This window comes from Delphinapterus leucas, chromosome 14 (assembly GCF_059928025.1).
Source record: "Delphinapterus leucas isolate spDelLeu-1000000601 "Yukka" chromosome 14, BTC_Dleu_Yukka2, whole genome shotgun sequence".
Taxonomy (NCBI): Eukaryota; Metazoa; Chordata; class Mammalia; order Artiodactyla; family Monodontidae; genus Delphinapterus; species Delphinapterus leucas.
In genome coordinates, this window is record NC_143142.1 from 46,842,668 (window position 1) to 46,986,846 (window position 144,179).

The window sequence follows — 144,179 nt, forward strand, 5'->3', positions numbered from 1 at the left end:
CTGGCACTGCAAGTTATACATATCTTCAAAACTATGTCCTTGAGGTCATAATATGAGATATTTTATGCTACTTATGCTTGGAAATATACATCAGGAATATGAATGAGATCAGGCACAACTTTGCAATTAGTTTAGAGCTATGAGAAACATGGTTCCAAAGAAAACCTAGGTTCTGTATCAAATTGTACCAGGTAACCTTTTCAAATGTAATATAGAATTGTACTCTGTGGCCTAATTCCTTCATCAGATTCTGGGTTTCACACTGACCAAAGGGAAAGAAGGAACATAAAATCTAATATTCAAAAAAGAATTAAAAGCTACAATATTCCAGCCAGGTGATAGTCTAGCCTCTGTTTGGTTACCTCTAATGATCAAATACCAAAGCAAAAATCTAATCTACATCTTAGGTTAAGCTAAAATATGCCTCCTCTGATGGCTACCCTTTGTCTGTGTTTTGCTTTCCAGAGCAATGTATAAGAATGCTACCTCCTTTTACATATTTGAAGACAGCTAGCTAGCTATTGTGTGCCCTTATCATTTGCTCTTCTCTGGTCCAAAAATACACACCCTTTTTAGCAATTCCATTTACCAATGATTTTAAGTTCCCTCACATCTCTGAGAATATTTTCATTTGCCTGTGTTTCTCTAAAAATGCAGTGGTTAGAGTTGAACACAGTGTCCCACATGTGATCTGACCAGTACAAAGTACAATGCAACTATTATCTTCCATCATCTAGAGTATACTTTTTTTAAGGTCATATAACAATTAGGAATTTAAAAAAAGAAAGTTTTACAGTGACTACCATGTATGTAGCGGCATTCCAAAAGTATGTCTGAATGTTCTTAACGAAAAGCCAGCATGTTTTGCTTGTTTGGTTTTTTCTTTGTTTTGTTTTGGTTTGGTTTGGTTTTTTTGGCCACGCCACACAGCTTGCGGGCTCTTAGTTCCCCATTAGTTCCCTGACCAGGGATCGAACCTGGGCCCTCCCTTGGCAGTGAAAGCGTGGAATCCTAACCACTGGACCACCAGGGTATTCCCTTCTTTACTAGTTGTTTTGTGTGTGTTTTTAAGAAAACTTGCAGAATAGACTTGAAGGTTTATGAGACATTTAATTTTGTATCCACCTTCTCAGTATATTCGATATTTAGGTGTAACATAGATATTCTACCCTTTTAAAGGAATAGTTGTATTCACATCAGTAACCAGTTTCATTTAACTCAATTTTAACTTTCTTTTTTTGGCCACGCCCCGCAGCATTTGGGATCTTAGTTCCCCCGACCAGGGATCGAACCTGTGCCCCCTGCAGTGGAAGCTCGGAGTCTTAACCACTGGACCACCAGGGAAGTCCCTAACTCAATTTAAAATCAGTCTGTCAGCCTCTCAGAAGTGAGTCTTGCCTGAACAGAATTCCACTGGCTAGAACTTAGATCATGAATATAGTACTTGGCCAGCTGTTGCTGTAAGGTGGTAGCACTTACTGATATCATTGTTCTTCTCCAAGGGAACAAAGCAGGGTGTTCTCTGAGGAAGCCTCCCAAACAGGAAACTGGCATGATCTATTTTCTAATGTAAATATGAGTCACGTATTTATTTGTTTTAGCAGAGTAGACGTTTCTGTGAAATGAAGAAAATGTTTTCTGCAGTAATGATAGTGACCAGACAGAGTTAGGAATCACCATTTTGTCCAAGCAGGTGATTGCTGGGAACAGGATATAAAAATTACTCACCATCATGTTAACCATCCTATCTCCAGCCACTGATACAATGTTTAGCGGAAGCAGATGCCAAAACACTTGGAAATTAAGTCAAAAAAAGAGGAAGGGAGGAAAATGCTAGAGGGAAGAAGTTTCAGGATTACTGTAAAGGTCAAAACCACCAGATTAAACCCCAAATATTGGTGCAGGATGAGATCTCTGAGATCAGTGTCCAACCTCCTTATATTATATATGGCAACTGGAGACCAAGAAGAGTTAAATAACTTGCCCAAGTTTACAATATCTCAGTCCAGTTAGTTACTGAGTCACTTGTAAGTCTTAATTCAGACCTTATGTAATAGCAGTAGAACTGCAGAAGGAATTATCAAGGGAAGGCCCTGGGATCTCCCACTCTGGCTCCAGATTAGTTCCCTAAGCATGCCTGGATTGCAGGAAGCTTAGGAAGAGGTCTTAGCCACAGACCTGGAAGAAACCCTGGGATTTAAATGAGTAGTCAAAAGCAAGACATGGTAGAGCAGTTTGATTCTGAGTACCAGAATGAGACTGAGCAAATCGACATATGCTGTTATTTCCTTACTGCCAGTGGCCTACACTTCTCTCCACGCACACACCACAGTCCCCTCTTTGTGATAACTTGGGTTAGACTGAAGTAGATCAAACTCGGACAGGAGTTAGCACTCTCAGAGATGACAACTTGCCAGTAGAAATCAGAGACCATGACAGCACAGATGAAAGCTTGCTTCTCCCAACACCAGGGCCAAAAGATGTTAATAGATGTTATCCCTGAAATACAAAAAAAAAAAAGTTCTGCAGCCAATCTTTAGAAAATGTTTAGTTAAACATTTCTTCACTGAAAGACTTACAGGGCTTGTGATATGCTACTATGAGTTTTGAATCTCCAAAAGACAAATTGGAGATTTGGCAAACTTATTTGACCATTGTTAAATTAATTAAACATGGAGGCCCTTAGACAGGTGGCTCTATGCCCTGTCTGCCTACTAAGCAAACTGAAATCTAAACCTGTAAATACCTCAAAGTTAGGAAATTGAAACTTAAAGACAACAATTTACAAACAGCCACCTAGGCTTTAAGCTATAGACAATCAAATAATTTCCTTTCTTTGCTTCTGCACTTTCGCTATATAAGTCTTCCCCTGGCTCCTGTTGGCTGTGCACTCTTAACCATTTCCGGTTTGGGGCTGCCCTGTCCCAATCAATTTTTGCTCAAATAAACTCTTCAAATGTTTAATATGCTTCAGTTTATCTTTTAACACCACAAACCTCTTACATTTTCTTCCTATTTAAAGGATTTATTTTTCCAAGGAGTATGCTTGAGGACAAAGGTTTTCAAATTTATTTTTACTGTGACTTCAGCTAGGGATATATTTCATATCAGAAACCACTGTACACATACTTGTAAACGTAAACGTGAAACGTTTCATAAAACAATACGTACCTTTTTTATATGGGCTGCACATCTTTTCTATTCTACTTTTCTTTCTAATGTATGCTGGATTTTTAAACTCACTAAAGTGATTTCACAATCTATCCATGGGTCACAACCTGAAGTTGAAAAAAAACATTGCTTTAGCAAATACCGGGGTATGATTTAGCAATTTCTCCTCCTCCGTACCCTGTAGTCTTCCTTTTACCTGTGAGCTGTGCAATATTATTGACTGAACCTATGATCTACCTAGGATGAATCCAAATAATAGGGGTTAAGTAATCCTCAGTTATTTCGCTGCAGTTATATTGGAGCATACCTTGAAGAAAGAATAGTGGAAAAAGCCTGGAAGCAGAGTGATCACGGTCATCAAAGAGATCTCAGTCTCTTTGCAAGATCTCAGTATCTTTGCAAGTGTCTTTGCAAGAGATCTCAGTATCCTTGCAAGATCTCAGTATATTTGCAAGTGTCTTTGCAAGACACTTTTTGACCCGTGTAGTGAAAGAAGGGGAACCACAACTACATTATATTTTAACATAGTGGATATGCTGTTGACAAGAATGAGGTACTGATTTGCAACAATCAATAAGATGTTTTGTTCAATGAATTAAGCAAGGTGTACAATGTTGTATACAATACGCTTTTATTTGTGTAAAAAAGGGGGGTTATATATTTATATGGTTGGTATGTATAGAGTATCTCTGGAGGATAAACTGACCACAGTGGTGTGTCATTTGCTGGGGTTACTGTAGGAAGGACTTTTTTTTTTTTCACTGCGTTTCCTTTTATATTGTTTTAATATGTATTACTTTTGCAAAAATAATAATATATTATTAGGTGGATAAATAAGCATATTTCATGAGAGCTGGGAAAATCTGAAAAATGAAAGGACTTCCAGTGTTTGCTTTTGTAAGTCACTGCTAGCAATGATATCTCTGAGAAATAAAAGGAAAGCTCTAGGTCCAAGTCTTGAAGACGTGTGTATGTACTATAGTGACTGTTAGACATTCCTCTTCATTCACTGTACTCTTGACCTTATTAATAAGAACGATCTGTGTTTAGGGTGTGTGTTCTTTCTTGCAGCTTTTCCCCAATATACAGAGTTTTTTAAATACAGGAAAAGGGGTCCAAATATGTTTTCTCAGGATGGTGCAGGTTCTTCTGTTTTACCTGCAGAGGGGTAGATGCGCCAGAGGCAGAGGAAAAAAAAGAAGAAACTGAACAAGAGGAATATCCTGGGAGGGGCAGGTCTCCAAGAGGAGAAAGCTAAAGGGAGCTACCAGTACTTTGGGTAATTCAAGAGGGATAGCAGCAGTGGTTTTCAAACTTTAACATCCACAAAAATCACTAGGGATGCTCATTAAAAATTTAGCCTCCTGGGACTTCCCTGGTGGTCCAGTGGTTAAGAATCCTCCTTCCAATGCAAGGGACGTGGGTTAGATCCCTGGTCGGGGAACTAAGATCCCACATGCCTTGGGGCAGCTAAGCCCGCACCGCAACTACTGAGCCCACGGACCACAACGAAAGATCCTGCATGCCACAACTAAGACCCAACGCAGCCAAAAAAAAAAATTTATCCTCCTGAGTCCCGCTCCCAGAGATTCTGGTACAGGGGTGGTCTTAGGAGTCTTGGAACGGATAAATTCCCTTTTCTGAAGCTTCTGTGATAAGGCTTACGTAAAGTGAAATGTGAAAATCCTGTGAGAAAGAAACACAGGCACGTAAAACAAGACAAAACAAAAATCAAAGATCATTTATGCTATGTATATCACCGACACAAGGACTGCTTATATAAGAAAAATATCTGTTTTTAACCTCTAAAGCAGATTTTCTTAAGATAGGTATATGTACATGTAAAGAACAATGCCTGACACTGGATATGAGTTTAAGGTATAAGCTATTATTATGATCTTTTTTAAGGATATGTAAAAGATCATATGTACAGTTGTTATGTAGATGAACCGACTCTATAGGTGATGCAGGGATGGGTTGAGAGATCTCATATTATGAGAAATATTTCTCTATAACTTAGAGTTCTGGGTCTGAGAATGTTAGTTTTCCAGACAATGAGTCACATAAATGCTTGAGGGTCTATACAGTATCCAAACAGTGTTTGAAAGTAATGATGGAGTCTGTCCAATTGGTTTAAAATTTGTATATAAATTGTCATCAATGGCACATTGCAAGCAACAACATTATTAAAAGTACAACATCACAAACATGTAAATATACCTTTGAGTCTTTTCCTTACTTCATCTCACCAGATTGTTTTCAATTTTATTTTGTTTTCCTTTGCAAAGTTGGTGAATACCCAAGCACTGGTCCCAGTGTGGGTTTAAACTTTGTTCTAAATGCTTGAATAATGTCCCAGATTCTGTCTCCTTTTTTAAACCAACAGCCTTTCAGCCTAACGTGAGTCACTCCTCCAGATGTGAGTTTTCCTGTTAGCAGAAGCCGTTAACCTGATCTGCAATCTGAGTGTTAACTCCTCCTTGGAAGTTTCCAAACCTGGGTAATCACGTAGATAACATCATGTCTTATCAAGTTCCCTCCGCTCCCAAGAGAACGAGGTTCATTCAATAAATATTCCATACTTGGTATTTTAGAGGCCAGCAAAAAAGGAGACCTTTAAAACATTCAGTGCCATTCAACTGGCCCAGCATCTTTCAAGGGTCCCTCCTTTTCTTGAATCTGGGCCACAGATGCCTTGTGAAAACATATAGACATCTTTATCTTTACAGCACCACTTTCTAGAGGTTGTCTAGCTTTGGCTTTGTTTAAAGCTTGTAAAGAACTCACCATCTGTCAAGGCAGCCCATTCTATTTTTAAGAAACTTGATAATTAGAAGGTTTTTGCTTCTCTTCCTTCTAAATATGCCCACTGGTGTTTACCCAAATTCATGTGCCCTTTGAAAGAAAGTGGAATGACTTCATCTCTCATGCAAGTGGCGGCTTTTCGGCTTTATCAAAACATCTGTGATAGTCTCTCCTGCTCTCTTTGTCTTTTCTCTGGCTCCTGAAAGAGGTGGGAGGGAATTATGCATTTGGATTTACTATAAATGTGAATCTAGTTGTATTTAAGCTTACTTTATACATAGAGACTCAACAACCAATAAAATCTCTAGAAGACATAGGGATTAGAATGCACTTGCAACCTAGCAGGAAATTCTCCCTGAAAGACGCATGTATAGTTTATTCTTTTTCAGTAGGTATGCTTGGGTGGTGGATCATCTTTAGTGTAATTCTTTTGCTTTTCTAACAATGTGTGTGTATATAAGTTATATAACTTTGAAATGAAATAAAAACATGTAGGGGCTAAAATTTTGACTGCGCAGGAGCCGATAACACGTTCTGTGAATAGGGAATAGGGAATTCTTTCCCGAGTTTCTTGAAGGCCAGGACTCTCTTGCTCTTCTTGATATCACCAGTGCCTAGTATAATAGCATGCACAAAGTTGACCTCAATAAATACTTGTTGAATTGAATTTACCTGAATTTCCAGAAGTGGAGAGATCACCAAAGAGAGATACAGACCAGTAAAAGGGGACTGAAATTACTTCAAGGAAGATTTTTTTAACTGGACTTTTATAATCTTGTCCTTTTACTCCCAAAAACACCCTCAAGGAGATAAAATTATACTGATAACTCTGGCAAATTGTGTGTAGAGACGCCCTCCCCACCTTAAAAGCTTTGTCTTTTGAAGTATCAGTATGCTTTTTTATTTTTTAATATTTATTATTTTATTTATTTTGGCTGCACCAGGTCTTAGTTGCGGCACGCGGGATCTTCGCTGCGGCATGTGGGATCTTTTAGTTGCGGCAGGTGGACTTCTTAGTTGCAACATGCGAACTCCTAGTTGCGGCATGCATGTGGGATCTAGTTCCCTGACCAGGGATCGAACACCCTGCATTGGGAGCACAGAGTCTTACCCACTGCACCACCAGGGAAGTCCCCTCTCTTTTTTTATTTTTATTTTTATTGGAGTATAGTTACTTTACAATGCTGTGCTCATTTCTGCTGTACAGCAAAGTGAATCAGATATACCTATACATGTATCCACTCTTTTTTAGATTTCCTTCCCGTTTAGGTCACCACAGAGCATTGAGTAGAGTTCCCTGTGCTATACAGTAAGTTCTCATTAATTATCTATTTTATACATAGTAGTGTATATATGTCAATCCCAATCTCCCAGTTCATCCCACCCCCTCCCCTTGGTAACCATAAGTTTGTTCTCTACATCTGTGACTCTGTTTCTGCTTTGCAAATAAGTTCATCTGTACCATTTTTCTAGATTCCACATATAAGCAATATTATATGAAATTTTTTTTTCTCTTTCTGACTTACTTCACTCTGTATGACAATCTCTGGGTCCATCCACGTCTCTGCAAATGGCACAATTTTGTTCCTTTCTTTGGCTGAGTAATATTCCATTGTATATATGTACCACATCTTCTTTATCTATTCCTCTGTCAATGGACATTTAGGTTGCTTCCATGTCCTGGCTATTGTAAATACAGCTGCAGTGAACATCGGGGTGCATGCATTATTTGGAATTCTGGTTTTCTCCAGATATATGCCTAGGAGTAGAATTCCTGGGTCATATGGTAGCTCTATTTTTAGTTTTTTAAGGAACCCCCATTCTGTTCTCCATAGTGGCTGTACCAGTTTACATTCCCATCAACAGTGTAGGAGGGTTCCCTTTTCTCCACACCCTCTCCAGCATTTATTGTTTGTAGATATTTTGATGAAGGCCATTCTAACCACTGTGAGGTGATACCTCATTGTAGTTTTGATTTACATTTCTCTAATAATTAGTGATGTTGAGCATCTTTTCACGTGTTTGTTGGCCATCTGTATGTTGAAGTATCAGTATTCTAATAACCCCAAAGCAATGTGTCATATTGGCATTCTTTCCCCTCAAGTCAATGTGCATTTTTAACATGGCTTTCCAAGGAAAATGCTTCTAATTAAAGGAGAAATTAAAGTGATAGACAGAGGTGTCTTAGGAAGTATTTTAGTGTCAAGTGGTGCCTAAAACTAGGAGTCAGAGAAACCCAAGTCTGCGACTTGGCGGAGAGATGGAGAGACCCCCAGGAGAAAAGCTGGGGTGGAGGGAATCTGCTTGGGAGTCATAGCCAAGGTGACACTGTGGTCTGCTGGAACTCCCCAAAGCATTCTGACCCAATGACCTACTTTAGGAGGGCTGGGAGTGCTGTAGATTCCAGCACAAGTGGAATTGGCAGCGGCCTGTCAGTGCAAAGCTCCCTGTCCCTTATTTGAGGACAGTTTGTACTTTAACCAGATAACTGGATTAACAGCAGCACTTGCCCAATCACAGGAAGCACAGCTTTTTTCTCACAGTAAAACAGGCATTAATCTTGGGACTTGGCCAAACTCACTCCCCTAGGAAGAGGGTGGGAGGGTCTGACTCAGCTAACAACAATTCCAGCCAGGAGGGCAAAGGACAGTGTCCTCAGGTTAAGGCAATCTGTGTCTGGGAGATCTGTTGCTGGGTTTCAGGGACCGGCTCTTGGTCCTCAAGGAGAGGACAGGGAAATGCAAGGTAGAGATCCGGTACCAGGAGAAGTATGGATAACTGGCCTGGACAGTGCTGAGTGATGCCTGTTGTCTTGACATAAGTATAAATAGCATCCCCTTGCATCCTCGGCAAGGTCCTGCTTAGGACTCATGATCATGTCATTCTTGGTATGGGATGCTTGGAATACCAGGAAAGCAACTTTTGAACCAGGAATCAAGGCAGAAGCCGTCTTTATAAATGAGGGCAACAGGGGCTTGAAATAGGAACTATGACCCAGGACCACTTGCGGGAGGAGGACGGTAAGCGAGCTGCCCCTGCAGTTACTGGGAGTCTCAGAGTGAGCAGAGCCACATCCACATCAGAATGTCAATAAAGGTCTGTGCCTTGGTCACAATGACTCCTGCAGTCCTTCCAGATGCAGGGGGATATAGTCTTCCTCTGTCCTGTTTCTGTTGTCAGCTTCCTGTTGAGAATGACTGCTATTTACTGAGCATACTAAAGTGGTGTGAAGTATGCCTGAAGAAGAGAAGGTTCTGTACTGGGTATTCTTTCCAAGTACTTGGGAAAGACACTGTGCTATATAATGCAGAGACTGCAAGTTGCTTATCATCTAATTGGAAAGTTAAATAGTTGTGAGTTTTAAATAGTAATCCAAGACAGCACCAGAAGAGTTATCACAACATAGGCCTGGTTAATCGTGAAACTAATTGTGTTAGCTGTGATTTTTATGACAGTTCAGAGAAAGAGCAACCAGTTTAGGTTGGGAAGATGAAAGAAAATTCATGAAGGAAGTAGGACTTCTGGTCCTGAAGGATTTCACATTTATTAAGTACGTGTTACTTGTCAGGCATTTGCACATGCAGATTCTGATCTCTCAGAATAAACCTATGAAATAATTATTAGTATCCATGGTCCTCTAAGGAGGAGACAGGGGTTCAGAAGGTTTTAGCAACTTGTTTTAAGTCACTCAACCAGGAAATAGCAAAAGGGCTTAAACCGAAATGGTTCTGTAAAGGAAAAAACATACTCCCTTTTTGTGTCTCCCCTCCTCTCAATACTCTATGACAATACTACCTCATTTCTGACACCAGATGGGCGGGTTTTCTGCACACCAATGGATTCTGGGACACCCGCTGGGTGTCCTACAGTTTAACCCAATTCTGACACTATGTACCTGGAGATAGCACCAGATCCCACAAGTTAAGCGCTGTCAAATGACGAAACAATTTAGTAACGAGTAGGATGTCCTTTATTCAAGGGAAAACAATTCATGGATGAGAGTACACTGCCTCACAAGCAGTGGAACACTCTTCCCGAGGGGTTTATGGGCAAGAGCGAGCTTTATAGAATGTTAGAAGAGGCAACATGGAAACAGGGCATGATTGGCTAAGAACTTGGGGATTTCCTTTTAAGGCTAGCAGGTCAATCAGGGAATAAGGAAAAAGTATTTGGCTTAAACTGATTGGCTGAGATTGCATATCTGACTTTATTTAGAACAATGAAATCATTACGGATTCTTGGCAGTTGGAGATTGGCTGGCTGGATATACTGCAATCCTGATCAAGCGGAACATTTACAGGGACATGAAAGTTATCTAACTTCTGCTGATGTGGTACCTTGGGCAGGAGCGGCTCCATCTTGGTCCTAGAAATTTATTTCAACAGGGCTCAGTCCCACAAGACTGCCCCACCGCTGCATGCACCAATGGGGAGTCCAGGTTGTCATCTGTGTTGCTAACTGACCAGCTGTAAATTGGAGGGTCCCACAACCCTCTCCTCAGGTTTGATTAATTTGCCAGAGTGGCTCATAGAACTCAGGAAAACCCTTTACCTATTAAACTACCAGTTTTTCATAAAAGGATATAACTCAGGAACAGCCAGATGGAAGAGATGCATAAGGCAAGGTATGTGGGAAGGGGCTCCATGTTTCCATGCCCATTTTGCGTGTGTCACTCTCCCAGCAACTCCACATGGTGACTAACCCGGAAGCTCTCTGAACCCCATCATCTTGGGGTTTTGTGGAGACTTCATTACGTAGGCACGGTTGATTAAATCATTTCCAGTTGGTGATTGACCCAGCCTCCAGCCCCTCTCCCCTTCCTAAAGGTTGGGGGAATGAGACTGAAAGTTCCAACCCTCTAATCATGGTCGGTTCCCCTGGCAACCAGCCCTCATCCTGAGAGGCTTTCCAAAAGTAATAAATTCAGGTGTGGTTGAAAGGGACTAGTTATGAATAATAAGACACTCCTTTCACCTTTATGGCTCTGGAGCTATTTCAGGAACCAAAGATAAAAGACCAGATTCTATAACAGAAGATGCTGCTAGTGTTCTTATCACTTAGGAAATTCCGAGAGTTTTTGGAGCTCTGTGAAACAGAAACAGGGATAAAGTCCAAATATATATTTCTTATTATAAATCACAGTGTTTTACTTCAAAGTTTCTATTTTTTCCACCAGGAGAGTCACGAAATCCAATCAGAGGCCTCCAGTCAGTTTGAACAGCATGAACAAGTGCAGGGAGATCTAATAATGGAAGGTCTGTTTGGAGTTCTGCAAGCAGCTGGATTTGACAGGAGTGGAGATTTCAGGAAGTGGAAGGGTGCCATTCTACCAAAGAAGTAAGGAGTAAAGTAAGGCTTTTTAAAGACCTTTTAAAAGTAAGGACTTTGTAAAAAGGCCTTAAGTCGAAGTCCAAAGAGCAGTGGGGAACTATTTAATTTTGGGCCTGGCCCTCCATGCCTGGAAGCCAAGATAGGGCACGGCACTCGGGGTCCACGCAGGCTGCAAGGGCCAGGGCAAGGTATCTGCCCTGGTATCTGGCAAGGGCCAGAGCAAGGTATCTGCTCTCAAAAGAGAAAACACTCTAAAACTAGAGGGGACAGTTAAGCTGCAAGCTAGAAAAGCAAACAAGTGACACATCATGTAGTGTAAAGCACGAGGGCTTTGGCATCAGCTGAGTTTAAATCTCGGCTCTCCAGATGCAAAAGACCACATAATACCTGATTCCATTTATGTGAAATTTTCAGAAATTGTAAGCTTGTAGAGACCAAAAGCAAATCAGTGGCTGCCTAGGACTGGAGGTGGGAGTGAGGATTGACTGCACGTGAGCTCAAGGGAACTTTTTGCAGTGATGGAAATGTTCTGGTAACGGTTGCACAGCTGTATAAATTTGCTAAAAAACCCATTGAACTGTATACTTTATTTTTTTTAATAGATGTCTTTTTTAATTTAATTAATTAATATATTTATTTATTTATTTAGGCTGCGTCCGGTCTTAGTTGCGGCGCGTGGGGCACGTGACTTAGTTGAGGCATGCGGGATCTTTTCGTTGCAGCTCGGGCTCTTCGTTGTGGCACTTGGGCTTCTCTCTAGTTGTGGCGCATGGGCTCCAGGGCATATGGGCTCTGTAGTTTGCGGCACATGTGGCGCAGGGTCCAGAGCCTGTGGGCTCTGTAGTTTGCGGCACGAGGGCTCTCTCTTTGAGACCCTCAAGCTTAGTAGTTGCGGCGAGGGCTTAGTTGCCCCATGGCATGTGGTATCTTAGTCCCCCAACAGGGATCGAACCCTCATCCCCTGCATTGGAAGGTGGATTCTTTACCACTGGACCACCAGGGAAGTCCCTGAATTGTATACTTTAAAATGGTGAATTCTATGGTATGTAAATTATACCTACAAATAGCTGTTTGAATCTTGGCTCTCCCACTCATTATGTGCATGACCTTGGCTGCTCACTTAACATCTTTCAGATAGTCTTCTGATTTGTGAAATGTACCTACTTAACCATAGGCTCTGTGGTTGACTCCCCCACATTCTTTTCACCTCAGCTGATCCATCTAAGCTAATCACGAGAATCTCATTCTCACTGCAAATGATTGCACCAGGATGGCTAAGGAGATATGAAGAAGGACACTGTGGACTGAATTGTGCTCCCACAAAATTCATATGTTGAAGCCCTCAATGCTATGGTGTTTGTATTTGTATTTGGAGGTGGGGCCTTTGGAAGGTAATTAGGGTTAGATGAGGTCCATGAGGGTTGGACCTCAAGATGGAATTAGTGCTTTTATTAGAAGAAACACCAGACAGCTAGCACTCTTGCACACTCTCTCTCTCTCTTTGTCATTTCCTCTCTCTTTCAGTGCCATGGGAGGGCACAGAGAGAAGCTAGCAGTCTATAAGCCAGAAAGAAAGTACTCACCAGAACCTGACTATGGTGGCCCTCTGATCTTAGACTTCCAGCCTCCAGACTGTGAGAAAATAAATTTCTTTTCTTTAAGCTACTCAGTCTATGATATTTAGTTATGGCAGCCCACTCTGACTAATACAAAGTAATTAATGGAGGCTTCTGGGAAAGGTTTTCCTTGCTCTGCTAGTGGAAGGACAGGAAATCTCTTTTTCATTCCATACATCAAAAAGAACACAAGTAGCCCCAAATGCTACCAGCACCCATTCCACACCACCAGGGAAATCAGCTTCAGAACACAGCTGACATATAGAATTGAACAGAATTGTAAGAAAATAGAGCCAGAATCCTGGAGGAACCTTGCCTGAAGCCAACACTATGTTTGCTCTTCCTGTTCTGTAAGCCAGTACAAGTTCTTACTGTTTAAGCAGTCTTGAGTCCAGTTTCTGTTCCCTGCAGATTGCAGCAACCTAGGGTTGTTGGAGGATAAAATCAAATAACGAAAGTAATGACCTTACTCCAGTCTGTGGTACATATAAATGATAGCTATTATTATTTCAGGCAGGCAACTGATTTGTAAGTCACTCAATACAGTGATCATGACTGGGTGATCTATCTGGATATAGAGAAATTTCCTGTCAGTGAGTAAGGGTTATGATGAGCAGAACCAGTCTCTGAGAAAGAAAGACTCGAATAAGATGTACAGAATTGACCTGGGATTTGCCCCTGGCAAACCAGATTTATATTCTGGTTGACAGTGAAGAAACCAGCAGAAGAAATAAAACAGAACTGATCTAAATGTTGAGAACTGCAGTCTCCTTCCTAATTTCCATTTTTCAGCTAGGAATTTTCCTATGGTCCTAGCTTATCAGCCAGCCAGCTCTGCTTTAGAGACTTCCTTAAGTCCTCTCCTTGCCCTCATTTGAGCTCCCATTATTAATTTCTCTGGAATGTGCTCTAACATAAGCTCTACTTCTGCTGTTTAAATGCTTATACTACTTAAACAGGTAAAAAATCGTAAAATTAAACGAGCTCATTTAGTTCTCATTTTGCTGGACTCTTCTTTGGATTCAAATAACTTAATTACATATTTAAAGAAAAACAATAAAAATGTCTGCAAAATTATTCCAAAACCACATGTTTACTTGATGGTGAGCAGTTTCTAAACAAAACCAACGTAGCCAGGAAGATAGTTGCTCTAGGCCAGTGAAGAGCTCTTCCTTGAATTGTTGTAGCTGATAATTAAGCTGGTATACATGGTATAATTGTTAGAGTTTTCTATTTTTATCAGTTGCTCTTCTAAATCCTGCAAACTCTTCAGTTCTTAAACTACTTATGAAATCATTTCCTTGCTTTTAAGAAGCATGTAAAACATCAAATTAGCTATTATGATCCTAAAGCAAAGATTAAGGAAATGTGCAAGTTTTGACTACAAGGATGTTCATTGCAGCATTATTTATAATAGTAAAAAACAAAATAACCAAATGTCCAATAATTGGGGATTGGTTAAATAAATTATGGTACAGTGCATAAAATGCCATTAAAATATATGGTAAATTATATAAATTCTGATGTGTACAAATAAATAACAATATGAGTCAACAAAAATACTTCATATAATTATATTTATTAATATGGAAAGGTACTCCTATCAGTGGTAGTAACCAACAGAGACAGTGGTGCCTATCAACATTGTAGGGGGAGCAGGCAAACAGCCCTGTGTTAGGCAGAGAATCAGGGCAGCCCTGCAAGGGTCTGCAGCAGCACCCAGCAAAGGGTGACGGAATCTGATGAAGGAGTTACCATAGAGCAGTGACAACGCCCAATGGGAAAGGACTCTTTTGCAAGCATATGTGAGATACCTCTTGATAAGCCCCAGAAATACTTGTGGTCAAACTGAAAAAAAGTAGAGGTCCTGCTTCAGTGATTGTGGGGCTGAGAATCACTGACATTTAAATGATGATTGTTAATATACTTCCATGTGTTCTACAAACGAATAAAGCCTTGGTAAACTGGCTCATTTTTTTTTCCATAAAGAATAGTTTTCACTACATATACATAAATGACATATTTATACACCTTAAGCAAATAGTTTTCAACTACTTTCAAATAATTTAGAAGACTTGGTTTGCTTATAAAGTTACGTTCCTGTTAACATTAACAATTCAATTTTTCAGGAACTCCCTATATTCCTATATTTTATGCTAAGCATGTAGATAGATGATAGAAGTAAATGTTTCATTCCAGGAAGAGCTCATTTTAAAATTATCAGTAAATGTGGAGTGACTGTGAGTGGCTAGTTACAAGGAATTTCACTTGGCATTTAACAAACTTTCATCAAGTTCCTACCATGTTTAAGACCTTATGCTAGATATTAGGTCCATAAGGTTGAATGAGATCCCTATCTGGGGAGGCAGACAAAACAACTGATTACTGCATTTTTAGATAACCCTTGACATTAATAATTTCAAAACCAGAACATCTAATGTAAAATGAAGAATGAGTCACCATCATAATAGCGATACAAGTAAGGTCAAATAAATTAAGTTGCTCATTGTTCTTCTCTGTTGCTGATATAATCCCCTGTTGAGTTTTGTTTTGTTTTGTTTTGTTTTTGACAGCCATGTTATTTTAATGAAAGACAGAAGGATGCATACTGCCGGATCAGGGAATAAATAACCAAAGCTGAGCATACTGCACGACATGCCAAAAAGAGTTTGGTCATGGTGGAGACGAGGACACAAAAAGTACACCTGGAGACTGGATCACAAACATCTGGGATGAGACAGGCAAGTACTTCTAAATCCATCCAACGTTTTTTTGTTTCCCCAAAGACACCAATACTCAGTCAAAACTAGTGGCTGCTGAATTATCTTGAACAGACCATGCAAGAAAGCTCATAATATTGTATGCTTCTTTTGATTTCTCTATGAAATTGAGTAAAGTAGTAAGATTATATATTCTGATTAAGAAGATGTGACTGAAATGACCTGCGGACAAGGTGTGGACACCTTCACACACTCCACGGAGCCAGCCGTTCTCTCCTCACCATCCCCCAAGCCTTCTAAGGATGTAGCGCAAAACTGTGAGCACGAAACATGTATATCCCAAGGGACTCACATCTGGACAAGCGCCCCATTAGAGCCAAATAATCCTAGTTAATTTAGTATTTCTCTTCCTGCTGACAAACTCTGTAACGGGAATAACATAAACTTGAACTTCAGTAAACGATTTTAAATGTTATCCCTTCCAAGGTAGTCTCCCAACCAGGTGTTACTGCCTGAAAAGTTGTCGCCAAGGAATGGTACAGAAGGTGTCCCACACGGTGTTGACGATGAGCGGGAGTTGGTCTAGCTTATCACTGTCCCTTAGTTCGCTCGCCAGCTGAAACTGTGCACCTCTGGTGGACTTGAACCCAGGTGCCGGGACTCAAACCCAGCCAAAACCCAGATTGGGACTTGAACCCGTGGTCTTTTAACTGAGATCACAAACCTGGCCTCAGGACTTAATGAAGCTCAGGTTCTTGATGTCTCACAGCAGAAAGAATTCAGTGAGAGACAAAGTGATAGTTAAGAAGTGGATTTATTCAGAGAAACACACTCCACAGAGTGTGGGCCATCTCAGAAGGTGAGAGGCCCTCTGTTAAGTTTTTACCTCAATTATATTCTAGAATAGATCATCTTTCTTAGGCAATTCATTAGGCTGAAAGTATAGTTTGGGATTCTTGAGTGTGATTGGAGAAGATTAGCTTGCAAAATTATCAGTTTTCATTAGTGCTTTATATATCCTGCCTACTCAACCAGTCGATCCAGTTGAATTACTGACTGACAGGGCAATATATGGATCACTTCCCATCATCAATTACTTCACTTCCCATTGTGTAGCCTCCAAATGGTTGAGAAACTGATGACAGCTATAGGGGTATTCCCCAACCTGATAAAATCACCCCCTTCCCCAATTATTACTGTAGGATCCCAGGCCTAAGTTATTGAAACCATTCTTATTTTGAGAATGATTATGACTTAATTCAGGCCAATAAGGGAAGTTTCTTAAGGACTTTCTGGAAATGCCCTCACTTTGAACATCTGATGACCATTCAATCCCTACATAATCCCCATGAGCTGGAAAGCCTACCATCAGGAAATAGGTTGCGTAGGACTTCCCTGGTGGTACAGTGGTTAAGAATCCGCCTGCCAATGCAGGGGACACGGATCTGAGTCCTGGTCCAGGAGATCCCACAAACTGCGGAGCAGCTAAGCCCGTGCACCAAAACTCCTGAAGCCCACGCACCTAGAGCCCGTGCCCTGCAACAAGAGAAGCCACTGCAATGAGAAGCCTGCACACTGCAACGAAGAGTAGCCCCCACTCGAAGCAACTAGAGAAGGCCTGTTTGCAGCAACGAAGACCCAACACAGCCAAAAATAATTAAGTAATTAATTAAAAATAAAAGGAAATAGGTTGCGTAATAGACGTAGCCCTTAGGAGAGGATTCTGTGCTGACGCTCACCCCAGATATGGCCAAAGAGGGCATTGAATAAAAGACATCATCCCAGAGGACAGAACTAGGGCTCAGTAAGGGCAAGAGAAAGGGTGATCCTCTCAGGGACACAACTCTGAGTACCAGTGTGGTTAACCAAAGACCTCATGGCTCTGCATGGCATAGAGGGCTCACTATTCCTGTCTTACAGGATATGATATGTGTTTGGAACTGTATGTTGTTGCCCAGCCTCCCATTTTCCAACTCTTTAATCAGTTATCTTGTTCTTTGATTACTGGGGTATTGGAGGTTATTTGTTATTCAGATATAGGCCCCCTGAGGAGCTATGGCTAGAATTGGTAAAGATGATGACATAACACCCAGATTGCTGAGGTGCTAAGACCACAGTTGAATGTCTTTGAGTGAATGCATCTCAGGGAAGTGGGTGCAGGATGGTGTAGGTACTGGATGTCACAGTGCACCGCCCAGACCTCCCCTCCATGACCAAGCTGCTCTTCCCCCACCAGCTTCCGTGAGTGATGTCTGCTAATGCCTCACCACCAAGTCCCACCCTAGAAATTGTCCTATCTCTGAATTAGACCTGTCCTCAGGGGAAGCCTGCATCCAACGTTACTCACAGCGGGGCAGGGGTGTGGAATGAGGAGTGGAACAAAGGCCTCAATGAAGGACAGCTCCCTGCCCACCTCGCCCCACAGGCTCTGTTACAACAGCATCCCAAGTCAAGTTCTCCCTCTGCCCAATCCTAACCTCACTCACAGTGGTTGATCTCAAGAGTACTATCCAATAACCTTCCTACACCAAAATTCCTATCTCAGAGTCTATTTCCTGGAAATTCAAACTAAGATAATAAATGATAATGATAATAACTTTGGGGAATACTTAACGAGGACTTATCATGTACCAGCCACTCTTCAAAGTGTTTCACATGTATCAACTCACTAAATTCTCACAAGCCCATGTCATAGGTGCTATTACTAACCTTGTTTTATAGATGAAGCAAAATGAAGCACAGAGAGGTTAAGCAAGCTCTCCAAGGTCACATGGCCAGCTGTTAAGTGCCAAAGCTGGGATCTAAGCCTAGGCATTCTTTTTTTTTTTTTTTAAATACATATGTATTTTTAAAATTTATTTATTTATGTATTTATTTTTGGCTGCATTAGGTCTTCGTTGCTTTCTCTATTAATGAAGCCTGGGTTGCGCGGGCTTTCTCTAGTTGCGGCAAGCAGGGGCTACTCTTCGTTGCGGTGTGTGGGCTTCTCATTGCGGTGGCTTCTCTTGTCGCAGAGCATGGGCTCTAGGTGCGCAGACTTCAGTAGTTGTGGCACGTGGGCTCAGTACTTGTGGCACACGGGCTTAGTTGCTCTGCGGCATGTGGGATCTTCACAAACCAGGGATCGAAACCACGTCCCCTGTGTTAGCAGTAGGACCACTGCGCCACTAGGGAGGTCCCAGCCTAGGCACTCTGTTTTGAGATTTCTGTGCTCTTAACTGTGCTGCCTCTTAAACAATTGGGATAGTATTTAACTATGTGCTGACCACTTCCACATCCAGTACCACTGCTGAGACATTCAGGGCCAAGAAAAATATCACATTGCCACAAGAAGCAGCTACAGTCCAGATAAAGTTTGGTGGTGAGCTTACCCACTCTCAGAGATCCCTGGACCATCCCTGGCCTCCCAGGCTGTCTCAGAAGGAGCAGTCATCAGCCATACTGAGGGCACCAGAGAGCAAAGGCTCCTCAGTGCAGATTAAAGACTCTAGTGCCTTCTTTAAGCAAAGAATATGACAGGGCCAGTGGCCGCTGAGGACAAGAAGAAGACTCAGAGGGAAGCCAAGATTCTGAAAAATCTCAGGCAGTCTGTATCCACAGCCAGTGCTGTTCATACTATACCCATTGTTTCTCAGCAAGGAGGAAGAAGGGGCACCTGTAAGGATGCTAGCGAGCCCAAAGGGGGGCTAGAGTGGACTCCAATATCTGTTCTACCCCCACCCTACAGTAGCAACCGTATTCTTTTTTTTTAATTTTTATTTTATATTGGAGTATAGTTGATTAACAATGATGTGTTAGTTACAGGTGTACAGCAAAGTGATTCAGTTATACCCATACAAGTATCCATTCTTTTTCAAATTCTTCTCCCATTTAGGTTATTACAGAATATTGGGCCTAGTTCTCACTGCTATACTGTAGGTCCTTGTTGGTTATCTATTTTAAATATAGTAGTGGGTACATGTCAATCCCAAACTCCCAGTCTATCCCTCCCCACCCCACCCTTTCCCCCTGGTAACCATAAATTCATTCTCTGAGTCTGTGTTTCTGTTTTGAAAATAAGTTCATTTGTATCATTTTTTAGATTCCACATATAAGCCATATCATATGATATTTGTCTTTCTCTGTCTGACTTACTTCACTTAGTGTGATAATCTCCAGGTCCATCCACATTGCTGCAACTGGCATTATTTCATTCTTTTTCATGGCTGGGTAATATTCCACTGTATATATGTACCACATCTTCTGTATCCATTCATCTGTTGATGGACATTTAGGTTGCTTCCATGTCCTGGCTATTGTAAACAGCGCTGCAATGAACATGGAGGTGCATGTATCTTTTCGAACCATGGTTTTCTCCAGTTATATGCCCAGGAGTGGGATTGCAGGATCGTATGCAACCATGTTCTTCAGGAAGATAACCTTGTTAAATCTCCATCCTGCTTTCCAGATGTTAGTTCAGGAGCTTGGGCCTCACCTTAGCACATGACATTGCCCTGGCCACAAGGATTGTAGCAAGAATGAATGTGAAATGTGTTAGGGACATTAGGAAAGTTTCCTTGAACTCATAGTTGGTTATCTCACCACTTGCCTGAGAAGGATGTGGGCATGGAGGTGACAAGAAAATGGTGCTGATGTCCCCGGGTTAAGTCAGCCCAGAAGCTTGCGTTTCCTCCGCACTTGTAGCTGCAGAAGCCAGTAAGTCTTCCTTGCTGGTTAAGTCGGTGTGAGTTGGACTGTCTTTGCCTGCAGGTGATATGATAGAAGGGGCATCTCCAGACTTCACTCACACCACCGCTCCTCCAGACCTTTCGATGTTCTTATGAGACAGACAATTGGGAAACTGCTTAATGCATTTATGTTTTTTTATAGAGTTTTAGTTCAGAACTCTTTGGTTGCAAGTGACAAGAGTGAATTTTAGCTATCTTACACAAAAGAAAGAACTTTCTGGAAAATCAGGACACAACACAGAATCCAAGGACTGAGCCCCCACTGGGCATCAGGAATAAACTAAAGCCTGAAGCACTGTAGAGAATCCAAGGCCTTCCTCATTCTCCATGTCTCTCCAGTGCTTCTGCATTTTTCTTACTGCCAAAGACTTTCTCTATTCTGCAGTCCACGATGAAGAACATAATGACACAAAGCTTCAGAATTTTACAAGTTACAGCCAATGCAGAGAGGAACTGATTCATTTTCTCTCCCTTCCACCCTCCCTCCCTCCCTCCCTTCTCTATATTTTGAAATCTCTCTGCCCGAATTTTGAAATGCCTATGGAACAGAATTCTCAGCCAAGCTTCGGTCAGGTAGCCATCCCTGAACTAATAAACAGTGGCAGGGGGCTTCCCTGGTGGCGCAGTGGTTAAGAATCCACCTGCCAATGGTGGGGACACAGGTTCGATCCCTGGTCCGGGAAGATCCCACATGCTGTGGAGCAACTAAGTCCGTGCGCCACAGCTACTGAGCCTGCTCTCTAGAGCCCGTGAGCCACAACTACTGAGCTCACGCGCCACAACTACTGAAGCCCTTGCACCTAGAGCCAGTGCTCTGCAACAAGAGAAGGCACCGCAATGAGAAGCCCGCGCATCACAACAAAGGGTAGTCCCCGCTTGCCACAATTAGAGAAAGCCCGCACACAGCAACGAAGACTCAACGCAGCCAAATAAATAAAAAAATACAAATAAAGTAAAAAACAAAACAAAAACAGTGGAGGGTGGCTGGGGGCGGGGTGTTGGGTGCAAGGTCATTTCTAGGAAAGTGGTTACTCTTGCTAAACCGAAAGGATATAGTAGATGGAGAGAACAATAAACGGAAAAGAAGTTGCCAGCGATATTCCTATGAATAACGAAAGGGAATGCAAGAAAATGAAAGCAGTTTTACCAGGGCTATGGGATTATTTATGAAGTTATTCTCTTAAATTCTGTACTTTAGAACAGAAAACATAGAACAGCAATTAAACTGAAACTTCACTGTCATACAGACCCGTGTCTACCTTCCAGCTCCACAACTTAACAAGCTGCATGGTCTTATGCCCGTTATTTAAGTTCACATGGAGGTAGTAATACCGGTTTAAGAGTGAAGGATGAAATGAGCTAAACTATGTAATGTACTTCGCACTTTAACGGCACATGGTAAGTGCCTCATAAGTAGTAGCTAACGTTATTTATGAATTTTCTTTTTTTGGGGGGGGGGATGGTACGCGGGCCTCTCACTGTTGTGGCCTCTCCCGTTGCGGAGCACAGGCTCCGGACGCGCAGGCTTAGCGGCCATGGCTCACGGGCCCAGCCGCTCTGCGGCATGTGGGATCTTCCCGGACCGGGGCACGAACCCGTGCCCCCTGCATCGGCAGGCCGACTCTCAACCACTGCGCCACCAGGGATGAATTTTCTTTAACTGATTAAAATACCACTTCAACACAAATCAAAAGTGGAAAAGGGAGGAAATTTCTGCTGTTTTGTCTGAAAACCAAGTCATAAGTCATTGATAGTGGGAAAAACAGCCTTTGCTAGGGCCTGTGGGTGAGACCGCTTCCTCTACCTTGGAGGTCAGCAGTTCACGAGATATGAAGTCTGCAGCCCCGCCCTGCTGTATCGGAATTTTTCCACAGGGGATTTGACAATAACAGAACCATTAGCAAAATCTCCTTGAAAGCCATCTGGCATTGATTTTTCCACTGTTGCCTGAAGGAGTACTCTCCAGAGCCTGAAAGTGAAGGAAACACTGATCCTTCTCTTACCTCTGCAACTGCCGACCTAGAATCCCCTGATTTTTCTGTATTCTCTTTGACACAGAGACAAGCTAGGAGGCCACCGCTATGCCATAGAAAAGGCCATTATTTCTGAGTTAGGCCAGGGGCACAGTGGTTCAGTTTACAATTCGTGTTTAGTTTTTATTCTTGTAAGTTTTACGTTTAGGATAGGATTAACTCATAATTAATGTTAATTTTATATTATTCTAACATAAGAATTTTCCATTTAAATTTTGCTTGTCCTTTGCATTACTGCTACTCTACCATCACTATTGATAACTTCAGTTTTTGACCAACCTTTTGGCTACTCATTCTTATCTGGCAATGGAGTTCCAGATGATTCTCTGAAGCAAATCTAATAAAGCAGTATTTCCATTAAATCTTTTGAGTGTGTTAGTTTATGTATTGCAGTTACCAGTTGTAAATACAAAGTTTAAATATAAGGCGAATATAGAGCTGCTTATTTCTCTTTTTTTGAGTGGAATCATGTTTGATTAGACTCATATGTAAATTTTAAATTTTATTTAAAAAATTGACAAACTATTGGTGTGTTTCTTTTTTAATTAATTTTTATTGGAGTATAGTTGATTTACAATGTTGTGTTAGTTTCTGCTGTACAGCAAAGTGAATCAGTGATACATATACATATATCCCCTCTTTTTTAGATTCTATTCCCATATAGGTCATTACAGAGTATTGAGTAGAGTTCCCTGTGCTATACAGTAGGTCCTTATTATCTTTCTTTTTTTTTTTTTTTTTTCCTGGTACGCGGGCCTCTCACTGTTGTGGCCTCTCCCTTTGCGGAGCACAGGCTGCGCAGGCTCAGCGGCCATGGCTCACGGGCCCAGCCGCTTCACGGCTTGTGGGATCTTCCCGGACCGGGGCACGAACCCGTGTCCCCTGCATCGGCAGGCGGACTCTCAACCACTGCACCACCAAGGATGCCCATTATTATCTATTTTATATATAGTAGTGTGTATGTGTCAATCCCAGTCCCCCAATTTATCTCTCCTTCCCCATTACCCTCCATAAGTTTGTTTTCTACATCTGTGACTCTATTTCTGTTTTGTAAATAGGTTCACTTGTACCGTTTTTTAAGATTCCACATATAAGCGATATCATATGATTGATATGTTTCTGATCACTAAAACAAAAAAAGAAAATGCTCACTAGACCCTCATTGGCATTTTAATAGTGACTGATTTTACATATTGGAAGGGAAGCCAGTTTTATACTGGGACCAATAAAAGAAGAAAATAGGCCAATACAATTCATTAGAGGTATATACATACATACACTACAAAACAATTGAGGCACATTCTTTTTCTTTTTTGGTGGCACATTCTTAACATGCTGGATCGAATTGCCTGGTGCTCTTAAGAAGGACATATGGATTTAAGTTAATTCTCTTTGTATGATCTTTTATATAAATCTTGGATATTGTGCTTTTAATAAATTTCCATTTACAGTGATGATATGTTATTTTGGTGTACTCCAACTAAAGTTGGAGAACTGCTACACTTTTAATAATCCCAGTTGAAGTCTTAAAATTAATAAACTTACTCCAGTGTCCATTGGTCCACAACACCTCTTCTTTCAACATGTGCTGCTAACTGTAAAGGGACACAAAGTGACCCCACCCAGCCAGCACCTCACCTAACCTGTCCGGGCACCATCGGGAAAAAGGCTCTGTGTATCTAGTATGGCACCTGGAGGGTTGCTTCACAGCATGTCCTTATCCTGGCCCAGGGGTATGCACCTAATTCCCAGGTGGACTGTGTCTCTCCACCCTGTCCCACTTTTCCTATTGCTTGTGCAAAAGATCAGAAGACCAAATACAAACAGAGGAGGGAAAAGAGGAACACAAGCACTGCATAAAACGTATTTATTCTAGCACTTTCTTATAGACAGTAGTTGTTTACTTCAACATCTGAGGACACCACTGGTCTTTCACATGGTGCAACTGATGTGGATTTGGATATAATGTCAAAAAAATGACACCCACAACCTTTACTGCTATGCTATTTTTTAAGAGGAGAAGTTGTTCTTCAGTTTGAGGCACAGAAAAAGAGCTCTTACCATTAATTTTCCCAGAAATTTCTTCATAAAATTCATACAGTAGCTGTTGTTGCCACTCCAGATCATTGGAGTTTAACCTCTACCATAATTTCTGTGTCTCTTTTTCAACTGACCTACCTTTCAAATTGTGAGGGCATAGGCTAGAAATAAATGGTGTGTTAGGCCTATTTGTATGCTTGAGTTGTCCATTTGTAAAGTGGGAATAACAAAGTTTACACCTGCTTTATTCTAGGGACATCTTTAATACTGTAAGATATTTTCAGTTACCTATGTTATGCCTTAAAAAAATCAAGTCTGTTTTCACCATATCCTATATTATTTTCTGGATTTGGGAACTCAGAGTGTCAACCTAAGGAAACAAACAGCATAAATAAAACAGACTCAGTCCTACCTATATATCTGACGCTATAATGGGAAAAACCTGACACCTGTAACCTTATGTAGTAACCACAAACATAGACTTAGGAGGCTGAGCTATGTGGTGCCAAACTCTGGCTCTGCCACATGGCAATTGTTCGACTTTGGACAAGTTACTCTCTTAGCCTAAATTTTGAAAAGGGGATCAGAAAGAAATGTGTCATTGAAACATTCAACTATACACACACATATGTGTATAAACGCACATGTATGTATATGAATGTATACATGGCTTAATTGTTATAATACTGACATATACATACATCCATATATGTACTTGGCATTAAACATTGTGCATGATTTGTAGTAATCAATCAAAATAGTATCTGTTGTTATCTTTACTATCTTCTAGCTTAAAGAAGACTTCCATAATGGGAGCATATTTATATACACTCATGTGTACCAATAAAGTATATTTTTGCCTTCCCCAGGTGAAAAGACACCTTTCTGCTTTTATCACAGAAAGCAATCACATTTTTTTGGAATTAAAGCCTGAAGCATTGACATTATTCTGTGATAAAAGATGGATAGTTGTGTTCGTAATAGAAGAATATTCAATGGCAAATGGTTGCTGTTGTGCAAAATCACAAAGAGATCTTATATTTGTAAGCAATTAATCATGGACTACTTTGTTAATATTGCTTCTAATTTTGTTTTAAACTACTATTTAAATCATTTATTGTTACTTATCTTTTCATCATTTGTGACCTTGCCTCCCCAAATAGACTATGTCGCTTATAAATGTGCCAATGCTTTCCGAGTACTTAATGCCTTAATTTTTCTTTCAAATGTGTCCATTTGAAATGTTGAAGGATGCAGTGTAACTGCTTTCACTTCACTGGAAATCAGTTTACTTATCTGCAAAATGAGAGAACTGGGTCAGAAACCCTCTATGGTCCTTTCCCATTCTAGGCATGCCACGATTTCATGTTCATTGAAGTAGAACACCCCAAACGTGGATTTGGTTCAAACATTACTCAGTTGTGCTGTCCACTGAAAGTTACAGAAATATTTCACCGAGTTATTCCTGGAGTCAGACAGCATGTTTTGAGAATATGCTGTAATGTGACTGTCCATGGTTGCAGAAAATGGCAATGGTCAGAAAGGCACGGGGACAGCTGCCCCTAACACGCTACCTGGGAAACCTAGCAACAAACAGCAGTGAGATTGCTTAGCAGGAAAACTGAGGACAATATTGAAGTATGAAAAACCAATTATGCTGAAACCAGAGACGAAGATTTAGGACCTTACCTGGGGGGGAACTCATAGGTCTTTCATTCAGCAAAACTTCATTTGTGATGGTGTTCTTCTCCCTTTAAGAAGAGAATCGTGCCTCATTGTACCATCAAATGACACTTCAGATTGTGGAGGTGTGCTAACACCATTCAGATTCACATGTCGGATGCCCGTATTTCTGATGAACACTATGAATCTTTATTACTCTCGATAGGTTTATAGGTAGGAATTTTTAAATTGTCTTTGTAAATACAGAGATATGTATGTTTCGGTGCCATGGTATTTACCAGTGTAATCTCATCCAGTATTGAGGAGGCAGGGTCAAGGTGGTGGACAGATTACATTAGCAATGCATGTAAGTAACTCTCTCCTGGAAACTGACATCTCTGCTGTTGTCAAAGTAACCCAAAAGATCTGCTGCTTGCCCGTGATGTGGAACCACATTTCTCAAGGAATGGTCCATTGACCCCCTGCATCAGAACCAGCTGGGGGACTGTTAAAAATGCAGCTTCCATAGCTCACTCCTGGCTCCCTGAATTGAAATATCTTGGAATGAGGCCATTTTAATAAACTCTTCAGGTGATTCTGATGCTACATAATGTTCGAGAACCCTTGACATGAACAGAGTGACTCGTCAAAATCGCAGTATGGCCATTTCACTCTTCTACCTAACCTCCTAACTGGCTCCGCTAAGCCACAGAAGCAAGTTGAAATTTTTTCACCTGTCAAATACAGCTTTCATGATATAACCTCTGCCTAGGTCTCTGGTTTTTTTCTCTCCTTACCGCCTGCTGTGTGCTTAAAATTGCAGCAACAGAACTGCTTGTAGACTCGAACAGAGCATGCTGCTGCTTGCCTCCTTATCTGTGCTCACCAGGTCCTCTCTCTGGAATGCTCTGCCCTTCTGTCCTTCATTCCAGATTCCCTCTATTTGGAATGCTCTTTCTTTCTCCTCCCCTTCATTACATTCCACCTGGGCTAAGTCAGCACCAATAATGATCTTTCTCTGTATAGATTGGTCTTATCATCTTGAATAACAAAAGTAATGCTATTTTTCTGTCCATCTTACCTACTTGGCCATGAAAGGCCTTGAGAACGCAGAATAAATATGTAAGTGAGTTTGGTGGCAAGCAACAGAACTCAACTCAATAAATTAATCAAGAAAAAAGAGGAAGCACTGGTAAGATACTGCATAGCTAGGAGATAAATAGGAAGTGTGTCAACTGTACTTAGGAAGGACAGACACCAGGGAAGCTGCAGATCCCAGCAACAGGAACTCCTACTCAGGACAGGGGAGGGCAATGAGGGCTACAAAGCAGACACATGATTGGTGGCCCCACTGAGGTCATGTGAGATGAAAAGTCAGTTCCTCCAAAGGAAGAGGATGTGGTGCTGTTACTGAAAAAGGTTAGGAGATACTGGGCAGACAAAAACAACAGCTTCTACTCCATTGAGTCTTTTTTTTTTTTTTAATACATAAATCTATTTATTTATTTATTTATGGCTGTGTTGGATCTTTGTTGCTGCGTGTGGGCTTTCTCTGGTTGAGGCGAGTGGGGGCTACTCTTCGTTGCGGTGCGCAGGCTTCTCATTGCGGTGGCTTCTCTTGTTGCAGAGCACAGGCTCTAGGCGCGTGGGCTTCAGTAGTTGTGGCACACGGGCTCAGTAGTTGTGGCTCGTGGGCTCTAGAGCACAGGCTTAGTAGTTGTGACGCACGGGCTTAGTTGCTCCACGGTATGTGGGATCTTCCTGGACCAGGGATTGAACCCATGTCCCCTGCATTGGCAGGCAGATTCTTAACCACTGCACCACCTGGAAAGTCCTTCCATTGAGTCTTGCTCCTGCTTGTGTCCCCAGAGTCTAGTGAGGAGCGTGACACCCGGTAGGCTGTCCTTGGATGTTTGCTGAATAAACAAAGCCAGAGATAACTAACATTTATTTAATACTACCTGCCAGGCAATGAGCAAGGGTTTCAACATTATTGCATTTGACCTCTCACAACAGTTCTACAAGTAAACATTATCTGTGTTTTGAAAATGAGGAAACGAAATCAAAGAAGTAACTTGCCAAGATCACTCAGCAAGAGAAAGAGCTAGGACCTTGAACATGTACTGCACTGCCTTCCCCCAGTGAGAAATATATAATGCTTTTTCTTCATAAGAAGTATAACATTTCTTTTTTCAACAATATCCCTGTTTAGTTAACAGTGTCTTAGAGATACCTCCCATGTTATCCCAGGGAAGGCCAGTATTGCATAGTGGTTAAATTCGTAGGTACTGAGAGAGATTTCCTGGATTGGACTCCCAGCTCTGCTTTTTACCATGAATGTGATCTGAGGCAAGTTTTTAACCTATCTGCACCTCTGTTTCTCTGGAAAATCAGGAGGACAAAATTAGTTACCTATGTCATAGGGTTACCTCAAGGATCAAATTAGTTACTATATATAAAGCATTTAGCTTAATACCTGATATATAGTTAAGTGCTATAAAATTTTGCTTGTTCTTTTTATTACTGCATTGCCTTCCACAGAATGTGTGTACCATAATATATTTAATCATTCCCCATGGAAATTTTGTTAGCTGCATATTTTTGATATTATAGACAATGCTTCAAAGAACATTTCTGTTTGTATCTCCTTGTTATATGTTTGTCTACACATTAGTTCAACGATTAGAATTATTGAGTAAAAGGGTGTATGTATGTTAAAATTAATTTTTATCTATTACAGTGCATATACAGCACAAATATCAAAATATGCAAAAGATCATGCAATAAAATTACTTCTTCCCATTCTTGCTCCCCAGCAACCAATTAGTTGCCCTCCCTTAAGGCAGTCACACTTATTCATTCCTTGTGTATAGTTTTAAGGATATTAATATGCATATGCCAGTACAAATATGTGTGTGTGGATGTATGTGTGGATGCATGCATATGGGCTTTAAAAAATATAAATGATAGTATTCAATACATACAGTTGTGCTCCTAAAGCCTTTTTCACAACAATATATGTTGGAGAGCTTCCTTTGAGGAGAGTTACAGAGTTGCTCTTCTTTTTTAAAGACTGCATAGTATTCCATTGTAAAGATGTACCATAATGTATTTAATCACTCTTGTATTGGTAGACATTCAAAGTATTTCTAACATTTTGCTATTACAAACAGTACTATAATAAACATCCCTGTCTTTTCACCCACGTGCATTTTTAAAATGAAGCACTACAAACGGGCCTAAAAATGGCAAGCTGCACGTTTTTTGGGGGAGGGGGGATGGCTGCGTTGGGTCTTTGTTGCTGTGCGCGGGCTTTCTCCAGTTGCAGCGCGCAGGGGACTACTCTTCCTTGAGGTGCGCGAGCTTCTCATTGCGGTGGCTTCTCTTGTTGCGGAGCACGGGCCCCAGGCATGTGCAGGCTTCAGTAGTTGTGGCTCGAGGGCTCTAGAGCGCAGGCTAGTTGCTCCGTGGCATGTGGGATCTTCCAGGACCAGGGTTCGAGCCCCTGTCCCCTGCACTGGCAGGTGGATTCTTAACCACTGCACCACCAGGGAAGTCCAAGCTGCACATTTTTAAATGGTGCTTTATCCGTTTGTTAAGTAAATTTACCATACTTTACAAAAACATTTTCCTATTATGGACATTTAGATTTCCTCTGAGTTTCCGGTATGAACAATAAACTTCAAAGAATATAGAGACGTCTTTCTCATATCTTCAGCACTACTTAAAATTGTAAATTCATTTCTTTTCGTTACTCCTGGGAGGAACTAAGTAAGGAAAGTATGTATTTTTTCTGGCAATTTTATTCTCCTTTTAATTTAGTGAGAGATTCATCAGCCTTCTTGATACCAGAGATGCTGATTATAGGGCTTTCAAATTCCTTTTGTACTAACCTATACTTCTGATGCCTTTCAGGGCCTAGAGTCTGGATTGTAAATTCATTCTCTGGCTGATTCCTCCATCATCATCATTACTGTCAATTTTATAAGTCTATTAAGAGCCTTATAAATAATATCAGATGTTTAATTTTCATCTATCCCCCCAGGTCCCAGTTTCCTGCCTTAATTTATCTAATTTTTGTCTTATTCTTTTCTAAGATTCTTAGTACTTCTCATCTCTACACAAGTGCCTTAGTGAAAAACACATGGATTTTAAAACAAAAGATCTGGTATTAAAGTATGGATCTGCCACATATTTGCTATGTGACCTTTGCTAAGTTACATTCTCTGAGCCTATAAAATGGGAACATATAATATCTATCCTGTGAAATTAGTATTGAATCACATATATAAAGATAAATACATGTATCAGCTCCTACACACATGGCTCCTCCTACACTTCACATTCATTATGTCTACTCTTAGAGTAGCCGCCACGGGAGAAATAGGAAGGCCAATCCTGCAGACTATGAGAAAACCAAGGAGATGATAGTATGAGATGGATGTGGTGTAGAAAGTCACCAAACTAAGACCTGAGATTTGAATTAGAGGAGCTGAGAGTTGTGGGTGTTGGTAGGAAGTGTTCAAACAGAGCAAAAAAGCATGTATAAAGGCGCTGAGGTCAGAAAGAGCTTGGTACAGTCAAGAAATTATAAGAAGTAGAGAAATTTAGGACCATACAGAATAAGGGAGAGAATGATAGCAGATGGGGCCCACAATGGTATTTTGGGAGGCCCTATTGTTGGCCTATCCAATTTCCTTATCTTCTTCTCTCCCAGTAAAGAACCCCTAATTGTATTGGTCAGACAACTGAAGCGCCAAGCCCGGTGGAGTGTGTTATGAGTTTAAGCCAGTTAGAGTACCCTCATTATCCTCTGCTGGTGACTGGTTTAAGAACCATCATGGGGCCCAGTTTAGACAAATAGGATATAAGGGGAAGTCTGCAGAGGAAGGCCCCTAGGAAGTGTTTTCCTCCCACTTTTAAAGGAGAAGGAGCTAATAGAAGGAAACTCTATCTTTCCTTTCTGTTTTTGGAGATGGTTGTGTGTAGATGTGATTATTGGAGCACTTCCTGCCATCCTTCTGCCATGAGGAAGACACTGCTGATACACTGGGGATGGCAAAGGGCTGAGAACTTAAGGACATCTTTAACTGCTGAGCCAACTCTGGAACTGCTTCGCTCTGGACTAATTTACATATTAGATCATAAATACCCTTATTGATTAAGGCGCATTCAGTTGAATTTCTATTCCCTGCTGCTGAAGGTATTCTACTGATTATAGTTATGGAAGGAGTAAGATCATGGAGAGCTTCGTAGATCATGCTAAGTATTTGAAATGTAATCCTAAGGGTTACGGAGAACCATTTAAGTCTTTTGAGCATGGAGTGACACAAGATAGGATATCTTTTCAAAAGGTCACTTTAGTTGCGATGCAGATAATAGATTGGACAGTGGCAATTGTGGATGCAGGTGGAGCAGATAGGAACTATTGCAACAGGTCACGCAAGAGAACACAGTGGTTTAAAGTAAGTGGTGGCTGGCCATGGGAATAGAGAAAAATGAAACAATTCAAGAACTGTTGAGAGATATATTGGAGGCAGAACTGTGATTGGGATTGATTCAATGTGAGTGAAGACGAGGAAGAAATCAAAGATGGCTCCCAGGTGTCTGGACTGAGCTACTAGGTAGATTATGATGCCATTTACTAAGAGAGGAATAAACAACTGGAGGTAGAACAGGTGGGAAGTCACAATAATGAGTTCATTGTTGGCGGTGTTGAGTTGAAGGTGCCTGAAGCAACCAGGTGATTATATCAAGCAAGCAGGTGGGCATCTGAGTGCCTAGAGGAAAGATAAAGAGTTTGGAATCTAGATGGGAACAGAATCTATGTGATTTTTGAGATTCTTAGGTAGGGAATGAGTGATCAGAAGGGAAGAGGTCCCAAGACAGAATCCTACGATCCCTAGAACTTAGCTTTTCCATGGAGCAGGGGAGTCCAGTGAAGGAGACTGAGAAAGAAGAGCCAGAAAGAAAGAAGGAAAGCCGAAGCATGTTTCTACAAGGAGGGAGCAGTCAGCACTGACAAATGCAGTTGAGAGGTGAAGCAAGAAAAGGACTGAAAGGAGTCTATTCGATTTATCCACATAAAAGCCACCCACCACTGACACTGATGACGAAGCAGTTTTTGGACAGATAAAGTGGTCAGCTCAGAACCCAGGTTAGATGGCATAAGGATGGAGTAATTAAGAAATGAAGACCTAAAAAGTAGAGAATCAGGTCAAGAAATTTGGCCTTAAAGAAGACATAGTGTAGGAGCTGAGGGAAATGTGGGACCAAGGGAAGGTTTTTGTTTATCTTTTACAGGTAGCAATAGCTATCTTTCCTTCACTCTTATACCCAATTCATTAGCAAGCCCATTTAGGTCTTTGTCTAAAATATATCACAAACCTGTCCATCTCTCACCTACTACCCAGATGACTCCCTGGTTCGGGCCATTATTATCCTCACTTGGATTCATTCAGTAGCCTCCTAACTGGTTTCTCTGCTTCCATTCTTATCTTGTTCCTGTCTTTTCCAAACCACACAGCAGTGGAATTAAATCAAACATGGCACCTGGAATAAAACCCAAGCTCTTGGTCTTGCCCTGTAAGACTGGGTATGATCAGGACCGTCTCCTACCTCATCTCATGCCATTTACACCCCTGGTCCCTCATGCTCCAGCCCCACACCCTGGTTTTTGTTGTTGTTGTTCTTGCCTTGCTCACTGTTCCCAGAGCTTAGCAAGCTTCTTCCTAAATCTCTGAGTGGCTGACTCCTTTTCATTATTCATGACTCTACTCAAATGTCACCGCATCCAAGAAGTCTTCCCTGACCTTCTTACCCTCCCTGCCCCCATCCTCACTCCCGGTTCTATCTTCTTTTTGGCTCTTATCAGCTGAAATGAACTTGTTCATTTATTTATTTATTGTTGATTACTTATATCTTCTCATTAAAAGTAAAGTCTGGGGAAAACTGGGTGAAGTTTATAGGATTATTATGTATTATTGTTTGTGTGTATTGCATATGCATATTATGTATTACCATGGATTTTTTTAAATAAAAAGAGCGTGGGGCTTCCCTGGTGGCGCAGTGGTTGAGAGTCCGCCTGCCGATGCAGGGGACACGGCTTCGTGCCCCGGTCCGGGAAGATCCCACATGCCGCGGAGCGGCTGGGCCCGTGAGCCATGGCCGCTGAGCCTGCGCGTCCGGAGCCTGTGCTCCGCAACGGGAGAGGCCACAACAGTGAGAGGCCCGCGTACAGCAAAAAAATAATAAATAAAAATAAAAGAGCATGAATTTATATCTCCAAAAAAAAAATGTTTTTAAAGTAAGTTCTGTGAGAACTGGGATTTGGTTTGCTTGTTGGGAACTGTGTCCCCATCACCAGAAAGGAGTCTGGCATGCAGTGGGCATTAAAGCCTTATTAAATGCGTGAATTAATAAATGCTATACTTGGTCATAAATATTCAAAAGAGGATGGAGAGGGGAATACAAACAACAGCAGGAGATTCTAAGGCGACGAAACTGGACGGGGTGGGGGTCGGGAGGGTCCTAGCATTTTAGCACTAGAATCCCTGTCCTAGCGTTAGGATTCGAATCCAGGTCCCAGAACTCTTTCCACTACTGCATGCTACCTCTCCATTTATGCAGTGTTGATTACATGACGGAAGTGGTGATTAGCACTTTCTTAGGAGACGCTCGTAGATCATCTTTGTGGCCTGTTATGATTACAACAGTGCAGGACCCATAGGACAACCACCTTACAAATGGGTGTTCTCTGACTGCCTTCAAACGGGACCACAACCGCACTTTCATTCACTTGCTACAGTGGTTCGCAAGGAGGAGGCGGGCGATTGCTTGGAAGACTCACTGCCCGCCCAGGTCCTCAGCTCTGCAGTTGAGGTGTCAGGTTTCAATCCTCCCAGGGCCACTGGACGTCGCGGCGTGCCCGGTGCGGCGGCCGCCTCCGCCTCCAAGCCTAGACTTAGGCAGCGAGCGAAGGCTCACTTCAGACGCGCGGCCGCGCACTCGGCCTGCCGCAGACCGAGGCTGGGCCCCGCGGCGGAGGCTGCTTCGGAGCTGCGCTGGCTGCGCGCTCTGGGCGGCGGCGATCGCGGCTGGGCCGGGACTTACTTCCTCTACCGCAGGACAACAAAACAAGCCGGCTGCAGGCACCGGGCTCTTGGCAACGGTCTGGGCCGTAGGCGCAGCGATGGGCTCCGTGCTGAGCAGCGATAGCGGAAAATCTGCGCCCGCCTCGGCCACCCCGCGGGCCCTGGAGCGCAGGGGGGACCCCGAGCTGCCCGTTACGTCCTTCGACTGCTCCGTCTGCCTCGAGGTGTTGCACCACCCCGTCCGGACCCGCTGTGGCCACGTGTAAGTGCCAGGGGAGCTGGGTTTGCGCGCCCACCCCCTGGGGAGGGCGATGTTAGCGGAGCCGTTGGGGATCGGGGGGTTCAGAAGCCGGCGCTTGAAGGAAACTGCTGCAGGGAGAGACCTGGACCCGTCGAGTGCGGACCACGGGGAAAGTGCCCTGTCGGAAGGTGACACAGGATTTCAGGAGGAGAAAACAGCAACAAGCGGGCCCTGCAGCCGCCGTAGCGCCGCCTCCTCCCGCAGCCCAAGTGCGGAGTCCCTGGGACGGGAATTCCGGGCGCGAGAGCCGCGGGGAGCAAGGGCTTGCCGGCTGAGGAGAGAGTGCTTGGCTGGAGAAGCAGCACCCGCCTGGGCCCAAGGCAGGGGCTCCCGCCGAGCGCAGTTCCCGCTCCACTCGGTTAATCGGGCGGTGCTTCCTTCTCCGCCCGGAACCGGGGTCTGTTTTGTTTTGCTGGCTCTGTGCACGTGTTCTAGAACGCCCGCGAGGCTGGGCTCTTGAGCAAACAAGGATCTGTGCAAACTGTCCTTCCATCCCCACCTCCCTTTCCCAACACAGACGCCCAAACCCCTCAAAGATCAATCAAACGGGAACGTCCAAGTGACTTGCTGTAGTCGTTAGAGTTGAACAAGCCGCCAGGGCTGGGTCTGCGGCTTGAACGTTACCCCCAAGCCCGTAAATGCAGCAGTTAAAAACACAGCCAACCGAGTGAAGGAGGTTGCAGACAACCTGCCTTACGCACAGCCTCCCCACCGCGGTAGGAAGTAGAGATAAAAATAACTGTCTTAGAAACCACGTACACACCAACTAAAACTCGCTGTTAGCGCACATCCGTGGTAGTTTCTAGGAAGAGTTTAAAAACAAAATCCCTTTATAAAATTGGCACGTCCTTAACGTGTGCCTGAGTAGTAGTAGGGGTTGGATCTGTGAGTTTGTGTTCTATTTGCTTAAAAGCTTTCTTCCCGTGGATGCGTGGGTGTGTGACTGTGTGGGTGAGATTGGTGGGGGGCGGGCGGGGGAGGGGATTGCATAGAGCATGAGTGGAAACCCACTTAATGTCTTCTCTGGACCGCCGACTAACTAGTTTGATGAAGCCCCGAGGCAGTAAGTGCTTTCTGGCTTACCAGGAAAAAAGAAGTATCATAAATCATGAATGCAAGTGCACAAACCGTCTTTAAAAGGACTTAGGTGGTCCTTGACACCTATAGCCTAGTATCTGAGAAGCAGTTTTCAATACTGAAAAGCCCCCCAGAGAGCCAGGGAGAAAAATCTGCAGCCCACACAATGTTTAAAGAAAAAGTGTCCCTGGGCATTCTTTTGTGGCCATATTTTCAGGGCCTGTTGTTTCAGCTCTGTAAACTCAAGGCTAATTTAGCTCCTGTCTGATTACTGACGTTGTTTCCCAGCTGTCCAGATGTAGCTCATTGACGTAATTCCCCAAGGCCAAGATGGAAGCTAAGAAGTTATTGCGTTATATGAAATACATTGATTAGTTCAGAGCAGTAATAACCTCAGGATACCTAGCCTACATTTAAATTTAGTCTGTATTAGCATTAAAACTTTTAGGTTGCACCAAAGACACACAGTGGGCCTCAAGTCTTGGAAGATTTTCTTTTGTAGAACTGAACTGGGCAGCTTTGCTATTGGAGATTGTTATCTGATTGTTTTCCCTGGTTTGGATTTTGAATGCTATAACTTTGTGCAGTGTTTTGCTTCTGCTAAAGAGAAATATAAATTTGCAAAATGTTGAATCCTTTGTTTAATCTTTTTCTTTGTTAGACTGAATAGGAAACCAGCAACTGGAAAAATAGTCGTGAAGTAGCACAATAAGGGCTGGGCAAATTGCCTTCCCTCACTTTACTGTTCTTCGTTTTGACAAATCTATGTCCATTGTTCTGGCTGGGGGCAGAATTTCCATATTCCTACTTTTGGCAAATTTACTTGGGCCTCTTCCACTTTGTAAATGTTAACTGGAGTCCCTTCTGCTTTTGGGGATGGTGAGCCTTCCTAACACCGTTTGTACTTCCTAAATGAATTACTCTCTTCCATTGAACTTAAATTGGAAAATGAGGAAATGCAAATTAAACCTCTGTATTATCCCATACTTAAGCTAATTTCCAAACTTGCTGAACTAGGTTGTTTATGCTAATTTCTGTTTATAAACTAGTTTCAAGTCAAGCAAGTATAATATGGCAACATACCTTGAATGAATATGTATATATGTATTGTGATGCAGTAAAACTATTAGAGCTTCATAGCCACTAACCAGCTGTGTAATCACCACTTTGGTTAATCTTTTTGAATCTCAGCTTCTTCATTTGTAAAATAAGGTGAGTAATGGAATTTTTATGAGTATTTAAAGTGTAAAAGCAGCCCAAAATATAAGCTCAAAACGTTTCTTTTTTTGTTGTTGGTTAACTTTTATTGGAGTATAGTTGATTTACAATGTTGTGTTAGTTTCAGGTGTCAAAACATAGTTTCTATTTCCATCGAAGTCATTCTGTAAAGCAAGCAAAAACCCATGAACAGGTTTTATTTCTTTTTTAAAATAATTAATTAATTTACTTTTGGCTGTGCTGGGTCTTCGTTGCTGTGCGCGGGCTTTCCCTAGTTGCGGCGAGCGGGGGCTACTCTTCGTTGTGGTGCGCGGGCTTCTCATTCTGTTTTCATTGCGGAGCACAGGCTCTAGGTGCTCGGAGTTAGGGAGTTGTGGCTCTCGGGCTCTAGAGCGCAGGCTCAGTAGTTGTGGCGCACGGGCTTAGCTGCTCTGCGGCATGTGGGATCTTCTGGACCAGGGCTCGAACCCGTGTCCCTTGAGTTGGCAAATGGATTCTTAACCACTGTGCCACCAGGGAAGCCCCCAGATTTTATTTCTTATCTCTATGTTTCTTTTGGAATAAAACTGGGCCACAAAAGATAAGCCTATGACATTTCCAAGATGTCCCAGATAGCCTTACTTTTAGCTTAGTTCTTTTTTCATTTGGTGGATTTAATTTAAGAAGTTCCATTTTAGGGTTTCCCTGGTGGCGCAGTGGTTGGGAGTCCGCCTGCCAATGCAGGGGACACGGGTTCGCGCCCCGGTCCGGGAAAATCCCACATGCCGCGGAGCGGCTGGGCCCGTGAGCCATGGCCGCTGAGCCTGCGCATCCAGAGCCTGTGCTCCGCAGCGGGAGAGGCCACAACAGTGGGAGGCCCGCGTACCGCAAAAAAAAAAAAAAAAAAAAGTTCCATTTTAATGTCTGTTATTTCAAACTGATGTTATTCATATCTCAGTATCAGTTGTAAAAGTAGATTTGGGGAAAAAGACTTCCTACCTCTGCCTTTTTTCTATTACCAGTGAGTTGGGAAAACAGGGAGTAGGTGAGTTAAAACTGCATAAGGGAAGCTAAAACGGAATCTGATTTACATTTAAAAGAAATATTCAAGAAATTTGGTATGGTATATACCGAGGGAGACAAAAGTCGAAGACAGAGATATAGGGGGACAGAGTTTAGCTCAGGAGGAAGTTAATGAACTCACAATTAAGCCTGTTGAATGTACAGTAGTCTGATAGGGAGGCACCTAAATGGAAATGTCCCAAAGACACTGGGAAAGTGGGTTTAGGGACAGAGCTCAAGGCTGGAGCTAAGGGAGTTACCAGAAAGGGTCAAGAGGTTGAGCATGGGCCTAAGAGAGCTAAATACAAACCAGAGCAGACCATACAGTACAAAGAGCCACATCGCCATAGACCTGAGTTGGGTTGAGTTGCTCCAAGTCACAGAATTTGCCTAATTTTTTTAAATGAAACTGTTGAAGATAATTCTGAAGTGCTTTCTGGTAAATGGATTAAAACGTTACATTTGTGGTCAAGTATGAGCATCAAATTCATGGTTCTCTAAGTAGAGTCTGAGGGTTTCCTGATGTGTTTTAAACTGACCCAGAAATAGACATCAGTGCTTTCATTCTTTTTTTTTAATTTTAGTATATTTTATTTTATATTAAAATTTTTATTGAGGTAAAATTGACATATAATGTTATATTAGTTTCAGGTGTATGGTGTAATGATTCAATTTTTGTAAATATTGCAAAATGATCACCACCAAAAGTCTAGTTAACATCTGTCAGAATACATGGTTATAAAATTTTTCTTTCTTGTGATGATAACTTTTAAGATCTACTCTTTTTTTCCTAATTAATTAATTAGTTTATTTATTTATTTATTTTTGGCTGCGTTGGGTCTTCGTTGCTGCACGCGGGCTTTTTGTAGTTGGGGTGAGCGGGGGCTACTCCTCGTTGCAGTGCACAGGCTTCTCATTGCAGTGGCTTCTCTCGTTGCAGAGCATGGGCTCTAGGCACGCGGGCTTCAGTAGTTGTGGCACACGGGCTCAGTAGTTGTGGTGCATGGGCTTAGTTGCTCCGCGGCATGTGGGATCTTCCCAGACCAGGGATGGAACCGGTGTCCCCTGCAATGACAGGCGGATTCTTAACCACTGTGCCACCAGGGAAGTACCAAGATCTACTCTCTTAGCATCTTTCAAATAAGCAATACATTATTATTAACTATAGTCACCATGCTGTATATTACATCCCATGACTTACTTATTTTATAACTCAAAGTTTGTACCTTTTGACTCCCTTTACCCTTTTCACTTCCAAAGCCCACAGTACTTTCATTCTTACAGGAGGTATGCAATCCCAAAGACTTCTTTTTAACCTAAGAGTAAAGCTACTTATCCTATTATTTATTATAGATATTTATACATATTTTCTATCAGTGAGGATTCTCCAGAGAAACAACCAATAGATTATATATAAATATATGGAGAGAGAGAGAAAGAGAGATTGATATTAAGGAATTGATTTACATTATTGAGGATAATCGCTCTACTTGAAGTCAACTGATTATAGATGTTAACCACATCTACAAAATACCTTCACAGCAACATTTGCTTAAGTGTTGAATTAAACTGAGTACTATAGGCTGGCTAAGTTGATACATAAGACTAACCATCACATCTTTTCAACAGGCTTTTAAGGGTTATTAAAATCTGGTGATCAAAACCAAAAATTAGATCATTATCAGGCTTTACTAGAAGACACTTCAGAATTCTCTTAAGAAGCCTGACTATGAGGCAGCCATGCACACACCTACATGTTGCTCAAGCAGACGGTAGGAATCCACAGTTTTCTTAAAATTAAAATCATTGTTCGTTTAGCTTCATCATTATCATTTTAGTTTGCTGTGGGTTGTTTGGTTAGACCTACTATTGCACGGAGTGCATTCGTTTTTTGATCCAGCCAACGTGGCCTGCTCTGTGCTGAGCACACAGACACAAAGGCTTATCCTTTTGGAGTTTGCATTCTTATGAGGAAGATGGACAATAAACAAGATACAGGTGTTAAGTATGTAGTTTGTTATATAGTGTTAAGGATTAAAAAAATAAGACAAAGAAGTGAGATAGGGGGGCTTCCCTGGTGGCGCAGTGGTTGAGAGTCTGCCTGCCGATGCAGGGGACATGGGTTCGTGCCCCAGTCCGGGAAGATCCCACGTGCTGCGGAGCGGCTGGGCCCGTGAGCCATGGCCGCTGAGCCTGCGCGTCCGGAGCCTGTGCTCCGCAACGGGAGAGGCCACAACAGTGAGAGGCCCGCGTACCGCAAAAAGAAGTGAGGTAGGAAGTATATGGGAGTTGCAATATTAGGATATTTAGAGAAGTGCATCTTAAATTATCTGTTGTAAGGAACCTCTGAAGTGTTTTGTTTTAATTTCCAGCCCATCACAGACCAATAATTTTATAAAATAAAAAATGTGTTGTGGAAAAATGAAATTTAAAAATACCAAAGATAGGGAGTTCCCTGGCAGTCCAGTGGTTAGGACTCGGTGCTTTCAGTGCCGTGGCCCGGGTTCCGTCCCTGGTTGGGGAACTAAGATCCCACAAGCCATGAAGTGTGGCCAATAAAAAAAAAAAGATATATAAAATACAAGCCGTCATTTGAAAAATTGTTATTAGATTCAACAGCATAATATTACTCTGTCAGATTCCTATACAATTTTCTAAATATTACTCCTCTCAATTTCTATTCTTAATTAAGCATGGACTCTTAATAAACAGGGCCTGATTTTGTACAGTGTTGGTCCAGAGGAAAGCAGGAGGTGAGGAAGCTAGTTTGACTGGTGTGGGGACATTAAGAAGTTTGCCTTTTCCTCTGAGTGAGGATTTTGAGCAGATTCATGGCTTGAGCTGATTTTAAAGCATCTGTCGGGCTGCTGAGAATAGTCTGTAGAGGGAGGAGCAAGCTGAGGAGATTGAGTTCAGAGGCCACCGTAGTGATCCAGGTGGGAAAGGACGGGACCAGCATGGGGACTGTGGAGGTGGTGAGAATAGTAGGACTATAGAGATATCTTTGAAGGTGCCGGTAACACGATGGATTTGATGCGGAGTGTGGAAGAAAGTGAAGAATCAAGGGTGGCTGCAAAGTGCTTGGCCTTAGCGAAGGCTGGAGCCGCTCTAACTGAGATGGGAGAGACTAAGAGGACGGGATGAAGATCACGTTTAAGTCAAGAGTTCAGTTACTGACAAGCCAAGTTTCAGACAACCGAGTGGAGCTGTTGAGTGGACAATTGGATATGTGAGCTTGGAGTTCAGAGGAGGAGCTGGGCTGTAGGTAATAAACTTGGGAATCATAAACATATACTCAATATAAATCCATGGGACTGGATGAGCTCATCAAGGAGTTAAGTATAGTTAGAAAAGAATAGAGGTGCAAGGACTGAGCAGCGGCGCCCACCGATATTTAGAAGCTGGGACATGGGGACTTCCCCGGTGGTGCAGTGGTTGACTCCACACTCCCAGTGCAGGGGGCCCGGGTTCGATCCCTGGTCAGGGAACTAGATCCCACATGCATGCCGCAACTAAGAGTTCGCAGGCTGCAACTAAGAGTTTGCTGGCCGCAACTAAGGAGCCCGCCTGCCACAACTAAGACCCGCAACCAAATAAATAAATTAATTATTTTAAAAAGAAGAAGAAGAAGCTGGGACATGGAAGCCAGAAAAGCAGCAGCCAAAGGAGAGGAAGGAAACCCCCAGGTGTCCTGGAGGCTGACTGAGTGCAAGAAGTATTTTCCAGGGAAGAGCGACCCACTGAATCCAGTGCTGCTTTAAAGGTCAAGTATGTGATAGAGATGGAGAGTAGAGAAAGCCCTTTCATGAAGTTTAGAGGCAAAGGGAAGAGAGAAATTGGGCAATAGCTGGAAAAAGAAGTGGGATCAAGAGAATCTTCTTTTAAAAGAAGAATGGAATCTTTTGTATGCTGATGGAAATGAACCAATAGTGAGGGAAATTTTGATGCACAGGAGAGAAGAGAGAATTGCGGGGCTAGGATTTACAGTGGGGGGCTTGGCCTTAGGCAGGAGAATGGACAGTTCATCCATTTAAGAGGATGTAGAATATTAAATGGGCACAGATGCAATTAGTTGAATTGAAGTAGTGGGAGTTCATGGAAGGTTCCCATCTGATTGCAACTTACGTTGACATAATATTTGAACTGTGATTTGATTTTTTTTTGAAGTATAGTTGCTGTACAATATTATATGTTACAGGTGTATAATATAGTAATTCATAATTATTAAAGGTTATACTCCATTTAGTTATAAAATATTGGCTATATTCCCCGTTTTGTACAATATATCCTTGTAGCTTATTTTATACCTAATAGTTTGTACCTCTTAATCCCCTACCTCTAAAGTGCCCCTCCCCCTTCCCTCTCCCCACTGACAACCACTAGTTTGTTCTCTGTGAGTCTGTTTCTTTTTTGTTATATTCTCTAGTTTGTTGTATTTTTTAGATTCCACATGTGATATCATACAGTATCTGTCTTTTTCCGTCTGACTTATTTCACTTAGCATAACGCTCTCCAGGTCCATCCATGTTGCTGCAAACGGCAAAATTTTGTTCCTTTTCTATGGCTCAGTAGTAGTCCATTCCTTTTCTTCACCCATTCATCTGTTGATGGACACTTAGGTTGCTTCCATATCTTAGCTATTGTAAATAATGCTGTTATGAATGTTGGGGTGTGTGTATCTTTTCAAATTAGCGTTTTCATTTTTTTTCAGATATATCCCCAGGAGCGGAATTGCTGAGTCATAGGGTAGTTCTATTTTTAGTTTTTTGAGAAACTTTCATACCATTTTCTTACCGTGGCTGCACCAATCTACATTCTCACCAACAGTGTACGAGGGTTCCCTTTTCTCCACATCCTCTCCAACATTTGTTATCTGTGTTCTTTTTGATGATAGCCATTCTGACAGGTGTGAGGTGATATCTTGTGATTTTGATATGCATTTCCCTCATGATTAGCAATCTTGAGCATCCTTTCCTGTGCCTGTCGACCTGTGATTTGATTTTAAGATGAAATCATCCAGGCCCCTGATGCTAAAACAAATGTATATAGAATGCTTCCTCCTTCTAATGTACTTGGATAAGCATCACTTAAAATAGGATGATTGGAGTCTTTTGTACCATCAAGACCCAAAACTCTTGAGAGCCGTTGCTCTAATAAAGGAATGCTACTTTCCACGTTGCCACTCCTTTAAGGTCTGGCGCTTAGTAGGTGTTAAGTATTTTGAATTAATGAATGACTCTAAGACAAAATTTGCGGGACTCCCCTGGTGGTCCAGTGGTTAAGAATCCACCTTCCAATGCACGGGACGCAGGTTTGATCCCTGGTCGGGGAACTAAGATCCCACATGCGTGCCGCAACTACTGAGCCTGCACACCGCAACTACAGAAGCCACGTGCTCTGGAGCCCAGGTGCCACTACTGGAGGGAAGCCCAAGTGCTGCAACCAAGATCCTGTGCACTGCAATGAAAGATTCGTGCCTCAACTAAGACCCGATGCAGCCAAAACTAAATTAATTAATTAATTTAAAAATAATAAGAAGAAGACAAAATTTGGGGCTTCCCTGGTGGCGCAGTGGTTAAGAATCTGCCTGCCAATGCAGGGGACATGGACGGGTTCAAGCCCTGGTCTGGGAAGATCCCACATGCCGTGCAGCAACTAAGCCCGTGCACCACAACTACTGAGCCTGCGCTCTAGAGCCCACAAGCCACAACTACTGAAGCCCGTGTGCCTAGAGCCCATGTTCCGCAACAAGAGAAGCCACTGCAATGAGAAACCCGCGCACCAAAACAAAGAGCAGCCCCTGCTCGCCACAACTAGAGAAAGCCCACGTGCAGCAACGAAGACCCAATGCAGCCAAAAATAAATTTATTTAAAAAAAAAAAAGACAAAATTTGGATACTTTGGTGAGCACAACTTTGGACAACCATTTCATAGTGCCAGCCAGCTGGTGCTATGGAGTTTGAGTCATAGATAGGAGTCCCATGATAGTTTTTGAACTCCCTTTTATAGGGTTACTCATCTGTGCCTGTATTACCAAGAATTTTAGAAAGATGTAATGAGCTGGCCTGAAATTTGCCTCATCTGGTGGTTGGACTGCTCTGTGTTACTTAGCAACATTAGTGTTGTCGTAGGCACATTAAATATTAGTGATCTATTAAATTACATATTCTCCAGCAAACAGAACTTAAATAATGTAGCAGGCTGAGTTTTACATCGGGATTCTCTTTAGCACCTGACTACTGGTCCTAGGACCAGCAGCATTGCAGAGTCTCAGCCCCCAACTCAAATCTGCTGAATCGCAATCCGCATTTTCACAAGATGCCCATGTGATTTATATGCATTTTAAGATTTGAGAAGTACAGCCTCAGATAACCCTATTTGATTGACAGTAAGATACTGCAAGTTGAGGACAGTGTTTGAGGCACCCCTCTAAGACTGTAGATTAAAGGAAATAAAATTTTCCTTAGGGGGCTAAATATAAAAATCAACATGTAAAGGAGTGTAGAGATATGCAGAGTCAATTTTTGGAGGCCGAATGATTCCCAGGCTGGACTTTGAGCATGACCTAATTGAATACATGAACACCTCCAAGGAAATCTTGAGGGACAGTGGCTAAAGGCCTGTGCTCTAAGAATAGCTGCGCTTGGGACTGTCCAGGCTGATCGATCCATCATTGGATCACCGAAGAGGGAGACTGGTTGTGTGTGTATGTGTGTATTGTCCTATATTGGAGTATTTTAGCCCGATACTCTCATCCTCCCTTTGAATAACAATTGCAATTCCCCTTGTTCTATTTATATGTTCCAGCTCCCCAAGGGAGCCCAAGATTTTCATTCAGCTTCATATTGGCCTGCCCACAGTGAGGCAGCCCAGTGTTGAGAACATAACGAAAATGTCAGACCAACCACACGTTGCCAAGGGCTTCTTCCAGAACCACATTTAGGGACCACCTCTGGCTACTTATTTTGCCTGTCTAGCCCTAGGCCCCATGGAGTCCCTAATACAGCCCTTTCCTCTTTAATTCTCCTATACTTAGGGTGCAGTTTTCCCCCTTAAGATTGAGTGCATAACTTTACCCAGTGTCCTCAGCAACCCTTTCCCCATTTTCCTCCAATACCTTGCCTCCCTTTCCTTATATGAGTTTTATTGCTAACCACTTAATTAGAGAAACAGAAAGGGGTTAATGAGATAAACAATGGGGGTGGGATAATTAAGTTCCCAGCTGGTTTTAAAGTTCTTAGAGTCATTATCTGGTTCCTGATTGATGTCATTAGGAGCTGCAAACTCAGCAGGGGGGAGGCAAGGGGTGTGAGTGAGCAAGGAGGATGGGTATCTACAGGAAGGGGCACCGACCCATGTGGCCACGTGGGAAATGAGTGCAGAGTTGCAGGAGACTTAGCTCTTCAAAAGCCAGAAATTTGAATTTGTGTGTGAAATCTGATTTTAAAGCTATGACCACTTGTGCTTCCACTGCAGGGGGCACGGGTTCTATCCCTGGTCAGGGAACTAAGATCCCTCATGCCACAAGGCACGGCCAAAAAAAAAAAGGCAACGACAACTCATTCAGAATTTTTGAAAACATTAAATCGGTCTTTAAAAAACATGCAGTTGACTTCTATCTTTTCCCTACATTCTCCTAATTCTGATCATGTCTGTTGTGATTCGTCATTCTCAGCCACCTTATGGAGGGGGAGAGGGGGACAGACAAACAGGAATTTCTTATCCCTGGGGTTTGTGTTCATTTTTACCCCTTGGGTTCTTCCAGAAGGACACAACACTTATTTATTAATGGGAACATTGGGCCCTGCCCAGGAAATTCCCCTTTGGCCCATTCCTCATAACTGATTTAGTTATTTAAATCTACTGACCATTTACTGAGTAGCTACTCTCTACCTGGGTCTGTGTGGGAGGGACCCCTACAGGATTCTGAATGGTTCTGTGCTGTGTGTATTTCTGTGATTCTCATGCAGTGTTGTTGTTACTGACCTGTCGTCACTGGGGCATTTTTTGTTAAGTTGGGTTGCGTTTTTCAGCTTTATTGAGGTGATACAGTACATAATTGTATACAATCATATAACCACCACCACAAACAAGATCTAGAACAGTTAGTTCCATTACCCTAAGAAGTTCCCTCGAATCCTTTACAATCAATCCACTCCCCAAACTCCTGGGCCCCAGGCAACCCCATCAGCTTTCTGTCACTGAGCTTTGGAGTCATACAGTAAATAGTCTTGTATTTGACTTCTTTCACTTGGCATAATGGGGCATATATTTGTTGTCATTTGGTATATTGTAAGCCCTTTTGCCTCTGCTTCCCAAATCAATCCTAAATCTGTCTGTCCACTTACACTGTCTACTGCTCCTTTTCTGGGCTAAGCCACCATCCTCTCTTGAACCAACGCTTACAATGGAATTAACACTGGACTCTGAGCCGTGACTCTCGTACCTCTGTAATCCATTCTTCACCCAGGAGCCAGTGATCTATATAATGTAAATCAAGTCGTATCACTCTCCCTCTTAAGACCCTCCGGTGCCTTCCCATCACGCTTAGCTCTGGCTTTGTGGTTGGTCTCCTACCTACCTTCCTGTCCCACATATTGCCAATTACCCTCCCCTGGGCCCCCTGCATTTCAACCACGCTGGTACCTCAGCAAAATGGTCCCTGTTTTCAGCTGGGAAAACCATTCCCAGATCTTCCCAAGACTGATGCCTTCAAATGTCATCTGAGGGACCACCCATCTCACTGCTCCCTCTGCCCCACCCACTCAATTTTTGTTGTCAACTGTTTTATTCTTCTCAGAGCATTTATCATTTGCCAGTCTTTTCGTTTACCTTCTCATTTCCTCTCTCCTCCTTCTAGAACTCTTGAGAGCAGGGACCTTGGGCACTGCCATGGTTTCAGCTCTGGCATGTCAAACATTGGCAATCATAAGCTATTAGTGAAAATTTCCTTAGTGAATGCATGCTTGTATGGTTGGGTGTGGGGAGACTTGTACATGTTTTATAAATCTTCATTATAACCATGCAATAACTGTTCTTGCTAAAAGCCACATGAATTCATTTTTTTACAGTTCTGTTTTCTCTCCCTTCAGCCTTATATCATCTTTCAAATTGTTCTGTGCTCTTTAAATTTATTTTAAAAATCATAAATGCAAAGTAATCTTTTCCTCACACTGAATTTGGATGCTCTTAAAAATATCATTTTTAAAAATATTTTTCTTTTCAAATCACATTCTATTAAGTATTTCAGGTCTCTCATCCTCCAAGCATTTCCCTTCCCGGTTTTCCAACTAAATTTTTCTGAAAAGTAGAGAAAATTTAAGTCATAGTAAGGTGGTTAATTTTCCCTAACATTTTATTATGAAAAATGTCAAATATACAGCTAAGTTGAAAGAATTGTACAGTGAACAACCATATATCCATACCTATTTCTACAATTGTTAATTTTACCGTATTTGCTTTTACCTCTCACTTTATCACATACCTATCCATCCATCAATCCATCTTATTTTTTTGATGCATTTTAGAGTAGGTTACAAACATCAGCACACTCTACCCCTTCTCATATCAGCATGCATAATATTAACCAGAGTTCACAATTTGTTTATGGGATTTGCTAAAGGTAAATTACACATAGAGTGAAATGCATACATCCTAGGTATAACATTTGCAGAGCTTTGACCAATGTTTAGCCCAAACCCCTAACAAGATATAGAATAGTCTCATTACCCCCCATATGGTTCCCTTATGCCCCTTCCCAGCCATCCCCGTCCGTGTACCCCCATAGGCAATCACTGTTGTGTTATTTTTTTCCCTATCATAGATCAGTTTTGCCTATTCAAAAATTTCAAATAAGTGGAATTACACAAGATGTACTTTCTTGTGCCTGGCTTCTTTTTTTAAAATTGATCTTATTGAAGTATAGTTGAATTACAATGTTGTGTTAGTTTCTGGTGTACGGCAAAGTGATTCAGTTACATATATTTATATTTATATATATTCTTTTTCATATTCTTTTCCATTATAGTTTATTACAGGATATTGAATACAGTTCCGTGTGCTATACAGTAGGACCTTGTTGCTTATCCATTCTGTATATAATAGTTTGCATCTGCTAATCCCAAACTCCCAATCCATCCCTTCCCCACATCCCATCCCCCTTGGCAACCACAAGTCTGTTCTCTATGTCTGTGAGTCTGTTTCTGTTTTGTAGATAAGTTCATGTGTCTGGCTTCTTAGTATGTCTCTGAGAGTCATCCATGTTATGGCGTGTATCAGTAATTTGTTCTTTTTTTATTGCTGTGTAGTATTCCATTGTAGGAATGTGCCATGGGTTGTTTATTCATCTTCTTGTTGATAAAAATCTGGGTTATTTCCAGGTTGGGTCTACTGTGAAAACATTCCTTCTGAATACAAATGGACATATTCTTTAACTTCTCGAGTAAAACATGGGCTTGCTACTGCAGGGTCAAGGGGTGCCTGTAACTTTGTTTTATCAGACACTACCAGACCAGTTATCCCAAGTGGTTGTAGGTAATTAACTTTTTAAAAGAATTGTTTATTGTGTAGGTAATAAGGTTATGTGGTTCACACTTAAAATTCGACAGTGAAAATACCCTTCTTCTACCATATACCCCTTTCTTTCCCGTTCCCATTTCTCCAGCAGGTAGGTAAATGTTCTTATTTTCTTTACCCTAGATGTTTTTACACATCTACAAACCTGTAAGAAGCTCACACTCTATATACACTTCTACACTTTGCTTTCTAAGAGGTTTTAGTTTAGAGTTATCTTGTCTCTGTGTCTACCTTGTCTACCCAAGGTGCTAGGGTAAGGATGGTAGATGCTTCAGCTCTCATGACTTGAATTTGATAACTGTACCTTTAAGGAGAGGATGTTCCCCTCAGATCTTTTGAACTAAGCAGTTCTGCAGTCTTGCTTCTGCACCCCAGAATGTGAGACTTGAGGTGCAGCAGCATCCAGTACCTTTCCATGGTAACACTTCTAAAGCTGTGGTTTTTACATACTCATAATCAGTAAGTTCAATCTGTTCCAAAACACCTTGATCTTGATGTGTTTTCTCCAGTTCATAATCACTTCTGTTAAAAGTACAGTTAATTGACTAATCTACCGGATTTGCAACTAATATTCTCACGTAATGCAAGGACATCTACATAATGCTCATTTGAGAGTTTCATGCCACAGATAACACCACTGTACAGACTTAGTGGGGGGGGATTATAGGGAGGGACTTGATTTTTAAAATGCCTCAATAAATTGATATAGCCACTATGGGGAACAGTATGGAGGTTCCTTAAAAAACTAAAAATAGAACTACCATATGACCCAGCAATCCCACTACTGGGCATATACCCAGAGAAAACCATAATTCACAATGAGTCATGTACCACAATGTTCATTGCAGCACTGTTTACAATAGCCAGGACATGGAAGCAACCTAAATGACCATCAACAGAGGAATGGATAAAGAAGATGTGGTACATATATACAATGGATTATTACTCAGCCATAAAAAAGAACAAGATTGTGCCATTTGCAGAGACTTGGACGGACCTAGAGACTGTCATACAGAGTGAAGTAAGTCAGAAAGAGAAAAACAAATATCGTATATTAAGCCATATATGTGGAATCTAGAAAAACGTTATAGATGAACTTGTTTGCAAAGCCGAAATAGAGACACAGACATAGAGAACAAACGTATGGATACCAAGGGGGTAAGGGTGGGGTGGGATGGATTGGGAGATTGGGACTGACATATATTCACTACTACATATAAAATAGGTAACTAATGAGAACAGACTGTATAGCACAGGGAACTCTACTCAATGCTCGGTGGTGACCTAAATGGGAAGGAGTCCAAGGAAGAGGGGATATGTGTATATGTGTGACTGATACACTTTGCTGCACAGCAGAAACTAACACAACAGTGTAATGCAACTATACACCAATAAAAAAAATTTTTTAATGCCTCAAGTGTGCTACTTTTCATGAATATCTACTAGGAATTTCCATTGTTGTGGTTATCAATCATAGTTACAAAAACATGTATGAAGCATACATAAAATAACAGCAGAGGGGCTTCCCTGGTGGTGCAGTGGTTGAGAGTCCGCCTGCCGATGCAGGGGACACGGGTTCGTGCCCCAGTCCGGGAAGATCCCGCATGCCGCGGAGCGGCTGGGCCCGTGAGCCATGGCCGCTGAGCCTGCGCGTCCGGAGCCTGTGCTCCGCAACGGGAGAGGCCACAACAGTGAGAGGCCCGCGTACCGCAATCAATCAATCAATCAATCAATCAATAACAACAGAAATGTACCCTAGGTAAAGCCCACTGGCTTATACAGCTACATCAGTGATCTCAAAACTTTGCTGCTTCTGCTTGTCACTGGGAGGAATTAAAGTGTCTTTAAGAAGACTACAGGGACTTCCCTGGTGATGCAGTGGTTAAGAATCCGCCTGCCAATGCAGGGGACACAGGTTCGAGCCCTGATCCGGGAGGATCCCACATGCCGCAGAGCAACTAAGCCTGTGCGCCACAACTACTGAGCCTGTGCTCTAGAGCCCGCGAGCCACAACTACTGAGCTCGCAAGTCACAACTACTGAAGCCCGCGTTCCTAGAGCCCATGCTCCAGAGCAAGAGAAGCCACCACAATGAGAAGCCCGAGCACCGCAACAAAGAGTAGCCCCCCCCCGCTCGCCGCAACTAGAGAAAGCCCGCGCACAGCAGCGCAGCCCCAAAATAAATAAATAATTTTTTTTTTTTAAAAAAGACTACAAATTTTGAGCCTCTCCCAAAACAGTTTGATGATAAAAATACTACTATCTTCTGTCTCTGTGACTTGGGCAAGTTTTTACACCTCTCTGAACTTCAGTTTGCTATCAGTCAGGGTGAGGAGAAAGAGCAGCATTTAGGATTCCTGTGAGAGCAAAATGAGGTAAGATGAGCTGATGTGTGTTAGTGCCTACCACGGGGCTTGGCACCGGTATGTTTTGTTTGTGTGTCTTGCATGTCCCCTGCATTGGCAGGCAGATTCTTAACCACTGTGCCACCAGGGAAGTCCCTTTGCACCAATATTCATCTTCGGTTTGTATTAGCATAAAACTCAAACTGTGAGAAAGGGGGGAAGACTTTTAGTTGACAAGAAACACAGTGTTATCTGCTTGCTCCTAAATTATGTAAACAAAGAATTCCTGTCAGAACCACAGGTGTTGTATTAGAAATGTTAATTATGAGTTGAGCATTTGGACCGTTTGTAATAAATACCCTTACACTTTGAGAACCAATTCTTAGGGACTAAAAGAAATGCAAGGACAAATGCCTTAGTACTTACAATTAATCGCCTGAGGCAGATAGAAGTAAAATACAGCAGGGGAAGAACCTAGGGATAAGACAGGAATAAAGACACAGACCTACTAGAGAATGGACTTGAGGATATGGGGAGGGGGGAGGGTGAGCTGTGACAAAGTGAGAGAGTGGCATGGACATATATACACTACCAAACTTAAGGTAGATAGCTAGTGGGAAGCAGCCGCGTAGCACAGGGAGATCAGCTCAGTGCTTTGGGACCGCCTGGAGGGGTGGGATAGGGAGGGTGGGAGGGAGGGAGACGCAAGAGGGAAGAGATATGGGAACATATGTATATGTATAACTGATTCACTTTGTTATAAAGCAGAAACTAACATACCATTGTAAAGCAATTATACTCCAATAAAGATGTAAAAAAAAAAAATACAGCAGGGGACTTAGGTCTTTTGATTCTGAAAGTATTGCTCTTTCCAACTGGGATAGCTGCGGTTGTAGAAAGATAGGTCACTGAATTCTGAGTCAGGAAACCTCAGCTTAAGGTCAACAAAGTCCAGGCACTTTCTGTAGCTGTGACCTTGCTGATGTAACTTAACCTCTACGTACCTCAGTTTCCTCATCTATAAAGGAAATAATGATCTTTCTTAGGGGTTTATTAAGGTTAAACGAATTAAGGGATGTGGAAGTGTTTTAAAATTTTGTAAATTAAAAACAGTGTATCAAATTTGAAATTATATCAAAATATAAAGTTACCAAGCGACATTAATAACAAAAACACTCAGGAAGAAAAAGGTAGGAACCTAGGCAGGTCTAGGGTTCTAAATAAAGAGCAGGATAGTCCTATCAAGTTGTTGCTGAATCAGTCTTTATGTCACTCTGTTTAGTATTCATCTCCCAGAGAGAGGGTTTACTTAGTGTGGCCGACATTAGGCGCTCTGCCTTCACCTGGATTGAGGTCCCACCAAATTGTATCTCATATAAGAGGTGTAGTTCTGCAGAGCAAAATCAGGATGCTATGGCAAGAAAAAGGGGAAGTGGGTGCTGGGCAGGCATCAACAGCAAGCAGATGCCTCAAGAACAGTGCAGACGTAAGCATCCTCTGTGTGCATATAAGAATTTTATAACAGAGGCAGAAGAGAATACTTTTAAGAATCAGTAATGTCTGGGCTTCCCTGGTGACGCAGTGGCTAAGAATCCACCTGCCAATGCAGGGGACACGGGTTCAAGCCCTGGTCCGGGAAGATCCCTCATGCCGTGGAGCAACTAAGCCCGTGTGCCACAACTACTGAGCCCGCGTGCCACAACTACTGAAGCCCGCGTGCTTAGAGCCCGTGCTCTGCAACAAGAGAAGCCACCCAATGAGAAGCCCGCGCACCCCAACGAAGAGTAGCCCCTGCTCGCCGCAGCTAGAGAAAAGTCCGTGCGCAGCAACAAAGACCCAATGCCGCTAAAAATGAAAATAAATAAATTAAAAAAAAAAAAGAATCAGTAATGGCTAATATACTAGGAATTTTGTTTGTGAAACTTCATTCAGCTGTATGTATACCTTTGATATATGAACTTTTCAGTATGTATAGTTTACTTAAACAGCCTAACTTTTGCCATGTATAAATATTTGCAAATATATATTACATGCTGAGTTAAGAGCTGTCAGCTCATGCTGATGTGTATAACCTATTGAAATGCTCACTTTTACTTCTGTGCACATGTAGCCTTCAGCAGCTCCCATAAATAGGTCAAGATTTTCTGTGAATTCTGTTGACTGTGTTAAGATTTTATCATGATCATCTTTAAGTAAACAGAGAATATATTTCTTGACGTGGAGGACATTCCTAAAGTGGTAGTTTTGATTAGATAATTTCCTGCATCTGAGGCTGAGTTTAAAATTATTTTATGAAGACTTTAACGTGTTTTGTGGTTTTACCTCCTCAACTTGCTGCTATTTTCTTGTCTAACACACAGAATCTCACAGAGCAAAGACCTATTCCCCCCAGCCCCACAGATTTTAAGGTAAAATAGGATTAAAGAAAGAACACGTTAGATATCCTTTGAGTTATAGGGGGGTTTTTTGAAGTATAGTTGATATACAGCGTTTTGTTAGTTTCAGGTATCCAGGAAAGTGATTCATTTATACACACACATAGATATAGATATAGATATATTCTTTTTCAGATTCTTTTCCATTATAGGTTATTAAGATTTTGAATATTTCCCTGTGTTATACAGTTGGCCCTTGTTGTTTATGTATTTTACATATAGTAGTATGTATCTGCTAATCCCAAACTCCTAATTTGTCCCTCCCTCCCCCTTTCCCCTTTGGTAATCGTAAGTTTATTTTCTATGTCTGTGAGTCTGTTTCTGTTTTGTAAATAATTGTATCATTTTTTTAGATTCTACATATAAGTGATACCATGTGATATTTGTCTTTCTCTGACTTACTTCACTTAGTATGACAATCTCTAGGTCCATCCATGTTGCTGAAATGGCATTATTTCATTCTTTTTTATGGCTAGCAATATTTGAGTTATAGTTTTCATTGTTTGTAAGAAGGCTGTTTCACCACTTTGTCTGTCACCTTCTGTTTAAATGTGTGCAGCACATGTGGTGAGAACGTGTGGCCCCAGGGAGGTCTTGCAGGGAAGGTAAGAGACTCCCCAGCAACTGTAGAATGCAGATGGAGCTTTCGTTTGGCAGAACAGCTCTTAGTGTACAAGGTGTCATTAAAATACGGTTTCCATAAATGAACACCTAGTGGTGGCTCCTTTATACTGTTAAGGAAAGTGATGTGTTCTTGGTTTGTGTCCTGTAGATTCTGCCGTTCTTGCATTGCTACCAGTCTCAAGAACAATAAGTGGACCTGTCCTTACTGCCGGGCATATCTTCCTTCTGAAGGAGTTCCAGCAACTGATGTAGCCAAGAAAATGAAATCCGAGTTCCAGAAGTGCACTGAGTGTGACACCCTGGTATGTGACCCTGCCTTTGCTCATAGTTACCGGCGTAGAACTCTGAGAAAATTGTTTTGCAGCCAGTCATTTCACCTATGCCTTTGACCTCATCCTGCCCCGACTTTCCAAAGTTTATTGTCTCAGCCTCTCCTCTTCCTTTCCTCTGGTTCTCTATGTATGGGCTGCTGGACAGCAGTCACCTGATGCCCACCATCACCTAATTTTTCAAACCAAGGTTTTCATTGACCACTTCCATTTCCTCTCTTCCCATTACTCCCATGACCCCCTATTATGTGGCCTCCATTCCTGCTATGCTGTTGCAGCCCACCCAATGAATAGCTTTATTTTCAATTCCAGTGGCATAATTCCACCTCTACTGTTCTGGGCTTTGCAGTATTTATCTCTGTTGACCACTTCCTCCTTGTTGCAGTTTTCCTCCGTTGTTATTATGCTAGCCTGGTTAGATCATGTGAGGTCTTAGAAGCTGTGACAAAGATTCTAGATTTTATCTTAAACGCAATAGTGAGTCATAGAAAAAGTATAAGCTTTTGATCAGGTTTATATTTTTAAGATGTCACTCTAGCATGTGAGTGGAAAATGGTTTGGAGGGGGCAAAAGCAGGATTGGTGAAGCCAATTCAGTGGATTTTAGGATAGGTGTTAAGGAAGCTGGGTTAGGGTAATAGCATTAGGTATGGAATAAGAAGTTGTTTCAAGGTGTATTCTGGAGAGGGATTGAAGGAAATTGATAATTAACTGGATGTGGAGGTGAGTGACAGTGAGGTATCAAAATGCTCCCCAAGTTTCTGAGACGAGTAGATGAAGGTGCTAATATGGCGAGCAAATTTAGAGAAGAATCCACAAAGTTAAGTCTTAGATACATTAAATTTGAACTGCTAACAGAAGGATATTTAGGTATTACCAGTCTAGAGATCAAAAGAGAGATCGTGTACTGAAGATCTAAACTTCTCTAGAGAACCTTTCTTGATTGTCCATCTAGACTATAGCCTGTTACACTTTCTCTTAGCAGTCTGTGCTTTCTCTTCATAGCACTTATCACCATTTGTAATTATGCTTTTGTGAATTTTGAAATTTAATGTCCATTATCCATTATCTCCACAAGATTCCATGAGGGTAAGGACCATGACTGTTTTATTGACAGCTGTAAACCCAGCACTTTGAAGAGTGACTGGCACATAATAAATGCTCAATGCATTTTTGAATATTTTTGTAAGACTCAAAAATCTATTCGTGGCTGCCTGATTCTGGAATCCATGCATGGTCTTTGGAGTCAGACATCCTGGGATTAAACACTAATTCTCTCCCTTACTCTTTGTGATTTGGGGCAAGTTATTAATCTAAGTTTTTGTTTGACTCTTTTAAATTGAGGGAAAAGGTAATGCTCGTGTCACAGAGTGGTTGTAAAGGTAAACAACAAAATGTAAGTGGCTTTTAGCACTGTGGAACATAGTGAATGCTCAAAATCAATAGCTTTTCACATTCTTAATATCATTCCTGATTACTTTTACTTTGATATTTTGCCATCATTTAAAATTCAACATGCACAAAATCAAACTCAGCATATTATTTTGTCTTCCAGTTCTTTATCCCATCTTTGGTACCTGTCAGAAACAAGAGTATTCTCTCAGTTATCCTGGGTGGAGATCCCCTTCCTTTTTCACCCCCCTGCATTTCTGATTATCCACAAGTATTTTGATCTTTCCTTTGAGGTATTTCTTGTATCTGTCTCTTCCTCTTGTCAGGAATACTGCCATTCCTTCTGTAGCCATTTTCAACTCTTCTTACTGTTCAGAGTCCTCCTTACCTCCCTTCCATGAGCCTGGCTTTAGTATTCCAGTCCCCAGTATCAAACGGTTTCCTCTCTGCTTGTCTTCACATCTTTTGTTTGTTTGTTTTTCCTCCATTAGATGATAAGTACCTTTAGCGCAAGCTCAGTGGCTTCTGCTCCTTCTGCCACTTCTGACAGTGGCTTTCACAGTTTTGTGTCTGGGGTAAGACGCTCTATGCATTTATCAATTCATCTGTCAAGGACATAGTCCCCAGATTGCTAATTTATATGAGGAATGTGTCTCTTTGTTGATCAAGGAATATAAAGAAGAAGAAAGAAACTTTTTTTTTTTTTTGCGGTACACGGGCCTCTCACTATTGGGGCCTCTCCCGTCGCGGAGCACAGGCTCCGGACGCGCGCAGGCTCAGCGGCCATGGCTCAGCGGCCATGGCTCATGGGTCCAGCCGCTCCGCGGCATGTGGGACCTTCCCGGACCGGGGCACAAACCCGTGTCCCCTGCATCGGCAGGCGGACTCTCAACCACTGCACCACCAGGGAAGCCCAAGAAAGAAACTTTTAACAAAAGTCATAAGGAAATGAGAGAGCACTGATGTGCAAAGTTGGATGTTAAAAGTTGTAAAACAGTCTGTTGTTTTTTTTAAAAATTATTTTATTTATTTATTTTTGGCTGTGTTGGGTCTTCATTGCTGCGCGCGGGCTTTCTCTAGTTGCGGCGAACGAGGGCTACTCTTCGTTGCGGTGCGTGGGCTTCTCATTGCGGTGGTTTCTCTTGTTGTGGGACAAGGGCTGTAGGCACGCGGGCTTCAGTAGTTGTGGCACATGGGCTCTAGGGTGCAAGCTCAGCAGTTGTGGTGCATGGGCTTAGATGCTCCGTGGCACGCGGGATCTTCCCAGACCCGTGTCCCCTGCATTGACAGGCGGATTCTTAACCACTGCACCACCAGGGAAGTCCCAAACAGTCTGTTTTAAGACAGATGCCTAGATCGGTCCTAGCTTTTACGTCTTTTTAGATGGATAGTTATAAAGCAAGGATTTGTTCTTACTTTTCCATTTGCTTTTTTTTTTTTTAATTTATTTATTTGTGGCTGCATTGGGTCTTCATTGCTGTGTGCGGGCTTTCTCTAGTTGCGGCAAGCGGAGGCTACTCTTTGTTGTGGCTCGCGGGCTGTAGAGTGCAGGCTCAGTAGTTGTGGCACATGGGCTTGGTTGCTCCGCGGCATGTGGGGTCTTCCCGGACCAGGGATTGAAACCGTGTCCCCTGAATTGGCAGGTGGATTATTAACCACTGTGCCACCAGGGAAGCCCCCCATTTGCTTTTATTTTTGTCTTTTGTGACAGTTATAACTGTTTTCTTGTCATGGTAGATTTCATGTCTGTGGTTTAACTTCCGTAGCTTGGGCAAAATGAAGCAGGGTGGGTCGGCCACCTTACAGCTGTACAGAGCTTCCTTTAGCACAAGATCTTATCAGAGTTTCTAATGACACATTTAGTAGAGTATGTGTTATTTAGCAACAGATCCCTCATGGTTAGGAAATCTGAATGTATATCTGGAAGGACAAGGGCTCTTTATTCTGCCTTGATAAAAATGGACTGCAGTAGCTGTCCTTTATGTTTGCTCTTAATGGGGCCATTAAGTATACTGTATATTGTGAATTCATGTAATACTACTGGATGTATTATAAAGCCATGGTATTTATATCTTTCCCTGAAGCACAGGGTTTCTTTTTACTTACTCTGGACATCTCTAAAATCCATCTATTTATTCTTTTTACCTCTCTTTGTTTTTCTTTCTTTCTCTCTTTTTACTTTTTTTCCTTTCCTTCCTTTTGCTCTTTTTCCCCTCCCCTTTTTCTTCCTTACTTCCCTCTTTCCATCACCGATTTAGGTAATAGGATCCAAAAAAAGTAAATTTGATTTAATATACATCTTTGCATTTTAAAAACTTATACTTTGTAGAAGAACCAAATTCAAGAACTCAGCTTTTGGGTCTTCTAGTTGTAAGAAAATTTTAAAATAGTGTTTTCCTTGGGACTTCCCTGCCAGTCCAGTGGTTAAGACTCCGCGCTCCCAATGCAGGGAGTGGGGGTTCAATCCCTGGTCGGGGAACAAAGATCCCACGTGCCACGTGACACGGCCAAAAAAATAACTATTTAAAATAGTGTTATTCTTGATAATGCCTTAAATTGGTTGTACTATTATCATAACTGCATCCTTTTAATCAACTGACCCCACGCTATGACCTTATTTGAAATAAGGAAAGCAATACAGCTGGGTCACAAAAGACTTCATTGACTGAAATGAGCCCCTTTTCAACAGTGAGCTTATTTTAATCTGCTTCTATATAGGTTTGCCTCAGTGAAATGAGGGCACACATAAGAACATGTCAGAAGTACATAGATAAGTATGGACCACTACAAGAACTTGGAGAGACAGCAACAAGGTTTGTTTCAGTACAATTTAGTTTAATGCTAAATTTGATATGCTTATAAAGAACTTAATGAGCCAGAAAGCTTAATATTTTTGTCCTGAAAATATGTATGTAGTTATGCTTTGGCTTCTAACCATAATACCTGTTATTGGTAATCATTTGTTAATGGGAATAATTACAAAAGAATTTTGTTCTCTCTGCTTTAAAAACTTTGTATGGGGAGAACCAACTGAACACTGGAGAGATTGTGGAAACTTCCTCAGACAAGTTTATATGGAGGAAGATATAAAAATATAAAACAGAACTGTTCAATTTCTGCTAGGCTTTATTTTGTGACTAATAGAGTCCTGAAGTAGATGATGGTTTAGAGGTTGTTGTCTTTACTTTTCCATCACCTCCTCTCAGTTCCCCCAGCTCATTCTCTCTCATTTTGCTGGTTTCTCTTTAGAAGGGACAAAGTGACATCTCAGTATGTATTCTAACAAGAAAGAACAGGCGTGGGGCAGGCATTCTGAATCCTATACCTGTTTTCTGGGTAATCTTATATGGGGCTGGAGAAAGGATGGAGGTGGCTAGTAGGTGTAATGGAGGATATTGATCATTAATTATTTTTTCTTAAAAAAAAAAAGAAAGAAAGAAATCTGGGTTATTACTCTCCTGATGGGCAGAAGAATTAAAAAGTTTGGCATCTGCCTCTGCTAAAGAAATAAAGAAATGATTTGTGTTCTCCTGCATAGGGATGATGGTTTTGAAACCATTAAATATTATGAACGCAGCCAATCAAAGAGGTATTCAGGATAATTTCTTCTTTTCTCCTGAAGATAAATGTTAGTTCTGCTTATTTTAAGAAAATGCATGTATAGCCCAGGGATAGATACCCAATATTTTGTAATAACCTATAAGGGAAAAGAATCTGAAAAAGAATATATATGTATGAGATATATATAACTGAATCACGGTGCTGTGCACCTGAAACTAACACAACATTGTAAATCAACTGTACTTAAATAAAAATGTTTTAAAAAAGAAAATATACTACTCAAAATGTAACTTAAATTTCCTAACCCAGAAGTCTAAATGATCACCCCATTCCTGTCGTTTTACTAGAGATTACTTTGCAAATGTACTTTTTATTATAGGATTATACCATTCTGTTAAATTGTGAGTATTTTAGCTCTAGGCAGAGTATGAATTCTGTATGGTTTGATTGTAAGGTTAATAGGCTTTATGAAAATTTTAAAATATACAAAACCTAATTTAAATACTAATTTCTCTCGCTAGTTAGAATGAGATAATAAAGAATTGAAATAACAGAAAATGAGAAGGGTTGTCGATTAATCAGTATTACAGGATAGATTAATATTTGCATTTAAGATAGAAATCTTTGCTTTATGGAAGAACTTACTACATAATTCAAATTTTAAAAATTCTAATGCAGGGAGCTTGTCCAGAATACAACTCTTGGGGAACAGGAAGTTATATCTACAATGGAAAGTGAGCAAAAAATTCCAAGCCTCCCTATTGTCCCTAAGAATTTAAGGCAGCACTGTGCAATGGAAACATAATGCAGGGCACATATGTAATTTTAAATTCTGTAATAGCCATACTCAAAAAAGTAAAAAGAAACAAGTGAAATTAATTTGTAATATATTTTATTTAACTGAATATAGCCAAAGTCTTATCCTTTGAACATGTAATCAATATATAAATTATTGAGATATTTAACTTTTTTATGTATATATAAAGCCCTCAAAATTGAGTGTTTTATACTTCCAGCATATCTCACTTTGGACTAACCCAGTAGACACATACAGAATGACTAGTCTGTTGGACAGCACAGATGTGAGGGACAGGTACTCCTAGGTGTGCATAAGGATGTAACAAGGTAGTTGCAGGCCGTTTTCCATTTTTCACTGGATGCTAATACTGTGAGTTGACACCTTTAGTTATATATGCCAGTGTTGTTAGATATGCTAGTAGGAGAACAAAGTAACATCCCATTCAGATGTTACCTGATTTAGGAAAGGGAGGAAGTAAAAGGGACAGAAGAAGTAACCTAGGCACAGCTGGGTGGTTTGTTCCTCTGTTTCTCAGTTAATGGGGTGCTCAGATTGTACTTCTCTTCCAAAGAAAATAAAGTGCTTCAAGTGCACTATAACTGATTCTCTATCCTGCCCCTGTGAAGTTACACATTTACATTTCTCATGAGAAAAAATTTAAGCACCAAGATTATTATCAGGATTGGAAAAAGAACATCAACTTAGAAAGAATGAGGACTAGAAACTAGATCCACTTACATTCTATTTTTTTACCTCTAGTTAAGTGACTACTGTCTAATTATCAACAATTTCAGTAATGTTTGTATTCTATGTAATTTCCAGGTGTGTATGTCCATTTTGTCAGAAGGAACTGGACGAAGACAGCTTGCTGGATCATTGCATTACTCATCACAGATCAGAAAGGAGACCTGTGGTGAGGATTTGTGTTACTATACATTTCTGCGGTGTCTAAATTTGATACACATTAGAAAACGTGGAGTCCTAACCACTGAACCGCCAGGGAGTTCCCCTTAGAATTTTCATTTTTGTATAGTTGAGAGGTAAGGCAGGGTGATGATGGATACGTCATCATTTACTTAGCCATTTTGCTATTTTAGAACATTTGGATTGGTGACAATTTTTAGGATTTGAATTCACATTCTTGTACATTTAAACTTTTCCTTCTAAAGTACTTTTTTCCTAAGAGGAAATTCCTTAGATTGATATTTCTGGGACCAAGAGTGCAAGTTTTTATTAACTCTTGCAATGTGTTCTAAATAGTTTGAGTCAATTTATACTTGTGTCAGCAATTTATGAGTAAACCGCTTTCACCTTAACCTGGCCAAGATTGTGTACATTTATTTATTTATTAAAAAAAAATTTTTTTTGATTTAGGAGAGTGTCTTGAATTACCCAATAAGAGAGTTTTTTACACAGTCATATCCTGTAGCATATTTCTAACTCAGAGAAAAAGGACAAAATATGATCAACAAAATCAGAGTAGAGACTATTCTTATATGGAAAGAAATTATAAAATGATGGTATGAACACAAATGTATGGACTTTTGGGTGTTGTACTTATAAGGGATAAATTATGCGTACACTTATTTTTAACTTATCCAGGCTTAACAGATGTAAAATGACACCTTGAAGAGTTTTTTGAATTTTATTTTAGTTTTATGTTGTATATGTGTACATGTGTATATATGTGTATGTGTGTTTTTCATATATATGAGTTTGGGGTTTTTTTAATTTGTTTTAAGGTTTGTTTGTTTTTTTTCCATAAAATCCTTTCGGAAAGTGGATGAAGTTGAAATGTAAGTATATTAGGTGATTGATGGAGAGATAGCTAGATAGCCCTTATGACAATCCTATGAGATAGATGTGATTCTTATCCCCATTTTACAAATGATAAACTGAGGCTCAGAGAGGTTAAGTCTTACGAGCTAAGTCTCATAGCTGGTAAATAAGCAGAGCTACAGTTTGAACCCAGTAGTCTAGCTCCAGGGCACAGACACTGTGCTCTACTAGCAAGTTCAAGACAAACGTCCTCCCACAGCACAGTCAAAGGAATTTGTTATTTATCCTAACGGCCCAGAGGTTTGGTTCTTGGAATGGCTAGCTAAGAGCTTGATATGTGTTGGGGCAGCAGAGGAGGTTGTCATGGGCTTTTCCTGCTCAAGTTGCTCTGTGGGAGGAACTGGGCTAAGGAGGTGTTTTATGATAGGTCCCTGGGGAACCGTCCTAGAGGAAGCTTGAAGAAAGCATTAGGATGGCATAATAGTGACTACCATTTACTGAGTTCTGGGTGCCTTTTTGCCTTCTCCTAGCAACCCTATGAAGGAGATATTATCGACACAGTCTGAGCCCTGACCAGTAGTGCCCAGGGTGCTGCTCTGGCTGGAGGAACACTAGGCACACTGGACCATGGGCCGCATTACAGCATCCCTCCAGGGCGGGCCCCATATTTGTCCATCCATTGGTACTGTGTACCTGCTCCGCAGAAGTCCAGTCCACATGCCGCTCAGTTTGGCCATCAGATTGAAGGTGGCCCATGGAAACTGGGTCTTCTGTGATTTAGAGGTCATAGAGGTCACTGAAGAAAGCCGACATAAGGACAGAGATAAACCAGGAATCGTGGAATTTAGTAGTTAAAATGCCTAGGCTTCTCTGGGGCAAAGTGAGAGTAGCATGGACGTATATACACTACTGAATGTAAAATAGTTGGCTGGTGGGAAGCAGCAGCATAGCACAAGGAGATCAGCTTGGTGCTTTGCCATGACCTAGAGGGGTGGGATGGGGGGGTGGAGGGAGGCTCAAGAGGGAGGGGATATGGGGACACGTGTATGCATATGGCTGATTCACTTTGTTGTGCAACAGAAACTAACACGGTATTGTGAAGCGATTATACTTCAATAAAGTTCTATTAAAAATAATAATAATTTGTATATCTGGAGTTATATACAACATATTATTAAAATTAATCCCACCTGTTTCCTTTTAGTTTTTGTAATGTGGCTACTCAAACAATAAAATTATGTGTGTGGCTTCTGTTACATTTCTATTGAACAGCAGTGCCCTGGGGCGGGGGGGAGGAAAGCCTAGGCTTTGGAGGAGATAAGCTTCGGTGCAAATCGCAGAAAATCCCATTAACCTCTTTGCCTCTGTTTCATCATTTGTAAAATGGAGATGATAATGATGATGCCTTTTTCACAGGGTAGTAGCAAATGAGTCAGGTGGTGATGCCGGGTTACTACCATTTTTGCAGCTATATCAAATCAAGGCTAGAGCAGATTTCTCAGAGGAAGCCATGTACTCTCACAGTTGGGGAACCCAACCTGGGAGAGGTGGAGGAGGTGAAGTAAATTTTACCACAAGACCAGGATGCTATCAAGGAAGGAACAGATTGCTCAGAAAAGCCATGGTTCTGTAATACACCAGGGCTGTGTAAAAGTGGTCTCTGGAACAGAAAACCTTCAGGTTTCCTGTGTTAGTGTTTCGTGCTTAAGTGTAGAAGCTTAAGACACATGCACTCTGAAGCATCTAGTGCCACTAGAAGTCCAGAAAAACCCTGTGGTTAGAAAAAGGCTGGATGCGGATACTGTGGCAGGGCTGGGGTCATGTGCTTAGGGATCCTCTGGGGGCACGTAGGTGAAAACACCTGGTGGAATCCTTGGATGAGGAGGGCTGAGTCCAAGGCTGCTTCTGGATTGGTGTGGAAGTTAACAAGGAATTATTGCTCTAAAGGACTGAATTGCCGGGTTTGCCTTCAGATAAGATCAGTGACATCATCTGACTTACCAGATGTAAGAAGTTTCAGGGCGGTTAGAGATTTGGGCAAATGATTCTGCCTTCCAGATAGAATCAGATAATTCAGAGATCAAACCACAAGCAACTAATCTTTTCTTTCTGAGTTGCTGAAGCAAACAGGGGTAAGAAAGTTATGAACCTCAAGGAGTTTTGACGGCTCTCATGTGCAGCCTTCAGAACAGCTCCTTTTTGTCACACAGTAATTGTATTCTGCCATGTTTTTTTCTTTTTGAAAAATTATATCTATGGAATATTGGACTCAAAAAAGGCAAATGACACACACAGCATGCTTCAGATTGAATTATGAGACCACTCGAGAGATATTTAATATTTTATCTTATAAAGGGAAGACGTTTCAGCAATAACCACACTTTCTGGCTCTTCTCTCTTTCCAGTGTTTTCTTTCACTGGTTGGTTCTTTTTTTCGTGTGCTTCCTGCCCCCCCCCGCCCCCACCCCCGCTCTGCCCGGCACGTGGGATCTTAGCTCCCCAACCAGGGATTGAACCTGCACCCCCTGCAGTGGAAGCGTGGAGTCTTTACCACTGGACCGCTAAGGAAGTCCCCACTGGTTGGTTCTTATTTATCCTTTAGAACTCAACTTAAATTTCACTTCTCTGACACCCAAATTAATTTCAGCTCTTGCTTTTCTCCCTTCTTTTTTCTCACTTATCACAATTCGTTAATTGTGTATTTGTGTCTGTCTCTCCCTCCAAATTATTAGGTTCATGAAGCCATAGAACTTAATTTCTTTGTTCAGCACTGCATGCCCAGCTCTTGGCAGAGAACCTAGAACATAGTAGGATGTAGTGATATGAAAAATAGGATATTTTAAAAATCGTATTTCCATTCACACAGGTTCAAAGGTAGCCTTACTTTCTGCCTTGATCCTGAGGTTCATTCCTTATGGGAAGGGACAGGACTTCAGTTGGTTTGGAATTAAAAGCTGTAGTGACAAGAGCCTGAGCCCTCATTCCCACAGCAGTTTATTTCCGTGGGTATTCAGAATATCTGTGGCTGGACTGGGCAGTGGGAGCGTATATGCATAAACGTGTTAGGAGAAAATCTTCATTAGATAGGCTTCCAAACTCGTATTAAATTAGATGTGCCATCTGGTACCTTAAGTTTGGTTGCATATTTGTCTATAATTATTTTCAGTGCATGTCTCTTTTGGCATTGGATTCCATTATCTTTAATTTCTTCCCCAAATGGTATTTACCATTATATAGAAAGTGTCCTGTAATTGGCTGAGTTGCTGTGGGAGTTAATCGAAACCACAGATAGAGCTGGGTGTCCATTGTAATAGATGCTCCAAAGAATTGAGGTGAGTGGTAGCTTCTAATATGGTGGCTGTATTTACCCATTGCGTTCACTGTCACATAAAGTCCATGCCGAGGTGAGGCCAACATCCTTTTTTTTTTCAATTGAAGTACAGATGATGTACAATATTATATAAGTTACAGGTGTAGGTATACAATATAGTGATTCACAATTTTTAAAGGTTATACTCCATTTATAATTATTATAAAATATTGGCCATAATCCCAATATGTGGGATATATGTTGTAAAATATATCCTTGTAGCTTATTTTATATATAATAGTTTGTACCCCTTAATCCCCTACCTCTTAATCCTCTACCTCTATGTTACCCCTCCCCTTCCCCTACTGGTCACCACTAGTTTGTTCTCTATATCTGTGAGTCTGCTTCTTTTTTGTTATATTCACTAGTTTGTTGTAATTTTTTTAGATTCCACATATAAGTGGTATCATACAGAATTTGCCTTTCTCTGACTGACTTATTTCCCTTAGCATAATACCCTCCAAGTCCATCCATGTTGCTGCAAATGACAAGATTTCCTTTTTTATGGCTGAATAGTATTCCAGTGTGTGTGTGTGTGTGTGTGTGTGTGTGTATGTGTGTATACCATATCTTCTTTATCCATTCATCTGTTGATGGACACTTAGGTTGTTTCTATTATTAAAATATTTCTTGGTCTCAGCTCTGTTCTCACTACGTAGGGGTCTCAGGGTAGATTGAGTGCTATTTTGGGATAGCCATGTTGTCAGTTAACCAAGATATAGCTAGAACGTAAGGAAATCATTAATTATTATAAAGCAATAATAATTTAGATGATGTAATTTTATTTAAAATAAGACATTAAGGTTAATTGAGTAGAGCAGAATTTTTAAATGGCCTTATTTATAGAAGTTGAGCATATTGAAACTGGGACTCCCCCCACCCCCACAATAAAATTATAAGACAGAAAAGAATTATGTAAAGATCTCATTTAAATTTAGAGAAAAACATCATCCAAGCTGATAAATTAGACACTGTTATAATATGAAAAGATTGTCTAGTAGATTGGATTGTCTAGTAGAGGCCTAGATTCCAGCTCTGATACTTGAAGTGGTGTCGATTTAAGCTAATTTTTTTCCTCTCTGAAATTGGGTTCATCAACAAAATAAAGATGATAATTCACTGGGTTTCTGTGAGAATCAAATGAGAATACCACCTCATTTATTGCCTAACATATACTTGGAACTCAGTAATGATTCTGCATCTCATTTTTCAAAATGAATACACGAAGAAATACAATTTTAAAAAAAAACCTATGTTAAGACGTAATAAAGTGGCATATATTAAAAGAAAAGAGTCATTTATATTAGCCATTTGAGAATTACAAATTAAAACCATGATGAGATACCACTACATGCCTATGAAAACAACTAAAATAGAAAAATGTTGACAGTAACTAATGCTGATGAGAATGAGGAAAAACTAGATAATTCACTCATTGCTTGTGGGAATGTAAAATGGTCCAGCCATTTACAAACAAAATAGTTTGGCAGTTTTTTACAAAGTTAACTGTAACACTAACCTAGCACTCACACTCCTAGAAATTAATCCTAGAAAAATGAAAATATGTTTACGCAAAACATCTATGCGCACATGTTCATTGCAGCTCTGTTTGTAGCAGCCCAAAACAACAAATGTCCTTCAAAGGTAAATGGGTAACTGTAGTACATCCATACCATGGAATACTACTCAGCAGTAAAAAGGAAGGAACTATATTGATTCACTCAGCAATTTGGATGAATCCCAAGGCCATTATGCTTAGTGAAAAAAAGCCAGTCTCAAAAGTTCTGGAGAAGAGATCGGTGGTTGCCAGGGTTTGGGAGAGAAGAGGAAGTTAAGGAGCAGCACAAGGGAGTTCTTTGTAGTGAGAGAGCAGTTCTGTATCTTGATGGTGTCAGTAGTTACATGCATTTCTATATGTGTGATAAAATTTCATAGAACTATACATACACACCCAAAAAAATGAGTTCATGCAAAAAATGGTGAAATCTAAGTCAGATGTTGTCTAGTTAATTGCCAATTTCCTGGTTTTGGTAATGTACCACAGTTATGTAAGAAGTTACCATTAGGGGAAGCTGGGTGATTGTGGCATGGTACCTCTCTGCGTTATTTTTGCAATTTCTTGTGAGCTTATAAATATTTCAAAATGAAAAAGTTTTATTAGAGAGCCATTAATGGCTATTAAATTAGGAAAATATATATAAATACTAACACCTGATGCTGGTATTAGTATTTGATGCTGGTGTATTATAATCTATATTGCTGGTGGCAGTATAAAACTATAGAGTAATATATATTATGAACTGTGAAGTTCATAACTTTGACCTTCTAATCTCCATTTATGGTCATGTATCCTAAGAAAATAATCCCCCCAAAAGTAAACAATATAGATACTATAATTTTTAATAATAGAATATCCACATACCAAGAAAACGTCAGTATTCCAAGAGGTAGGTAACTAATTAAATTATGGCACACCTACTGACTGTAATATTGTTTAAATGATAAAGTGATAGGGACTTCCCTGGTGGTACAGTGGTTAAGAATCTGACTGCCAATGCAGGGGACACGTGTTCGAGCCCTGGTCCGGGAAGATCCCACATGCTGCATAGCAACTAAGCCCGTGCGCCACAACTACTGAGCCTACGCTCTAGAGCCTGTGAGCCACAACTACTGAGCCCTCGTGCCACAACTACTGAAGCCCATGTGCCTAGAGCCCGTGCTCTGCAACAAGAGAAGCCACCGCAATGAGAAGCCCACGCATTGCAACAAAGAGTAGCCCCCACTCGCCACAACTAGAGAAAGCCCCGCGCACAGCAACAAAGACCCAATGCAGCCAAAAATTAATTAATTAATTTTTTTAAAGTGATAAACATATACTTTTATATACAAGAAATGCATATGAAGAAATAAGTGCAATTTTATTTCTTTATGTTGCTTTAATATTTATACAGTTCTAAAACAATACCAAGGTATGGCCAATAGATTCATAAAATTAAAATTCATTTGGTTGAATGGTTATTTAATTTTTTAATTCTGACAATAATGATTATTTTAAATTCTTTCTTGAACTCTTGATCTTGTTTATTTCCAGTTCTGTCCACTTTGCCGTTTAGTACCTAATGAGAATCCAGGGAGCTTCAATGGCAGCTTAATAAGACATTTGCAAGTCAGTCACACTTTGTTTTATGATGATTTCATAGTAAGTATATTTTCTTACTTTTACATTATGTTTTTATGCTGTGTTTAGCTTACCTTTCTTAATCCAAGTGAGTAAGATTGTAGAGGAGAAAATGTATGTGTAGCTAAAACGTTAAGTATTAGCATTAAGTAGGAAATCATAAAAACATGCTGTTTTATAAACTGTTAATAGTAGTTACCTGCCTTAGGCAAAATCATTTTCTTTGTGATGTAAATAATTAGCCATCGTGTAAAGACCTAGATTTCACATTATTTTAATTTCTACTCTAGTGCCTCCCAATATATGTTAATAGTTATAATTTTTATGAAGTTAAAAACTTACATAGCTGAGAGGGAATCATATCGGTAAGGAAATGGCTCAGAGAATTTGCGTTCATTTTATAATATACTGAATGGCTAGTAACAGACATGACATTATCAGTGTAGCGAGACACACGGGCTCTATTTTTAATTTAAATTCTATAAAACACCACTCTCGGGCTTTCCTGGTGGCGCAGTGGTTGAGAGTCCGCCTGCCGATGCAGGGGACATGGGTTCGTGCCCCGGTCCGGGAAGATCCCACATGCCGCGTAGCGGCTGGGCCCGTGAGCCATGGCCTCTGAGCCTGCGCGTCCGGAGCCTGTGCTCCGCAATGGGAGAGGCCACAACAGTGAGAGGCCCGCGTACCGAAGAAAAAAAAACCAAAAAACCACAACTCTCGTGTTTATTGAACTTTTTTAAACGTTAAAAAAATTTATTATGAAAAAGTTTTAAACATATACAGAAGTAGGATAATATAATGAACCCCTGTATACCCATCAGCTACCCATCAATAACTACCAACTCATGGCCAATCTCATTATATTAAGGATTTTTTTAAGATGAAAGAAAAATGTGGTATAGTATGAATAGTTCTAATACTTACGACCGTAGTTTCTGTTATCAGAAATGGTAATAACAAGCAAAAGGTTAACATAGCCCTTTTTCTATGCATTGTCATGTGAGAGTAATGCTTTGTCCCCTGAGTCCCTTTCAGCAAAGGGGTATTGCCTATCATGAGTGGGAAAATCACTCATAGCCATGTTCTGAAATAGTACATTTTATTGTTACGTTATCTAAATACATGAAATGTTAAGAGTTAAATTTGAATTTGCATATAATTTTCACATGATTTTGACTATTTTTATGCAGTTTCAAGATGGAATTTAATAATTGTTGAAGATTGTCATTGGAAATTTTTCTCCATGCATTCTGATCTGCCCACTATGATTATCCAGATTATCCAGGGAACCTGGGTTCTGACCTGGGTTTCAGTAACAGCCCTGTCACAGCTGTGTGACCTTAGGCAAGGCATTTAACATTGGAGCCTCTGTTTGTTCATTTGTTAAGTGAGGAGAGCAAAGTACATACTGCTTCCAGAAGCTGTTGTGGGAATTAAATGAGATAATGCATGTAGAGTGATTTGCAGTTAGGGCACGGATGTTAGGCAAACTGGAGATGGGGAGAGGGTAAATGGGAATATCAGGACCACTTGAAGAATCAAACAAACCACACTACAGAGGCTTCATGTTGTTTCCTCCATCTCTCAAATAATGTCTTTTCTGGCCACCAAGGCACACAAGCCCTCAACAGAGCCATGTGTTCTCATTTTTCATAACATGTAGGGGTTCCTCTTTATCTTAGCTCCATAAGACGTTCTAAAAGCCAGGTTGATTCCATGCCTGTCTTGACTGTTCATTTTCAGTCCATTTTTCTCAAGATCATTCAAAGTATGACCCAGGGCTGGTCAGGGAGAAGCCACTTTGATGAGAATACTTTACACCCACTCAAAACCATATTCTTGGATGTGGAAGTGAGGTTGAAACAGTGTTCTTTGTTTTGATTTTTTGTTTTCTAAACTACCAAGTACTATGCTAGGCATTTTATGCAAATTATTTCATTTTATTCCTTGTAGCAACTTCTGTGAAGTGAGTACTATATCACTATCCTTACTTAGCTATGAAATATCTGATGCTCAAAGGTTAATAAATTGCCTCAGAACAACCTGGCATTGAGTCCAAATCTTGTGCTCTGCTGTGCTTTATAGCTTTCCTTTGGATTTCATTTATTTGCTTTTATGTTTTGGAGTGGACTTCCAATAAAGATTTTATTTTATTTTTTTAGTTTATTGGCGAAGAGGAGATGGATTTTAGAGGATGGGGCTCTTAATACTTTTTGCTCTATTTATAGAATGTGCTGACCTAAAGTTTTGAATTCCATTTTGACCATAGGGAGGCAAGGAGAAAGAGCGTTTTGTTTTCAATCTTTTTTTTTTCAAAACTAGATATTCAGTAGCACTGCTGGGATTGATGAGTCCTATGGGAATGTCTTAACTTTACGTGTCTTAACTATTTCATGTCTTATCTGTGGGAATGTCTTAACTATTACATGTTTATGTGGAGCATAGCACTCTGACAGGATTCGTACTGTTGACTAAAAACTACTAGTTAGATCAGATAAAAGCTTTAAATTCCAGATCAAAACTATTTTACTATGACTGTAGCTAGTTAATTGATAGGCAGTAAAAATGAAATAGAAAATGCACAAGCCCCAAAGCAAAAGTCCTGGGTTCTATGAGTTTTTGTGGAAACTTGGACTAAATTCAGGGCTTCACTTTGCAAAATGAGGCATTGTCTTAACTCTCATCCTCCAATTTCTGAAAACTGTCATCTCTGACTGTATGTTTCTAATTATTTTTCTAATTGTTTGTCTTTATTGTAGGATTTTAATATAATTGAGGAAGCTCTTATTCAAAGGGTTTTAGACCGGTCACTTCTGGAATATGTGAATCACTCGAACACCACATAATTGTATTAAAAGAAAAGGGAAGGAGATCGTAGAATTGTACCATTTTTTTCAAGATGCTGCTTGAAGAATTGGAGGGAAACTGTCAATGTTTGATGGGCAAAAAAGTGTACAACACAGTTATATGTTTGTCCATGTTTATTGTTATACTGCATTTTAAAACTGCTTTCATTTTGGTGGTTTAGGTCTGTTTTACATTCTTGAGTTTCTCAGACACTTAACAGCAGAAAAAAGTCTCCATCAGCCATTAATATATGGAAGAGAACATAAGGCTGAGTATGTGGGTGAAGGATCTATATTTGCAAATCGGATGACATTGTGTGTAATGCTACATATTGATAACTTCCCTCATGGCTGGTCAAATAACTAATCTTTGTTCTATGGAGAGTGAAACAAAGTGTGGTCATTCAAGGAAATGTGAAACCTCTTCTAGAGTTCACGTTCTAACCGCTAATAGAATAAAAGGAATAACCTTGTATGGAGTAGGAAAGGAAAATTTTGGCAGTTGACAACATCCATTTAACCAAATTGTATAACATAATACTGTAATAAAATAAATTTCATGTTAGGAATGTATACTTAATGCTTTGACTTTGTATAACTATGCACACATAAGAATTTAATTTTATATTTTTCAAATAGTTGTAGCTTATTAGTTAGAAATATTTCTATAATACAGGCAACTTCTTAAGAACCATCAGGTGATATTTACAGTAGAAGTATTCACATCCATAATTTTTAGTGGAAAATCCTAAGGGCTTTGATTTTTTTTAATTTTATCTTTTAGGAAAATTATAAAATAAACAGAAATACTGAAAACCAAACAGAAAATATATAGCTTATTACATTCTCATAAGGAAACATTCATTTAGAACTCTGCCAGTCACCTTCGATCGATGTCTTCTGTGTGTCCTGTCACAGTTAACAAACCTCTTCCTCAACCCCACAAAAGTAAACACTACATTGATTTTAATAGTACTCACTTCCTTGCATTTCTTTCTTAGTTTATCCCCCAAGTGTGTCTCTACACACTAGCTTTTAATCTTTCTGGGTTCCTCCTTCTTTCTTTTCCTTAAAATTTACCTACAGAAGAACCTGGTTTTATAAATTTCCCACTGTCTGTATTTTGTTAATTGCATACTCATGGCACAATTCAGCATGTTCTTCTATCCTCTGGATATTGACACATGGATCCAGAGATCTGAGCAGACTCAGGTTCAACCTTTTGGCCAGACCATAGATCATGGTGTATTCTTTCAACAGAGGGCGCAGAATGTCTGGTTCCCTCTTTTGTGATGTCAGCTGAAATTGATACTCAATGCCTAGATCCATTGATTTGTTGTGGGTTGGAGAATATTCTATCATTTCTTTTTCATTTATTAGTTGGAACATTTTTATAAAGAGGTGTTTCCCCATATCTACTATTTGGTTAACCAGTGGTCAAGTTCATATAGGAAAGGGAAAATAAGCTTGAATTTTCCCCTTTATTTACCAAATTTTAAGATAATAAACTTGTTTTCTATCATCCTCTGTAGATCACTTTTTTTAAGTGTTGTGAACTCATGGAGTCAAACATATTTGATAGGCTTTAATCCATTTCACATATTGCCTTATTAAAGCCCCAATTGTCCTATCTTTGGTCATTGGGAGCCTTATCAAGTTGACTCTGAGTCCTTTTGACACTACTCTAGCAGTCTTTACTGGCTTCCTTGTAGTCTCGTATGACAGGCTATTCCAGGCTCAGCTTGGATGTTTCCTGCCCCAGACCTGGTATCAGCCATTTCTCTTAATGAGCCTGGTTACTTTCAGTGAGAAATAGTGCTTCAGAACTGTAATTGTGACTGTTAAGTTCATTGCGGCTATATTGGTCTTTGTTTCTAGGAGAGAGCTAGGAAATATCCTTTTTTTTAAGATAAAACACTTATTCATGAGTTTATTTTGATACTTGCAAATCAAATTAAGTACTACAGGGTTTTTGCCTAATCTTTTCTATTACATTTGTGTCTTTTGTTTTTCTCTACTGAGAATCCTGGTCGTCAAGGACACAGGAATATCCCACAAGTATTCGTTTCCTTCATCTACTTTATGCATGCAACAGTCTCAGAATAATAATACTAATAAACCATCACCAGTATGATAGCTGGTACAATTAAAAATGTTTTTCATTTGTTCTCCCTAATCTCCTATTTTTTAAAGTTGTACTATATCAACATTTTCAAGGAACTCCCTGGCGGTCCAGTGGTTAGGACTCTGTGTTCTCACTGCCCAAGGCCCGGGTCTGACCCCTGAACGGGGAGAACTAAGATCCTGCAAGCCGCACGGCGTGGCCAGAACCAAAAAAAACGGGGTTTTGGGGGGTTGTTTTTTTGCAGTACTCGGGCCTCTCACTGTTGTGGCCTCTCCCGTTGCAGAGCACAGGCTCCAGATGTGCAGGCTCAGCGGCCATGGCTCATGGGCCCAGCTTCTCCGTGGCACGTGGGATCTTCCCGGACCGGGGAATGAACCCGCATCCCCTGCATCGGCAGGCGGACTCTCAACCACTGCGCCACCAGGGAAGACCAAAAAAACGTTTTTTGAGAACCTATTGGTGTAACATACAATACTCTCTTCTATCCCCCATTTAGCTTAGTTCTTCAAGTACCTGTATGTTTAGTGCTTGCTACCACTCCTTATTTGATGGCTCTATTTTTCATATTTGGTTCTCTAATGACAAATCCAGGACATAGAGTAATATTTCCATCTTGAAGGCGAGCAAAGAAGCTACGAAGATGCGTGATTTCAACTCCTGAGGATAAAGTGTTACTTGGTTGTGTTTAGCTTCTTAACTGTAATCGTCTATAAACATCTTTGTTCCTTACACGTAAATGTAGTCATAGTCATGTTCCCCAAAATTTTCTATAGTAAATTATCCATTACTTCTTAAAAGCCTTGCTTACCATTTTGCCATCCACCGCAAGGTAATTAGAAAAACGTAAAGCTGGGTGAAACCTAGAAGGCCATATTTCCTCCCTTTTAGATACTAGTTTCAAGCTTGCTTTTCACAGCTGCTAACAAGTAACAACAGATTTTTAGTTTCACCACCTCTCTTCCTACAGTTTGGATGGCTCAACCAGTAAAGGAAAACCTATTGGACAACAAGGGCAAAAGGAGAGGAACTTTTAAGAGGTAATCATTAGGTTGAAAATATAGTCCCAGAAGAATAAAAGAATATATTTCTGAGTATTAGTACTCACTATCCAGAAAATAAATTTTTGTTAATTGCAAGCAACGAAAGGCATCTTTAAATCTGTAAAACTTGAAAAAAACTTCAAAACTGTATTTTGAGTAAAGCTTTAAGTCACCTGCCACTGTTAAAGCTCAGTGCAGCAATTCTACATCCTGTCCCTGGATATCTCTTATGATAATTTTGCCCCCTACGGGACAAACCAGGTGCTGGCCACCTGAATTATTTTGCCTTTTGAATTATTTTGAGTTCTAAAATAGTGAAGTGCAACTATTATTCATTGTTTCACTGTGCCTTTAACCTTTTATTAAAAGGAATTTATAATTCATTGTCTTAAAAAATGAAAACCAATATTTGAAGATGTTGACTAAGCAAAAAATTTCACTCCTTTTTTTTAATAGCACCTCAAGGTGCCAATTTTTTAAGGCCTTATGAGGGAAAAACTGATCCACATATTATTCTTTAAAAGCTAAATTCTTCTAATCCTACAAAAACCTATGGAGATTTTCCTTTTACTTTTTTTTTTTTTTTTTGTGGTACGTGGGCCTCTCACTGTTGTGGCCTCTCCTGTTGCAGAGCACAGGCTCTGGATGCGCAGGCTCAGCGGCCATGGCTCACGGGCCCAGCCGCTCCACAGCATGTGGGATCTTCCCGAACCGGGGCACGAACCCGTGTCCCCTGCATCGGCAGGCGGACTCTCAACCACTGCACCACCAGGGAAGCCCTCCTTTTACATATTTTTTTCACCCAAGTTTCTAAAATGTATATTTAGAAATTGGATTGGGAATCTACAGTGAAGATAGTTCCAGGTCAGATCTAAAAGATCCTGGCTCTAATGATGTTACTTTATTACTTTTACTGGGTGCTAAGTGTCCTTTGTTTTCAAGCGAGCTTACAACAGTTACTGAACACGTTTAACATATAATTAGTACCTTCAAGTAACATTGAAATTATTTTAAAAAGTCACTAAGAGATTCATCCTTTTATTATTCAACTGCAAAAAATAAATCTGTATAATGATCAGAAATTAAAATGTACAATTCCTTTTCTTCTGTAAATATGTGTTATTGTGAGAAATAAAGAATGGCAGGACCATTGCTTTCATTAAAATATCTACTGTGTCTGTTCTTAAACATGGTTCTTGATAATTTTTTACATCTAATACCCTTTTATGCTTTTAAACCTCATATGTTGTTTAAATTGTCATCATTCAGCAATATCTATCATGAAAATATACTTTCATTTAGGCCAGTAGTTCTCAAATGGGAGCAATTTTGCCTCCTAGGGGACACTTGACAATGTCAAGACATTTGGGGTTGTCATAACTGTGATGTGCTATTGCCCAGTATGTGGATCAAAGCCAGGAATGCTACTCAACATTGTACAATGCACAGGACAGCCCCTCACAGCAAAGGATTACCCTTCCTGTCAATAGTGATGAGGTTTAGAAACCCTGGTTTGAGTCAAGGTAAAGCTGAGCATCATGGAGTTATTATTGGCTCTGCTTCCAAGGGACTGCATTGAAATTTAAAAGGCAAGATGAAGATGAATTTTGTATGTCTTATCCCCGCTAAATACATACTAAGTTTGGGGTGGCTATAGCTGTCATATGTACACCAGTTCAGGATATACTAAAACATAGGAAAGTTTTTTTGGATTTTTTCACAAGAAGAGGAACAGGCCAGAACACAGGTCTTAATAGCATGACCTCTGATGACTGTTTGCTGAGTGACATCCTAAAAGATACCGGGAACCCAGAATGGTTTGGGAAGACTTACTTTCATCACTTAGGTTAGAGTTATTGAAGTAAATACGGTAAAATGGGACTTCCCCGGTGGCACAGTGGATAAGACTCCGTACTCCCAATGCAGGGGACCCAGGTTTGATCCCTGGTCAGGGAACTAGATCTCACACGCATGCCACAACTAAGGAGCCCTAGTGCTGCAACTAAGGAGACGGTGAGCCACAACTAAGACCTCGTGCAAACAAAAATAAATAAGGTAAATATATAACAGAGGGACACCTATGTCTGAGATCCTTGGGGCTAAGAAATATTTAAGCTTTTATCTTATGTCTAGAAAAATCATCTGGCATTTTATTTTAATTTTTTTTTTTTGCGGTGCACGGGCCTCTCACTGTTATGGCCTCTCCCGTTGCGGAGCACAGGCTCCGGGCACGCAGGCTCAGTGGCCATGGCTCACGGGCCTAGCTGCTCCGCGGCATGTGGGATCTTCCCGGACCGGGGCACGAACCCGTGTCCCCTGCATCGGCAGGCGGACTCTCAACCACTGCGCCAACGGGGAAGCCCTCATCTAGTATTTTAATCCTGCAGGCTTCAGAGAAGACCGTACACGGGTCTTGATTAGGGCTAATCATTGCCCCAAAGCAGCCATTTAAAAGGCCCATGGAACTTACCTGGTGGTCCAGTGGTGAAGAATCTGCCTTCCAATGCAGGGGACATCCGTTCCATCCCTCTTCAGGAAACCAAGATCCCCCATGCTGTGGGGCATCTAAGCCCGTGCTTAGCCCAAAACTACTGAGCTCGTGAGCCTCAGCGAGAGAGCCCACGTGCTGCAGCTATAGAGCCCATGCGCTCTGGAGCCCAGCGCTGCAACTAGAGAGAGAAAACGCGCATGCCACAACTAGAGAGAGAAAACCCGCATGCCACAAATAGAGAGAAGCCCGCGTGAGGCAATGAAGAGCCCGCGCGCCACAATGAAAGATCCTGCATGCCTCTATGAAGATCCCATGTGCTGCTGCAACTAACACACAGCACAGCCAAAAAATAAAATTAATTACTTAATTAAATGTTTAAATAAATAAATAAAAATAAAAGGCCCAGTGGGGACTTCCCTGGTTGTCCAGTGGTTAAGACTCCACGCTTCCATTGCAGGGGCCACGGGTTCGATCCCTGGTCAGGGAACTAAGATCCTGCATGCCATGTGGTACAGCCAAAAAAAAAAAAAAAAGGGCCCAGTGAAGGTGAAACAGAGATTCGTCAAGATAGATTAGGTCATGCTTCGATTACAAACAACCCCCAAATCTCAGCACTCACCCAACGTCTACTGTGGATCTTGGCTCTTCTCCAGGCAGCTGTTCTCCAACCTCAGAATTCCGCCTTACTTTGATCTCATAGCATTTGTATATGACTATGTGCCTCTCCAGCCACCCCTCACCACAACAGACTGGAGAATAGGTTACAGAGGTCATTTCCACTTACATTTCATTGGCCAAGGAAAGTAATGGCCACACGTAATTTCAAGGCATTGGAGAAGTGCAATTTCAGGTAGAAGAGAACTGGATATTGGGATATAAATGCCAACCATGGAGGTACAAGCCGAGAAGAGCTGACAGAGAAGCAGAGGTCCATAGGGGAAAAATCTTAAAAACATCTTTGAAAAGGAGGGGTGAAAGTCAAAATGAGACTGGGTTTTTTAAAAACAGGAAATAATATTCTTTTTTGCCATGGTAATTTTTTCATCAATTTTATTCACAATTGGGGATCAGTTTACCAAATGAAAAACCTGTCCATTTCTCATTTTTCTTATTTATTAAAAGAAACACCAAGTGCATGCTCAGTCTTTACCACTGTATTTTCTCAGTATACTTGTGTACCTTCATCAGAACCACTTGGGTTACTTGGTATAACTGCATTTTTCTCAGCGCTCCCCAGATGTACAGAATTAGAATGTCTGAAATTCTGATGGATTCATCAGCAAGTCATCAAAATACATTCAGATCTATCAATTTCTCACTATCTCCACGATTACAATTTTAATCTAAACCATCATCATCTGTTTCCTGGATCCCTGTAGTAAACGTCCGGTTGGCCTCCCTCCACTTATGGCAGTATGGACCATTATCCATAGAGCAGTCAGAGAGATCTTCAAAAGCATAAATCTGATCATGCTCCCACCCCCTTCCCACTGCTTAAAATGCACCAAGGGCTTCCCATTGTTACTTGAATAAAATCTAAATGCCTTTCCATTTCCTTCCAAAGTTCCTCATGATCTGGCCTCTGCCTATCCTTCCAATTTCATCTCTACTCTCTCCTTTAATCCCTACATTTCAGCCACACTCGTCTTTAGGTTAAGCACACCAAAATTAGTGGTTCCTGCACCTTGGCACTTTCTATTCCTTCTGTTTGAAAAGCCCTTTCCCAGAGTTTGACATGGCTGCCTTCTAATCTTTAACTCCCAGATCAAATGTCATCTTCTCATAAAGGATTTTTCTCATAATTCTAGCCAAAGTCAGCAGATTTTGTTATTGGTGAGGGCCCTCTTTCTGACTTGTTGATGGCCACCTTCTTGCTGAATCCTCATGGCAGAGACAGTGAGCTCTGGTCTCTTCCTCTTCTTATAACAGTAGTAATCTGCTCAGGACCCCATCTAAACCTAATTACCCTCAAAGGTCCACCTCCAAATACCATCACATAAGGGGTTAGGGCTTCAGCATGAATTTTGGGGGACACAAACATTCAACCCATAACAATAAGTATGCAATAATATAAATATAAATAAGAATAGAGAGAAATAGCTAGTAAAACACACATATAAAACATGCAAATACAGTAATTAAAGCTATTAATTTGAACTCTATAGTGATGTATTATTTTTCTATCTTAACACAATGTCTGACATAGTGTAAGCTCTCAGTAAATATTTTTTGAATCAGTCTATCAGCAAATTTCTCAACTGATGGTCCCCCATGCAAAGAGGATGTGGAGGAACTGGCACACTGGGATGGTGTTGGTGGTAGAATTTACACATTACAAAGCAATTTGGTAGTGGCATCTTACCTCTCCTTATAATAAATTTCATAATTTCTCTGAGAAGACTTCTTTGAGCTATCCAAGCAGAGTCAATCACACCATCCTTTATATCACTAGACCACACTATCTCTGGACCACACCTCCATTGCTATAGATACCACATTATATTTCTTTGTTTACATGACTGATACTCATGAGATTGGGCATTCCTTAAGGGCGAGGGTTACATTTACAGGACCTTACTAGAAACTCAATACATGTATCTTAGTTTGCTAGGGCTGCCATAACATAACACCATACACTGGGTGGCTTAGACAGAAATTTATTTTCTCACAGTTCCGGAGGCTGGAAAGTCTGCCATCAAGGACCTTCAGGGTTCAGTTTCTGGTGACGGCTCTCTTCCTGGCTTACAGACAGTCACATTCTCACTGTGTCCTCACATGGCAGAGAGAGTGAGCAAGAGATCAAGCATTCTAGTGTCTCTTCTTATAAAGGCACCAATCCCGTCATGAGAGCACCACCTTCATGACCTCATCTAACCCTCATTACCTCCGAAATGTCCTGTCTACAAATACCATTACATTGGGGATTAGGGTTTCAACATATGCATTTGAGCGGGACAGAAAATCAGGCCATAACAATATGTTTGTTGAACGGAAAAATGAGTGGTTGACAAGTGGATCAGAATACTCATGTTAGCTCCTCAGTATATCCTTTCCTCACTAATAAAGTCTATATGGAGAGCAAAATTATAGTAAAAAGAGCAACTTTATGTCTGAATTTGCTCATTACTATTTCCCCAGAACTTAGCACAGTGCATCTATGGGCACTCAATAAATACCTGATGAATAAATTAGTGAATAAATTGTAGTTTGAGAAACATAGGCAAGATGTTCTTAACGAATAAAGTCTTCAAGCCAGATGCAGCTCTTCTTTTTAGAGATAGACTTGTCAAGTGAGCCAAACTACTAGGCAGCTTCTCTCCTAGACAGAGTTTTAAAGCAGTGAGCAGTCCAGTAACATAGCTCCTACAGGACAAGCAGTATTATTTCACGTTCATTCGGTGATATTAGAGGTATTGCACTAACTCTGAAGGACAACTGTACATTGTATTTTACAGTTGCTGAGTTTAACTTGCTCCAGATTATACAGTGTAGTAATTTGCTGCAGAGTTACTGTAGACGACTAAATAAAACCCAGGTAATCAGATAAAATGAAGGAAATGTTTAGTTCTTATATCCACTATATTTTGATATGCCTCTAAATGTATTTCACCTTGTCCCCTTGACACACCCTTAATACATGCAAGAAGGTCAAAGTCTTATATATAAAATCATACTATGCTTTGACAGTATTTCAAGAGCGTGTTCTCCAGAAATTTCAGTCTCAAGGCTTTTTGATTTTAAAACTACCTTAGAGGGATTCCCTAGCGGTTCAGTGGTTAAGACTCTGCACTTCCATTGCAGGGGGCACGGGTTCAATCCCTGGTTGGGGAATTAAGAAACTGCAAGCCACGTGGCACGGCCAAAAATTTGTAACGAAATTTTTTTTCCTAAAGTAGTCACACTCTTAGAAACAGAAAATAGAATGGTTGTTGCCAGGGGGCAGAGGGAGGGTGAAAAGAGGAATTATTCAATGGATATAGAGTTTCAGTTTTGCAAGATGAAAAAGTTCTAGAGACCTGTTGCATAGCATAACAAGGTACATATAGTTAACACTACTGAATCGTACAGTTTAAAATGGTTAAAATGGAAAATTTTTAAAATTTATTTATTTTTAAAATTATTTATTTTTTTTGGCTGCATAGGGTCTTCGTTGCTGCACGCGGGCTTTCTCTAGTTGCGGCAAGTGGGGGCTACTCTTCGTTGCATTGCACAGTCTTCTCATTGTGGTGGCTTCTCTTGTTGCAGAGCATGGGCTCTAGGCACGTGGGTTTCATTAGTTGTAGCACACGGGCTCGGTAGCTGTGGTGCATGGGCTTAGTTGCTCCATGGCATGTGGGATCTTCCTGGAGCAGGTCTCAAACCCATGTCTCCTGCATTGGCAGGCGGATTCTTAACCACTGCTCCACCAGGGAAGCCCAAAATGGAAAATTTTATGCTTCTTTTTTTTAACCACAGTAAACAAACAAACAAACAAAATTGGTATGTGGGTAAACCAAATACCAATTTATATGCCAAATATATAGTTCCATGCCTCCCAGTTTGGGAAATTACAATTGTTGGTGAAATTTAGGAAAGAAGTATCATGTCACTGGTGAAGCCCTTGAGGTTTCAAAAATAAAGTATTTAAATATAGAGACTGAACAATGCTTCTCCCTGTTGCTTTTGTTTCCCCACCCCCAGGTCTCTCTCCAGACTTCTGATGAAACTTAGAGCACACAGCTTTGTTTGCTTGTTTTTTCCCCCATTTGCAGTTGTACATTCTCTTAGATATTTACTGATTTGAGTTGCCAGTCTGAGTTAGCATCACTTCTTTATAGGAATATTGATGGAACTCTTAGGACGAGAAGGCAGTTCTTGTTTTTGTTATGGGTACTGTTGAAACCGAGCAGGATCCTGTGGGACCCTCCCAGGTACAATAGCCTTTCTGTGTCTCCCCATTTCTCGTTTGTAGGAAAAAGACTTCAGCCTCTTAGACCTGCTTTGAGTTCCAAAGGGCAGATTCAAACTGTTACTAATCAGGGAAATGAGGGAATGCAGAAACAAAGGAAAAGCAGTCAGAAAGAATAGTGCAGCCATGGGGCAGAGTTCTGGTTCCTCCTGGGGGGGATATGCATAGCAGTCTGGTATATATCTCTGAGCTCTTCTACAGAAACTAAGGCCCCCATTCAGTGTGGAGGATGGTAACTTCAGGCTGGGCACAAGCATGTGGACACCAGAATGATTGGAGCCAGAAGGCTGATAATTGGGATTCCTGGAACGCCACCCTGTTACCTTACCACCAACCAATCAGAAGAAAGTCATACACCCTGCCGCCCTCCCCCCAAATTTTGCCAATAAAAACTCTTCCCCAAAAACCATAAGGGAGTTTGGGCTTTCTGAGCACGAGCTGTCCGTCTCCTTGCTTGGCTCTGCAACACACCTTTCTCTGCTCCAAACTCTGATGTTTTTGCTTGTTTGGTCTCACTGTGCACCAGGCACAGGAATTTGGGTTTGACAATACTGTTGTTGTTGTTTTTCACACTAAATATCCTGAGCTTAAATAATTTCGCCTTTGGGGACCACCAGGAGGGAAGAGTTTGCCTGAAGCAAACTAGAGGACAGACTTCCAGCAAGTTCCAACAGCATGGCACCACAGTGACTTCTCTGCCATCCTGTGAGCCACAGCTGGGCCCTTCTCCAGCAAGGTCTGGACAAGGGTCTGGAGGTGGAGGTAGAGTCCTTCTTTGGGTACTCTATCTCAACCCTGTATTATTATTTTTTTTCTTTTAAATACGGAATGCATCATGAATTCGAGTGTCATCCTTGCACAGGGGCCATGCTAATCTTCTCTGTATTGTTCTGATTTTAGTACATGTGCTGCTGAAGCAAGCACTCAACTCTATATTCTTTAGAGTTCTCTTTTTTTACTTTAATTTTTGTTGGCGTATAGGTGATTTAGCATGTGGTGTTAGTTTCAGGGGTACGGTAAAGTGAATCAGTTATACATATACATATGTCCACTCTTTTTTAGCTTCTTTTCCCATATAGACCATTACAGAGTACTGAGCAGAGTTCCCTGTGCTATACAGTAGGTCCGTATTAGTTTTCTATTTTACCTATAGTAGTGTGTATATGTCAATCCCGATCTCCCAATTTATCCCCTCCCCCTTTACTTCTCATGTTAATCCCCTAGTAGAGTTAAAAATTCTTCATATTAAACTTTCTCTGTTCAAATAATTGTTGGTTCAAATCTCTTTCCTGATTGGACCCAGACTGAAAATCAGATACTGTTACATTTTCCTGAGTACCTTCAATAAAGTACAACAAGAAATTTGCATGCTCTTATTGAGACTTTCCTGGATGCAGGTAGAGAAAGAGAAGAATTGGAAAGTGAGAATGCTGAGGTCCAACTCAAGAAAGTAGTCATCTGCTGGACCAAAGTGAAGAGCTCAAGTTCCCTGATTCACTTCCCTTCCTGTGCGTAAGATTACAGCGTTGACTGAGAAAGGGTGAGATCCTGGCCACTGGGGAGGAATGAATGGAGGATTGGGGGTACCCTGCCTTGCTGAGCTGTACCACAGTGCCACACACTGGCTCCCCTCCTGACAAACAGGATGGCAATGCCATGGCAAAGTATATTGGACTGGAATTCAGTCTGGGGGGTAGAGTGATATTCTAGAAGACAGAGAGCAAGAGTTCTCTGCCAGCCCAGCCAGTTTCTCCATCTACACTGTCCTAAGACAAAGTTTGTCAAACAGAGTGCCCTGGATATGTGTTATCCCCAGAGTTGCTGCTAACAAATAGAAAATCTGAGGGTCGCCCAGTCTTGTCTTCAATTTAGCAGCCCCATGACCTGACACATTTTTTGGTGTTTACTGTGAGGAAGTTCCCCTAAAATGAAACTGATAAACAGATGACTACAGTTTTATCAGAAATGTAGCACCAGCAGAAACCCAACCTGTGACAGGCCTGTGATTCATTAAAATCAACAGGGCAGCATTTACCAAAATTCATCAAACTAGATGATCAAAGTAGGTGCATTTTATCATACATAAATAATACTTCAGTAAAGCTGATTTTTAAAAATAAATAAAAAGTAAAAATAAAATCAATAAGGCAGAATGTCCTAATTCCTTAGAGTCTCAAGAAGAGTCTCATTTTGGTACCCCAATACCTTTAACAAAAAAATGAATTGCAAATGAGATAGACGCCTTCCTTCTCCTTAGACAGGCTAGTCTATGCTAATGTCCTTTTAGGTGTTCCCCTGGCAACAGTAATTATCCCAGCAGGTAATATCAGAGAGCCAGATTCATTGACAACGGGATTCTCACCACTCTCAAGTCAACCATGAGACTCAGTTGTTCTGTGCTTTGCTTCATTAACTCTGTCCAACAGCAGACGGTACATATTCTATGGTTCCTTCTCCTTTCTCCACGTTCTAAATGGAAATTCTTATTGTAGTTGTATTTGTTTTGCATTGTGGCACATGAGAGGTGGTTGATAGGGATTACATTTATGATTTAGCCTCAGACTGCAGGATGGGACTTCCCTGGTGGTCCAGTGGGTAAGACTCCAAACTCCCAATGCAGGGGACCCAGGTTCGATCCCTGGTTGGGGAACTAGATCCCACGTGCATGCCTCAACTAAAGCCTGGCACAACCTAAATAAATAAATAAATATTTTAAAAAATTCATTACCATATGCAGAGAGTGAGAAAGCAAATGTGGCAAAATATTAATTTTTAAAAAAACAACACTGCAGGATGATGAGATATTAAAACTGGACCAGCGGAATTCCGTGGCCATCCAGTGGTTGGGACTCTGAGCTTTCACTGCCAAGCACACGAGTTCAATCCCTGGTGGAGGAACTAAAATCCCACAAGCCATGGGGCACGGCCAAAACAAACAAACAAAAGCAAACAAACAAAACTGGACTAGATTAAGACTCAACTAAAGGAAGAAGTAAGAGATATTGCACTGGAAAAAATAGTAGTCTTGTGACATTGCCTCTAGAAGCACAGCTGGAAGGGGCTTTAGATTGTCTCCTTTTGAGGAAGTACAAATGCATATGTTTTGAGGGGGAAATGGCTGGAATAATTAACTTTAAGAACAGAAAGAAGAGTGGTTATGTTCTGAACTGTTCTTCTAGTTCCCTAAAAATTAGGCTTTGTTTGCTTTTAAAAACTGGTGTGAAGCTTTTGCCTCCACTGTTATACTAGAACTAATCTTGTAATAGTTGCCTTTGTCCTGGCGGTGAGCCCAGAACCGAACAATGCACAGAAGATGTCAATAAATGTGTGAAGTAAATGAAAGCAAAAAAGGAAAAAGAAAAAGGGAGGAGGAGGAAGGGAGAAGGTGGGTAGGAGGACAAAGGACGGGGAGAGGGATCTTTTTCTTCTATAACTTTCTCTCAAACATCATCAAAGAAAATTTGGAATGTGAGTTGATTTGTTGAAATCTCTTGCCATTTCTGGTCTAATCTATAGCTCTGCCTCTGAGGACAGCATAGTTTATCCAGTGAAACAACTTTAGCTGCATTCAGAATATGTTTTTCACTGCTGGTTTGCTCTCTACAGATTGGCTTTCTACGCCTGGGGAAGGAAGGACACGGTGGCTGCCCCACAGCTCCTGTTAACATACCTTCCAAGTTAATGTAAGCAGATAAATAAGGGGGTCTCCGGAGAAGGAGAACCAGGAACTGCTTTCTTGACATAAGAGAAGCCATTTTGGTCTCAGACATTTTGTGATCTGAGCCTGGCCACAATGCTTGCCCTTGAACAGGTCTCAGTATTAATGATCATAAGGGAACAAAGGAATTCAGGAAGAGAGAAAAGCACAGTGATAAAACAGAGTCCTAGTTCCTCCTCAAGGGATATACATAATAATATATCTTTCAGTGATGCAGGAACTAAGCACCCCCCCTCCCCCCCCACCCCGCCCCGCCCCGCCCCGCCCTGACCAGGTGCAGGATGGAAGAAATGTGATGTTGACCCTCTTGACTTCAATCAACTAAATCTTGGACTCTGTCAACCTTTGCCCCAATTCTATGCTGAATTCTCCTCTGCTCAAGCCCCTTCACGAATATGCATGTACCCTTAGCTTAAAACTTCCCCAATTTTGCTGTTCAGGTAGACAGTGCTTTAGGAGAGATCCCTGGTGTTCTCCTTACTTGTTGCAAGTAATAAGTCCTTCCTTCTCCCAACCTTTGGCTTGGTTGTGTCTATTGGCTAGATACCCACCAAGAGGCGAACCCAGTTTTCAGGCAACATTAATGCACTTAATGGAGACTGACTAGAATATAGGGATCTCAATTCCATATTCTTGAAACTGTGACAGTCTCAAGTTGGGACTATACACACCTCTATGTTAATCGATTTGTAACATGGAGGTTTTACTTCCCAGGATACATAGGCCCAATGGGGTTACTAATAGGAATATTATTTAAAACGACAGCTGTATAATAGTACATAAAAATGCTGCTGATATGGAATTAAATGTAAGGTAAATAGCATGAAAATGTATATTTATAATGACATTTATGAAGGAGTTGAAATTTAACTGTCCCAAACCAGGGTAGACTAAAAAGGTGAATTCCTTTATTTTCTATGTTTAATTAGATCTCACTTTTGAGTTTCCATTTGTGCTAATTTGCAGAGCTGTGAGGAGGGAATTTAAACTTGCAATGGAAAGTAACTCAGTTCCTTCTCTTCTGGGAAGTAGAACCACTTTTGCAGTGTTTTTTTCTCCTTTACCTTCCCCTTGTCCTTCTAAAGTGTTGATTCAGTTAGGAAAATGGGCCAGGGTCCAGTCAGGGAAGAAAGCTCTCAATAAGTAGTTCAAAAGAAAATGTTTAATACAGAAAATTAATTACAAAGATGTCAGAATTGCTGAAAGACCAAGTGTGATAGCAAGGCAAACACAGAAGCCACTGAGAAAAGGCAGGGACTGTCCAGCAGGAACCAGGATCATAGAAGGAAGGGTGGTCTCCCAGAAGCTGGAACTGAAACAGGAGGGAAGGAGGCAGGGGACAACCTTTAAAAGAATGATATAGCCATAGGACATGACAAAAACTGGTTAGAACTAACTAGATCCAAGATGGCAGAAGATTTGAATTCCATTGGACTTTGAGCCTCATTATATGCTCACTGTAATACATTAGCATAAGCTAAGAGAGAGAGAGAGAGAGAGAGAGAGAGAGAGAGAGAGAGAGAGAGAGAGAGAGAGAGAGAGAGAGACACCAGCACCATGACAGTTCTGAGGCCAACCATCAAAGATCAAAAAGTGGGTGGTGGCCCAATTCCTGGAAATCTCCACCCCTTCCCCAAAATAGTTGGAATAATCCTCCCCCTCATTAACCTATGAAATTATCCAGCCCATAAAAACTAACCATGCCATATTTCTGTGCCTCTCGCCTTCTGAGATGGCCTACACTCTGTCTGTGGAGCGTGTTTCTCTCTAAATACATCCACTTCTTACCTATCACTTTGTCTCTCACTGGATTCTTTCTGTGATGAGACATCAAGAACCTGAGCTTCGGACTTCCCTAGCCGTCCAGTGGTTAAGACTCCTCATCCCGATGCCGGGGGTCCAGATTCATCCCTGGTCGGGGAACTAGATCCCGTATGCATGCCGTAACCAAGAAGCCTGCATGCCACGACTAAGAAGTCCCCATGCTGCAACTAAGACCCAGAGCAGCCTAAATAAATAAATAAATTTAAACAAAAAAGAACCTGAGCTTCATTAAGACCTGAGGCCACGTGTGTGATCTCGATGAAAAGATGGTGGGTTCAAGTCCCAATCTGAGGTCCACAGTTTCAGAAACATGGAAGAAATGAGGCCACTGCCAGAAGCAAAGAGAGGGTAAAATTCTATCACCCAATTGCAATGCGTGTGTGTAGGGGGGTGTTTCCCATATGCTAAACAATTCTCAGATATCAGCTGAGAGTCCTACAATTCAACTCAATTCTGATACCTACCTGAATATAGTGCCAGATCCCACAGGTTAAGGGCTCAGTCCTACAAGACTGCCCATCCCCCTGCCCACTTCAGACACCAAATCAAAAGTCCAGGTTGTCACCTGTGCTTCTGACCCATTAGCTATAAATCAGAGGTTCCCACTACTCCTTACTTGGGTTTGATTAATTTGCTAGAGTGGCTTACAGAACTCAGGAAAGCAGTTTACTCACTAGATTACTGGTTTATTATAAAAGGATATGTACAACTCAGGAACGACCAGATGAAGCGATGTGTAGGGCTAAGGATGGGGAAAAGGATGCGGAGCTTCCATGCTCTCTAACCAGGCCACTTTCCTCAGTTTCCATGTGTTCACCAAGTCAGAAGCTCTCTAAACCCTGTCCTTTGGGGTTGTTACGTAGGCTTCATTACAGAGGCATCATTGAGTAAATCATTAACCATTGGTGAGGGAACTCAAACTCCAGCCCCTCTCTCCCTGGAGGTCTGGGTGTGGTACTAAAAGTTCCAACCCTTTAAGCACTTGGTTGGTTCCTCTGGAGACCAACCTCCAACCTCTGGGGCTTTCCCAAAGTCACCTTAGTAACATAAAAAAAGATACCTTTACTGTTCTTATCAATTAGGAAATTCAAAAGGTTTTTAGGAGAGCTCTGTGCCCAAAACAGGAACAAAGACCAAATATATATTTCTTATTATAAATCACAATATCACAGAGGGAGAAATACCTTGACTTCTCCCTTCCAGTTTCTCTTCAATGCCTCCCACTGGCTGAATATAGCAAGAGGTCAGTTGGTAAGGGAAAATGGGATACAGCTTGCAAGGGTTAACTCCAGCAATACAGAGCAGAATAGAGGACTGAGGAGGGCAGGGAAGGGGGAACAGATCTGGTAGTCATTAAGCAAATACCTAGCTCAGATACTCTGAGCTACAAATAACAAAAGAGCCAACTGAGAATGGCTTAAACTATTAGAAAGGTTTAACAGGAGGTAGGGTAGGGAATTCCCCGGCAGTCCAGTGGTTAAGACTTCACTGTAGGGCGGTTTCAGGGCTGATGAGATTAATGCTCAATTACATCCAGGACCTCCGTTCTTCAGTCTTTCAGCTCTGACATCTTCAGTCCTTTGGCTTATCCTCTGGCTTGTTCTTTTCATGGTTTCATGATGGTTGCAGAGTTTCAGGCAGCGTAGATAGACAGAAAAACATCCAGAAGTAGCATGGAATTGTTTATTCCTATTTGTTTTTTGATCAGCAAAGGAAAGCACTTGCTGAAGCCCCTCAGAAGAATTCCTGTCACACCTCCTTGATCATAATTGAGTCACAGGCCCAGGCCTAAATGTGTAAGAAGAAATTACCCATCCAGATTGGCTCATCTCAATCATGGGTTTCCCCCTTGAGCTGAGAATAAGGGTTACCTCCTAAAAGATAGAGCTGGGAGAAAAATAGAAGCTACCTAAACAAAAATCACGATTTGTTAGAGTGGGGGATGGAAGTAGGATTTATGAATGCTTTTTGGGAATTCCCTGGTGGTCCAGTGGTTGGGACTCTGTGCTTTCACTGCTGAGGGTGTGGGTTCAATCCCTGGTTGGGGAACTAAGATCCTGCAAGCTGTGCAGTGCGGCCAAAAAAAAAATGCTTGTCGATAGGAACATGGTGCCTATTATGGTTTCCCTTTCACATTTTTATTCACTTGAACGCCTTCTTACTTAGCCTGAGGCATCCATCTGCCTCTGTGTGTGTGTGTGTGCGCGCGCGCGCGCGCGCACGTGCTGGGGTGAAGAGGGGAAAAGAAGAAATTAGTATTAATTTAACAGGAATGTAAAGAACTTTGCTTTTTTTTTTTTTTTTGGAAAATAAGAACATTTCCAAAACAAGCTTAAACAATTAAATTATATGCCTTCAGTGAATAGGTTATTTATGTACATGATCAGGAGTAATATTGAAAATATTTGGACTTCCCTGGTGGCACAGTGGTTAAGAATCTGCCTGCCAGTGCAGGGGACACAGGTTTGAGCCCTGGTCCAGGAAGATCCCACATGCCGCAGAGCAACTAAGCCTGTGCGCCACAACTACTGAGCCCACTAGCCACAACTATCGAGCCTGCACTCTAGGGCCTGCGAGCCACAACTACTGAAGTCCGTGTACCACAACTACTAAATCCTGCGCGTCTAGAGCCTGTGCTCCACAAGAGAAGCCACTGCAGTGAGAAGGCCCCGTTCGCCGCAACTAGAGAAAGCCCGCGCACAGCAACAAAGACAGCCAAAATCAAAGTAAAGACAGCCAAAAATAGATATATAGAATTAAAAAAAAAATTAAAAGAAAAAGAAAATATTTAACAACTGGAACCAGATGGGCACTGGCCATTCAGAACAGACTATTGACCAATCAGGGGCCAGGCTGAAAAGGACTAGAAGAGCTGCACCTGCACGGCTGCCAAGCAGCTGAAGGTCAGCACCGCACATGGTACTAATTTAAAAAGATACAGAAGGGTAGACAGTGAAAGATAAGCCTCTCTTCTATTCCTTCTCCCAGCTTCCCCGTTCACTTCTTCAAAGGCAGTCACTTTTACCAGCAAAACTTTGAAGGTTTTATAACAAGACAAATCCAGGCTTTGTAAAGAAAGTAATTAATTTTCTAAATTCACTTATCTCCCCCTTTAGTATGTTAATTACCTGGCTTAGTAGACTTGACTGAAGAGTTTTACATATGGGAGCAGCGCCCAATCAACCCAATCAGCCATAAACAGCAAGGCAAAAGGTCCATTCTTTCCAGTCCAAGGGATTGTGAAATAAAATTCATATTTTATGGCAAGACAAAAATGTAAACATAAAAAATTCTTCTCTGACCTTTGGCTTCCTCTCTCCCACCACTGTGCATCATGTATCTGCATTATGCATCGACCAAACCTCCCCCATCAGCAGGAATACCTGTTGAACCATAAAGAGTGATGTTCTTCTTAGCATCAACAAGACAACTCCTTAAAAGATAACGTTACTCCTTGAGCTTGTAAGGGGTCACGTGACCCACCATGATGACATGACACTTAGATCTGGATTATGTAAACTGTCAATAATGTCATTTGATGTACTGTCCTCTGTCTCAAAAAACTTATAAAACTGTGCCTTGACTTCTAATAGGCAGAACAGTTCTCAGAGCTTTTTGAGATACTCTTCCCAGGTCATAATGCTCAAATTTGGCTCGAATAAAATTTTCCATTTCTTTCTTAGATCGACTGATTAATTTTCATCAACAGGATTATGGTTGGAACAAACAGTTGAAGAAAGGTGTGTTAGGTTGAGAGGAGAGATGAGCGTTGGGGACAAGGCCTTGAACCGGGCAAGACAGGCCAGAGTAGCCCTTACCAGCAGGTACCAGCAGCACAATGCCCAGGACTCATTGCATTTTAGAGAGCAGCCAAAATTATCTTCTCTGCAGAAAAGTCCAGCAAGAATTCAAAGGAGACCTGCAGGACCAAGATTCCCCAGTCGTGTCTCAAACTCATGTCAGCTACCCTTTGTCCTTCCTCTTATTCCAGATGCCATTTTGAGGGGAGCCAACCGAGGGAAATGGACTATTAACAGATTGAGTGTTTTAACCTAAACTTAAAGGAAATGTTTAAATTATTTCAACAGACTAAGTTTACAAAGCTGGTCTAACATTTAGGGTTTTTCCCCTATGCCCCCAAACTGAGGAGGGTTTATTTACACAGCTGAACGTAATTGGAGTAAATCTGTGATGCTGCCATAAAAATATCAAGTAGTTTTTTGTATGAAATGCTGCCAAGACAGAAGATTGTGTCTTTTGGCATTTATGGTTTATTTTTCTAAGCTTAACTCTCAGTGGGTTACTACATTTTCCTTATACCCACATTTTTGATGTATTTCCACATATGGCCAACTATATGCTTACATGTATGTCAACTGCTTATTTGAGTCTCAGAGTATATGAGAAGTAATACAAACATGTTTGGATTAGGGCATGAGTAAGGCTGCCATCAGAGAAAGAATGAAGCAAGTAAAATTATAAGTCACAAAATTAATGTTCTGGTTAAGGATTCTTAATGAGTAAAGGGAAACATTCTAGTAAGCAGAAAATACCACTTCCTAAAGTGGTCAAAATAAGTAAAATATGATTGGGAATATATTACTGAAAATGTGAAATTTGGAATCCAAGAATCATTTTATAAGAGAATTTGAAAAGCACCTGGACTACTGCGATTAAGTACCCGCCCCCACATCAAGCACTCTTCCTCCTCCCAAGAAATCTGAAGTTAAAATTAGCCTTCTTGCTCTACCTTGTTATGGAGGAAAGGAAGAAAAAAAAAATACAAAATGTACTTTGGTGGTGGAGGGAATTTGCTGTTCATTGGACAAATAATTCAGTTGAGTATTACTCTAGGAACTGTCATTTAAAGATGAACATTAAGACCCATTTCCTCCATGAGGTTTTCTCTAAGTCCATACAAATCCAATCGTTCTTCTTCCTAGCCTCATTATAGTCACTGTTAATGAAAAATTTAATGCTTTGGCAAATACCATTTTTTGTCTTTTCATTTTGATAGATATCCAAGAGTATAAATGAATTGAGAGCAAAGTTCATGACACCTGCATAACATCTAACACAGTGCCAAGGACACCGTAGAAAATAAATGACAGAATTGAATTAACTAGGCCTTTCAATGGCTTCTATTTATGATTCATTTTGTTCATAGCGGAAAGCTTTAACAAAGCATGGTAATGAAACCTTTTTCTTTTCTGAAGCAAATTGAGGATGCTTTATAATGTTCTAGATTTCTTTAGCTCCATTCATGTGGTTGTGACCTCACCTTATAGATCTATCAGTTGTGTGGATATATCTCGGAATTAAGGGCCCATTAAAAAAAAAAAAGAAAAAGAAACATTTGGGACTTCCCTGGCAGTCCAGTGATTAAGACTCCACACTTCCACTGCAGGGGGCACAGGTTCAATCCCTGGTCCGGAACTAAGATTCCCACATGCACCATGGCCAAAACCAAACCAAAACAAACAAACAAAAAAGCATTTAAATTATTGAATAACGGTGAAATGCCTAGGTTCACGCTTCCACCTCATTCTTCTTCAAAGCTGTCAGCAAAACAAAGGTGTTGGTGAAAAACCGCATCTGCGACTGTAACTTGTCACTCACACTGTGTTAAGGTCTAAAGCTGAAACCCTCTCAAGGGGGCTTTAATTTTTCCTCTCCGAAGGATTAAAATCCCATAACGGATTATTACATAACACACCTTGACATGAATCAAACATTCTGACAAGGGCAACAATAAGGATCAAATATTTAATATCATGTAATGCTATTTTTTGAGGAAAAATTCCTGAAAACCCCAATGTATCTGATAGGAGTGGCTCGAAAAGGGGAGCCCTGCTGTAGGGAAGCTGGGGGTACAGTGAACACCCACCCAGCTGTTGACGTGACAAGCTGCTGCATACGTCACAGGCCGTTTGCCATGGAGGCCGCCCTCCACCCCCTCATCGGCCCCGCGCTCGCCGCCTTATGTTCGGTGACCTGCGGGGCAGGCTGCAGGCAGCGCGATGCCACGAGACAGCAGTTGGAGGGGGCTGTGGGATCCACGTGCACCATGAGCCTCGGTCCCGGCCCTGTTCAAGGTCGGTGAGCCCAGCACACTGCGCCGGCCACTCCGCTCCCGGCCTCGGCGGCGAAGACGGCAGCGGCTGGACAAGAAGCCCGAGGACGGCTCCCGGCTTCTCTACCAACGCTAGCCCGTGAAGCTGGCTCACCTAAGTGAGCGTCTACGCAAGCGGAGTGTAGGGGCGGGGCGGGGAGCCGCGGAAAAGCGTAGGTTGCGGCCGAAAGCCGGCTGCGCGGGTGGGGGGCTCAAGGAGGGGGTGGGGAAAAGGAGCCGAAAGGCCGGGGAAAATGACGCCGGCGGCGCAGAAGAGGGCTGAGTCGCGTCTGCCTTGCGGAGCCAGGTAAGGGAGTGGCCTCGGGCGTGGTCGCTCTTTCGGCCGCTGCCTCCCGCCCAGCGCCGCCTCCCCATCGTGCCCCAGCAACAGCAGCAGCCCAGAGATTTACCCTCGCCCGGCGCGTACGGCCGTAACGTCTCGGCGTTCTGTCCCGCCCCGCCCCGCCCCGCCCCGCCCCGCCCGGCCCGGCCCGGCCCGGCCCGGCCCGGCCCGGCCCGGCCAGGCTCCGCCGGGCCCCGCCCCTCCAGGGCCCCGCCTCCTTCCTGGCGCGAGCCGCTTCCTGACGCGATTCCCCGCCCCCTCCTGGTTCACGCAGGGAGTCGGGCCCCGGGCAGACGCCGCCACCTGGGCCGCTGCCGCCGCCATAGCCTCGATCACCCATCTCCCGCCATGGCCGAGGAGCTCTCCGCGGCCACGTCCTACACCGAAGATGATTTCTACTGCCCCGTCTGTCAGGAGGTGCTCAAAACGCCCGTACGGACCGCGGCTTGTCAGCACGTGTGAGTAGACGCCCCCTCCCCCGCGCGGAGCCGGGTGGTCGTTTAGGCCCCTCACCCCGCCCCGGACCCTGGGCTGCGGCCTGACGGGAGCCGAGCCCGCCACGGCCTCCCCGGGCGCCGCTCGGCGCCGAAGGCCCGTTCGCGGCCGGTCGGAGGCCAGCCCGCCCTCCCCCCTAACTCCTGGCCCGCTCCCTGCGCCTGGCCCCTCAGCCGGAGCTCCCGGGCCCCGGAGCTGCCTCGTTGCCGCGCCCCCGGGGCAGTGCCCGGGGCAGTGCCAAGGCCTGTCCCAGTGGCGTCCTCGGGCCCCGAGGGCCCTGTCTTCTCCTGCAGGCCCGGGAGGAATTGCAGGGAACGTGGAGCCTTTTTGTTTCCTAGCAACCTGAGTGAAGGCTGGGGTGTCGAGTGTCAGAACCGGCCGGAGGTGCCCGCACGGCCCGCTCGCCCGGCTCCCCGACCCGCCCCGCTTTCAGGTCTCCCTTTTCCTTTCAGAACCTTGGCCCATCCTTTACAGATCGAGGAGCTCTCTCTTCTAACTTAACCTTTCAGACCCGCTTCACAGACCACCTTTGAAAGTGTTTCGATGCGTTCAAAATTCAGTGCAGGTTGGAATGACCTAGAATGGGTTTGCTTCCCTCATATGTTAGAACTGACAGGATTTCCGGGTATTGAAGTGATAGTTTCCATTTGTTTTACTCTTCTGCTTATTACTTGATTACTACAAGGGTGGAGATGAGAAAGATAGACCGCTGTTGTGAGGAATGAACTGAAATTAAGGCAGCAATCCTAGGGGTGATGGAGAACACAGAGGGATTCGGTGAGGTGGCCTGGTGCTGTTAGGAAGAACTTCGATAATTAATATAGACTCGTAGGGTGTCCGTAAGGGTTAGAAGGAGCCCTTCTGGTAAAGGTGTATAGCATTTCTGACACACCTAGCTGCTGATCAGAGTCCCTGCGGAGCTTTTTAAGTAAACATGCCAATTCCCAGGCTCCATTACAAACTTATAAAGAATTTCTGGCAGGTGAGGCTTGGAAATCTCTATTTGAAAAAGTACATCCAGGCTTGAGAGTTCTGTGTGCTTACAAATAGCTGAAAAGAGTCGAACAAGTTTCTAAATCGATTTCTCCTTCGACCTTTTTTTTGGGGGGGTGTTCTATAATTTTGTAAAGAATGGATTGTTGAATTTGGGGTTCTTTTTTTTTTTGCGGTACGCGGGCCTCTCACTGTCGTGGCCTCTCGCGTTGCTTTTTTTGCGGTACGCGGGCCTCTCACGGTTGTGGCCTCTCCCGTTGCAGAGCACAGGCTCCGGACGCGCAGGCTCAGCGGCCATGGCTCACGGGCCCAGCCGCTCTGCGGCATGTAGGATCTTCCGGGACCGGGGCACGAACCCGTGTCCCCTGCATCAGCAGGCGGACTCTCATCCACTGCGCCATCAGGGAAGCCCGGATTTGGGGCTCTTAATCACAAACTTCCTTACAGTTGTTTCTTGAGACCCACTCTTCTCACTCCGATCCCCAGTCTTCCCTGCACTGTTGTCTACCTTATTCCTAATGGTAGTGGTTGTGTGAGCCCAAGAGTATGTGACTTTTCACCGTAGCAGTTACGCCAGTTATATTTTTGCCGCTTACGGGAGATGGATGACAATCTTATTCCTTTATCATTTGGTGCAACAAATGCAGATTGTTAGAAAAATATCTTGAGATGTTTAGGGAGCAGTGTATACTTTTAGTCTTTAATCTGTTAGTGTTTATTATAACTTGATGCCTTTTCTGTGCTTGGGCTGGCCGTGGGTGGAAGAAAGGGAGGGAAGGGAGGGCACAGTGAGGCAGTAGGTCTTTTCTGGACAGAATCATTTCAATTACCTGTTGGGTGATTGACCTCATAGAACTCATTGTAATCTCTAGTCCCCCTCAAAATTCCATGCAGTTTGCTCTAGTTCACTTCCCTTGTGAGACATTTTATTAAATCAAACTGTAGTTTTGGCTTGACCTCAAGGCTGTGGAAAAGAGAGTGAAGATGATTATTGAGGGCTTTTCTTAAATCACCTCCCTGGGCTGGGATGTGAAAAGAAAATATGGAGTAGGTTTTGTTAAGAGAACTGGACACTTACTACTCACCCTCCTCCATCCCCTCCTTTACCAGCATTGTCCCCTCTCAAATGAACACACAGTTGCTCTAAGGTTCTGGCTAAACAGTTAATTAAGGTGGAGGGAGAAAAAGTTTTCTTTGGAAAGGGTGGTAATGGTGGAACAGGGTATTGATTGGGAGGAGTTTGGTGGGGAAATAGAATTCTGTTTTAAATAACCTAGTTTAGAATGTCATTTGCTTTTCCCTTTTCACAGAGGACAAACCTGTGCCTTTAAACAAATTTATATTTAGCTACAAAATTAATTTTTTGTTCATGAATAGTGAGAGATGAGGTGATAAGAGCTTTCAGCCCCTGTGCCATTTCAACTGCAGTGAAGGATTTGCCCATTCTAGTAAAAGGAGCAAGTTCATTATCACTAGAATAACTTTACCAAAATATAAATTCTCATTTAATCCTCATTCATTCCTTCAAACAGCAATTGTCAGATGCCTTCTGTGTGTCAGGTACAGGGAATACAAAGTGCTCTTTCTCTGGGACTTCCCTGGCTGTCCAGTGGTTAAGACTCCGCACTGGTCCGATCCCTGGTCGGGGAACTAAGGTCGCACATGTCATGAGGCCAAAACAAAACAAAGTGCTCTTTCTCTGGAGAATGGTAATAGTCTAATGGAGAAGACCTATACATGAATGTGATTGGTATGGAAGAAATTGAGGAGGAGAATTGATGTGAGCCTTGAGAGCAGGTATCTAAATTAGCCTATGAGTTTAGGAGAGATTTCCTGGATGAAGTTATACTTTAGGTCAGAATTGGTATTCAGGGATTGTTGGGGAATACCCTGATTAGGTTTACAGCATATGCAGAGGTGAGGAGGGGTTACAGATACAAACTGTATCCCGATTACAAAGTTTGGCCAAAAGATTGAGTGTGGTAGAGATAGAGCTTAGCGACATTGGCAGGAATTTACTGTGTAAGCCAATTTGAACTTCTTCCTGAAAGCCATAGAGACCTACTGAATAATTTTGGCAGGGGAGCAGCATGATCACATTTAAATTTTAGAATGCTTACTAATTACTAGCCTTGTCTAGCTTGGTACTGGTGAGACTAGTGAAGAGGTCATTCATTGCTGTCAGAGAGAAACAATTAGAACCTGAACCAAGGTAATGATAGAGGGAATGGAGAGAAGAGATTCCTGACATTTTAAGGAGATTGTGTAAGATTTGATGATTGTATGTCCAGTAGTTAAGTGTATGTACGTAGATCTGGAATACATGGAACTAAAGCTGTGAGTATGGATGTAGCCTCTGGAGGAGGAGTATAAATTGAAAGATAACAGAGATCTAGATAGAACAAAGTGCTGGAGAATATATATTTAAATGTAGAGTGGAGAAAAGAACAGCCTGAGAAGGAATGGACAAGGATAGGAAGAAAACCAAGATAGAGTGTGACAGGAAACCGAGAAGAATTTTAAGGAAAGGTAGTCAGCAGTGTCAGATGCCTTAGAGTGGTCAGATGTTTTGAAAAACATGTAAAGATGAATTAAGAATATGAAAGTTGAGCAGGTATGTTTCAGAAGGTACAGACTGGCATAGTGGTAAGGTATTTATCTCTTGTTTTTTTTCCCTTTGTAATCTTCAAAGACTCTTTGAACCAAACCTCCCTTCTCTATTTTGAATGGTTAAAGAAATAACTCTGTACAGTTAGAAGTAAGCTCTATCACAATGAAAATTACATATAATAGCAAGTTGATGCCTTGCCAGATTCTTAAAAATGGAAATCTAATCTGTTTGCTTCGGGGCCTATTTTATTTTTATTTTGTTTTTTGGCCACGCCAGGTAGTGTTCGGGATCTTAGTTCCCCAACCACGGATGGAACCTGTGCTCCCTGCATTGGGAGCCCAGGGTCTTATCCACTGGACCACCAGGGAAGTCCCAGGAAGCATCTTTTAAAATGAGCTAATATAAATCAGCCTCCACTTCTCATTAAGCACAGATTTGTATGATTCTTTATTGACCTGCTTTGGATTATCCAGTCCCTGAATTTTCACTTAATATTTCTTACAATTTGAACACCTTTATTGGTATCCTGTTTGGACAGTCATGCTCTAAATACATATTTTCAAAATATCTTCTTTCCTACGTACTTGTTATAAATCTGAAAGCCAGGCTTATATGGTTTCTTGCTGATATAATAATTGCTGCTCTAGGCCATCTTTTTTAAAAAATAAATTTATTTATTTATTTTTGGCTGTGTTGGGTCTTCGTTGCTGCGCGTGGGAGTTGTGGTGAGTGGGGGCTACGCTTCCTTGCGGTGCGCGGGCTTCTCATTGCGGTGGCTTTTCTTGTTGTGAAGCACAGACTCTAGGCATGTGGGCTTCAGTCGTTGTGGCACACAGGCTCAGTAGTTGTGGCTCGTGGGCTCTAGAGTGCAGGCTCAGTAGTTGTGGCTCACGGGCTTAGTTGCTCCGAGGCATGTGGGATCTTCCTGGACCAGGGCTCGAACCCATGTCCCCTGCATTGGCAGGCGGATTCTTAACCTCTGCGCCACTAGGGAAATCCCTCTTTTTACTTCTTATCACAGTTCATAATCATAATATTTTTGGGATCAGACGATTTGACTGATGCCATTCTCACCAGTTAGACTGGAAGCTCTTTTTAACAAGTTTTAAAAATATTTATCTATTTATTTTTGGCTGCATCGGGTCTTAGCTGCGGCACATGGGATCTTTCGTTGCAGCACACGGGCTCTACATTGCGACACGCGGGCTTCTCTCTAGTTGTGGCACGGGCTTAGTAGTTGCAGCGCACAGGCTTAGTTGCCCTGCGGCATGTGGGATCTTAGTTCCCCGATCAGGGAGATCGAACCCACATCCCCTGCATTGGAAGGCACACTCCTTCTAGACTGTAAGCTCTTAAAAGGCAGCAACACAGGTCTACTTGTACTTACCTGAGCCTACTGTATGTATTTGGTATTGAATAAATGTATGAATGGTGGGTTTGTGTTGGGAGACCACAGCTTACTAGCTGTATCACTTGGTCAAGTCATTTAACTCCTTTCAGCCTGTTTTCTTCTCCATAAAACAGGGGTAGAAACAACCTGTTTCACAGGGTTGTTGCAAGGGCCAAATGAGATAATGTTTGCGAATGATAATATGTGTGTTTTATAGTTTTCAAAACCCATAAAAATATAAAATTATGTTTAGTTTAATAACTATAGCATCTAACACAAGAAGCTAGATTATTATTGTAAACAGAAAGGAGCCTGTTTCAAGTTTTTTGGTCCAGATATTTAATATCGAAGGTATTATTGTGAATGGAGAATATTGTAATTCACAGCTTTAAAGGTACAAAAGGAAATAATATGATTGTCTCTCACAATCACTGTTACCTTATCTATTCTTCCAGAGAACAGCATACTGTATGCATTCTTTTGTACCTTGCTATTTTCATGTTACTGCATTGGAGGTCATTCTGTATCAGTACGTAAAGGGCCTTCTTACTCTTTTTTTTTTTGGTGGGGGGGGAGATTGTAGAGTTTTCATTCATTCAGTAAGCCAACACTGAGTGTCCATTATGTGCCAACAATACTAATGTAGATTCTAGGGTTCAACAAGCCAGACAAAAATTCCTGACCCCATGGAACATATTTAGTGTTCTAGTGTTCCATTGTTTGATTTTTTTTTTTTTTTTTTTTTTTTTGCGGTACGCAGGCCTCTCACTGTTGTGGCCTCTCCCGTTGCGGAGCACAGGCTCCGGACGCGCAGGCTCAGCGGCCATGGCTCACGGGCCCAGCCGCTCCACGGCATGTGGGATCCTCCCGGACCCGGGGCACGAACCTTTGTCCCCTGCATCGGCAGGCGGACTCTCAACCACTGTGCCACCAGGGAAGCCCCATGTTTGATTATTTTTTAAATTATTAAATTATTTATTTATTTATCCAGTCTCTTATCTGTGGACACTTAGGTTGTTTTCAATCTTTTGCTGTTACAAATAATGGCACATTGATTAAACTTGTATGAATACCATTTCACATATGAGAGTTTTTCCTGTAAGATAAATTTTCTCAAGTGGAATTGCTGGGTCAGAGGGTAAATACAAGGGAATTTGTCAGCTGTGTCACACAAGGATGATTATAGCTCTGTTGAAGTGTTTTGTACATGGAAAGTGCTTATGGTTTTGATTTGAGGACTGTGGATTATATCTTGGGTTAAGTAAAATTTTGGATTAGATTAAGGTAAATTAGCATTCATTGCTTTAACAAATATTAATGAATTCCTACTAGGTGCCCAGCTCTGTGTTATACCTACAGTGGTATACGGTTAGATATGATCCCTGCCTTCAGAACTGGCATTGGTGAGACACATTTTAATTGAAATAAACACTCAGATACATGTGCAGTTACAAACTCATAGGTTTAGAGAGTATAAGAAGGGGACCAGATCTAGGTGGGTTGGTGGGTGGATGGGTACGTAATAAAGACCTTTCTTGAGGAAGTGAAATTGTTGCTGAGATTTGTGATGTGTAGGTGTTAATTTGTGGAGGGCTGTGTTTGTGTATAGAGTATTTTGGGGTGAGGGAACATTCTGGGCAAAGACCCTGAGGTAGAAGGAACGTGCAGGGCCTTCTTTTCAATGAAGTAGCATCTTGCCTTCAGTCTCATATAGGTTTATTTATTTTGAAAGTCTTAGTTTCCTTGTTTGTAAAATAAAGGAACTTTTAAAACATTTATTTATTCTTAAGAATTCAAGATTATGTAAAGTTTCTGGAACCCTGCCTAAGTGCTCAATAAATAGTTACTGCTGTTTGTATAGGTGTCATGTTGCTTTCCACAAAATTGGGCTAATTTACGCAGTGCCATTAAAACTATTAAAGTATATCTGTATTCCATCATCTTTGCCAGCATTTTTTTTTTAATTTCTCAAGCTTTTTATTTTCTAGTCTTTCTCATTCCCTTAATATAGTTACGTCTCCTCTAACAGCATAGATGGCTATCTTTTAAAACAGGAGAAAAAAGAGGCAAAGAGCCAACTCATGTTAACCAACCTTACCCTTAGCTGAGTTAAAAAATGCACAAACCAAACACAGGTCAAAGGAAGCCAGTCTCTTCCCCATGACAGCTCAGAATAAGCCAAATAAACCCCAAGGAAAGGGCTACGTGGGAAAGCCTTCCCATCATCACAGGGACAGGACAGAAAGTGCATGTGACACAATTTCAGGAGAGCTGAGAAATCTCTGGATCTTGCCTGAAAAGGAAAGCAGCTAACAAGATGGTTTTGGAGAGGAGGTGGAAAACAGTGCAATGGGACACAGAAAGGGCCTTGGGTTTGTAGCCTAGAAACCCCTCTGCAGGGATCTCTGCTGGTCTCCTTTGCACCCCAGATGGGCAGCCTCCTGGGAGCGTCCACCCATCTGGTCACAGCCCACGTCCACCAGTTACTGCAGCATTTGTTGGTTTACTTCTGCGGCGGCTGAAGGGCCCAATTCATTAGCAAAGGGCAGCAAGGAGTATCTGATTTCTCTCAGGGCTTTCTGGTAAGGCCCGAACTTCGTGTCTGTCCTCGTCTGCTGCTGCTGCTGCTGCTGCTGCCTGGCCCCCCAGGGCCTTGGCGTCCAGCGGGGCGTCACTGCTCGGCCCTGCTGGCGGCCCCGGGGCGGGGGTCTTGGGCGGCTGCTTCAAGCCCCTCACAGATCTCCTGCAGCCGCTGTGGGCTGTTCCCAGAGTAGGTCGTGGCGGGAAAAGTCTTCGGCCGCATGGTTAGTCCAGTTTCCTTTGACCATAAATACAATCTTGTTAAAGTGTTTTATTAGCTAAAAAGAAAAAAAACCTGTCAATAGTATCAGTTCGTTGTAAACACACTTTCACAACAATTCCGTTTTTTTTTAGAAAGAGCTTTTTTTAAAAAAAATTTATTTTATTTTATTTATTTTGGCTGCGTTGGGTCTTCGTTGCTGGGCACGGGCTCGCTGCTGTGCACGGGCTTTCTCTAGTTGCGGCGAGAGGGGGCTACTCTTCATTGCGGTGGCAACAATTTCGTTTTGAAAATGTTCTTTCCTTCCATTTTTGTAGTTCCTGCAGAGAACTGAACATTTTCCAGAGACTTCATTTTGAAGATCATCTCTACCTCTCGCCTTCTACGCTGCCGTCCGCGGCCGCTTGGCCCTCGGCTCTGGGGCCTCGCGGGGGACGCCGGGGTGGCCGGCGGGCGGGGACCCGGGGCACTGGGCGGATGGGCGGGCGGCCCCATCTTCCGGTGCTTGCGCCGTGGCCCAGCGCGCAGCCCGAGCAGGATATTCGCTACGTTGAGCATTTTTTTTTTAAGCAATATTTTGTTAGTTTAATGCAGTTCATAATGGTGTCTAGAAGTCGTTTTAAAATTTGTTTCTTTAGTTGCTAGCAACATATGGCTATGTGCATTTTTCCATATTAAATTTTTATATACTAATTTATAATTTTACTGTTCAGAGTGTGTAGGTACATTTGTGATCATTTCTGTGACTATGATTTAATAATAATCTATTGTAATTTATTACTTATTTTACATTATTTTCCTGTCAGTTGCTTTGTTTTTGGTATATTATTACATTTTCTTATACATTCAGATTTGAGATACTTGATTCTCTTTATCTAAAGTTATAATGCTATTCCATTTTTTCTGTTTCTTGAATCTTTTAAAAAAATTGTCCATTTTTGGACTTACCTGGAATCTACTAAGATATATGATGTGTGCTTTTGAATCTTTATTAATTTGCCTGTCTTATTTAGTTGACATCAGTATTTCTTAGAGGGCATTCCTTTTCCATTCTTTTAAAAATCTTTTTAGTATATTTGAATTCTTAAAATAATGTGATTCTTTGGGATTCTTCACTTTCATTAATTACTTTTACTATTTTTAGCACAGTATAATATGACTTGTTAAAATGTTTTTGGATATAGTAGTATATATACACAAACTTGCCACAAGTACCTGCATGCACACAATGCTGTAAGTCCCATCAGGGTAGGGATTTTCATCACTTTTGTCCCCTGATATGTCCCTAGTTCTGTTATGTAGTAAGTATTTAATACGTATTTATTAAGTGAATATGCATTATAATATACGGATAAGTTAAACTGTTTATTTTGAGACCACTGTAGATTCACATGTAGTTGTAAAATAATACAGAAATTGTGTACCCTGGCCCAATTTCTCCTAATGGTAATGTTTTGTAAATAAAACCAGGATATCTTCCTTCTTAATAGAGTAAAGATAAAGTTTCCATCACCACAAAGATCCTTCACATAGCTCATTTATAGCCACACCCACTTTCCTCTTGATCCCACCCTGTGCCTCCTTAACCCTTGGCAAGCACTAATGTTCACATGTTCTCTATTTCGTTTTTTTTTAAATTTTAATTTTATTTACTTTTTATTTTTTATTTTTGGTTGCGTTGGGTCTTTGCTGCAACACATAGGATCTTCGTTGCGGCATGCAGGATCGCTCATTGAGGCGTGTGGGTTTTCTCTCTCTACTTGTGGGGTGTGGGCTTTGTAGTTTGCGGCATGAGGGCTCTCTGGTTGAGGTGCGTGGGCTCAGTAGTTGTGTTGCATGGGCTTAGTTGCCCCACAACAAGTGGGATCTTAGTTCCCTGACCAGGGATCAAACCTGTGTCCCCTGCATTGGAAGGCGGATTTGTTACCACTGGACCGCCGAGGAAGTCCCATGTTATCTATTTCCATAATTTTGACATTTCAAGAATCTTAAATACTGCACAATTCTGTAAATAACAGTAAAAAACCCACTGAAATGTACACTTTAAATGGGTGAATGGGGTATGGTATGTGACTTAAATCTCAATAGAGCTGTTAGCAAAAAAAGAATGTTAAGTAATGTTATATAAATGGCATCAAACAATATGTAACTTTTTGGAATTTCTTTTTTCACTCAGCATAATTCTCTGGAAATTCAGGTTGTTGTATGTTTTCATTAGTTCCTTTTATTGGTGAATATGCATCCATACGTGGTATGGATGTACCACATTTTGGTTAAACATTCATTCACTGAAGGAAATCTGGAATAGCCAGTTTTTGACTATTACAAATAGAGCTGCTATAAATATTCATGTACAGGTTTTTGTGTGAACGTAAGCCTTCATTCCTCTATGATAAATGCCCAAGAATGCAATGAATGCAATTATTGGGTCATATGGTGGTTGCATGTTTTGTCTTTTAAGAAAATGCCAAGCTATTTTCCACAGTATCTATACCATTTTATATTCCCACCAGCAGTGTATGAGTGATCCGGTTTCTTTGCATCCTCGCCAGTGTTTCATGTTGTCATTGTTTTATTTTTTATTATTTTTTTAATAAATTTATTTATTTATTTTTGGCTGCGTTGGGTTTTCATTGCTGTGCGTGGGCTTTCTCTAGTTGCGGCGAGTGGGGGCTACTGTTCGTTGGGGCGCATGGGGTTCTCATTGCGGTGGCTTCTCTTGTTGCGGAGCATGGGCTCTAGGCGCATGGGCTTCAGTAATTGTGACGTGTGGGCTCAGTAGTTGTGGCCCACGGGCTCTAGAGCACAGGCTCAGTAGCTGTGGCACTAGTTGCTCCACAGCACGTGGGATCTTCTCAGACCAGTGCTCGAACCCATGTCCCCTGCATTGGCAGGCAGATTCTTAACCACTGTGCCACCAGGGAAGTCCCTGTCATTGTTTTAAATTTTAAGCCATTTCAATCTGTGTAGTGATACCTCATGATTTTAATTTGTATTTTACTAATGGCTAATGATGTTGAACATCTTTTCATGTGCATGTTTACTACCTGTATATCTTAGGTTAAAATCATGTCTCTTCAGTGTCTTTTGCCTATGTTTTAATTGGATCATTTGCTTTCTAACTTTTGAGCTTTGAGACTTCTTTATGTATTCTAGATACTACTCCTTTGTTAGGTATATGATTTACAAATATTTTTTTCGGGTCTTTGTTTTGTTTTGTTTTGATTTTTTGCGGTATGCGGGCCTCTCACTGTTCTGGCCTCTCCAGTTGCGGAGCACAGGCTCTGGATGTGCAGTCCCAGCCGCTCTGTGGCATGTGGGATCTTCCCAGACCGGGGCACGAACCCGTGTCCCCTGCATCGGCAGGCGGACTCCCAACCACTTCGCCACCGGGGAAGCCCTTTTTTCCAGTCTTTGGATTGTCTTTTTATCTACTTAACAATCTTTTTTGCCCAGCAAACATTTAAAAATTTTTATGAAGTCCACTTTGTCAGTTTTTCCTTTTATGGAATGTGTTTTTAACATTAAGTCTAAGAACTCTGTGTAGCTCTGTATTGTGAATATTTTCTATTTTTTCTCAAAGTTTTATAGTTTAATGTTTCACATTTAACTCTGCATATTGGTTTCCTAGGGCCACTGTAACAAATTACCACAAACTTGGTGGCTTAAAACAACATAAATTAATCTTTTCACAGTTCTAGAGGCTAGAAGTTTGAAATCAATTTCAGTGGACCAAAATCAAGGTGTTGGCAGGGCCTCGAGGAGCTGGGGGCACATCACTCCAGTCTTTGCCTCCATCTCAATATGGCTTCTCCTGTGTGTTTTTGTCAGATCTCCCTTTGCCTCTCTTATAAAGACACTTGTGGTGACATTTAGGACCCGCCTGGATAATTCCAGCTAATTTCCTCATCCCCAAATCTTTAACAATAATCAGATCTGTTACAATATGAGGTGATATTAACTTGTTCTGGGAATTAGGAAGTGAATGTATCTTTGGATGGCCATTACCCAGTTTACTATAGTCTATGATCTGTATTGAGTTAATTTTTTTTTTTTTTTTTTACGGTACGTGGGCCTCTCACTGCTGTGGCCTCTCCTGTTGCGGAGCACAGGCTCCGGACACGCAGGCTCAGCGGCCATGGCTCACGGGCCTAGCTGCTCCGCGGCATGTGGGATCTTCCTGGACCAGGGCACGAAGCCGTGTCCCCTGCATCGGCAGGCGGACTCTCATCCACTGCGCCACCAGGGAAGCCCCCTCTGCCTTTTTTTTTTTTTAACAGAAATGGTAGCATAGTATATATATAAATTGTATTCATATTTGCTTAAAGTATTTCCCTTAGGGAATATAAAACATAAATAAAGCTAAAATATTTTTTAACAATTATTGTAATGAGTAGTGTGTATTTTTTTCAGGCTAAGTTAAAACTTTTAAACGTGAATGCGTCTGTAATCTATATAGAGTATTCTTTTGGATGTGTACATTTGAGTGTTGTGCCCCAACCCTGTTTTTCCCATGAGCTCTGTGGTTTTTATTGGATGATTTTGCATAGTGCAGTGACTTCTAGGAATGTGTGTGACACTTTACAGCAGAACTGAGTCTTTCAGAGAGCTTTTCTGAGTCCTTATATTTCTATGTCAGCTAAAAGAAAGCTGGTATAGAAATATTAATATCAGACCATTTAATTCAGATAGCATTACAAAAAAGAAAGTCATTTCATGTGGATAAAAGGAATAATCATGAACTTTTTTGCAGCTACCAACATAACTTTAGATGAAAACTGACAGAATTGTTGGGAGGAATTGACAGACCCACAGTTTTTTGTCCTTTCAGGAGGAACTGATTTTCACTGAAAATCACATAATGAAGAACACCTTTAAAATAGGAAGAGAATTTGGATGTTGAAAGCACATGATCATTTCAATAGATGCTAAAAGCATTTAATAGAGTTCAGCCTTTCATTATAAAATGTCATAGCAAATTAGGAATAGGATGGAACTTACTTTTATTCTAATTAAGGGTAGCTTCTCTAAAATCTATAGTAAATGTACTGAATAGTAGACCCTATGTGCTTTTCTAGTCAAGAACTAGACAAGGGTATTTATATCCTCCCTACCATTTAACATTGTATTTCAGGCTTTAGGCAATTCAGTGAGAAAAGAAGAAATAAGGTATACAAAGATGGAAAAAGAGATAAAATTGTCATAATTTGTAGATGATAAAACTACATCTAAAACCTAAGAGAAACAACTAACTAACAAATGATTAGAACTAATAAGAATGCACAAAGAGGTTTCTGGATATAAGAACAAGAGACAAAAGTCGGTAACATTTTTTTATACCAACAGTAATCAGATAAAAAATTAATAGAAAGAATCCTATTTATAATGCAACAAAAACTATAAATAGTTTATAAATAATTAGACTGTTTATTATAATCTAGTAATAATGTCAAGACTTCTGTAGGGAAAGTTGAAAAACTACTGAAAAGCATAAGAAATCTGAATAGGTGGAGAGACATGACATGTTTATGGGTAGAACCATTCAATAAAATTAAGATGCCAGTTCTCCCTCAGATGATTCTAAAAAAGCTAATGCAATTCCAATAAAGTCTCAACATCATTGTTTTGGTAGAACTTGAAAAACTGATTAAAAAGTCATAATGATGTGTTAATGACCATGAATAACTGAGAAAATTTGGAAAAAGTAGAACGTAGAGATAGAACCAACCCTGCTAGATACCGTGACGTAGTATTATGAAGTTATAGTAATTAAAATGGTATGGTATTAATTCAGCAGTAGATAAATGATCAGTAGGACATATACTAGAGAGCCCAGAAATAGTTCCATACATGTATTAGAACTCTGATAGATATGACATGGCAAATCAATGGGGAAAAGATGGCTTATTCAGTAGAATGGTATTTGGATAATGGCTTTGCATATGAAATCTCTATTGTTTACTGTACATAGAGGTATTTTTAGGTGAATTAAAAACTTAAATGTGATAAGCAAAACTTAAACTTCTTAGAAGGCAATGTAGGGAAATATCCCTGATCTTGAGAAGGGGAAGGCTTAAGACTATGAGCACAAACCGTAATTTTAGGAAAAGGTGATGAATTTAGACTATATTAAAAATTAAAAATTTTCCATATCAAAAGACCACAAACAAGGTTAGAAACAAGTGATAACAGACTCAACAGTGATAACATTCTGTTGTTATACAAGATTATATCAGAACGGATTGGTTTATATGTATTTTTTTCCCCTGCACATTGATGTTTTGAGCCATTAGCAAATGGTTACATTAGCTGAAGAGAAGTACACTAAAACTCAGTTGAATATAACAAGCCACAGAATTGTACACTACTGTACGAAACGCACAACCTACATTTTTTTCTTGGTTCGGTTTGGCCATGAGATCTCTCTGGAATTTATCAGCTTTAATCACTCCTTTCTAACCCCTTACCTCTTTTTTTTAAGCTTTAGAGTAAAATGTTTATTAAGAACTTAAATGTCTTTTAAAATGTGTTAGTATTTTTATTAGGATTGTTTGTTTTTTTTTGTGGTACGCGGGCCTCTTACTGTCGTGGACTCTCCCGCTGCGGACCACAGGCTCAGGACGCGCAGGCTCAGCGGCCATCACGGGTCTAGCTGCTCTGTGGCATGTGGGATTTTCCCGGACCGGGGCACGAACCCGTGTCCCCTGCATCGGCAGGCGTACTCTCAACCACTGCGCCACCAGGGAAGCCTTGTTTGGGTTTTTGTTAGTTCTCTGGTGACAGTGTTCTACGAGTAGTTAGTCTACCCCAACCATTTTTCCCCCACAAGCCCTGTAAGTTTTAGTGTGCAGTTTTGCAGAATGTGTCGTTTCTCAGTATTGTATTTATTGCATTATCAGAAATGCCTAGGGTTCAAAAAGCAAATAGTTTAGTAGCCAGAAGATGAAATTCTAGGTTATAAGTCACTTTCCCTCAGAACTTTGAACACATCATTCTATTGTTTTGTCATCTGTTTGTTATTGCTGATGAGTTTGAAGCTAATCTGATTCTCTTTCCTTAGTACGTGATCTGTTTTTTATTCCCTCTCTGGAAGCTATTAGAAGTTGAAAAAATAATTATTTAAGATTTTCTAGTGATCCAGATGAAAATCTTTCAGAAGTTCATTGTACTGGTCATTTGGTTGTCTCTTATTTTGCAGACGTATTTTTTTAGCTCTGGAAATTTCCTAGCGATTTTTTTTTTTTGGTTTGTTTTTAAGCCCAGTTAGAAGATTAATTTAGCTATTTTTATAACAGTTTAAACATATTTACCCTTGTTTTTACTCCTAATTGAAAAAAATTAAGTGTAGTATTCCTAACAGAAAAGTGCCCCATCATAAAAGTCAGCTCAGTGAATTTTTTTCAAACTGAGCACACCTATGTGTTCAACACCCATACCAAGCAATAGAACTCCAGAACTCCATTACCAGCATTTCAGAAACCCCTCAATTCTCCAAGGAGTGTATCCCACTTCTTCCAGGACACCACTATTTTGACTTTTAACAATATAGTTTTACCTGCTCTTTGATCTTTATAAAAATAGAATCATACACCATTGTAGGGCAATTATACTCCAATAAAGATGTAAAAAAAAAAAAAGAATCATGCAGCTTGTAGTCTTTTGCGTTTGGCTTCCAAAGCTTAACATTATACATCCAAATTCATTCTTATTACAGTATACTATAGTTTTAATTTTGTGGATATGCTGTCATTGTTTATGCATTTTTCTGTTGATGGGCATTTGTATGGTTTTCAGCTTTCAGCTATTACAAATAGTGTGGCAATGAACTTTCTAGGAAATTTCTTCTGATGAGATATGCAAGTCAGTTGGGTATATACTTTGGAGTGGAATTACTGGGCTATATTAGCTACTGCCAAATGGTTGTATTAATTTTCAAAATGGTTGTATCAGTTTATACTTTTATAGCATTGAATGCAAGTTTAGGTTGGTTTCACATCCTCCTCAACACTTGGTATTTTCCACCTTTTTCATTTTGGTCATTCTGGTGGGTATGTAGTGTTATCATATACTATTTTAGGTATTGAATAAGTGGGCTTTGAAAGTTTGGTTTATTTTATCCACTCCCCCTAAATACAGCTTATGTTTGTACACCCAGGTTTCAAAAAATCTTTTAATATTCTGTGTTTATATTTTACTTGTAATTGTTAAATTAGCCAGCATATTGACTAATTTACCTGCTAATAGTTACTAACTTGCTTCATTTCGTTCACTCAAGCTCCATCAATTTTATGCATGGTTATCTCTGTGTAATGAATTTTGTTGGTGTGAACTTTGTTGACAGTTTCAATTTTTATTTAAAGAGGAAGGTTTAGCTTAATAGTTTGGTGATAGTTTTACCTTTATCTCTTTAATTACTGTTTTCTCTTTGGTAGTTTATTAGATTTGGCTTCTATAACATTATTTACTCTTGGTTCTTCTGTTTCTTTGAACCTTCCTTTAATGTTTATATCTCTCTAGATTGTTTCTTTAGTGTTCTTCTTACCTTATCTGCTCTCCATATTCTTCCCCCCAATTTTCAGATCCATTTTTCCACTTGTTTGCTGGATAACACGCATTGAGCTTTTTGTAGGTACTTTATTTTTTTAATACATTTTTGATTGATTGATTGATTGATGGCTGTGTTGGGTCATTGTTGCTGCGCTTGGGCTTTCCCTAGTTGTGGCGAGCGGGGGCCAGTCCTTGTTGTGGTGCGCAGGCTTCTCCCGTTGCGGAGCACAGGCTCCAGGCGCACAGGCTTCAGTAGTTGTGGCGCATGTGCCTAGCTGCTCCTCGGCATGTGGGATCCTCCCAGACCAGGGCTTGAACCTGTGTCCCCTGCATTGACAGGCAGATTCTTAACCACTGTGCCAGAAGGGAAGCCCTGTAGGTACTTTAAACTTGCGTTTTTCTGTCAAACCAACTCTTCTAGGATTTTTCAGTTTGGTTAATACAGTCACCTTTTACTCAGTCTTCTAAATTAGAAATGCTTTTCTTTCTCATTCTCTCACAAGTAATTGTCAAAAAATTATATTTTATTTTTTAACCTAGGATGCCCCCTTCATACACAGTCATAGACATTGAGAACTATGTCTCTAAAATAGAGACCCTCTGTCCCTCCTTCCTACTCCTGCCTTAATGTAGACCGTATCATGATCTAGACTATTGTTCCAGTTAGTCTTGTGGGGTTTTTTGTCTGACTCTCCTTTCTTCTTTTTTTCCTTTTTACAGTCCCCCTGATTAAAGAATGCAAACACTGAGTGAAACAAAGAATTTAAATTAAAAATGTATTACTCAAAATTTATAAAACATATATATAAACAGAATTTCAGTTTTTAATTTAAACAATTAAACTTAAAAATGATGGTCTTTGTAACTTTGTGGTATTTATACTTGTGAAGTTATTAAAGCTCAAAATGGCATTCAGAGTTTTGGGACACCCTCACTAAGGATTTTGTTAAGTATTGACAAATTGCTATTCAGAAATGTAGAGCACGGGGCTTCCCTGGTGGTGCAGTGGTTGAGAGTCTGCCTGCTAATGCAGGGGACGCGGGTTCGAGCCCTGGTCTGGGAGGATCCCACATGCCACAGAGTGGCTGGGCCCGTGGGCCACAACTACTGAGCCTGCGCGTCTGGAGCCTGTGCTCCGCAACAAGAGAGGCTGCTATAGTGAGAGGCCCACGCACCGCGATGAAGAGTGGCCCCCGCTTGCCACAACTGGAGAAGGCCCTCGCACAGAAATGAAGACCCAGCACAGCCCAAAATAAATAAATTAATTAAAAAAAAAAAAAGAAATGTGGAGCACTCATTTCTTTACGTCTCCTTTAACACTGGATATTATTATTTTTTTAAACTAGTGTTTTGACAACTGAAAAATGTATTTTTGTCTTGTTTACTTTGCATTTCTTTGACTCCTGGTTATGATGAATATTTTCCACCTTTTAAAGTATTGGTGATCACTTCTAATGCTACCTTAGTGATAGTAGCTACTATTTATCAAGCACTTTGCTGACTCAAAAATAACTGTCTTGAGCATTTTATTACATTACCTATCTTAATCCTGTGAACAACCCTATCAAGTGTAGATGCTTACTGTATGTGTGAGGAAACTGATTTTAAAGAAGAGTGAGTTGCTTAGCGCATGGTTAGTAAACTCAGTGTGATCTTTTATCACACTATTACCTTGCAACTTTTTTGTTAGTATAGATGTGGAAGATTAGTATATTTGTATTTATAGGGGGTTGAATTAAATGTATAATTATTCTAGAGCCCAGGTACAGATGGCTGTGATTTTTTTTTTTTTTTTTTTTGCGGTACGCGGGCCTCTCACTGTTGTGGCCTCTCCCGTTGCGGAGCACAGGCTCCGGATGCGCAGGCTCAGCAGCCATGGCTCATGGGCCCAGCTGCTCCGCGGCATCTTCCCGGACCGGGGCACGAACCCGTGTCCCCTGCATTGGCAGGCGGACTCTCAACCACTGCGCCACCAGGGAAGCCCAGGATTCTTAAGTATTTCTCAAATTATGTTCCATTGCACACTGTTGTGGGAATTTTCATATATCCTGACCACAGAAGTTTGGGCAACACTTGGTTTCCTTAGCAGAGAAACCTTAATAACTTTGAATAATCCTTGAATTTCCGAAATCGGTTTCTGTAGGAGACCTATTCATATCTTGTAGAACAACATCTTGAAGTACATCAGTTTGAGACAAAGCTGATGTGTGGTCCATTCTCTCATTTTGTAAGGGGAGGAAATGGAGATCCATTGTGGTTAAGTGTGTTGCCTGAAAATCACACAGCTGCTAAACAACACAGGATAAGATGCAGTTTTCCTTTGTACCATGCTTCCCCTGATAATGTTATATAATATTTATTTTTCCTGTATTATGTTAAAAGTAGTTTCTTTAGTATTCCCATCTAGTCCAGACATTAGTCTTACACTTATACAGTTTTTAAAAATTCTAGATTTATGTACATACAAATAGCCTAGCATGATTACATACCCATTACTGCTGTGTTTAATTATCGAAATGAAAAGAGTACTTTTTTCTGTAGTTAACCTGTCACAAATGTTTGGTTTAGTTTCTGTAGAAAATGTTTCCTGACTGCAATGAGAGAAAGCGGAATACATTGTCCCCTGTGTCGTGGAAATGTGACTAGAAGAGAAAGAGCATGTCCTGAACGGGCCTTAGACCTTGAAAATATCATGAGGAGGTTTTCTGGTAGCTGCAGATGCTGTGCAAAACAGGTAGAGTAAATGTGACATAGTTCTTTGAAAGTCAAGTTTCTACTCTGAAATTTCTGTTTGACTTGTCTTGGTGGGTACTGTTTTGAAGAGAAATTATTTAGGTTGAGAATTGGGTAGAAAAGGCCAGAAAAGCTGTGGGTGTAGATCTTATTAGATTATAAACTTACTGAGAACAGAGACCGAAAGATAGATACAGTCTCTGAATTTGCCGTAATTTTTAGCCGTAATTTTTAGTAATTTTATTTTTTCAAAATAAACACTCGTTGATTACCTGCTAAATGAACTGAATGAACAGACTGGCATTTAACTCATTGAAGCCTCATTCTGGTACAGATTCAGCCCTTGAATAGTTTTTCTGGTGGTAGTATCATTATTGCAATTTTGCAGGTAGAAATGGGCCAAATGGATTTATGTAGTCAAGGGGGAACTCTCTAGCTGCCCACTGTACTTGGATGTTTATGTGTTTATCTAAGAAATCACAAAATACTTGGCAGAAGACTTTGCCTTTTAAGGAACAGGTGTAAAAAATCAGGTATTGGCGAATAACTGGCATTAATTCTCCAGTCTGGATTTTATTCTACCGTTTGGAGAGGGATTGAAATGGTGAGAGGTGGTTAGGCTTTTAGTATATTCGTTTATTATGGATTTATCACAACCACTTTTTCAAACAGCTAATAAAGTCAGTGAGCAAAAAAACCAGTTGCTGTTTCATGCATTCACACAAGACATATCTGCTTTTCCATGTCTTTGAGGGAGGTGTTAACTGACAGGGCAATGAAGTGAAGCTGGAAAATACACTTGAGAGATTTCTGGCTCTACTCAGAGAGAAACTGAAAAATGTTCCAAGTGTTAACTTGGGAACTTAGTTTTTTAAAGCACTTTCTAACTCTGCCAGGTTGCAGTAGTTAAAGAAATAAAAAGATGCCCAGTGCTATGAGGCAACCTCTTAATACTTTTAATATTATTTTTTGTCTATTAGTGGTATTTTTTTTCAGGTGTAAAATTATTTGTTAATTTTTATGGTGAGTTTACAGACAGTTGGACTCATCTCCATTGTCTCTGAATCTAATGGAGAGAAACTTACTGCTTATTTTCAGCTCCTACTTAAGAATTAAATCATTTACTTAAAACAAAGACCTCTTGTTTAAATGGAATATTTTGTTATCTATTTCTGCCTTGTTTTTTTCCTTCTTGTTGGCAATATCTCAAGTCTTATGAGTTCCTTTTTATATTAAAAGTCACATTACATTAAACATTTTTTAAATGTTTTATTATGGTAAAATATATAACGTAAAACGTACCTTTTTTTAGTTTTATTTTATTTTTTTTATAAGTGAAAGATTGTGGTAAACTTTTTTTATACAATAAATGTCCATTTGGTAAGAAAACATGATATGTATATACATACACACAATCTGTATGAGGCATCAAATGAACAATTAGAGTGCAGTATCATGAATGGTAAGGTAGAAAACGTACCATTTTTAAGTGTACAATACAGTGGTATTAAGTACATTCATAACATTGTATAGCAATCACCACTATCTATTTCCAGAATTTTTTCATCATCCCAAACAGAAACTCTGTACCTGTTAAATTGTAACTTGCTGTTCCCCCACCCCCACCCCGACCCCTCTAGTAACCTGTATTCTACTTTATCTCTGAATTCTGTTCTACCTCATATAAATGGAATCACATTATATTTGTTCTTTTGAAAGTCACATTACATTTAATCAATAATTTACAGATTAAATTCTATCGCATGAGACATCATTACAAATCTTGTAAGAAGTACCAAGATGAATATGGTGTTTCTTCTGTCATTCCAAACTTTCAGATCTCTCAAGATTCAGTAGGGAACAGGTAAGCAATATTTACTCTTATAGTTTTTATTTTTATAGTTAAAATGGAAATTTTGCAGAGACTGTATAAAGTGTTTTTGTGTATGTGTGGGTGTTTGTGTTTTTAAAGTAAATTGCCTTTGTCCTCATAAGTTTGTTTGATGCATGTAAAATGACATCTGGGAGATTGACTTTATGCTAGACTTAAGCTTATGTTATGTAAAAATCATTCTAAGAAACTTTACATGTCTGAATAAAAAGTAGATCTGTGAATTGAATGTTTTCTTTTGCAACTGAAATTACTTGAAAGCTAGAGAAAATCCCTTTCAGTAATGTATTTGCAAACTAGAATCCTTTTACTCTCTAAGAATAGAATTGTTTGAAATTTTTATTTTGATAAAATGTCATGTAAAAGTGAGATTTGGTACGATTAAATTTGTAGTTTTATTTTAGTCTCAATTCTTTTAAAGCTAGGTTTTGGCTTGATTTGTATCTTATTGTCTCAGGTTTATGTACATTAAACATTTTTATGAAATGTATTTTATGAATAAGAATGGCCAGAATGCACATGTGTGGTTTAAAAAATAGTGACAAAACAAATACCTAAGCCGGGTCAAAAATTATAACATTTTTCAGGACCTTGTTTTTTTAAAAATAAATTTATTTTATTTATTTATTTATTTTTGGCTGTGTTTGTTGCTGCACACGGGCTTTCTCTAGTTGCTGTGAATGGGGGCTGCTGTTTGTTGCAGTGCGTAGGCTTCTCATTGTGGTGGCTTCTTTTGTTGTGGAGCACGGGCTCTAGGCGCGTGGGCTTCAGTAGTTGTGGCATGCGGGCTCAGTAGTTGTGGCTCACAGGCTCTAGAGCACAGGCTCAGTAGTTGTGGTGCACGGACTTAGTTGCTCTGCGGCCTATGGAATCTTCCCAGACCAGGGATCGAACCCATGTCCCCTGCATCGTCAGGCGGATTCTCAACCACTGTGCCACCAGGGAAGCTCCTTTCAGGACCTTAGAATCTCCTTGTGAGCCCATGCCAATTTGAACCCCATACTCCCAGAGGTAACCACTATCCTCTTTTTTGGGTTGTTCATTCTTTTGCTTTTCTTTATAGTATTACCACCCACGCATGTATCTCTAAACAATGAAGTGCTTAATTTTTAAAAACTCAGTAGCAAGCACACACCATTCTGTAAAGAAAGGCAGTATTGGCAGCATTATAGAAAGGCTCCCAGGAGGCGATATGTTAAGCAGAGTCTTTAAGATTTTATTTTAGTAGCATTTCACTTCACATGTTGCTAATTTTCAGTAATTTAACCACTCTTAGAAGCACTTACACTGTAGTAAGGCTTCTTCTCAACTCCTTAGTTGAAACTGTTCAGGTAAAGGTCTTTAGTAATTTTCTTATTTCCTGCTCTTTTAGGTTCTCGTTTTACTTGACTCAGTGTCATTGGATGAAATTGGTCACTCTTATTTTGTGATTTTTAAAAAAATCCCCTTCGGTTCATCCTTTTTGGTTTTTTTATTTCTGTACTTCTGCTGTATTGAAATTACTCAACAATTTGTTATTAACCCAGTAGATTATTCTTAAGTGCAGGGATGGTGTTTGTCTTGTTCAACAATGTGTCTCTAGTTCTTAGCAAAGTTCCTAGTATATATGATTTGCACAGTCACTGCTTGTTAAATGACTCAGTTTTCTTCTCATGAGACATGCCTTCTTCCCTCTTACCCCCCAGATCTAATTGGTTATAGGTACTATTGATTTCTAATAGCAGTATTCCTCATCTGTGCTTTTCTTCTGCCCCTGTTGTCACTTCCACAGCTCAAGTCCCCATCATCTCTCACTTGAACTGTTGTAGTATTCTTTTAGTTGGTGGTCCTCCTTTAATCTGTCCTGTATACGATTGCCAAAGTGATATTTCAGAAGTGCAACTCTGACCTCTTTCTCCTTGTCCTTGTACCTACACTTCTGTACCTTGTCAGTGACTTCCTGTGGCCCCATAGCTGTGTTTCTCCTCCTGGGTTCCATGGCCCAGTAAGGGCTCTGTGAACTGCTTAAACTGCCAGTTTTTTGTGTGTACTATGTGTGCATTTTTCTGGAGAGAGAATGTCAGGATTCTCAAGGGGTTCCATGATCTAATTCAACAACTAGCTTAATAAGACAAAATCCCTATTCTAAAGCCCTTTCTGATCTGGCACTTACCTTTCCGTTTAGCCTTTGTCTTTCTTGGCTACCCATATTGCATAATATGCCTTAGCCATGTTGAATTATTCCCACTGTATCCTGGCCATCCTTGAGAAGCAATATAACTTAGTCATTAAACATGAAGGCTTGGAGCCAGACTGCTGGGTACGAGGCTCTGTCATTTACTAATTGTATGACTTTGGCAAGAAACTGTACCTCAGTTTTCTCATCTGTTTAAAAAGGTAGTGGTGATACTATTAAACACCGCATTGGTGGGAGTCAATAAGTAGGTTAATAGAAGTAAAACATATTGAATAGCACCTTACTTGGTGAATGTTTGGGGATTTTTTGTTTGCTTTGTTGGTTTTTTTTTTTTTTTTTCCGGCTGTGCAGCGCATCTTGCGGAATCTTAGTTTCCTGACCAGGGACTGAACCCATGCCCTCGGCAGTGAAAGCACAGAATCCTAACCGCTGGACTGCCAGGGAATTTCCTAAATGTTAGTTTTTAATTATCATCATCATCACCATCACTCCCTCACCTCCATACTTTCCCCACCATTCTAACCCACACTTTGCCAGCCAGTGGACTTTTTCTTCTCTTTGAAGACTTAGACCAAGTGTTAGATACTCTGAAGTCTTTCCTGTTTACTTGTCTGTTTTTTTTATCTAGTAGATGGGCTTCCTAGTCTTATTCATGTTTATATCCTATGCAAAATTCTAGTTGCAATGGAAAAATTCAGTTTGTATATGAATTTCTGGTAAGGAAATTGTTGAAGGAAGGAAAAGATTTTTTAAAAAATGGTAGGAAATATAAGAAGCCAGAATGTATAGTCAGGGTCCTGGGAGGAAACAGATAATTATACTCAAATTAGATAATTTGAGGGGAATTTAGTGAAGGACTATTCTTTAATTTTTTATTTTTGTGTGTGAAGGGACTATTTGTAAGGAGTAGAGTATTGGGTGCACTACGTAAGCAGGGTATAGGAAGTCACAAGGAATAGTCATGTACTCCGGGTCTACTGAAAGCAGGGGAGGGGAGAAAGTAGACACCAGAATTGGAGAAAGAAAGCTATTTGGAGAGGGCAGTTGGAGAGGGATGCAACCAGTCAAGGCAGTTTTGCTGGGAAGGAGTCTGGAAAATAGGTATCCTAACCTTCCTCTTGTTCTTCCTCCAAATCTCCTGCTGGGCTGAACCCATTTGGGAAGCAGAGAAGGGAACCTGTTAATGCAGGTTAGTTTCTCAGTACAAAGAGCATGGTGAAAAATGGAGGAGAGAAGATCTAGAGGGGCAAAAAATATACCCAGCACATAGGATTTCAGTTATTAGCCGAACATATTGTAATACTCTGTACACTGTGCTTCACAGCTTCCAAGTAGTACAAAGAGGAAGACATCCACTATGTTATTAATAGTGTCTATGATATTGTAGACATTCACAGAAAGACAAGATGAAAAGGCAGAGGACTATGTACCAGATGAAGGAACAAGATAAAACCCCAGAAAAACAGCTAAGTGAAGTGGAGATAGGCAACCTTCCAGAAAAAGAATTCAGAATAATGATAGTGAAGATGATCCAGGACCTCGGATAAACAATGGAGGCAAAGATCGAGAAGATGAAAGAAATGTTTAACAAAGATCTAGAAGAATTAAAGAACAAACAGAGATGAACAGTACAATAACTGAAATGAAAAATACACTAGAAGGAATCAACAGCAGAATAACTGAGGCAGAAGAACAGATAAGTGACCTGGAGGACAGAATGGTGGAATTCACTGCTGCAGAACAGAAGAAAAAAGAATGAAAAGAAATGAAGACATCCTAAGAGACCTCTGGGACAACATTATACGCAACAACATTCACATTATAGGGGTCCCAGAAGGAGAAGAGAGAGAGAAAGGACCTGAGAAAATATTTGAAGAGATTATAGTCAAAAACTTCCCTAACATGGGAAAGGAAATAGCCACCCAAGACCAGGAAGCGCAGAGAGTCCCATACAGGATAAACCCAAGGAGAAACACGCCAAGACACATAGTAATCAAATTGGCAAAAATTAAAGACAAAGAAAAATTATTGAAAGCAGTAAGGGAAAAATAACGAATAACATACAAAGGAACTCCCATAAGGTTAACAGCTGATTTCTCAGCAAAAACTGTACTAGCCAGAAGGGAGTGGCATGATATACTTAAAGTAATGAAAGGGAAGAACCTACAACCAAGATTACTCTACCTGGCAAGGATCTCATTCAGATTCGATGGAGAAATCAAAAGCTCTACAGACAAGCAAAAGCTAAGAGAATTCAGCACAACCAAACCAGCTCTACAACAAATGCTAAAGGAACTTCTGTAAGTGGGAAACACAAGAGAAGAAAAGGACCTACAAAAACAAACCCAAAGCAATTAAGAAAAATGGTAATAGGAACATACATATCAATAATTACCTTAAGCGTGAATGGATTAAATGCTCCAACCAAAAGACACAGGCTTGCTGAATGGATACAAAAACAAGACCCATATATATGCTGTCTTCAAGAGACCCACTTCAGACCTAGGGACACATACAGACTGAGAGTGAGGGGATGGAAAAAGATATTCCATGCAAAGGGAAATCAAAAGAAAGCTGGAGTAGCAATACTCATATCAGATAAAATAGACTTTAAAATAAAGAATGTTACAAGAGACAAGGAAGGACACTACATAATGATCAAGGGATCAATCCAAGAAGAAGGTATAACAATTATATATGCACCCAACATAGGAGCACCTCGATACATAAGGGAACTGCTAACAGCTCTAAAAGAGGAAATCGACAGTAAGACAATAATAGTGGGGGACTTTAACACCTCACTTACACCAATGGACAGATCATCCAAACAGAAAATTAATAAGGAAACACAAGCTTTAAAGGACACACTCGACCAGATAGATTTAATTGATATTTATAGGACATTCCATCCAAAAATAGCAGATTACACTTCTCAAGTGCTCATGGAACATTCTGCAGGATAGATCACATCTTGGGTCACAAATCAAGCCTCAGTAAATTTAAGATTGAAATCATATCAAGCATCTTTTCCGACAACAACGCCATGAGATTAGAAATCAATTACAGGGAAAAAAATGTAAAAAACACAAACACATGGAGGCTAAACGATACGTTACTAAATAACCAAGAGATCACTAAAGAAATGAAAGAGGAAATCAAAAAATACCTAGAGACAAATGACAGTGAAAAGACGACGATCCAAAACCTATGGGATGCAGCAAAAGCAGTTCTAAGAGGGAAGTTTATAGCTATACAAGCCTACCTCAAGAAACAAGAAAAATCTCAAATAAATAATCTAACCTTACACCTAAAGGAACTAGAGAAAGAACAACCAAAACCCAAAGTTAGCAGAAGGAAAGAAATCATAAAGATCAGATCAGAAATGAATGAAATAGAAACAAAACATTAGCAAAGATCAATAAAACTAAAAGCTAGTTCTTTGAGAAGATAAACAAAATTGATAAGCATTAGCCAGACTCATCAAGAAAAAGAGGGAGAGGACTCAATAAAATTAGAAATGAAAAAGGAGAAGTTACAACAGACACCACAGAAATGCAAAGCATCCTAAGAGACTACTACAAGCAACTCTATGCCAATAAAATGGACAACCTGGAAGAAATGGACAAATTTTTTGAGAGGTATAACCTTCCAAGACTGAACCAGGATGAAATAGAAAATATGAACAGACCAATCACAAGTAACGAAATTGAAACTGTGATTAAAAATCTTCCGACAAACAAAAGTCCAGGACCAGATGGCTTCACAGGTGAATTCTATCAAACATTTAGAGAAGAGCTAACACGCATCCTTCTCAAGCTCTTCCAAAAAATTACAGAGGAAGGAACACTCCCAAACTCATTGTATGATACCACCATCACCCTGATACCAAAACCAGACAAAGATACTACAAAGAAAATTACAGACCGACATCACTGATACCACAGAAATTGAGACACAGATATAGAGAACAAATGTATCGACACCAAGGGCTGAAAGCGGCAGGGGGGGTGGGGGTGTGGGTGTGATGAATTGGGCGATTGGGATTGACATGTGTATAAAATGGATGACTAATAAGAACTGCTGTATAAAAAATAAATTAAAAAATAAAGGTTTCATAAAAAAAATAAGTCTATGATATTTGAAACCAAATAGTTCTTAATGAGAAAGACAGCTTTTCCTGATAATAAAAGAGATTATACTGAAGTGCTTTGCCCATAGGTCCTCAAAAGAAGAAACTAACATAGTTTAAAAAATATTCAAAATAAACCCTTAGATCATTTAATCAATTCAGCATACATTTATTGTACCTTCTGAACTACTGGGCACACTACATGTTATTGAATATGCAGGGATGGATAAAACAGACATAATCTGCCTTTCCATCTGTGTAAGCAGTATAACTTCCAGTCGAGTCATCCAAAATAAACCAACACACGTTTCAGCCAGATCAGTCAGGGTAAAACTATTTACCATAAAGTAATAAATGTTGGTGAATGTTTAACAAAATTATTGCATTCGTATGGGGTAGTTTCTTATAATAATTATGTAGCAGTGCTAGTTATTTTACTAATGCCATTTCTAGTTCATAACATAAAATTCTGTTTTAACATGTAGGACTGTATCTTTCTGTTTTCTTTAGCTACTAGAAAGAGAGGGAGGATGCATGTAATCATTAGATACCAGCACACATTTCTATTTTATCTTCCTTGGAATTATTTGGTCTGTTTGCAGGTTTTTCCAACTAATCTTAACTCTTTGTAAACATTAATAACTGGATGTCAGTAAACCTATAACAGTTTAGTCCAAATACAACACTTCACAAAGACTGAAAGAATGAAATTTGCAAACAATTTTATGTTTATAACAGATTTCTCTCCAAGGTGTTGAACATTTTCAGTAGCTAAGTAACTATTAAGGAATCTGGTACAAGTATGAGATAAAATTTCCTTTTCCTTATTTATAGGCATTCATGATATATTCTGGATAATAATTCTTTATTACATGCAATACAAATATATTTACATTTTTTTCCAAAGAATTAAAAAAATTTTTTTTGCTGTTTTCTGAAACGTGTAAGCATAGAACTGGAGATTTTTCTTCACATTTTAAAGACTGGAAATGAGGTACTCTAGTATTTTGAAAACTGCCTTAGGTAATACCACAATTTAATTTAGCATAAAATGGCATAGTCATGCATAGGTTTTTTGGGTTTTTTTCTCACCCCTTTTTTTATTATGATAAGAATATTTTACATGAGGTCTACTCTCTTAACAGATTTTTAAGTGTACAGTATAGTATTGTTATATACAGTATAGGCACAGTGTTGTACAGCAGATCTCTAGAACTTACCTTGCATAACTGAAATTTGTACATGTTGATTAGAAACTCTCATATCCCCGTCCTGTAGCTCCTGTTAGCCACCATTCTATTCTTGGCTTCTTTGAGTTTGAGTATTTTAGATACCTCATATAAGTGGAATCATGCAGTATTTGTCCTGTGACTGGCTTGTTTAACTTAGCATAATGGTCTCAAGGTTTATTTATGTTGTCACAGTTGCAGGACTTTCTTTTCTTTTAAAATTGAATAATATTCCGTTGCATGTATATGCCGCATTTTCTTTATCCATTCATATCTTTTTTCTTTATCCATTCACAAGATTGTTTCTATATCTTGGCTATTGTGAATAGCGCTGCAGTGAACTTGGGAGTGCTGTTTCTTCAAGATTCTGATTCCAGTTCTTTTTGATAAATACCCTGAAGTGGGATTGCTGGATCATATGGTAGTTCTACTTTTTATTTTTTTGAGGAACTTCACTGTAACTGTTTTCCATAGCAGCTGCACCATTTTGCATTCTCACCAACAGTGTACAAAGGTTCCAGTTTCTCCACATCCTCACCAACACTTGTTGTCTTTTGTTTTTTTGATAATAGCTATCATAACAGCTATGAGGTGATATTTTATTGTGGTTTTGATTTGTATTTCCCTTATGATTAGTGGCATTGAGAATCTTTTCATATACGTGTTGGCCATTTGTATGTCATCTTTGGAGAAATGTCTATTCGTATTTTTAGCCCATTCTGTAATTGGGTCATTAGTTTCTTTGCTGTTGAGTTGTAGGAGTTCCTTATGTATTTTGGAGATTAACCCTCTGTCAGATATGTGGTTTCGAGATACTTTCCCCCATTACATATGTTGCCTTTCACTCTGTTGTTTCCTTTGCTATGCAGAAGCTTTTTAGTTTAATGCAGTCCCACTTGTCTGTTATGGCTTGCAAATATTTTTGATCAGTCTTTGGCTAGTCTTATTGTGTCTTTTGACATACATAAGTATTATATTTATACTTTTATATATATTATATTTATTTTCTTTATGTTTTTTGCTTTTTGTGTCATGCTTGAGAAATCCTTTCCCACAGCATAAAGTTATAGAAGATATTTTCTTCTTTAACATTTTAAAGCTGTGCTTTTCACATTTATTTTGGGTGTATAACATGAGGTTGGAAAAATTTTCCCCAAGTGATAACCATTTGTCCCAGTACCATTCATTGAGGAGTCCATTCTTTCCCCACTGATTTATAATGCCATTTTGGTCCTACACATCTCTATTCTGTTCTGTTGCTTCGTTTATTCCTCTAATACCATGCTATCTTAATTACTGTGGCTTTAACAATAGGTCTTAAGATCATGTAGGGAAAGTTCTCCCTTTTGTTTTACCTAGAAAATTGTTTCTGTTATTCTTGGTCCTTTGCTATTCCATATGAATTTTAGGATCAGACTTGAGTTTTCTAAAAATTCCTGTAGAGATTTTGATCGGAAGCATTATAAAGGTTGAATTTATTGAAATCATAGATTAATTTGGAGAGAATTGACATCATATGATACTCATTTTTCCCACCCAGTTTCCCACCTGTTTATCTCTTCCATTAAAAAAAAAATGCAGTAAAAGAAGTCCATTTAGAGCACACATAAATATGTTCTAGTATATCTTTTCCTAGTAAAACCTTAGTGTTTTTTTTTTCGGTACGTGGGCCTCACACTGTTGTGGCCTCTCCCGTTGCGGAGCACAGGCTCCGGACGTGCAGGCCCAGCAGCCATGGCTCACGGGCCCAGCTGCTCCGCGGCACGTGGGATCTTCCCGGACCGGGGCACGAACCCGTGTCCCCAGCATCGGCCGGCAGACTCTCAACCACTGCGCCACCAGGGAAGCCCCTAAAACCTTACAGTTTTTGTTGCTGTACAAATGGATCTTTTTTCCTGTTTTATAATCTAAGTGGTTATTACTAGTGAGTAGGAATATTAAGGATTTTTATGTTAATCTTTCATTTAGCAGCTTTGCTGATTTATTAGTTCTAATAGTTTTAAATAATTTACCTGTAGATTCTTTTGGATTTATTACGTAGAAAATTATTTGGTTTGTCAATGCAATTTTGTCTCTTACTGCTTCATTTTGTACTTGATTTATTGCATTAACTAGGGCCTCTATCCAGTATTAAATAGAAGGCACCTGTTTTTCCTTGATTTTAGTGGGAATGCATCTAAAATTTTATTATTATGGGTGGTGTTCACTACAGTTTTTTAACATATTCTTTATCTGTTCTATGATGCTATCATCCTGAATTTAAGATTTCTCCATTGAATGGTTCTTACTCAAATCAGAATCTTGTATGCAGTTAAAAAAATGTATACATCTGACTTCATTCCCAGATACTCTGCTATCTAGAGTTTAGGGATTTGTACTTTTAAAAGCATTGTGGGTGATCAGAGGTTTTTTTGTTTTTGTTTCCATTCTGGAGGTTGAATTTTAGTGAATGGTTTCTACATCAGATGAAATAAATGATCATATGTTTTTTAAATTGATAGTATGGTTGTCAGTAATAGATTTTCTATTGTTGAACTCATTCATACATTTCTAGAATAAATGAGTAGGCTCCCAGTAATAGCCCTGGGCATGATACAGGATGATCAGGAAGGACTAGAATGATGATAACAATAATAATGGAAAATAGAGAATTGTAAAAGTAGGTGGAAAGGAGAAAACATTTAAAAAGGGCATTAACTTTGATATTAAAATGCTTTAAATCAGGAGTTTTGTGATTGCATACCCCACCAGTGAAAAAAATTGAGCATGTACTCTGAGTATGTGTGTGTTTATTTTAAAACTATGCATGTGTTTTATAGTACTGATACTTTACGCATAACACATGCAAAATTTAAGTGAGATAAAGATGAAAAAGTTACTTTAAAAATAAGTTTGCTTTATTTAATGGTATAAAATATTTTCATTCTTAAAGTTTTATTACTGTTTTTATTGAAAACAATATGGTTGACTATGATTTCTAAAATTTCTTAAAATCTTGGTTTAATACAGTGACAGTAATTTAAAGATTTCGATTAAATTCACTTTACTTTGATACTTGGTCTTGATGACTATCATGGCTGAAAAGATACCTACAACACACAATACAGATCCAAATGGAAGAGTATGTCATAGGTTGAGACTCCTATATTTTTCAGTCCCATTTGGTAAATATTAAAAGGGCTTTTGAAATTTTCCATACTCTCTGATTATGTTATAGTTGTTCTTACAAACGAATCGGAAGTTTTTATATTTTATTAGGGCATGTTCAAAACCCAATGATTATCTTTATTTGGAAGATTTAAAAACAGTTTAGAAAAATCTGTTACCAAGTTTAAATGTATAGTTATGAGATTTTAAAAAAATAGGTGACATACTGTTTTTGGTAAAGTCATAACATCCCTTTAACACATGCACTCTCCGTAGTTTGAATTTATTTTGAAAAGCAGTTTTTAGTCTCCACATTGTTAGAATCTGCAGAGACAGATTAATAACTGCTAAAAAGATGCAAAATAGTGGTTTAATAGTATCCTATTTGGGCAGGGAAGCTTTCTTGCAGAGAATGTGTGTGGAGACACAACAGTATTTTCACAGAAGGGAAATGACTGTCGTTGGAGAACATCTGTTAGGTAGATGAAACAGTATTGCTTGTCCTTTTGTAAAAGAAAACTGAAAAGTCAGTTTTCTAAGTTTCACAACAGTTTTTTTTGTCCACTACCTATCTCATTTTTATTTTAATGTTTCTGCTATTGAAAGGCCTTGTTTTTATAAAATTGACTACATTGATGAAATTCTGTAATGCATGACTGACAATCCTCATATGGAATGCCCACTTTTCTCTCAGGATTTCTCTGATACTGCATAAGACACATGACTCTGGCATGGGGTCCCAGTGAGGACATCAAGTTATTCTGTATATTAAATGTTGGAAAGCCTAGTTCCTTTTTGGAAAATATAAACATAATGAACATTCAAATATTTTTTCTTAACCTACTCCATTTAGGAGTTGTAGCATCATTTTGGATGCTACAACCTTAAACTATATCCTAGTTACAAGTCAAGAAGTTCACAAATTCTTGATTCTACCCCAGCATTCAAAAACTAACTAGTCCAGGTAGAGGTAGGGGAGTCTCTTAATTTGAAAGTCTAAAGGACCTGGGGAAATGTTCATGCTATGGATTTAAGACAATTCTGCAAAATACTATATACTCTATACTTTTGTAACTATGCCTAAATTAATTTTTAAAGGACCTCATAAGCAGTCTTCTTATCAGAATTTATTTGAAAAGTAATTAATGCCATAATTATATCATAGTTCAGAACTATTTGAAGTTCAGGCTTTTCAAACAAATTCAGACTGGTTGTCTTCATTAGCAGTTAATGAATCTGTGTTGTGCTTTATTACTTGAAGTATTAACTTCTCCCCCTCCCCCCCATGCTTCTTAAGTAATAGGAGTGAAACATCCACATCTGATAACACAGAAGCGTATCAAGAGAATACAAGGTAAGCTTTTGAATTTCTATTATTTTAGTAAATAATACCTATCACTTTGTAATAATGGATTTTTAAATTAAAAAAATTTAAATTCAGTTAAATCATCAGACATAATGCATAAGTTAGCAGTTTAGAAATAAATGATGCAGTTGCTTTTACAGGTCACATTAAATTAGAAGCGTGTAGCTCTCCTCTTTCACTGTGGTCAGATTTCTTCCATGCATAATTTAGGCAGAGTTGTCAATACTGAACTGTCCCTTGCTGAAATTGAGATATTAAAACCCAGTGATGCCTGATCCTCAAAATATTTTGAAATGTTGATCATTCTCATGGCTGATGCTTTTGTTTTTCTCTTTTCCTATGAATTTTGTATGTTAGAGTCTTAGAACTAGGATAAATTAAAGATACACCATATGGATGTAAGTCTTTTAAAAGTTTTAATTTCCTAGATATGGTGTTTCCATACTGGGACACCATGGGATATTTAGAATTTTCAAGGGACATACAGTGACATCTATTAGTTACAGGAATGACTAAATTAAGTTGTTTGAATCTAACTACTTTAATAAATGAGACAGCTAGGTTTGTTATTTTTGTTTAGGCCTCTTGTAGAGGCACCATGAAAAAATTTCCTAGACACTAAGGGTACTGTAAACTGAGATTGTTTAGGAATATCTATTGTAGATTATTTATTGAAAACATAGTTTTTTAAAAGTGAGACAATCTTTGATTAGTCTATAATTATAACTTTTAAAGAAAGAAATAATAATTGGTCAAAAAATAGGAGCTCATCATTTTTACGTTATGATTTCAAATTCAGTATGCTGCATTTAAAATTGTTTTATAGTTCTTCTGGGCATCCCACCTTTAAGTGTCCCTTGTGTCAAGAATCAAATTTTACCAGACAGCGTTTACTGGATCACTGTAATAGTAATCATCTATTTCAGATAGTTCCTGTGGTAAGTATGTATGTTTAAGACAGTCTTCTGTTTAAGGTATGCTGTCCCATTTATTTCACTTCATTTGTACAAGGGAAAGTGGTTACTTTAAATTTTGCGGGGCATTGTCAGTAAGGTATATTTTGTCAACAAAGGATTGATGACTGTGAAGCAAAATGAGATATTTAAAATCCCAGTAACTAACTTATAAAAAGATGTATGCTTAATTGTGAGGGTAAAGTACAAAAATAGCCTGGAAAAGAGTGAAATAAGGAAAGGTGAACTGAGGACTCATTACCAAGCAGTAGCATTGTAAACTGTATCCTTGCAGAATGTAGTATATGAGTGCATAAAGCAAGAAAGGAAAAGAATCATACTTTATTTCTGATGCATACATATCTTTTTTTTTTTTACATCTTTATTGGAGTATAATTGCTTTACAGTGGTGTGTTAACTTCTGATTTATAACAAACTGAATCAGTTATACATATACATATTTTCCCATATCTCTTCCCTCTTGTGTCTCCCTCCCTCCCACCCTCCCTATCCCACCCCTCTAGGTGGTCACAAAGCACCGAGCTGATCTCCCTGTGCTAGGTGGCTGCTTCCCACTAGCTATCTATTTTACGTTTGGTAGTGTATATATGTCCATGCCTCTCTCTAGCTTTGTCACAGCTTACCCTTCCCCCTCCCCATATCCTCAAGTCCATTCTCTAGTAGGTCTGTGTCTTTATTCCTGTCTTACCCCTAGGTTCTTCATGACATTTTTTTTTCTTAAATTCCATATATATGTGTTAGCATACGGTATTTGTCTTTCTCTTTCTGACTTACTTCACTCTGTATGACAGACTCTAGGTCTATCCACCTCATTACAAATAGCTCAATTTCGTTTCTTTTTATGGCTGAGTAATACTCCATTGTATATATGTGCCACATCTTCTTTATCCATTCATCCGATGATGGACACTTAGGTTGTTTCCATCTCCAGGCTATTGTAAATAGAGCTGCAATGAACATTTTGGTACATGACTCTTTTTGAATTATGGTTTTCTCAGGGTATATGCCCAGTAGTGGGATTGCTGGGTCATATGGTAGTTCTATTTGTAGTTTTTTAAGGAACCTCCATACTGTTCTCCACAGTGGCTGTACCAATTCACATTCCCACCAGCAGTGCAAGAGTGTTCCCTTTTCTCCACACCCTCTCCAGCATTTATTGTTTGCAGATTTTTTGATGATAGCCATTCTGACCGGTGTGAGATGATATCTCATTGTAGTTTTGATTTGCATTTCTCTAATGATTAATGATGTTGAGCATTCTTTCATGTGTTTGTTGACGGTCTGTAAATCTTCTTTGGAGAAATGTCTATTTAGGTCTTCTGCCCATTTTTGGATTGGGTTGTTTTTTTGTTATTGAGCTGCATGAGCTGCTTATAATTTTTGGAGATTAATCCTTTGTCAGTTGCTTCATTTGCAAATATTTTCTCCCATTCTGAGGGTTGTCTTTTGGTCTTGTTTATGATTTTGTTTGCTGTGCAAAAGCTTCATTAGATCCCATTTGTTTATTTTTGTTTTTATTTCCATTTCTCTAGGAGGTGGGTCAAAAAGGATCTTGCTGTGATTTATGTCATAGAGTGTCCTGCCTATGTTTTCCTCTAAGAGTTTGATAGTTTCTGGCCTTAAATTTAAGTCTTTAATCCATTTTGAGTTTATTTTTGTGTATGGTGTTAGGGAGTGATCTCATCTCATACTTTTACATGTACCTGTCCAGTTTTCCCAGCACCACTTATTGAAGAGGCTGTCCCTTCTCCACTGTACATTCCTGCCTCTTTTATCAAAGATAAGGTGACCATATGTGTGTGGGTTTATCTCTGGGCTTTCTCTCCTGTTCCATTGATCGATCTTTCTGTTTTTGTGCCAGTACCATACTGTCTTGATTACTGTAGCTTTGTAGTATAGTCTGAAATCAGGGAGCCTGATTCCTCCACCTCTGTTTTTCGTTCTCAAGATTGCTTTGGCTATTCGGGGTCTTTTGTGTTTCCATACAAATTGTGGAATTTTTTGTTCTAGTTCTGTGAAAAATGCCAGTGGTAGTTTGATAGGGATTGCATTGAATCTGTAGATTGCTTTGGGTAGTAGAGTCATTTTCACAATGTTGATTCTTCCAATCCAGGAACATGGTATATCTCTCCATCTATTTGTATCATCTTTAATTTCTTTCACCAGTGTCTTATAATTTTCTGCATACAGATCTTTTGTCTCCTTAGGTAGGTTTATTCCTAGATATTTTATTCTTTTTGTTGCAATGGTAAATGGGAGTGTTTTCTTGATTTCACTTTCAGATTTTTCATCATTAGTGTATAGGAATGCCAGAGATTTCTGTGCATTAATTTTGTATCCTGCTACTTTACCAAATTCATTGATTAGCTCTAGTAGTTTTCTGGTAGCATCTGTAGGATTCTCTATGTATAGTATCATGTCATCTGCAAACAGTGACAGCTTTATTTCTTCTTTTCTGATTTGGATTCCTTTTATTTCCTTTTCTTCTCTGATTGCTGTGGCTAAAACTTCCAAAACTATGTTGAATAAGAGTGGTGAGAGTGGGCAACCTTGTTCCTGATCTTAGTGGAAATGCATTCAGTTTTTCACCATTGAGGACGATGTTGGCTGTGGGTTTGTCATATATGGCCTTTATTATGTTGGGGAAAGTTCCCTCTATGCCTACTTTCTGCAGGGTTTTTATCATAAATGGGTGTTGAATTTTGTCGAAAGCTTTCTCTGCATCGACTGAGATGATCATATGGTTTTTCTCCTTCAATTTGTTAATATGGTGTATCACGTTGATTGATTTGCGTATATTGAAGAATCCTTGCATTCCTGGGGTAACCCCACTTGATCATGGTGTATGATCCTTTTAATGTGCTGTTGGATTCTGTTTGCTAGTATTTTGTTGAGGATTTTTGCATCTATGTTCATCAGTGATATTGGCCTGTTTTCTTTCTTTGTCACATCCTTGTCTGGTTTTGGTATCACGGTGATGGTGGCCTCGTAGAATGAGTTTGAGAGTGTTCCTCCCTCTGCTATATTTTGGAAGAGTTTGAGTAGGATAGGTGTTAGCTCTTCTCTAAATGTTTGATAGAACTTGCCTGTGAAGCCATCTGGTCCTGGGCTTTTGTTTGTTGGAAGATTTTTAATCACAGTTTCAATTTCAGTGCTTGTAATTGGTCTGTTCATATTTTCTATTTCTTCCTGATTCAATCTTGGCAGGTTGTGCATTTCTAACAATTTGTCCATTTCTTCCAGGTTGTCCATTTTATTGGCATAGAGTTGCTCATAGTAATCTCTCATGATCTTTTGTATTTTTGCAGTGTCAGTTGTTACTTCTCCTTTTTCATTTCTAATTCTATTGATTTGAGTCTTCTCCCTTTTTTTCTTGATGAGTCTGGCTAATGGTTTATCAATTTTCTTTATCTTCTCAACCAGCTTTTAGTTTTATTGATCTTTGCTATCGTTTCCTTCATTTCTTTTTCATTTATTTCTGATCTGATTTTTATGATTTCTTTCCTTCTGCTAACTTTGGGGGGTTTTTTGTTCTCCTTTCTCTAATTGCTTTAGGTACAAGGTTAGGTTGTTTATTCGAGATGTTTCATGTTTCTTTTTTTTTTTTTTTTTCCTGTTTCTTAAGGTAGGATTGTCTTGCTATAAACTTCCCTCTTAGAACTGCTTTTGCTGCCTCCCATATGTTTTGGGTCGTCATGTCTCCATTGTCATTTGTTTCTAGGTATTTTTTTATTTCTTCTTTGATTTCTTCAGTGATCACTTTGTTATTAAGTAGTGTATTGTTTAGCCTCCATGTGATGCATACATATCTTTTTGATGCCATTTTGAGGGTGTGTATGAGAGTGGTGAGACCTTTTTTGATGAGTGAAGGAGAATAGAGCAGAGTGCAGGATTCCAACATTGTGTTAATGGTTCTACAACTCCACATTTGGAGCATGAGTTTCAATTTCAACTGTATGTCAAACAGGAGAAACTGAGCTGGAAGAGATACTTCCCATTTTGATATGTAAATATTTTCTTCAGAAATTAGAAGGAAAATGTATCAAAAGATAAAATAAGGATTGTGGGTACATCTTAGCAGTTTTACAAAAAGTTGTGGAAGAGTATGCCCCAGTATGCCCTTAAAGTCTCGGGTAGTTCTAAGGGAGATACCCCCCCTACTTTGCTCATTAGGAGAGGGTCTGTTACTGTTAAGTAAACAGATACAGTGCCAAAGACATCTCTTGGGGAAAATCTCATATTTAAGAGATTTCATTTGTTTTATATTGCATTAGTGAATTTTTGTTTCTGCATTATATTCAACATAGCACAAACTTTGGCTATAGTCCAGTTACTAAAGTTCTGTTTTGTTTCATTTCAGTCTGTAATCCATTCACTTTTTAAGATGTACTTTTACTTCATTTGAAACCTTAAGGATACAATTTAAGGCTTCCTTTGCTTTCATCTTACTTATAAATGAAATTAAACTAATAATAATAATTATGTCACAGTTATTGTGTGGCTCTAATGAGATTACATACTGGTTACTGGTAATTATTATTACAGTTGGTTAAGGCTGGATATGGTGTTTCTGTTAAAACAGTAGAATAATCAGATTTAAGTAATAGAATATGTTAGATCTCTGTTTTTATTGTGTTGTGTTGGATTAGTGTAATTTATCTAAGGTAATTTGGTCTAGAAATAATCTAGTCATGAAATTTGGCCCTTAAGAAATGCTTTTCATGTAGATTTTTTTGTAACATGTTTTAATACTTTCAATAATGATGTTTGGTTATTTTCATTTTTTTTTATTTGAAATACTGTGTTTCTTATAGACATGTCCTATTTGTGTGTCTCTTCCTTGGGGAGATCCTAGCCAGATTACTAGAAATTTCGTTAGTCATCTAAATCAAAGACATCAGTTTGATTATGGAGAATTTGTGGTAAGTGAGTTTTTCAAGATTAAGAAAATACCATTTAAATATTGAAGTTAAATTAACTTTTTCAATCTAGACTTGAGTTTTGAGGCAAGATGTATCATGCTGGATGGTTATAGAGCAAGTTCTGTTGTTTTTATGATAATATAGGTGAATTTTGGTTTGTAGAAGTGGTGAAAGTTGAATTTACTGTCCACCTTCTATCTTAGAGAGATAATTAATAGAGGAAGAGCAAACTCCCAGATTAACAAAATGATGATATATATGAAAACTGTCTAGATTTAAGGAAAATTATACTTGCTAGAAAAGTAAAATTGGTATGACAGATGGAGGATGTATTTCTCATGTAGTGTAAGTAGCTTGTTAAACTCATAATAGATTTCTTTTATCTGCACGTGAGACACATTCTTTTTAAAAATGAGGGAGCTTATTTATGTAAAGCCAGGTTGAATGGCAGATTCTGGCCTTAGTTCACTGCTTTAACAGAGTGCATGAGGGAAGTTATATAATATAAAAATGGATCCCCAGAGCAAAGCATGAGGTTAATTTCTACTTCCCAAATGTGTCTTGATAGTTACAAAAAAAAAATTAGATGACTTTCATTTTATTAATTGTGAAATTGCATTTTATTCATCTTCAATGAATTAAAACCTTATCTCATTCAAGATTCAGCCTGACAAAGAATGGTTCATACTTGTTTTCCAGTTTATGTAATAAGCACAGACTTGTGCAATTCTGAGAATGGCATGAACAGAATTTCCATTTCTTCTGCCCTCCAGTGTTGAAATTATGTCATTCTTGATATATATATTTTTTATTTTGTGTAATTTGCAATTTTTAGTCATACTGTATAAAAATATGTATGTAATAATATTTCAAATATATGTAAAATTCAAGTGTACTCTGATAATTTTAGTAGTTTTATGAAGTAATTATAGGTTATTCTTAAATTCTCAGTGTAAGAAAGGTTACTGCATCTGGAGAGCTATGTGTTTGGAAAAACAAAAATTTATTTTGTGAACTGCTTTTGATCTAATTGTCAGACTGTTTTACCTTGCCACAGAAGAACATGTAATTTTAATGATTTGAGATTGTCAAATGGAGGCCTATTTTAAAGCAAATGCATGGACCATAATTGAAAGGAAATAGAATTTTTCAAGTTAAGGAGTAGTAGTATAATCAGATTGAGTGAACTGTAGTTTTTACCTTTATGTTATGATTAAGATGATGTTAATTCAACTGTCTTAATGTAATAAGTGCTTATTTTCTTTAAAATGAATATACCTTCCAACATTGGCATTCTTTTCTAGAGATGACAGAAAATTTATGATTGTGGGTTACCCTTAACTATACTACTTTCAATTAATAACTTATCATAAAGCACTGTAATTCTCAAATTTCATTGTCTGCTGATCATCTGTTATTTATCAAATATTCCTAAATAATTATAACTGAATTTTTTTAATTAAAAGTTTAGGTATTTAGTGCTTATATTTTAAAGAAGTATATGGTGTAACAAAAACTGTTTCAAGTATGTATGTGTATCAAGATGTGTAATGTATTGGACTAAGTATTGAATATGTTTTTCCTATTGACGTGTTAATGTTACTGTTTTTAGAATCTTCAGCTAGATGAGGAAACCCAATATCAAACTGCTGTTGAAGAATCTTTTCAGGTAAACATCTGAAGGCTATAGACGTCTCTGCATCTTTGTACCTGCAAGTGCCATCTTTAAGGAGAAAACTACATGAAGCCACCGTTTCAATAACTTGATGTGCATATTAATAAAAGTAATTCAGTCTATTGATTTAGTTTTTAATTGAAAAATAAAGGTGGGCCATCTAAAATCTTCATTCTCTTGATAAGTTAAAAGATAAAAGTTAGGACATTATCTTTAAAAGCATTAAAAGGATTATATTTCATTAATGTAATGGTGAAAAGGGAATCCCTGTTGTACTTATCTTTTTATATTACATATTGAATTTTTCCTTGCTTTTGAAATTTGGTGCAGTTCCTCCCATTGACATTATTGTACACAGGTAACAGAGTACCATATTGTGAAAGATGAGATTGATATAAACCTAACAAATCTGAGCCAGTTATTTGAGTTGCAGAATGGAGACTTGAAGTGCTAAATGAAACAATCCAAAGGAAACTTTTTTAAATACAGATTCTAGCAGAGGAATTCAACTATTATAAGAAAATTGTATTTATATAATGTTTAGTATTTTTGAAGACTAGTGAGATTTCTTTACTAATTTTGACTCTTTAAAAAGTGAAAGCTCATTGTATAGATATTTCCTTTTTGCTGTTAGAAGGAAATATCAAGAGAAAAATTTATTTCTTTGGTGGGCAGTTGGTAATTTCATATCTTGTTTGTTTGGCTGACTAATTTGTAAGCCTAAAGTACAGTAAGCTGAATTACAGCTCTTTGGCCTCAGAATTTTCAATAGCAGAATTGCTGATTAGCTAAGATGAAACTTTTATTAGAAACTTTCAGTTGGTGATATTACATTCTATATATATATTTAAATGAGAGGTTTGACTTCATCTCAGTTTAGAAATTTGTTCAAATCTAAAGATGTATATGCATATATACATACACTTTTGTATGTGTATATACACATATATGCATGCAGTTTGTCAGGTTATATACAGAATTTCTATTAAGATTTTAAAAATGCACAAGCAATATGGGATCAAAGTATTTATCTGATTTGATTAAAATTTTGTATGTCACCAAATTTTTAAAGTAACAGTCAAATGGTAAGTTATCTACTTGGCTACTATTACACCTTAAAAATGAGTTTATACACCTACACAATTACCTGTTTATATGGTGCTCATTTGTTATCTTAAGGTAATGTGGGACTATAGTAGTGAGGTGGATTCTACCAGCCACTCTGTTTCACTACATTTTAGTCAAAAACTGGGTTTGTTCTTAGTATTCATTAATGAGAATCATAAAATAACTTGTACTAGAAGGCCCAAATCACAGAATAAAAGATGAAGAGTGGATTAGCTGACATTCCATACTAATACATTGTTGATGCTTTCTTTAAAATAAATAACTCAAAAGAACATAAAAGAAAGTCTCAGAAGTAGTTTGCTGCTAATATATACATATATTGTATAAAAAGGTATATTTTGATTTTGTTAAAATCCTTGTTGACTTTTCTACAGTGAACATTTTTTTAGCTTGATTTAATAAAAATGTTAATTTTGGAAGTGGAGTTTTGTAAAAACCTTTTTCAGTCAAACAGTAATTTATGGGTAGTAATAACAATCACCAAAAAAGCCATACATGTTAACATATGCCTTGGTTGTGTCATTCGAAAGAGTGATGTTTACTATGTGCTTGAACATTTCTCTGCGGTTACATGAGTGTAATTGTAAGAATAGCTGTTTAACAAACTCTTTTTTAAAAAGACTTTTGACCATGGGTTTTTCCAGTTTAAGCAATAACTTTAGTACTTTCTTTCAAAATTTAGTACTTCCAGTATGTCAAGTTAAACCATTCTGAGATTTGAGAACTTCTTTAAAGGAAAATTGTAGAGATCATCTTGATGAAATTGTGTTTTGAAGTTTGTGGGTTAGTTAAATATTATTTATAGTCTGGTGTGTCTTTCACATAAGTTTTTTTCGTAAGGAAAATATTGACTTTATTTGCTTTTATCTGGGAGCTCCTCAGTATGGAAATGTTTGTTTAAAACCTCCCATCCTTTTGTCGGTGGATTAGGAATAGGGATTGGCTTTACAGATACACAGTTTAAATTCATGAGACAGTCCTTGTTTTTAATGTGCATATAGCTGAGTCAGGATAAGGGAGGAAACTGTATTGATACTCTACCTAAATTTCAGAATACCACTTACAGGCCTCAACAAATTACAGTTTATGTTGTTAAACAGTCTTATTTGAGATGTATTGCTTTATTTTTCAATTAAACGTGGTTTTCTCCTACTTGTGTGTCTAATTAAGTTTTTGTCTAGAGGCAAACATGATAACATTTAACTCTCATAACTCACCCTGGAAGACATGTAGGAGATGACCCATTATTTTGCACTTAAAAAAGTGGATAGGAGAAAGATACCACATGCTGATACTATATGTTGGGTTTAACTTTACAAACCTATTTTATCTTTATTTTCAAATGTTAATCAACTTATAAAGCTATTTTATCAAGTGTTCACACAGCAGGATTTTCAGACCATGCTAGCAACCAGACAGAAAGCTAGTTAACTGGTTAACAGACATTTTTAAATGGAAAAGTTACCCTTAAATAAGGTATCAGGGTTCTAAGAATATATTGCCAAATACCATGTCACATACTTGTTGCATGTTTAGCAAGTATTAATTACAATCTTCAGTGAATCATAACTTTATAGGAACACTTTAGGGCTGCTACTCAAAGAATAAACCCTCTATGGAGGTTGTGATGTTTGTAGAAAAGGTGTGGCCCAGAATACATGTACTGTAAAGCTAATAGAAATATGAATAAAGTACTCATTCCACATTACCACTTAATATGGAATATAATTTTCTAATTAGGCAGTACAGTTCTGAAAAAAGATGGGGAATGGAAATGAGTTATATCAAGAGATTAAAAGAAGATACAGAGACCTGAAAATGTGTGTTACAGCCTGCATCACCCCAACAGCGATTGTCCAATCCTGAGGCTGAGAAATGGGAGTGACTGCACTCTCACCCCGAAATGAGGAAGATAAATGTGTGTATTTTATTAGGTACTTGACTGACAAACTTGCATTACACTATACCATGCAATTTCCTGTGTAATAAGAATTCTTAATAGATTGGTGAAGGATATACCATTGCAGAATGTAAGATGAACAGGCAGGGGAGTGAATACGGAGGAGAGACATTAATGAATTATAGCCATTCTAAGGAGGTTATGGAGAGGAAGAAAATACACAAGATGTGAGGGAGGAAATGGCATGTCTGTCTAAATGGGCAAAATAACGGTACATGACACTGAAATTGTGAACAATAATCAGAGCACAGATCAAGAAAAGTTGCTAGAATCCTGTAAGTCCCCTTGTTCCTACTTGCCACTACTACCAACTTTTTTTTTTTTTTCTGGCCATGCTGCGCAGCATGTGGGATCTTAGTTCCCCCACCAGGGATTGAACCTGTGCCCCCTGCATTGGAAGCATAAAGTCTTAACCACTGACCACCAGGGAAGTCCCACCACCAACTTCTAATACCACAGATTGTTTTGTCTGTTTTTATACTCTTACAAATGGAAGCACTCAGTAAAAATTATATCTGGCTACTTTTGCTCAGTATTGTTTTGAAATATCTAGGTCAGTTTTGTAAATTGTCTTTTCTGTCCAGAACAGAAAAGCTAAAAAGTAGCTTCTAAAGCTACTTTTAAATATTTGTATGTGGAAGTTAAGTGTATTGCAAATGGTTCTTTCTCCATGCGTGTTGACACCTAGTGGTTCCATGTCTAGATAAAACCTGAAAACTGACTGGTCTTCCCCTCGTAATAACTGAGGAAAAACAGGTGAAGAGTGTAACCAAATGGTTTTCCACTGAAACCAGGTAAGAATCTGACCTTTCTAATAAACTAGGTATAGGATGTTCTGTTTTCAGGGCATTTTGTAGGAACAAGATTTTATTTTATTTTATTTTTTAACATCTTTATTGGAGTATAATTGCTTTACAATGGTGTGTTAGTTTCTGCTTTACAACAAAATGAATCAGTTATATATATACATATGTTCCCATATCTCTTCCCTCTTGCGTCTCCCTCCCTCCCACCCTCCCTATCCCTCCCCTCCAGGCCGTCACAAAGCACCGAGCTGATCTCCCTGTGCTATGCGGCTGCTTCCCACTAGCTATCTATTCTACGTTTGGTAGTGTATATATGTCCATGCCTCTCTCGCTTTGTCACAGCTTACCCTTCCCCCTCCCCATATCCTCAAGTCCATTCTCTAGTAGGTCTGTGTCTTTATTCCTGTCTTACCCCTAGGTTCTTCATGACATTTTTTTTCTTAAATTCCATATATATGTGTTAGCATACGGTATTTGTCTTTCTCTTTCTGACTTACTTCACTCTGTGTGACAGACTCTAGGTCTATCCATCTCATTACAAATAGCTCAATTTCGTTTCTTTTTATGGCTGAGTAATACTCCATTGTATATATGTGCCACATCTTCTTTATCCATTCATCTGATGATGGACACTTAGGTTGTTTCCATCTCCGGGCTATTGTAAATAGAGCTGCAATGAACATTTTGGTACATGACTCTTTGAATTATGGTTTTCTCAGGGTATATGCCCAGTAGTGGGATTGCTGGGTCATATGGTAGTTCTATTTGTAGTTTTTTAAGGAACCTCCATACTGTTCTCCACAGTGGCTGTATCAATTTACATTCCCACCAACAGTGCAAGAGGGTTCCCTTTTCTCCACACCCTCTCCAGCATTTATTGTTTCTAGATTTTTTGATGATGGCCATTCTGACTGGTGTGAGATGATATCTCATTGTAGTTTTGACTTGCATTTCTCTAATGATTAATGATGTTGAGCATTCTTTCATGTGTTTGTTGACAGTCTGTATATCTTCTTTGGAGAAATGTCTGTTTAGGTCTTCTGCCCATTTTTGGATTGGGTTGTTTGTTTTTTTGTTATTAAGCTGCATGAGCTGCTTATAAATTTTGGAGATTAATCCTTTGTCAGTTGCTTCATTTGCAAATATTTTCTCCCATTCTGAGGGTTGTCTTTTGGTTTTGTTTATGGTTTCCTTTGCTGTGCAAAAGCTTTGAAGTTTCATTAGGTCCCATTTGTTTATTTTTGTTTTTCTTTCCATTTCTCTAGAAGGTGGGTCAAAAAGGATCTTGCTGTGATTTATGTCATGGAGTGTTCTGCCTATGTTTTCATCTAAGAGTTTGATAGTTTCTGGCCTTATATTTGGGTCTTTAATCCATTTTGAGCTTATTTTTGTGTATGGTGTTAGGGAGTGATCTCATCTCATACTTTTACATGTACTTAGGAACAAGATTTTAATAAGTATGTAAGGACTATATTTTCTGGCACTATTGTGTAATGCTACCAGTGGAAACTTAAAGGGCTCCTGCAGTGGATACAGAAGAAGGGGGTAAATGCATCTTCCCTAGGATACTAAAAGCATTTAAAACAACCAAGCCTAGTTTCTTTGGCTAGGTAGCCTGGTTTGATGATTCTGCCATTTAATACTTACATGGTTTTGGACAAATTATGTAACCTCTCATCTATGGATTGTGAAGATTAAGCATTAATACACAAAGTTCTGGGGACAGAGCCTGTTACCTTTACTATTACTGTGTATTCAGTACAAACGTACCAATTATGTTTACATCTGGCAGGTCTCTTCAGTCTGTATAAAATTTTGTCGGGAAAATCTGGAATAATTTTTTCCCCTCCTTTTAGAATTTAGAACCTAAAGGGTTATTATGTCTTCGCTAGCCTCAAGTTTTGTAGGAACATCTGAGACATTGTCTCCAAGAAGTACAAATACTACAGACAATGAGAAATTCTAAATAAAGAGTACCTTTTAAAATAATGCTTACAAAGAATAATCAGCTGATGATCATCCTTCTGTTTAGAAGAAAACTTACAATATTTGTAATATTCGTAAATCACTTGAATAACTTGTATATGATTACCTAGGTTATTCGGTAGTCTTTCAGACCTTTAAGGTTGTAAATCGTTTTTCTGACCTTTTTGAAAAGTTGATGAATGTTTGTTTAGTATTACTCTATACCAACTTTTTATGTTTCCAGATAGAATATTAAACTCATTACATTAATAATAATTTTAGTGGAAAATAAATGTTTCAGCGAGGTAGTGGCACTGTTTGGCATCCTTACAGATCTCTTTAATATCTGGCTTAATGGTTGACAGCTGGGTTCTTAGAACTGCATCTGCCTTCAATCTGTTGTGATAGGTTGTTTTGGTTAAAGGATATGAAGGCAATCTAGTTTCACATAGTGTAGTTGGAAAAGGGAATATTAGTAACCTCAAAAAAAAAAAGATATTTGTGGATATTCTTTGATAATACACCAAACTCGGCAAATGGTAATCTGCAGTCTGAAACCATGTCAGACTTTTTGTGCACTGTAACAATAAAATCCCATTTGTCTATCTTCCACTTTGAATGGATCTTTTACCCATGCACGATTTTGTAACATTGTTTAATGGTCATTTGGAAAATGGTAGCATGAGGTATGTAGATGTTCCAAATGTTGACACATTTAAAAAATATATCAATCATATTTGTTAATATGACCATTGATTGAGAAGATCACAGCTTTCTCAAAATTCTAATTTTTGCTTAAGACCTCAGATTTTATCATTGCAACAAATAGTTGGTGGTTTCCTTGAAGTAAGTCTGAATAAACATGGTTCATCAGTTGTTCTTTCAAGCAAAAATGGCAGTGCAATAAAAAGCAAACAGCTGATTGAGCTCAAAACTTACAGTTGCACAAGTATATTTCCTTGAGACAACCGTTGCACCTTATAAGTGCTTTGTGTGTTATTTCCCATATCATTATACAGAATATCAAAAAGACTTGTACTTAAGGATTAAATTTTAATACAATTAAAGATTTCACTGATCAACGGGTAAAGCTGTTTTCTCCCCACTGGCACTTGAGTGCATGATATAAATACTGGTATGTTTGGTGCCACTCACTGCCTTGATTCATGCTAAGACACCAACACTGCAAATAACATGGTAAGGGTAAGTAAAAATGTCTTAGTATTTTTATGAAAATATTTTTGACCACACAGACCGTTGGAGGTGTTCACATTCAGAAACCATTTCCCCTTCCCCAGGGATCATATACCATCCTTTTGGTACAGAATATGTTTTGTTTTAGCACATTGTTTGCATTTTCTTAATGGTGTGTAAAGTACAAAAGTTTTGAATTTTGATGAGGTCCATTTTATCTTTTTTTTTTTTTTTTTCCTTTCATGGGACTGTGCTTTTGGTGTCTTATCTAAGAAATCTTTGCCTAACCTAAGGTGTCGTATTTTCTACATTTTACGTTTTATCGTTTTTTCTCTTCCATTTAAGTCTATGATCTGTTTAAGGTTAATTTGTGTATGGTATGAAGTGTAGTGCTTGCATGTAGATATCCAGCACCTGGCTTGCCTTTCCCCAAAGAATTGCATTGGCACCTTTGATAACAATCTGTTGACCATAGTAAAAGGATTTATTTTAGGACTCTGAATTCTGTTCTATTCATCTATATCTGTCCTTGTGCCAATACTACACTGTCTTGATAATTGTAACTTTATGGTGAGTATTGGAATCCATAAGAAAGTCCTTCAACTTTGTTCTTTGTCAAAACTGTTTTGGTTGTTACAGGTCTTTTGCATTTCCATGTAGATTTTAGGATTTACTCATCAGCTTCTGCAAAAAGTATGGTACTTTTTTATTTATTGAGGTAAGATTGGTATATAACACCATATAAATCTCAGGTGTACAACGTTGTGAATTGATATTTGTATACGCTACAAAAGTAATCACCACCATAAGTCTAATTACCATTCATCACCATACAATTGATCCCCTTTAACCCATTTTGCCCTCCCCCCCCAATCCCGTTGTCTTCTGTTAAGCACCAATCTGTTCTCTGTATCTATGAGTTTTTGTTTTGCTTGCTTTGTTTTTTAGATTCCACATATAAGTGAAAACACATGGTATTTGTCTTTCACTTAACAAAATACCCTCAAGGTCCATCCATGTCTTAGATGCCATGTCTTTTATGGCCAGTATTCCATTGCATGTATGTAACACATCTTCTTCATCTGTTCACTTATTGATGGACACTTGGGTTGTTTTGATATCTTGGCTATAGTAAATAATGCTGAATATTATTTACGGAAATGAACATAGAGGTGCATATATCTTTTTTTTTTTTTTTTGAATAAGGCATGTCACTTTATTCAAGGAACTAGAACCTCTTAAGGAAAATAAAATATGTATTTAAATAGCTATAACACAAATGAATATTATGATGGTGAAACAAACTGCTAATATAATTGTGAGAAAGAATTTGCAGCTAGGGTTGCATGTATCTTTTTAATTTGTTTTCATATTTTTCAGATAAATACCCAGAAGTTGAATAGCTGGATCATATGACAGTGTCTTTCTTTCTTCCTTCCTTTCTTTCTTCCTTCCTTCCTTTCTTTTTTTCTTTCTTTCTTCTTTCTTTCTTTCCTCTCTCTCTCTCTCTCTCTCTCCCCCTCCCTCCGTCCCTCCCTCACTCCCTCTCCCTCTCCCTCTCTCTCTCTCTCTCTTTGGCTGCATTGGGTCTTCGTTACTGCATGTGGGCTTTCTCCAGTTGCAGCGAGTGGGGGCTACTCTTCATTGCGGTTCATGGGCTTCTCATTGCGGTGGTTTCACTTGTTGCTGAGCATGGGCTCAAGACACGTGGGCTTCAGTAGTTGTGGCTCACGGGCTCTAGAAGCACAGGCTCAGTAGTTGTGGCGCACGGGCTTAGTTGCTCCACGATATGTGGAATCTTCCCGGACCAGGGCTCGAACCCATGTCCCCTGCATTGGCAGGTGGATTCTTAACCATTGTGCCACCGGGGAAGTCTGGCAGTGTTATACTTAATTTTTTGAGGAACCTCCATACTGTCTTCCAGATTGGCTGCACCAATTTAAAATTCCCACCAACAGTGAACAAGTATTTCCTTTTCTCCACATCCTCTCCAACACTTGTTGTTTCTTGTCTTTTTGATCATAGCCATTCTAACAGTTTTGAGGTGATATTCATATGTCTTTTTATTTTCATTTCCCTGATAGTGATGTTGAGCATCTTTAATGTGCCCCTTGGCTGTCTGGATGTCTTCTGTGAAAAAATATATATTCAGATCCTCTGTCTGTTTTTTTTTTAAACATCTTCATTGGAGTATAATTGCTTTACAACGGTGTGTTAGTTTCTGCTGTATAACAAAGTGAATCAGCTATACATATACATATGTTCCCATATCTCTCCCCTCTTGCTTCTCCCTCCCTCCCACCCTCCCTATCCCACCCCTCTAGGTGGTCACAAAGCACCGAGCTGATCTCCCTGTGCTATGTGGCTGCTTCCCACTAGCT

General features: G+C 39.9%; 2 protein-coding genes and 1 non-coding gene across 8 annotated transcripts; 2 read left to right on the top strand and 1 right to left on the bottom strand.

Moving 5' to 3' along the window:
• Positions 1–15,688: 15,688 nt before the first annotated feature.
• RNF125 (ring finger protein 125) lies at positions 15,689–80,485 on the top strand. Of its 4 annotated transcripts, none has more exons than XM_022586906.3 (6): positions 15,691–34,460; positions 53,962–54,115; positions 58,252–58,346; positions 60,716–60,806; positions 68,134–68,241; positions 73,475–80,477. In XM_022586906.3, exons 1-6 carry the CDS (start codon positions 34,297–34,299, stop codon positions 73,685–73,687), a joined length of 825 nt encoding a protein of 274 aa, XP_022442614.1. In that variant the 5' UTR covers positions 15,691–34,296; the 3' UTR covers positions 73,688–80,477. The 4 variants fall into 4 exon arrangements, with proteins under 4 accessions (XP_022442616.1, XP_022442614.1, XP_022442618.1 ...); XM_022586910.3 differs by having other exon boundaries at positions 15,692–34,460; positions 74,159–80,485; XM_022586909.3 differs by having other exon boundaries at positions 15,694–34,460; positions 70,980–73,589.
• Positions 80,486–82,487: 2,002 nt separating this feature from the next.
• LOC115802334 (U6 spliceosomal RNA) lies at positions 82,488–82,594 on the bottom strand. The gene has a single exon (XR_004022759.1). It is a non-coding gene; the product is annotated as a U6 spliceosomal RNA (small nuclear RNA).
• Positions 82,595–93,217: 10,623 nt separating this feature from the next.
• Positions 93,218–137,791, top strand: RNF138 (ring finger protein 138). Of its 3 annotated transcripts, XM_089895061.1 has the most exons (9): positions 93,218–93,443; positions 93,942–94,125; positions 113,072–113,237; positions 114,985–115,100; positions 127,106–127,162; positions 128,001–128,112; positions 132,963–133,070; positions 134,683–134,739; positions 137,614–137,791. In XM_089895061.1, exons 2-9 carry the CDS (start codon positions 94,016–94,018, stop codon positions 137,626–137,628), a joined length of 741 nt encoding a protein of 246 aa, XP_089751187.1. In that variant the 5' UTR covers positions 93,218–93,443; positions 93,942–94,015; the 3' UTR covers positions 137,629–137,791. The 3 variants fall into 3 exon arrangements, with proteins under 3 accessions (XP_089751187.1, XP_022442621.1, XP_022442622.1); XM_022586913.3 differs by lacking the exon at positions 137,614–137,791 and having other exon boundaries at positions 93,235–93,443; positions 134,683–137,025; XM_022586914.2 differs by lacking the exons at positions 93,218–93,443; positions 137,614–137,791 and having other exon boundaries at positions 93,897–94,125; positions 134,683–137,025.
• Positions 137,792–144,179: the final 6,388 nt, after the last annotated feature.

What these genes read in the sequence shown, in the direction of transcription:
- RNF125 (XM_022586906.3), top strand. Translation starts at nt 34,297, where the DNA reads ATGGGCTCCGTGCTGAGCAGCGATAGCGGAAAATCTGCGCCCGCCTCG. An exon ending in GCACTGAGTGTGACACCCTG is followed by an intron (nt 54,116 to 58,251) that starts GTATGTGACCCT and finishes GCTTCTATATAG; the next exon opens with GTTTGCCTCAGTGAAATGAG. An exon ending in TGTTTTATGATGATTTCATA is followed by an intron (nt 68,242 to 73,474) that starts GTAAGTATATTT and finishes CTCCCGTTGCAG; the next exon opens with AGCACAGGCTCCAGATGTGC.
- RNF138 (XM_089895061.1), top strand. Translation starts at nt 94,016, where the DNA reads ATGGCCGAGGAGCTCTCCGCGGCCACGTCCTACACCGAAGATGATTTC. An exon ending in GCAGATGCTGTGCAAAACAG is followed by an intron (nt 113,238 to 114,984) that starts GTAGAGTAAATG and finishes AATAATTTACAG; the next exon opens with ATTAAATTCTATCGCATGAG. An exon ending in CAAGATTCAGTAGGGAACAG is followed by an intron (nt 115,101 to 127,105) that starts GTAAGCAATATT and finishes ATGCTTCTTAAG; the next exon opens with TAATAGGAGTGAAACATCCA.